The sequence below is a fragment of the Pholis gunnellus genome, assembly GCF_910591455.1.
Source record: "Pholis gunnellus genome assembly, chromosome: 1".
NCBI classification, from domain to species: Eukaryota; Metazoa; Chordata; class Actinopteri; order Perciformes; family Pholidae; genus Pholis; species Pholis gunnellus.
This window is the reverse complement of record NC_136528.1, coordinates 28,926,430-29,070,608: the sequence shown is the minus strand read 5'-3', so window position 1 is coordinate 29,070,608 and position 144,179 is coordinate 28,926,430. Positions and strand designations below refer to the sequence as shown.

Here is a 144,179-nt window from a genome sequence, read left to right as displayed (position 1 = left end):
CCCTATGCCATCCTTACGGACTTAGGATGGAGCATTGTAGGCTGCTCAACACAGTGCCTCGATGAAACAGAATCAAGGCTGTGTCACAGAGTCACTGTAAAGGAACTCCCAATAGTCACGCCTATGGATGTGATAAGCGCCCTGGAATCAGATTTTAAGGACACCAAAGGAGATGACAAGACTGTCTCACAAGAGGATATCATTTTCCTAAACAAACTCAAAGAAGGCATAAGGAAAAATGATCGGGGACATTACGAGATGCCTCTGCCCTTTAAGCAGCGGCCACACTTACCTGATAACAAAAAACTCGCTGAAATCAGGCTTAGTCATTTACGACAGAGGTTCCACAGGGACGAGAAATATAAGGACTACACAGCATACATGAAAGAAGTCATTGAGAGAGGTGATGTTGAGGAAGTAAACAAAGATGGAACTCCTGGTGAACGATGGTACATTCCCCATCATGGCATCTACCACCCTAAAAAGCCTGAAAAAATACGGGTTGTGTTCGACTGTTCTGCAAGGTACAGCGGCACAAACCTAAACGAACACCTTCTACCAGGTCCAGACATGATGAACAACCTAACAGGTGTCCTCATACGGTTCAGGCAACATCATATTGCGCTCATGTGCGACGTAGAGAAAATGTTTCACCAGTTCCATGTTCAGGAGGACAACCGCGACTACCTGCGCTTCCTGTGGTGGAAAGACGGAGATACAAGCACACAACCTCAGGAATATCGAATGAAGGTACATCTTTTTGGTGCAGTGTCATCTCCTGGCTGTGCAAACTATGGACTGAAATACTTAGCCAAGGAAAACAGTCAATCTCATCCAATAGGTTCCCAGTTTGTCGCAAGAGACTTTTATGTGGATGATGGAGTCACAAGTACAGACACTGTAGAAAGAGCCATTCAGTTGGCTCATGAGGCAAGAGAGTTATGTGCCAAAGGTGGTCTTCGTCTTCACAAATTTGTGTCAAACAACCAGGCTGTCCTACAGAGCATTCCCTCCTCAGAGTGTGCAATAGACGCCAAAACCAAGGATCTGACCTTCGATGATATGCCACTCGAGCGAGCGTTAGGGATTCACTGGAGCATAGAGAGGGATAGCTTCAGATTCAACAACACCTTGAAAGAGCAACCAATGACACGTAGAGGCATATTGTCTACTGTTGCCTCCATATACGACCCTCTTGGCTTCCTTGCACCATATATTCTCACTGGGAAGAAGATCCTACAGGAAATGTGTCGCCAAGGTACTGGCTGGGATGACCCCTGCCAGAGATACTGAAGCCACGGTGGAAGAGCTGGCATCAAGACTTTGCCAACTTAGAAAAGATAGACATAGCTCGATGTTACATACCTGACAATTTTGGAGAAGTTGTGGAAACAGAGCTACATCACTTTTCGGATGCGAGCACCAGCGGATACGGTCAATGCACTTATCTCAGAGTCAGGAACCAAAGAGGAGAGATTCACTGTTGTCTAGTAAGGGAAAGGCCCGTGTTTCTCCCACAAAGTTGTCTACAATACCAAGACTTGAATTAACCGCAGCCGTGGTTTCAGTCACCATCAGTAATATGCTCAGAGAGGAGCTTGGTTATGCAGATGGGAAAGAGTACTTCTGGACAGACTCAAAGGTAGTCCTAGGCTACATAAATAACGATGCAAGGCGCTTTCACACCTTTGTTGCCAACCGAGTCCAGAAGATCCGACATCACACAAGCCCCCAGCAATGGTTTTACGTCCCCACGAAGGAAAATCCAGCAGACGGCGCATCCAGGGGAAAAACTGTAAACGAGCTACTTACTTCCAACTGGTTCGTGGGCCCCACATTCCTCTGGGAAAATGAAATACCTACACCTAAAGATGTAGTACTGGATTCACCCATAGGAGATCCAGAAGTCAAAAAGGCACAGACACTGCAAACAAAGACCACAGAATCATTGAGTCTTGCCGACCGCTTGTCCAAGTTCTCATCGTGGTCCCAAGCCACCAAGGCTGTGGCTCGCCTTCTGCGACGAACTAAGAACATCAAGTCAGGCGCACCTTCTACAGTGAGTGAACAGGAAAGTGCAAAACATGTCATAATCCAAGATCTGCAAAGTCAAACATATGATAAAGAGATCAAGCTTTTAAAAAAGGAAGTCAACTACAGCGTTGCAACAAACTGCACCACCTCGATGTGTTTCTGAACACAGACGGTATCCTCAAGGTGGGAGGAAGACTCCGCCACTCATCACTCGCCGACTCATTCAAGCATCCAATTGTCATCCCCAAGGAGCACCATGTGACAAAGCTGATAATAGCTCACAACCATGAAAGGACAAAGCATCAGGGAAAAGGTTTCAACATTAACGAAATCAGATCCAATGGCTTTTGGATTCCTGAAATGAGCCGAGCAGTGGCGTCATATGTTCGCCAGTGTGTGACTTGTCGCAGACTCCGGAGACCTCCAGAAGGCCAAAAAATGAGTGACCTTCCTGTAGAACGTGTTGAGCCCTCCCCACCCTTCGCATATTGTGGTATGGACTGCTTCGGTCCTTTTGTCACTACAGAGGGAAGGAAACAGCATAAACGATACGGCCTACTCTTTACCTGTTTCTGCTCACGGGCAATTCACATCGAGATGTTGGAAGATTTGTCCACGGATGCTTTCATCAACGGCTTGCGATGTTTCATTGCAGTTCGCGGTGCAGTCCGTCAAATCCAGTGTGACCAAGGCACTAACTTTGTTGGTGCAAAGAATGAATTCAAGGCAGCTTTACGAGAGCTTAACACACAGAGACTCAGTACATTTCTGTCACAGAAGCAGTGTGATTTCGTCATGAACGCGCCCCACTCCAGTCATGCAGGTGGCGTATGGGAGCGACAAATAAAGACTGTCAGGAGTGTGCTGAATTCCACTCTAACACTTCCCCATAGCAGACTCAACGATGCTTCACTACGAACTCTACTCTCTGAAGCTATGGCCATAGTCAACAGTCGTCCCCTCACTGTGGATAACTTAAACAGTCCAGACAGCCTGGAACCACTCACCCCCAATCATCTGATCAACATGAAATCCGGAACAGCTCTTCCGCCACCCGGAACGTTCCCTAGAGAGGACTTGTATGGCGTAAAAAGATGGCGTCGCGTGCAGTATCTGGCCGAGCAGTTCTGGAGTCGGTGGAAACGTGAATATCTTCACAACATCATCGCAAGGCAGCGCTGGCATACACCGAGGAGAAATTTATGTGTCGGTGATATAGTGATGGACATTGATGAACTGTTGCCCAGAGGTGAATGGAGACTTGCAAGGGTCTTAGAGACTGTTAGTGGTAAGGATGGACTTGTAAGGAGAGTGAAAATCTCAGTGGGAGATAAGAGACTGAGGGTGAGCGCCTTAGAAATCTCTCCATAATGGAGCGCCCAGTGCAGAAGTTAGTTCTGATGTTAGAGGCTTCTTAAGCTCAAGACTACAAAGGGACATTGTCGCTCCTAATGTGAAATTATTCATAGTTCATATGATGTAATATGAAACATTCATAATTTGGTGGGAGTGTAAATAACCGGATTCGTGTGTGGCAAGCAATCTGTTGTTTTTCGTTGCATGTTTTGCCTGTTTTTCTGAGTTTATGTCTTTCTTGTTTTTAAAACGAAATGCTTTTATTTTGAAAGCAGCTCTGAGAGTAATAGACGGAAGTGGTATTGTGTGCGCAAGGAGAGAGAGTAACGGACGGAGAGAAAGACGGTTGGAAATGTATACTAACAGTACGGGATGAGTACCCCCCCGAAGAGGCACAAGCTCTTACGTTGTTTGTATGATTCATCAATAAATTACACAATCATCAGTTAAGTGTCGAACCATCATTCGGAGGGATATGTTACAAGAGGTGTCAGTGGAGGACAGAAGTCATGTACAACTCCAAAACTCGTTGCATTCGCTAAGTCACGGCCACTTTCCAAAATTCCATTCACGTATGAACATACACGGTTAGTGAAGCCTTAAGGTTCAAGGCTTCATTTATTATTGTTCAACAGGGTTGTGCAACAAAATGCAGGGTTTTTTTTCACATTTTGCTACATAAGAAAAACACACTAAACACAACAAAACTATATTTTATGGTGGAGGGTGAATTCAGGAGCCTCGCAGCCTGAAGAAAGCTGCTCTGAAGTCTGGTGGTGTGACAGACAGCAGCAGTGTGAACAGGTTGTGGCTGAGGTGGGTTTTGTCTTTTAACATCCTTTGAGCTCTTCGCAGGCACCTTTTGTCACTAATATCACTGACGCTCGGTGGATGGGTACCAATGATGTTCATCAGTATTTTTGGTTTCCTCTCTATATGAAGTCTCATCATTGTTTGTAATCCTGCCGATGACGGTATTGGCATCTCCAAACTTCACAACTCTTCATCTTTGGGGTAGCAGTCGTGGGTGTACAGCGTGAACAGGAGGGGGCTGAGCACACAACCCTGGGGGGCTCCGGTGTTCAACAACAGAGTGGAGGAACCAATCCGAACCGCCTGGAGTCTGTTTGTGAGGAAGTCTATAACCAGCTGCAGAGTGCAGGTACTCGAGCTCACAGCGTTGAGTTTGCTCATCACTTTCATGGGGGAGATTGAGTTGAATGTTGAGCTGAAATCAACAAACAACGTTCTGATATAGGTTTTGTTATTTTCAAGATGTGTGAGGGCCGAGTGGAGAGCAGAGGAGACAAGGTATGGGTGTTTTTTAGCTTTGGAGAGAGCCAGGCTAGATGTTTGTCCTGCCTCTTTATACTAACGTGATGAAATCACCTCCCGGCTCCAGCTCCGTACTTGAGGCCCAAACACAAGAGTGGTATCGAGCTTCTCATCTAACTCACGGCAAGAAAGCGAATGCCATTCTAGTCATTTTACATTTTGAATTCTATCTACTGCTTCACGGCACAAGGCAAGAGAGGATGAAGGCACAACACAGGAAGAAGTACTGCACTTTCAGCATAAATAGATCCAAGTACCAACATCCTGTTCTCAGACGCAATGGGTTTCAGAGGACGTGGTTCTATTTTGAGAAATATTAACATAAACAGTACTGCTTGCCATAACATAGTAATTGCTTGGAGTACATTCTCATTTGTTAATGCTGATGGAAGCAAGTTATCCAAATTAATTAGGGAATGCTACAGGTAAGTAAATATTGCAGCATTTCCATTGAAGCCTTCTTTAGTCTTTCACTTGTCATGTATCATCGTCATGCCTCTCCATCTCAGCTCCCATTCTCATCTTTTTTTTTTTGAATGGCAGAATCACTTCTCAGCTTGCTTCATCTCCCTCTATCGCTCCTGCTCATTCATCGCGCTGTCGAAGGCGAGTCTGTTCTGTCTTCGTTTTTCAGCTTCTCCGCCAGATCCCGCCGGGGGCCAGAAGGATTCCTGTGATAGCGCCCTCAAAGTTAAGATACGCCGGCACACTGACACACATGAAAGGGAGAGAAGGGGAGGCCGTGAGTCAGCGAGAGAGATGGTGAAGCATCTCCACCGAGAGAGACACTCGGAGCTCCCTGTTGGCAGTTCAGTTTCAATTGGCTTGATTTAAAGTGTGAAGACTAAAATGGCAAATTACGACACAGCCAAAAACTATATTATCTTTAAAGAATGTTTTTATTGACGTTAATGTAGTCTGCTTTTTGAATTTCCATTTCCTTGCTCTTAATTTGCTTGCCGAACCCTGCTTCAGAGATGTCCCTCACTGGTTTTGATGTCTGCAACTCATTTTCTCTATCGGTCTCCCCCGCCCCCGCCCTTCCCTCCGTTGGTCTAACAACTACTGCGCCTTTCTCTCATGTCTGTCTCACAATAAAGGATTCTTGTCTGGCTGACTCTCGCCCCTACATGCATTCCAACCTCCGTCTCATCTCGGCCCAGGGCAATGGCTTCGGTCTCCGTGCACTCCTGACTGGCTGAGTGGGCTGAGTAGATGCCTGCTTGTCCATCTGCAGTCTGACTGCATTACTTTTTAACAGGCTGACGGGGTTGATAACCGGCTTAGTGTGGGTGTCAGGGTGATTGGAGTTAGTTTTTGTGCTCGCTGAGTGTCTGACAGCCAGTGAGTTTTTACATGCAGTCCAGCCCAGAGTTCTGCTTCAGCAAGATGCTCACGTAAAGGTGACAAATAGAAAGACCTGTGGCGCTTCTCTCATTATATTCAGATTGGGACTTTAATAATGTGTCTGTCTTGCTTCTTGCTTCTGTCTAAACTTTTTTTTTGGGATGGAAATGAGTGACTTCATATGTGTTACCGTGGCAATGATACACCATATCAATTATCATGGAGCAAGGGTGTCTGTCTTGCTTGGTTTCCATCAGTTTCAACAGCAGAAAACAATTATATCTGTGAGTCTGAGAGCTTTAAACAACATTAGGCCCATATTTCAGATGTTCCTGAACACTATATTTCATTTTGAGCTGATTATTTCTGATAAATCACTGCTCTGGAAATCCCTCTTACCCCTCTCCATTACGAAGGTGTGACTTTCACTCCTTTGACAATGATTGGAAAGTAAAGTGAGAGTCTTAATAATTAGGGCTCATATTTAAATGAACATTACATAGAGTTGCTACAGATAGCTATCAGGATACATTTATGATTGGAAGGAAATACTGGAACCTCGATTGCAATCACCGAATGAATTAAGGTACAAGTAAAGGCATCATTTAATATCAACTCTTCAAATACCCCAAATTGTCATAGATGGCATACATACTTTGACCATTCTGAATCAGGCCCTTGCTGGCTGTTTGACCTGCTGGCTTCCGGTTGGTTGAATAGCAGCATTGTCCTCACAATGTGACCGATCCAACCGCCTTAAGATCGGCAGGCCACGTTGCCAGCAGGAGGACAGCTACGTGTACAGGGGAATACCGTTCTATAAGATGTGCTTTTGAAATGCCCGAGGCGGACCAGCTGGAACGTCAACACTAACAAGTCTGTCCAAACGCTATGAAACAGTCCGACGGCAATGTAATATAAGGCTCAGCTTTGAAAAAGAATACAGCTGTGTGTTTTAAACAGTTATATATGGAATTGTTATACTGTCCCCTTGTGTGTGATTTTTTGGGCTTACAATGAAGCTGCACCCATTGACCTGAGCTCCTATACTAATCATCAAGTATTACAAACACGTTTTACATTTGGGGGAATAAGCTTTATCGCTCTGTTGCCAAGCTTTCCGCATTTGTGGAAAATAAAGATTATTATTATGATTAGTTCAGCACAAAGACTTGAGGTAGAGAGAAACACTAAGTCTGACTTATGTCTAAAGTTAAAGATATCCGCCTACTGTACCTTGAACTGTCGCAACACCAAACCCTTTCACTGGTGTCTCTAGTTGTAGTGTAAAATGTAATGTGCTTTTAAAAATGACAGCTAATTAAAAGTCTTACATTTATTATGAGCCAGCCTAAAAGTGAAACATAGTGAAGTGCCTACTAGATGGATTCTTCAGAAACAAGAACAACTGTCGAAGTGAAAGATGTGACTGCTAAATACTGCAGCAATGAAAGTCCTTTTGCCACTGGCTATTTTGGCTTAAGAATAAGACATTTTAGCTGAAACACATTCAGCAACAACATTATGAACCTCTGCAGAAATACAATATCACCATCTATTCGATTTTAATATTATTTGGTAGAATGAGACTCTAACTTCCCCTAAAAAAACAAGCAATAATTTCATTGTTTTCCAATTCAAGGTTGTATATAGAGTTAGGATCAGATGTAGCGGAGAGACGACAAGTAAAAAAGGAGGGATGTATCAGCACCAGAGACATGACACAAATAATTAAAAAAATGAACATCTCTGCCACCCCCGGTTATTCTCTGCTGCATGGAATGTGTTTGTATGGTGTTGTCCTGTTATTTCATCTGGCTCAGGAATGTAGACAGATAGTAAGTTTGCAACCACCTCTGTTTTCACCACTAACTTACATCCCTTGGGTGATGCACACGCACATACACACACATACACACACACACACACACATACAGTAGGCAGCTCGGTAGATTTATAGGGCCATTTACTGTGCCAGTCGTCCGTCTGTCTTCTCCTCATCTATTCCTGTCATGCAGCTGCGTAGGTGTGGATTAAACCTCTTCCTGGATGGTGCACACCACTAGTACTTTTCACTTAATGGGAACAGATTCCATTTAAATGTTATGCGACTAGACCCGGCCGGATATACTGTATGATGAACCGAAGGTCGTGTTCTGCTTGGAGTAACCACTGCACACGCAGAAGCAACCGGAGACAATTCGTGGGAAATTGTGTTTCAGTTAGGCTCCCTGGGGGCACAGCGGGCTATAAGGGGCCCATCGCACTGTCTGGTGCATGACCTTTTTCTCTGTCTTGCGTAATTTCTGCTTTGTTTTCTCCATCTGCGTACGATCTAGTGCGGTGGAAGCAGTAATCCCCTGAAAGTAGTGTGTCTTCGAGCCCGGAGGCTCGCGCAAAAGGTGTGGCAATTTTGCAACAGAGGCTTCAAGAGGGATGCCACAGTAGAAAATGTCACGTTGTGTCGGAGAAACATCTTCATGCACTCTGTGTTTTTTTTTTTTTTCAGAACAAGAAGAAGTACAAAGGGAGAGGGCGAAGTCAAGAATGTCGAAAATGAGCCTGAGGATGGAATGAAGTGAGACCTCAACCTCTAACAGACGGGTGGGGGGACTTTTTTCTCATGAGTGGAATTACAATGAACCCCACATCCCTTAGGACATGGGTTGTTGTTGTGCATTGTACACAATGACTTGTGTTTGAGAGACTTTTTGTCTGCTTGTATTCGCTAAGAGCTCATGTGATGTTTTCCCTGCTGGCTACAAATTGTCTGACAGTGACTAATATAGATATATATATATATACATCTATAGTAATGTATGTGCCAGAAACTACTGGTACGACACGGTGTCTCTGACTTCACTGTGAAACGAGAAACTTGGACGTTTTTGAAAGACGATCTTGCCGGTATAGACGCCTCCATATGAATAATTCTGTCTAATTTTCCCTGCGTCTGTGTGAGGTGACTTGCACTGACGAATACGAGACAAAGAAAACGTAGTTCTGCAGCTTCTCTCTGTTTTCAGTGAGCCACCATAGAGGCCGCTCTCATGCCACACTGATTTGAATGTGCATTAAATGTTCCTGATAAATTTGAAATACTAGTTCAGCATCAGTTCTTCGTTTTGTCACTATTCAGACATCGATAAGAATCATAATTAGGGTGTCTCGAAGACGGGCTGAGAAGGGCAACATTCCTTAAATATATTTGCTTTTTAAGATCAGCTCAGGGATTTGTGCATGGAAGATTTTAGGCTTCACTTCAAAATTGCCCGAAGCTCAACGCAACCGTACCATAACTGTTAAAATAAGATAGTCCTTTATTAGTCTCACAGAGAGGACAATTACAGTGGTACAGTAGCAAAGGGGATAGTGCAATAACAAGAAGCATCAGTAAAGAAAAACAGCAGGATATTATCACCAAGTAAACAGTATAAAAATAAAAAGGTTGTTTTTGTTGCATCCAAAAATGACCCGTATGATCATTGCTGTGATCTAAGAATAGAGTATAGGTTCATATTCTGTCAAGACTATCACTGATTTCTAATAACAATACAATACTCACATGACCATATATATTTAAAGTCTGAATTTCAGCCAATGTGAGGCTTCAGCCAAATCCTGGCATCTTTAGTTACTAAATGCTACTCTAACTGGTCGCTAACTTTGTCGATTGCTCGGCTGTTGGGACTCCCTTAAAACTTGGTATTTCACCTGGATGGGCGTGGTTTTGCAGGAAGTAACAGTGCACGCTTTTGCCGAGCTTCAAAGAATATCTCCGCCCATGCTCTTAAGAGTGCACGTTCATGAATCACGTTCAATTTTGTACAAATAATGAAGGTATTTCCTCACGTGCAGATTGTTTGTCCCATGTAGCTATAAAGAAGGAATTCACCCTAAGCTATTGTAAATATTAAATTGGGTAACCCTAACGTTATGTTATATAAGCCTATCGTCAGCAGTTTGTCAGATAATTTAAAGTGAATTGCATCTTTTCGTTAACGTTAACTGTTCAATTTACTATCGGCGAGTGAGTGTATGAGAGCCAAGTGAAATGTGAGTAAAGGTTTTATAGATCTATCCGTCCTTTATCTTTATCACCAGTGTGATCAGTGTGTCATGATGGTCAGTTTGACAATTTGTCACAAGTCAGGTAGTCATTTGAAAATCTGCGGGGAGCTAAATAAATGTGAGGGTATCTTCGTGAATCGCTGATCACAAAAGAAAAGAAAGATCATCTATGAAGTTACAATTGGGGCTCTCCTGTAGGTTTCACCTTGGGGTTAAGGAAAAATCTGGTTAATGATCAACTTGGAACGAGCTGGATGAGAGCATAGTTTGCTGGCCAGAAAACTAAAAACAACGACACCTTTCAGAGCTTCACCCATTGTTCATATTATAGCTGCTGATTACTACGAGCCAAGCTGAGGTAGCATTAGCTTCAAGGCTGATAGCTTTAGGGTCTAACGTCGGGGGAGTCCACTTTTCTCTGGATGGACTGCAGCTCACTGCTGTTGAGGAGACAGTTTAAATGTATTTTCTTGTTGAGTCATCACTTTCCCTGAGCAATGAATGTTTCCCTGTGGTGCTCAAACAACACAATTTAATTTGAGCAAACAGAGAATTGATTTAGTTGGATTGGATGCTTTTCTGAATTTCCACCCTGCTTCCTGATTCAGGCAGACAACATGGTTGAATTTATGTATAAATCTCGTCTGGCCTTTTAGACCCATTAGCGCCATTTAAGATCTCTCTGTCTTCAGTTAGGTTCACTTATGGAAGAGCATATGCCAGTGGTAATATTTTCTACCATGCAATTGGATGTTCCATAAAGCTTTCTGGGTTAGACAGGTGGTTATGGGTGAGTCCACGCGGCTGCTTCAGCCAGATGCTCCACAGGTTGCATCAGGAGGAGAAGCAACATAACCAGTGAGGACCATTTGATCTGAACACCTTCTGTGGTCACAGACGGCCAGCTGCTGGACACTGTGGTCCATTTAAAAAACCCTCATAACTCCATTATACAGCCTCTGTGAATACCATTTCATGACCACACACACGCACACACACACACACACACACACACACACACACACACACACACACGCAAACACAATTATTTTCTCACTCCACTGTCAGTCAGCCTTCCTTTTCTCTTTCTCCAAATACTCCTTGAAATGGAGTTCCTGTATTTGTTTTTGCAGATTATACATATGAACAAATATGTATTTTGCCTCAGGTCTCTGCAGGTTATCAGTAGTTTTATATGAAGACATTTAAAATGTTTGCTGTGGCTGATGTTTGATTACAGGTGTTGTCTTGTTGATTCTGAGATCAGTGAAGGCAATCTGCTTCATATAATTCTTCATACAACTGACGGTCTATTTCACATGAACCTTAAAGCTAAAAAACCCACAGAGAATTATGACTTCACATCTTCGTCAGCTACACAAGCTTTTCAGTCAGTCTTTCCTGTTTTGGTTCAGTCTCAGTGCTCTCATCAACCCCGCCTCCAGGCACAGCAGGCAGTCGATTTCAGCACAAAAGCTCTGATACAACAATGTTAACCAACCTTTTCAGCACCAAACTGCAGAGGACGGAAAAAACCTAGCTGGTGAACATTGTGGAACATTTAGCAGATGACAGACAGACATTTCTCGCAGGAGACCAACAAAAAGCGAAAAGGAGAGTGAATATTATCGCTCTGGTTTGTCAGGTGGCCAGAAACACCACTTCAAATGAATGCTGTTGTGTGGTCCAGTACATTTGCCATACCAACTTTTTAAGATCAGGTGTCGATGTCAGTGTGGGTGTGCTTGTTGTGCTGCCCTCAAGTAGGAAAAAAAGCGATTCATCCAGCTTTAGAAGCCATGCACACGCCCATGGTAAAACTACACGTGAGATTTAAATTAGTTTGGCTGATTAGACCTCTACTACCACTACTGTGCTGAACTGACATTTCCCTTCCTCCAATGTTAGCTCTGTTGCATCTGTTAAGAGCGGGAAAATTGACACCTTTGTCATTGTCATTAGCCCACAAAGTCTGGTTGTGTTATATAATTCCAGCATAGCTTGGGGTGGGCTGACGAAATGTGTAATCCACTTGCTTGTCCTGTCTACTAAGATTCATTTTCACTTAGTTATTATTTTCTCTCTTTTACCTTGCATGTTTCCCCACAGAATACTGCAGACATGCCCCTCGTGCATGCACGACTGCCGTTCACAGTAACCTTCCCATTAGAAGGCTAACGAGCATTGCACATGGGATTCACAGTAGCATCGCTGCTGGCTGAGTTTGCCAGTTCATGTTTGAGTGTAAGAGAAAGAGAAAGTTAGCCAAGTCATGAGGTCAGCCAATCTACGGCCCCTCTCCCTTGGCACAGAGCATTGTGGGAGGTGAGCCAGGATTTCTTCCTTCATGGTAAAAAGGATAGGTATTTGTGCATTGAGCCTTGCTGCACTCCTTCCAGTAAAAACAAAAAGAAGTGTGGGGCATGATTTGTCGGGAAACTGGCCGCGTGATCTTGGACCTTGGATCTTCTCACTGGAGCGCTCTCTTTTCATGTCCAAACATCTGCTCTCACAAACAATACACTCCATTTTCAGCATTTACTCCACGTCTGTGAAAGTATGGTAATGTTGTCAGTGAAGGACTCTCAAAGCACCACAATATGTTTTTAAATGGTGCTATCAATCTTTTTGTTGTAGGCATCACTTTTGTACAAATGGTGGATATGTCATTTTGAAATGAAACTCTTCAATTATTTAGAGACCAATTAGTCAAACCACATAGCCTGGAGCAAATGCAGTTGTTTTGAAGTGAGCCGGTGTGATCCATGGGGGATAGAGGGGGAGTGGGTATGAATCTACACATGATTACTGTACACGTAGAATAACAAAAAGGTTTTTACATTGAAGGTAAAACCTCAATTATTTTATTTCAGAAGAAAAATGTGTGAAAAGTGGACAAAATGTATTTGTGCATCCGATGAGGATTCTGTGTTGTGAAGAGCGTGTGTGATCGGTGTTATTAACGGTCAACCCATTATTTTGAAATGTCAGCATGCGGTATTTGAATGGTGGAAAGGCGCGGAGGTAGAAATTGGTCACAACTACTCTGTCATGGAAAAGTGCTATTATGAAATAAAAGTGTCTTACAATTTCTGAAGGTCGATGCAAATCAACACCAACAACACTGTACAACATTCGCTTTTCCTAAGCAAAATCATTTAAAATAAATTACCAATTATTTTCTAAATTATTGGTTCATATTTTATGTGCATATTTACTTTATTACTCATGTATCAATAAATGATTAATTTCATAATGTGTTGGCTTTATTTATCTAATATCAGCCATTTCCTCATCCAGTAGACTTCCACTGTCTCCTCACTCCAATCGAGACAGAGTGCAAGACTGAGTTCATTATGAAGATCCCAAAGGGAGCATTGGTGGGCTCACATCATCCAATCACCCCAACCAGGAAATGACTCAGTGTTACCAAGGGGACCAGCAGTCAGGGTCACTAAAGACAAAGGCACAGAGGACTGCTCTGACACGCGCACATGCACACCCCGGCCCCGAGGCAATAACTTTAAACAATTGCAGACAAATGGTAGACAAATCGCTTAATACTGATTGCCAGCTCTATACACAAGATTGGTAGTGATACCTGCAAAGAGATTGAGTGGATTAGCTAGAGATGTCATGCAACCAAAACTGCTTCAATTATTAACACAAATGAGAGCAAAGACCCTTTACAATGTAAAACATTAACTTACATTTCTTGAAATACATAAAGCAACAAACGAATAGCACGTTACGTAAGTTAAGCTACGGACGTAAAGTCATGTGACTCAGTGATATAGCTTCCAATCTTAAAGGACTTCTTGCTCTTAATACTACGTTGGTCGTGTCTACATTTACATTGAAGTTAAGCCGAGGTTATACCATCAGTACGCAAGGGTCTGCTAGGGCCCGCATGACGTACATTTCGTCATCAGAGGATGTACTCTGTGCGGACGTCCACGCGCTGCCAATTGGTTGCGACAGCGCGGGTTTGTCTGGACTTCTCCGTGTGTGCATTGCAAACTATTGGGAATGTGTGAAACGCGTCCTCCAAGTGGACAGTATGAATAGATCTATATGCACTAAAGAGTGCCTGGTGCATTGCGATAAAGACATCGAGGGCCACTGATCAAGCGTCAGGAATTGCTGTCCTGGGAGTGAGACCAAGCTGGAATAAAATGTAATAAATTATAGCACATTTGTGAATTGAAAATAACACCAACAACACAACTTAAACAGGATGTCAGGATATCAAAATGATCAGTCAAAGTTTTATTTGCCAACTATGAAGTACTGCACAGCACATAATGTCAATGGCAGATTGTAAATTATTTTACATTTCTCAGTTTTTCCAAGTGAAACGTTATTGTCCATCTTATTTGTCCTCCTCTTTGTTCATACACCCCTCTCTCTTTGATCACTTATTCATCCATCCATCTCAATCTCTATATCTGTAGTGTAGGTTGGTGTTCCTGTAATTACTGCCTCCTACTCCATCCGTCACAAACACACTCAAACATGCACACACACACACGTGCAACTCCGATGATAAACACAAGGCGTTTTACATTTCATTTGTGTCTTTTATCCCTGTTTATGTAAATTACAGGGCTTCATCAGATTGAGTACCCGGTTCGACTGTGGCGATTCTCTTGTGTTTCCGAGGATTTCCATATAACTCGGGTAATTATGTCTAGCTCTGCGGCCCACGCATGGGGACATTGCACCATGGGTGGTGGACCGACTGCAGTTCACTGAAAGGTCAACAAATAAACAGGCGTATCTTGTTTCATGCAGCCCTGCTGCCTGCTCTGCTTCTGGGCGTGTCTCTTACTGTGTTCTGTGTTTGTGTGTCCGTGAAGAGTTGAGCCCCATATTAAGCCACGCTGAGCCTCTTTTAAGAGCATTGATCAATTCCCAGGAGTCGAGTGAAGAGTGAAAGTCTCCATCATTGTTAGTAACCTTACGGTTTAATTCAATGGCCTTTTTCCCTCCTGACGGATCAATGCCATGATTCAGTGGCTATTTAGCACTCAGCAAGTGGACTAGAGGCAGATAGGGCGGGGGAGGGGGGGCTTGGACCATGAGATTCAGATGAGGATGACTTGCTGGAGACTTATATAGAAATTCAATATTCACTTATTAGCTGCAGCTAATAAAAGTGGTAAATAAAGATGTGAGCTAACAGTGGGACCTCTGTTCAGCGATTTTAAGGCACACTGACAGTTTAGCCGAAAAGTCATTTTACATTTTATTTGAACCTTTTGCAGTAATGGGACATTTTACTAAACATTGGCGTTCCTATCTCTTACAGTTTCAATTTGTATAGGTTTTAGTGTCCTGAAAAGATAAAACGCTTCAGTATTTCAAAATTTGTGAAAATTTATAGCAGAAATATAATTGTTTCTCCTTTCTTATCTTATGGTATTACTTATGTACTGTAATGAAAAATTCCAGACCTTGTGTCATATTATCCTTTCTCTCTTACTCAACAGTCTCCAGTGTATAAAACACTGGCTTCTCCTCCGTCTTTTGCCTGTTTGCGCGTCTAATTTATTTGACTGTGCAGTGAGTCCGGCTGCAGACGCTTGAATTAAACTTAAAATGATGCTAGAGGGTACCTAGAGCATCGCAGTGATAAGCGCAGGGACACTGACAAAGCCTCGGTATTTAACGAGTTCGGAGTACCACTGATCAAATCAAATCCAACAAAACAACCCATGCAATAAATTTGGTCACTCATCGACCCTGTTTTAGAAAGCTCGTTGGTCATTTTCAGACAAATATCATGTTGTCCTAAAGTTGACAGAACTAACAACTCCAGTAACTGCAGCATTCTTTCTGCGTATGTTTTGCTGTCATTGCTAATGGGTATTGTTATTGGCATATTGCATATTGGTATTTCAGTGAGGAATACACAAGCATAGTCCACTCACCACGATGACCATTCTTTCCCGTCTGACAGCAGCCGGGGCAAAGAGCATAACCATGATGGATTGGAGGGTGAGAAAGAGGAGAAGATCCTTGAAGAGAAAAGGACGTTAAAAGGAGGCGAGGAAGGAAAGGAAACGGAAGGAGGGCGGATGGGGAAACAGTAGCTTATTATCTCACCACCACGGTTCCAGACCAGTAGCTTTAAAGTGGAGGTCCTTGAGTAATGGATTCAAGTCATTATAATGACCCCTATTAAGCAGTGTGCTCTGATGATGACCTTTGTCCCTGTCTTGATTCTGTTCTGGTCCTCATTTTTATCACCTTCCCTGTATTTCAGTGCAAATGACAACAGTTGTCCCCGTATCAGCCTAATCCGGATCTGGACTCCGATGTGTATCTAAATGAGTCCATGCCGTGAAAATGTTTGGGGTCAGTGCAGGTTCAGAAATAGATGTGATGAATTTAACTGCACTGCATGAAAATACATATATTGTGTGAAACATGTCACTTTCAGTGAGCAGGCTCTGACTGGACTTTATTGGCATTTTCTAAGCAGTATGATGGACTGAATATTTCCAACCAATAATAATGAGCTAGTTCTTTTGTGTTTTGCTGCATTAAAGGGGTCCTCCACCCACTTCACACATGACTATAAGGTCACTCATCAAGGAGCACTATTCAGACTGTGAAAGCAGTTGCATTCTGTCTTTGTCAAGTCTGAGAAAATAACCCTGATGATGTCATCGGGGTCATCCTGGACTGGACTTAAGACTTTGAGTTTTTTTTATCAGAAAGCCAGCTGTTGGCTTGATGGTGGCATGGAGTTTTAAAACATGTAGGTCAGGGTGAGGGAAAGTCCAAAGGAAAATTTGAGCTGAATTATGGGAAGTGTAGGATGCACTTTTGATGGATAGCAGTGACCGTGCGCCACAAGGGAATTACGCGATGGATGCTAAAATGTAGTGTAACAGTAGCAAAGTAGAGAGAAGTTATAAAGTCAACGATCTGACCCAGTTGTGTCAGTTATACAGCATATCTAATTTGTTAACATTAGCTAACATTAGCCATGATAAACTACTGGTAATACCAGACCAAATAAGGCTGGAGCAAAGAAACGCCTGAGTGTAATGAAATAAGCAAGAGGGTTTTTTTAATTCAACATTTTATTTCAGAGCAAGAATGTGTCATGTCATCTTTCAAAAGTTACATAGTCTCTCTTTAACCCCTACAAGGAACTAACAGCCAGGATTGATCTACTGTTTTCATTTTAACCATTGTTTTAATCTGTCCCTTCCAAGTCCACAACTTTGTGCAATACTAAATTGCTGAAATATCCTTTTACGGGTAAATAATGCTGAGTTGTCCGCTGACTCACCACACTGCAATGATGCATAAAATACTACATATCTGTATATTGGCATGATGGGCTTTAGTTGCATTTTACCAAGCAATGGTGTGCATGTTTCTGAACTGATATATATTTCGGACACTGTTCAAAGCCCAGAGCTGTATGCGGCTGAGTCAAATCCTTAAAAAGCTTTTTTTTTTCTTTTTTCCAGCACTGTGTAATCAAAGCCTTTTCCATGATGTTTTACCAGCACTCACTCTAGCTGAACGATTGAGCCAGCAGAGACACCCTCGAGCTTAACTCACCACCGGCTATTCTGATGGAGGGGTCACAGGTCATACCAATTCATCATAGTCATGTGGAGCGGAGTAAATGATGGATCAACACACATGCATGCAAAACACACAAATGCATTGACACACACACACACACACACACACACACAAAGTGGCAGTTCTTTAATGTCAGGCTCACTCGCTCAGTAAGGAACCTGAATAGCAAATGCTCTCTCATAATAATATGTGACCCACGTGTTCACACTGAGGTAGCTGCTAACGTAGCGTATAGAATAGCAGAACCTGGTTTTTATGTTATATCACAGTAGCTTTTTTTGCTTCTTGTCTTCTTAGTTTGCTCAACAAACTTCCTTCTTTTTTTCCCTTTGTCAAGGCACAAATGCTCCAAAGAGAGGTCGCTGTCTTATCTGCTATTACAAAGGTCTTTTTCAGTTATTTTTCTTTACACAGACGGTTTCGCTCGCAAGATGAAGAGAAGTGGTGGAACTGTGGAGGGGTGGAGCAGAGAAGAGGAGGAAGAGATGCAGGTGACATCACCTCCTTCCTTATACAAATGCGTTTGTGAATATGTACTACCGCTGCTGCTGCTGGGGGAAATGGTGCTTGTGTACCATCTGTGTGTGTGTGTGTGTGTGTGTGTGTGTGTGTGTGTGTGTGTGTGTGTGTGTTTGTGTGTCTTGAGGATGGGCTGTGGTGACACAGGACAATATGTAACAATGTTAGTCACCACACTGCCCTACATTTCTCACCCCTTGATGGTGTCGAATGATAGAAAACAATCAGACGTGACCACAATGTCCAGTAAAGATCTACTCTCATGAACCCAAGTTTACCAGGAAACCTTGTGGGGAAGAAAGACTGACTCATTCAGTCGTATCTGTGATGAGCCTAGCTTAGCATAAAGTATCAAAGCAGGGGGCCACTGTCTGGCTCGGTGCTGGGGTAAAAGAATCTGCCCACCAGCACCTTAAATGCCATCGCCCCCCCCCCCTCAAACCACTTTGTTTTTTGCCCAGATTGAATAACAAGTCAATCAGCGTTAATGATTGAGCTTTAGAGGAGGTAGGATGATTTTTTCACCCTTGTGCAGAGCCAGGCTAGCCGTTTCTTCTTGCTTACAGTCTTTATGCTAAGCTAACCTCGTCCTCTGATGGCTATAACTTCATACTTTTTAAACAGACATGAGAGTGTTATTGATCTTCTCTTCTATCTCTCGGCAAGAAAGTGAATCGGTGTATTTCCCAAAACATCAAACTATCCCTTTAAAATGTTTCAAAATGTCTATTGTCAGACATTTCAGTTGTTTAGTGGAAAACAAGCTCATAATACAACCTAGAAAACTCCAGATGGATATGAAACTATCAATAAAGCTTGATCCTGACTATATGCCAAATTGATACTAACACATTAATGCATTAACAATACCTTCAGCAAATTGATAAGGTTTTGCATACTGCACGAACCTTTACCAAACTGCATTCTGGAGATGATGACTTGATTTCAGTGTTTTAGTATCTGGACATTCTGGGATCTCACACTCACACTCTGCTGAATGGGTGTGCTTGATTAAGCTCATCTTCTGAGCAAAAGTTGACTTTGAAACATTTTATGTTCCCTCGTCATTTTTCTCTTCTTTAATTTCTCTTTCACCGGCTCATTGGCTTCTCCGTGTTCCTTCTGTTATTTGTGCTCGCTCAGTTAATACTGATTGTATAGTTAATAATGTTTTGACCTGTATTTTGTTCTTGAGGAGAGGCAGAGAGAGCGAGCAGCTACTTTTGTATGAAGCAGAGATCAATGACATGTGCCAGAGGGGGTGGGGGGGGGGGTGCCCATTGTTCCAATGGCCCATTATTCCAAAACCCCAGTACTTCGAACCCCAATAGTGATGAGGTAAAAATATGGTGATGGCGACATCAGCATGCATAATTATTTGTCATAATAATGGATAATAATTTATTACACAGCAATAAAAGTCCTTCTAACAGGAGCTACTGGGTGTGCGGAGCCATCTGCTAGATATTTGATACTCCACCCATCCTGTCTTTCTTATCGTTTCTTTCGGTCCAAAGGAAAAATTTTCGGACTCTCGGGGTGTCGGAATAATGGGCCATTTGAACAAAGGCATGGTACCTGCCAGAGAGTGTAATGAAGAGGCTTCCTCTGGACAGACAGTTTGGGCAGTCAAATACATCCTCTTTTAGAGGCCCTGCAAAGATAAACTTGTCATATTCATTTGATGGGTTTTGACCTCTTACCCCACAGACAGTGGATGGTAACACCGGCAGGCAGATGACTTGCAGACAGAAATCCTCATCATGTTAGAACTACATAACCCCAATATTCAGGAATCAGTGAGGAACATCCACCATCCTTGTTGTTGGTGATAAAAACCCTCTCAAAGCGTCTTGGAAAAACTCATGAATGTCTGTCCAGCAGGTTCAACTTGAAGCTGTTTTATCTTAGCTCCTGAGAAGCTCTTTAAGATTTTTACCCAACAGCTGTAGATCAAGGCAAGCATGTGTCCACATGTGTGCACGTGACCCAGAGCCCAAAAGACAGACACGGGTCTCATGTGTTTATAAGACTGATAGAAATCTCTCAGAAGACGACTTTGAAGGGCAGATAGCAAACATCAGACAGCTCAAACTCCTTTAGTTTAGGACCTGGAGCCTGTTTCTATTAGTCTCTGTGTGTTTGTGTGTGTGTGTGTGTGGCCCTTGCACGTTAAAATCCATTCCAGGAATCAGGAAACAGTTACTCTTTCTGCCTGCTACACCCAGTTTACAAAAGACTGGAAACAGCTAACCTGGCAATATGTACAACCCAGATCCACTCTTTCTGTTCTTACCATTCACAATAAAAGCCCTAGACGTATACACTGTTTACCAGAGGTCACTCAACAAAAAAAACTCAGTAATCCATCTAAATTATTCCTCTAATCAGGCTGAAAATGCTAGATAAACAACATCTGTACCATCATGGGACGCTGAAACAACCTCTGTCAATCATTGACAGTGCACCTGCTGTCATGATTAGGTTTTGCCTTCTGTGTGTCTGTGAGTACATCCCAATTCTCATTTCCTCGCTCCTCGATTGAACCGGAAGTTGTTCTGCGCCGCCATATTGACGGCCGTCCCAAAGCTCTTTATTTAGCTCGGAGGAGCGAGGATCGAGGAGAGAGGAGGGATCTCTGAGGAGCCATGAGCGAGGACCCACGAGAACAGACTTCCAGGAAGTGTTTTAACGGCCGACACGCCCCCTCATTGTTCATCAGTTATGTGATTGGACGCTGCAGCTGATCGGACTGATGAGATTTCTTTCAACATGTAAACAGTGAAGACGGATCGCAGATTAAACTCTAGTTTATATTTGATTAGTTTTCTGATCTGATTTAAATAGATGTTCATTGTAGTCTGAACAACAAAAGGACCAAAAACAACTTTCTTCATTTATTAGAAAGATTTGTGTTTTCATGATCTGATATTTCCCTCAATAACTATTATTATTAAACAATTAAAGTGAGAGAGAGCTTTTTACATCATTTATCATCATTTTATTCAGTCACGTGAATCATGTTTGATGAGTGTTTGATGATCATGTTTGATGAGTTTTATCATTTAAGAGAAACAATAATCACGTTCTGGGTTATTTAATAATGGCGTCACAATCTGAATTTCAAAACGTACAGACGCAAAAAATTCATAAATAATACGATTGCATTCTGCCGGTAGAAATTGATCCTGCACTTATAAACAGAACACAGACACAGTTTGATAACACTACAGAGAGAAACACCTCTACAGTCATGATTACTGTGTGTCTTTATTAGTTATTAGTTACTATTATCAAGTACAGTGATCATGTGAACAGACACAAACTTCTCAAAAGTCTCTCAAGCTGTTAAAGCCGACAGCTGATCCAGCTGTGATCAGCTGATCCTCCGTCATCAGAAACAGACGTCGCTTCACGTGACGCAACTGAGCAAAGGACGTCTCATGTCTCTTAAAATATATTTCCTTGTTTCCTCTCTCCTCGCATGGTTTCCTTGCATCTCTCCATGCATCCCTGGTGGGAGGGACTAAGACGCATGGGAAAGGAGCCAAGTGAGGGAAACGGGGATGCAATTAAGGGACTTTAGGATGTACCTTGTGTGTAGCTCTACATCCTCCTCACTCTACCTGTCAGCCGCTCCCTCATCATCAGCCTAACTCCCTTCACCTGCCTCTGATCACTAATCAAGCACTCCCTCCTCATCAGCACAACTCCCCTCACCTGTTCAAGCCACTATATATACTCCCCTGCTTTCCCTGTTCCAGATCATTGCCATGTCTACCTGCCCGTTTGGCTCATCCTGTTTCCCGTCCCTCGTCCCTGGATTCCCTGCAGTGTCGCTGTAAGATTCCTGTCGTGTTCCTGCTCCCAGTTTCCCAGTCGGCCTGCCCTGCCTTGTCCTGCCGGGGTCCCCCCCCTTCCTCGTCTCTCGTCTCGTGCTTGGATTCCCTGCTGTGTTCCGGTAAAGATTCCTGTCTTGTTCGTGACTCATTAAAAACCGTTTCACACTGCTTCTGACTGTCTGCTTTTGAGTCCTCCACCACACCCTGTGACACCTGCTTTGAATGTTCTCAGCAGATTAAATGGGCATGATGAGTTGTTAGCAGCCTGATAGATATGGGTTAGAAGGGCGCCGCTACACATACAAGGAGGTTCAGAGGGCTGTTATCGTCTATTCCAGTCATTTCCAAAGACTGGGTCAGGAGTCACCGGTGGATCACGGGAGCTGTTCTTTGGGTTCCCAAATAAATGTGCAGAATTTTCTTTCATCGCCTTTCATTTAACGTTTACGAGGCAGTCTGTTAAACCCCGCCTTAATGCATTAATTTGGTCTCATCTATAAAATATTTAATGTGTACATGTATTCAATAAAACATGCATAAAATGAAGTTGTGATTTATCAAACTTATTTCTTGGAAAAGGCTGGTTTACCTTTTCGAGATAATATAAGGTGATGAGGATCAGTGAAAATGGAATCGGGGATGTTCATTTGCACACAAATTCACTCTTCTCACGATTTATTGATGAGGCCTATTGTGAATTGAATCAAGAGTTTACTTTTTTTTTTTTTTTTTTTAATTTTTAGGAAAAACCCTGATCTATTCACATACTGCTCACCGATACAAATACAAGAAGACGACTTCAACCTCTAGAGACTGTAGTAAATCTGCCGGGAGCAAAAGAGGGAGTAATGAGCGACAAAGTGATGGATAGGTCAGTTTTGTTGCCGAAGCCTGACGTTGTTTTGTGTCTAACAATGTTAAGTTTCATGTTTGCAACATGGTAGGGGCAGTTTGGCTGTCTAAAGCATTAGAATAGTAGTTATAACCTTTGATAACACCCATTAAATAGGCTGCCAGCATTCATAATGGCTGCACTGTAAAGAGAAATGGAGGTGCACAACACTAGTAGGCAATCAAAATTGATAAATCGATATCTGATATTGCCTGAAGCTAGCTAATTCGTAAAGCCAATGCGGAGCCATCCTGCTCTTTTAGTAAAATAGAGTGATACCCCATGCAGCTTTTTTTCTGTCCCCATACTGTGAAGTCGCTCTCGGATAAACTAACTTTATTAACCACATTAAACCTATCCCCCCACCCTCCCACATGACCCCAGCTGTATTTACTGCCTGCTACTGTATTTGATTCCCAGGACTCAGACAGGAGATAAAAACACAAACATGCATGACATCTGGACAGATGGCTGACTGGAGGCCAGGACGAGAAGGCCAATCGATCAGAGCAGTAGTAATGATAAAGTATTTTCACTGGAGCTGTACTCTACATTATTTTGTAACATTTGAGGAACAACTTGTCCTCCCTCTGGGCATCAGAGCAATGGCAGCACAACCTCTTTTTTTTTAAAGCCAATATCTTTATAAAAGATAAGTCTGTTTGCTATAATCTGATTAAGAAAATGTCTCTGTGCAAATGAAAACAGAGAGCGGAGATCTTGTGACGGATGAATAGTGATTTATCTTCATCAAGGCTCTTTTTACTTGCATGTTAACCAGACATTTTGTTAATGCCGCCAAATCCCACACTGGTATCGTTTTACTGCTCAGCATCAATTTCATTAACTGTTTGGGGTGTAGAAACAAGTATCTTGGACAAAACAAACATTGCAGTTGGGATTAGATTAGTCATTAATAAGGAGAGATCAGTGCAGCAGAAATGTGACAGGGTGTCACGGGGCATGGTGGAGAACTCAAGTGCAGACCAGGCAGAGTAGCGTGTAGAAGGTGATTTAATGAACAATTTAAACCAACAGCAGACTTACAGGCACAATGGGGAATCCACGGATGAGACAAGGGGGGGGGGGGGGGGGATATCCAGCAGGACAGAAACAGGACAAGCCGAACAGGCGGGTAAACATTACAAGGATCTGGCAAGGAGTGACTGCGGGGCAGGAGCTTATGAAGAGGGAAGAACAGGTGAGAAGAGTTGTGCTGATGAGGGGGAAGTGCTGGATTACTGATCAGAGGCAGGTGAAGGGAATTAGGCCGAGGGAGTGACCGACAGGTAGAGTGAGGAGGGTAGAGAAACACAAAGACACACAGAGGCAAAGCCTAATCGTGATACAAGGTATTCATCAGGAATTAAAGATCAAATATAATTGCACAAACGGAAAAGAAAATGATTCGTTACAGGATGAAAAAATGCACGAGAGGACAAACTGCTGCCCTGAACATTAAAAATGAATGAATCACCTGAAGAAGTTTTTTTTCTGATTTACTTGTGTTTGATCTTTATTAGAATTGTTACACAGAAAAGAAAGTGACATTATTAGTGCTTAGTGGTATAAAATAGACTGTATCATGGAAGGTATATGTATCAGATAGTGGCACAGCAAAATTCATTCATGTGTCTCTGCTGAATAAACAGCACATGGGTCTTGGTGACGTAGTGACTGTTCACAGGGCTGGTTGATGAACTACAAAGCTGGTGAGCTAACACGCTAGCAAGCCTGGAACATGTTAGGGCTATGGACTCTCAGAGCTTTCTGTTTTGCAGCGTGTTTGGCACAGAGAGAGAGAGAGAGAGAGAGAGAGATTTAGTTTTGAGAAGGTGGAAGATGACGAAAATAAAGATTTGTTGAATGACGTCGGTGCCGTCTCGTCATCGTCTCGTCTTAGTCATGAAGATAAAAGGCTGTTGAGGAACATTGTTCGGCATAGTTTTAGTTAACGAAATCAACACTGCTATGACAAAGCTAATCAGTTTGCCTAAAGGTCAGCACTGTTGGGAAGGCTTGCTATAGGTCCCATTGACTTCAATGTGAAAATGTAATGCTGATGTATTGTTCCCCCAAGTGAATCCATTGATTCCGTTGGAAATAATTTGATTGTGATATTTTGCCATTTTTAAACGGCGGCGTGAACAGGCCTTACAGCCAAAACTGCTAACACAATGTGGCACGTTGAATCAAAACGGGCTTCGGCAGTAGGGGCAGAGTTTGGGGTCAGGGTCTGCTGCGTAAGGAAAGGCATTTTGAATTTAATAACGGGGACAACAATCAAAACCCGCTGACGAGGAGAAAAAAAGGTTGAAAAAAAAGACGAAGGCTCTTACTGTGAACAACAAAGACGGGACTTTAAGAGAACAGAGAAGAAAGAGAGCAGGTTAATTATTGGGAGAGATGACTCAAAATGGCACACATTAACCACACGGAGGGTTAACCAATAAGGTAAGCGGTGAGGTGACCTCTTTTAATTTAATCTCTGTGGTTGCAAGCAATTGTGTTTGCATGCTTGTATTCAGGGCACGTTTGTAGGGGGGCACTACTTTGTCATTGGACTATTTATTAGAAATAAAAAAAAATATATAAAAATATTTTTTTATGAACAGGTATTAAGACAAATAAGTTGTGACCGATGCTGCTTGACTTAGATGTGTGTGCAACTTGGCACTCAGCAGAACAGAGAAACCCTATCGCTGCCAGAATTGCATTAGGGATGTCTCCACATAGAGGCCGCGTGTCACCTTGGACAATTTAAGAGGTATGTTCCCTTACTCAGCCATATGCACGAGCACACGTAAACACAATAGGACCCAGTAGACGCCACCGGTGCATTAGTTTGTCTGTGACGGAAGGCGGTCATTATTAGAATAGATGCTGTTGATGCAGACCTTCATTTAAAACCTGGCTAATGGCTCACCGTCGCCTGCACACACCCACACACACACACTCCCATGCTTATAATTATACATTCCAGGGACAAATTGTCTCAGTATGGCGGGTCTCTATGCCAGCCTGTCTCCACGCATCCATCTCTCCTCTCTCTCGTCTCACTACGTCCCTTGTTAAGGTTCCGCTAAGTCGTTACTTCTAGGATCCCTGGGTGGCTGGTGGCGAACAATGTATCCTCATGATATCACTCAAAAAGATGCTCCTCACACTCCTTGTTCTCCTACAAAAGCCACTAACGTGTCAATTTAAATTTTCTCAAAACATGCTTTCAGCCCTTTCAAAATAAACTTCACAGGAATCAACTCAGTTAGGTTCAGGCAACTAAACGACTTAGTTAGGTTTAGGAAAAGATTGTGAAAAAAAGCTGAAAGATTGCTGTTTGTTGGACAGAGCCACCTCTCCTCCCACTACCCCTGGGTGGGCTTTTGTGGTCTTTACACGTGCTTATTGATGTTTATGTGGATAACATATGGAATGATTTCGGGGGACATATATACCTATTATGGTGCGTTGTTTTTTGGGCTGGATGAGACCGGCCTGTGGTGATCATGCACACTCACCTGCTTGTGCACAATACAGTACTTTCTAATGACCGACCCTGATTACATCCATTGCCTCAACCCTTACCCCGACCTGCGGGATAGACCACGTTAACGGGAGAATATTTTTCTGCTCACTCTCATGTTTTGTGATGAATCTCAAAGCGTTAATAATCTGTGATTCAAAGTGTTCACTGTTCTGTTTATAGTCCACTAGGTATAGTGTGTCAGCCCTGTTTTACTTGTGTCCAAGTGTGAATTTTGTTGTGGATGCAGATCATCCCGCAATGCATCAGTCCATAACTGAGCGCTACTGTTCTGATGTATTTCAGAAACAACAGATGATAACAACAGGCAGATTTAGGCGGCGACCAGATGAGAGGAACGGCATGAGTAGTGTCTGAGATTGGTCTTTGCCATCTGATGCATTTACAAGTGTATACAGCTATTGATCCATCTGGTACAAACACTACACACAGTCTCCTCATCTACATGTTAAGCATCCCCAACAGATAAACGTTTTTGAAAATAATTGTGCTTTTTTTTAGACCAATATGTCGCCATTTTTGGGAAATATGCTCATTTGCTTTCTTGCTGAGAGTGAGATAAGATTGATCCCACTCTCAAGTAAAGGGAAACATGCCACCTTTTATGGGGATGCCCAACTCAGGGTTGATGGTAAATGTAGTCTTCCTGCATCCAGCGTTGTCATATGACGTGACAGTAATGTAGTTGGATGCAAGGAAGAACAACAGGCTTGGGTTTCTTATCTCCACCTATGGGTAACCAGGGGGCGTTGGTTTCTAGATGCTGCACAAATAAGCAACTTTCTTGCCCTCCTTGTTTTTATGTACCTTTCAAACAGTGAAAAAATGACTTTACAGAATATGAGTGAAGGGATGTTATGGACGAGGATACATTTTAAAGTGGAATATCCAGCCGCATTCATTCGAGCCAGATCATACGGGCAAAGGAAGGAGGAGTCGGCAGCTGCTTTAGCCATTCAAGAGGACATGCAAGAGGGACACTCTGGGCGTTAGAAGCTCAAACGCAATGCATCCTGGTACAGGAAGGCACAACTCTGTGATATAGCACCCACTGATGGGACAAATCCCTTCTATTCCCTCCTAAAATAAACATTATATCTTCGTTAACTTTGATTTAAACAATAATTTGTGGTTTCACAGAGTTACGTGCTGCAACTGTTTCTTGCAGCATGACAGCCAGGTGCAGTGATTTCTCTGGATCTAGTCATCACCCTCAGGTTCTCAGGCTACCAGCAGACACGTGTGAAGAAACAGTTACAGCGTGCAAAACACAATTTGATGTCTTTACATTTCTGTATTGAAATGAAACAATTGAGATGTTAATTTGTGCTCTGTGTTTCCCCCTGCTGCCAGTCTTTATGCCAAGCTCAGATAATAACTCTCTGACTCTAGAGCTTAATAATTACTGAGCATGCAGACATGAGAGTTGAACTGATTTTCTCATCTAACTCCAGTTCTAATCAAACTCATATCCTTGATTAGCCCACTGTAGAAGTAAAAAACAATTATTGTCAATATTGTGCGTGTTGCGGACATCTTGTCTTTAGAATCACAGTCACACACACACACACACACACACACACACACACACACCGTCTCACCCACTCTCTGCTGCATTTTGTCACAAAGCAGCACTAAATAAAGGCCGCCGTGTCTGTCAGAGTTGTTGATCACCAATTTCATTTTGAAACATCCCTGACAACTGAAAAATTACACTCATCGCACCCACGATTCCATACATACCCAACATGCACACATGCTGTCATTCCACACACACATACGTACTGTAGATACACATCATCTGCCCGCCTTGCTGCTTTCTATTTGCAGGGGCTCGTCCTTCTTTCCCTGTCCCCTTTGAGATCATAACTCCACCCCTCCGTTGCCTCCACCCCTCACCGCCTGCAGAGCTTCCACAAATGAGATAAGAGCACTAATGTGATTGGGAGAGAGAGGGATGAGGGAGGGGGGGAGAGAGAGAGAGAGAGAGAGAGTTTCTAATTTAATAGAAACTCCATCAGGCTAATGGAACTGTGGACTGACTGCCCAGCTTCCTACACACACACACACACACACACACACACACACACACACACACACACACACACACACAGACATTTACTCTTCACTATATTGTACCTTGTGAGCGTGGGAACCTATTAGCATTCACCACAATACGCTGGGCCACAGAGTCAAATGAATGAATAAGAGGCAGAGAGGTTGGAAGAGAAGGACAACCCAGTGAGTGTGATAGATGGACTGGTGGAGGGTAAAAACAGATGAAATAATACTTTAAGATGAAAAACCTAAAAAAGTGCCCCCCTAATTAGAGGGAACAGAGCACAAAGCGAGGCGGACAGGCGACTGATGTCACGGCCGCCCGGTGCAGACAGTTCACCAATTATGGCTGTGCGAGTCCATGGTACTTGTTGAGGCCGGGACGACGTGAACGGAGACTGAGGAGGTGGAGTCAGGTTGGGTTGGGGGTTGGGTTGGGGGGTTGGTGGGTTGGGGGGTTGGTAGGTTGGGGGGGTGGGCGGGCAAGATGACGGATGATTTTTCACCAACAATCTGTCCGGCACAAGGGAAATAAATGAGAGTGTACCTCTACGCTAGCTATCTCGTGCACACAAACACCACTGATTCTCATTCACACAACAGGCTTGTCAGCTGATTTATTTCCACTTAAGAGTCTCGAGTGCAGACACTTAGACAAGCGACAAAGAGGACGAGTCCTTGAGCCGCACGGTCCTTACTATTCACGTTTTGTTCCCTCCCTTTTCTTCTTCCACTTCCTTTTGGTCGTAGCATGTTTTTTCTCTTTTCACCGCCATCAGAATCTCTTCTCTTCTGACTTCTTCATTTATAATAATACAGCTACGTATCATTGTTTGTCATGTGCTGTACATGCTTCCTTGCCTCCACCGACGGTGATGGTTGGACGGGCGGGATGTCATGGCGTTCCGAATTTTATGACCCCAATGAGACAAATTTAAAAATCGACACAAAATCTACATCAACACATTCTCACACCAATGCTTCAAATACTGACGTTTGCTCGGTGCTCCTATACGAACAGCAGTCTACTGAACGACAGTTCCATGTTTGTTCTACCCATTCACCTCCCCTCCTATTTTCTACTAATACTGTACACGCAATAGCTGCGTTGGTGTCAAACGCCAATGAGTACTCACCAAGCTGCTTAATTTGACGCGCTGGGAGTGAGAACGGGTCGTCTACATACGGTTTGTACTAAAGGACATCAGCTTGAGCAGCAAATATCTCAGACAGAATGAAACAAAATGCTTGGTTAATCTTTATTTTGTGTTACCTCTAATGAAGACTATCCAGATGACTAGATTAGAAAACTGGTACAAAAGCTAAAAAAAATAAATTCTCATTCCATTTACACAAGTTCCCCAACGTTTTTATGAACGAATGAATAGACATGGGGAAAATCGCATTAGGAGAGCTCATTTGGATATTTTTGGAACAGAAAACAACTTACAAGACTGGTTCACTTTGGGGGAAATACGCTTATTCGTATTCTCTCCAAGATAAATGAGAAGATCGATACCACAAGAGTGCTATCAATCTTCTTATTTAACTCTCAGCCAGAAAGCAAGTAAGTGTATCTCCCCAAAACTTGGAACAGGAGGAAAGGCAGTTGAAACCACAGGGAGGTGAGGCCGTTGAATTCAGACTTGGATTTGAGAGTCAAACTGAGAGACTTGACTGCTCTGAGACTTCAAATTAAAATCCTGGAACAATAAAAGGATAGATCTAGCATACTCACACAGCTTGGCATTTCATTTGGGTGTCATTTGTGTAGAATCCACAGTGGATGTAAGTGGGCGTTTTTAACATAAAAAAAACCCTCTCTTTGTGCAGCTCGACAGTATCCGGTGATCCCAGAATCCCAAAGGCGCAGGCTTCCTCCATTTGTCCGTTTTGTTGAACATTTAGTGTAATATCTGTCTGTTGGTAATACTGGTGCAAATACAGGCCAGCACGCTGACACTTAACACAGAAAAACATGTAAGGTAATATTAATGCAACGTAATCAACAGCTGTGGATGTGGACTTCAAGTATTGGTATGATTTAGTGCAGGATCAATATAGGCTGTCTTTATTTATCCAACGTTTTAGCTCAGACAGGCTGCAGCGTTAACGTCATGTGAGCAGGTTACAATGTGCTGTATGCCAGTATGTTCCCACAGGGCAGAGTGACATGGCACTGTGTGTGTGCGTGTGTGTGAACTGTTACAGTCTGCTCACCTTGCATTAGGTGAAAACAAAATAAATCAATCAAAAATCAAAGATGGCAAAAAATGTGTCCTTACATAGAAAGAAAATGGACTAAAGTTCTAGTTTTTGTTGTCAAAAATAACAAAAGTAAAATGACAAAATGTGACTTCAATTAATAATAAATGTTTTCATCCAAAGATTAGAACTACATCTAAATAAAATAAAAAGTTCCACAATTGTCACTGTACACAGATACGTGGTGTGATAACAGGTCACACAACATGACCTGGTAGTACATCTTACCTGTGCTCAATCAATTAAACAGCTGATAATTAAAGGTTTCAAACACATTTTAAATAGTGCAGTCAAATTGTTATTCAAATATATTCTGAATTTGGGTTTCGGCCCTTGATTGGCCTAATGGCAATGTCATTGTATTAAAGTTCACATCTTTAAACATGATTGTAATTTTAATTTTGATTAAACTTTGAATAAATATCCCTTTTCATTGGTTCATTTTTAACAGCACAATCTGTGCTTCAACAGATGCCGGGACTAAAACAAGTATGGCATCATAATTTCTAGTTCCAGTATAATTAGAGAGTTAAAAGGCATTAGGTGTATAGCACAGTAGGTACAGTTCATCATCTAGGTAGACAACATGGAGTTACACATCCTCAGTCCTGCTGAGTAATACAATTAAGCTGAAGTAAGGAAGCAAGGAAAGACTATCTCTGTCTGCTGTCTCTCATCTCTTTTTCCCTCAGTCACTGGTTTTTGGTCTGCAATCGCACATGAAGATGAGGAAGACGAGGAAGCGGAGGCTTTGATTAGCAGACTGATTACCGTCAACATCGTTGGTAATGAGATTACTGCGTATCATTGGATCACAAAGGGTCCACATTGTGTGTTACATTGATTTGTGTGTGTTTAGGCTGGTTACAAGATCCATAATGCATTATGCATCCCGTCTCTTCTTGACAGCCAAGATTTATGAAGGGATTCACACACGCACAGACACTGACAACCACTCATGCTAACACTAATAGTCACTGTGACTCAAATGCTATTGCTCTTAGTCTGGACAGATCTCTCTTCTGTCTCCACTAAACCATCTCACCAGATCACCTTGGCACGTATTAGGTGGTGTACTGGGCTGAAAAATAATACATATTCTTAATTTAATATTTAATATATATTTATGTATAAGTCACAGGTGAATTATAGCAGCTCCTGTCAGCTCATTTCTTTTAAAAAATAAAGCTGGGGATATTCTTAATTTGTCCACTTTCATGAAAAGACCAAAACCAACAATGAATCAATCGTACTAACAAGTGTTGCCTGTGTATTCAAAGCTGGATATAGCTCATGCCTCTGTGATTAGAAGCTCCATCGATGCAAAACCCTCTTAAATCCCATCGCTGGGCCACAGTGTTGCACTGGGTGACGTTTTGCTTCATCAACATGAACACGGGATCTGTAATTCTGGGTCCGTCCCTCATACACCGTCCTGCTGCTGTCTACTCACTAAAGTACGGTGGCCCTGGGAGCCCAATCCACTGCAACTTAAGAAAATAGGTCCAGGCATGTGCATTTAGCAAATGCTCCGAAGTGAGAAAACACAACCAAATACAGATAAATACGACCAAACACGTCTGGGACATGCTTGTTGTTGGTTTGTAACTCATGAAGTTCAATTAATTTCCATTTATTTTGTACAGCCCAAAGTGGTGTTGGAAAATGTGCTAAAATGTAAGTTTTCTATGTGGGATCTCCGAGGGTCTGCATCACTTTTCAGTGTCGCCGGAAACATTCTGTATTTACAAGTTAGCAAGTTATTCTTTGTGTTTTTACGAAGCAGCTTTGCGTGCATTATCACCAACCTCTGGAGCAGAGAGACATCCCTGTATTTCTATGTAGCCCAGGAAAAACCAAGATGAATTGCAATCAGATTTGGGATCAGGCTTAAGGAGACGCATGGAGTGTCTTACATCTGGTTTTCATCTGGACACGGGACACTGGAGATGACAAGTGTGAATGTGGCCCTCTAGCAGCTGAATGCACTGAGTCTTGTCCTTCAGGAGCCAAGGAGGAAGTATCGTGACGCTAAAGTCCACAGAGGGAGGAGGTGGGAGTGGATGGATGGGTCAACAAACAACTCGGGACTTTGATATTGGAGACAGGCGGTTTGCTTCCAGTCAATGGTAGTTTATTTTAAGCATGATCCCTAACCTTAACTAAGTGGTTATTTTAACCCATGATCATTCCTAACCCTAGTTAGTTAATGAAGTATTTTGTGCCTAAAGCTGCCTCGTTTTGAAAGAGTGTGTGTGTGTGTGTGTGTGTGCGTGTGCGTGTGCGTGTGCGTGTGGGTGTGTGACGTACTGTGACAGTGTGAATGGGGATGGAGCTGTAAAGGAACTGGGTGTGTGGAAAATGTGTCCCAAGGGACTGGTCCACAGGAAGACACACACACACTAGACACACTCACACACACACACACACACACACACACACACTAGACACACACACACACACACACACACACACACACACACACACACACACACCCACACAGGGAAGGCCTGTGGAAGAGCTGGGAACATAAATGGCAACCAGCACTCAGATGGGCATAGAGCCAGCTGGCTGAAACTTGTGTGTTTGTGTGTGTGTGTGTGTGTGTGTGTGTGTGTGTGTGTGTGTGTGTGTGTGTGTGTGTGTGTGTGTGTGTGTGTGTGTGTGTGTGTGTGTGTGTGTGTGTGTACGTGTGTGTGGGACACAAAGACTGAAAGGGACGTTAACGAGTGTCAAGACAATCACTGCACGCTGTCTATACTATTCTCTGTGCTCACTTTCTATTGTCTCAACCTTCACCTGCAGCACTTCCTGAATGGCACCGTCTAGATATTAACTACGAGGCCCCACTCAGCTATTCATGGCAGCAGCTGTTTTGGCATTAGTCACATAAATCCAGTGACATTCCCTCCGTCTAAAAACAGCTCGCCCACAAAGCCAGGCCTCTAGATCGCTGATGGGAATCAGCAGTGAGGCCCGTTTAGCCTGGCAAGACGACAGAGGAGACAGAAGTGTGTTCACGCATAACAAAACATACACGCATACTTGCATACAGAATCCCCCCCCCCCCCCCCCCGGTAGTTTTCATGTTTCAGTATTTTACAACGGTGAGTCTAGTTTGACATGGCTTTTTTCACATTGATCAACAAAAATAAGATCCTAGAGTGAAAAGAGACCTCTACAAAGTGACGTAAATGAATTAGAAATATGAAATACTTGCAAAGGTTTTCAGGGGGTTCAGCTGATTAACACACTTGTTTCTGGACGGTCCACCTTTTGTATTACTATCTTGGCAAAACCTCAACCATGAAGACAAAAGAACACTCCATATGCAAACGTATGATTGAAAAGCACAAGTCAGAGGATGGATACAAGAACATTTCCAAGTCACTGAGCATCCGTTGGAGTCCAGTTAAACCAGTCATTAAGAAATTGAAGGCGAATGACAGCTGTGGATCTGCCTGGAGCCAAAAGAAGGGAGCATGCATGAAGGATACTAGTGAGCGAGGGGCCACCAGGAGAGCCACAGTGCGTAGCCTGCAGCAGACTTTGCTTCATCAGTCGCAGCTTTATGGGAGAGTGGCAAAGACAAAGCCACTCACAGAAAAAACTCACATGACATCTCAACTACAGTTTGGTAGAAGTCAGAATGAAGAGAGTTCTAACGTCTGATGAGAGCAAAGTGGAGATTTTGCGGGAAGATTTGTTTTCCAGCAAGACATCAAGCCTTGACACAACGCAAAAGCTACACAAGATGGCTTCAAAACAACATGTTGATGTCCTGGAGTTGCTGTAATTGCTGCCAAAGATGCCGCTATAGTAAATACCGACTTGGAGGGGGTGAAACATTTGATTAATTGGTATTTTTCCTGTTGACTGTCAAAAAGAACAAATCTTCTGGAAAGGGCCGGTTTGTTGCATTTCATGGGACCTATTAGCAGAAATGGAATTTAGTATTCATCACTATATTTTCATCTCTGTATAATCACCTGAAACTAAGAACCGTTACAATGAGCCCTTCGTATCTACATACGTAGCGAGTCCTCTTCCACGGAATCCACCGTGTTGCAACGCCATGTTTCTAGGACAAACCAAACACTGGCTCGAGCAGAGCATTTGAACGCGACCTGAGGCGTTCTCTGACACTCTTGAAACAGAGGTAACGTGAGCCGCAGAGTGTTAAACTGACTTCCGTTGCTCCTTAAGTAGCATTGTTATGGTGAGGATGGCCTCTGAGGGAGGTGGACAGCGTTACCACGCTTTCACACTCGGCCACTCACGTTACCTCAGTCTTACAAATGGAGGAGTGAGTGGAGGGGTATTCAGTTGGTTGCAATCTGCAACAACACCGCTATATGCCACCAAATCCAACACTCTGTCCCTTTAACTTAATGTTGTATGACAATAAAACATGAACACTAGGGGGTGGAGCATGTTTCATAAAACACATAGTCATTATTGCAAAAACAGCTTGCTAAGCAGCAGTTCATAGAAATGTAAATATGTCTTAATTTCCTATTGCCTCTCCATCTGTTATCATCCTCTACCTGTACAAACATATACCTATGATAACATTATCTCATTAACACACACCCTCCCACATCCTGCACAGGCACACTGGAATATATGCATGCAGCTGTGCACTGTGGGACACTTCTCGAACCACACACATACCATTTGTATTCTCAGCATTTGACAGAGGAATAACCTAGCTTTGCATCGCCACTGGCCAGACAGGAAGTAGGAAGTGGAGAAAGGAAGCACAGAGTGGCTGATGACAATACCTTCCACATCCTACTGCTCTGCACAGCACAGCTAGGTCAGACTCTGCTGGATGTCCATTCATCCACAGCCACTGCTGGTCTGAAAGATTTAGAGACTAATGTTTTTACATCTAAGGACCACTGATGATATAACACTCAAAGGAACAAAATAGGCCGATTTAAATGGAGTACAAAAGCTCATTCCTGAAAACTCCAGTCTGAGGAAATGATTTATACACAATGTCTCTGTTTCCATTAAGTATTAACATGCAGACAGCAGCTTCACAATGTAATTAGACTGAGGTTAAAAGATATATTAAATTCACCCAAGATGAACAGAATATTTGATCTCCCACACAACCTCTGGAAGTAGTCTGTGATGAATTTGGCCACGTTGAAGCCAAATAGTCTGTAAAGCATCTAACTGCAGAAATGGAAATAAGTCTATCAGACAGCTTAGACAGTGATCAATGTAAAAAGGATTATTGTTGATGGGGACTCTGCTGGTTCAAAAGCGAGGTGCAGTAGCTTGTCAACCGCAGCTGGATCATTCAGAGCAGCAGATAATGTGATGAGGCTCCGGGCTCGTTGTATGTTTGACAATGATGAGGGTAAACAGTAGGAAATACTGCTCACGTTACAAAGTAATCATCCAGGAGTGTGTACTTGCACTTTGCTTTCATTCACATGATCTTTACCCCAAACATTTGCCCTGAACAACCCGAATATCAACATATAGTGGGAAACGAGCCATGAAATTTACTGCACGTTCATGATCTCCAGAGAATGAACCCTTCCCATGGTACGCCCTCCAGGTGCTTGATTTGACTGCCCACCTCAGGCCAGGTGTACCCTTGACCAAAACCTTTGTTGCATGGCATGGAATCTAAAAAACTGATGGCAAGATGTCCATAGTTGTCAATATTTAAGGTCCCAAGAGGCCCTGAGCACTCCTCTAGTGCCAACATCAGACCAAAAATACCACCTTCAAACCAGCTATAATAGTAATAACAGGTAGATCGCAATGAAATTAAATGAATGCTCCTAAGATCCGAAAACAGTAGCATGGATGCATGTTATCTTTACACATGAGCAGTGTTTTGCTGGCTCAGTGTGGACGTATAAGATCAGCTGGAGGTCTCCAGGGCTGCTGGTGAAGCTGGACTGTCTTCTTTACTTTGACGTTCCTCTCACACCAGCACACAGCTTGCTTATGTTTCCCCCCCTCGCTACTCTGTGATGCTTTCATCTAAGGAAATACTGAAAGGAGTAGATCTGTAAAGACATCTGAGGTCGTGAGTCCACCTTTCTCTCGACAGCATGCTGCTCCCTGCTGTGAAGGAGGCGGTTCGGACTTCCTGTTGGTAGTGATTTCATGCAAGTGTAATAACCAACACCAGAATTGTATCATCATGGCATCATCTTGCTTTGCTCGGTTGGATATTCACTTTGAGGTGGAATTATTATATATTTGTTTTACTTTTTGAATGCATTGATCAGCTTTAAATTACCATTTGTATATCAATTACTCACCTACCTTGAATTCTTAAAGTAAACCCTTTTTCTCCATGGAGAATCAAAAAACATAGAAAAGTCTTGATCAATTGAAGTAAAAGGGGACAGCATATAACACCAGCAAATCTAAATGAACAGTATAATCTAGTAAACAGTATAAGTCTCATTTATGCAGTCGTGGGAACACTATTTTCCAATGTATCCTGCTTAAGGCTTACTATTTAAAACACTTCTGACTCGTCTGGGCAAAGACTTTTTAGGTTTAGGCGAAGATCCATGTGTTTGGGAGGTAGTGAGCATGCAATTGTACTGCACCAGATGTATACAGATGTTTATATATACTGTACGTTAAATGTGGCCCCCATTTACTTCAATTTCATCAAGACTTTTCTCTGTTTCTGTGATCGTTTTGTGGGTGAAATAGTCCTTTAATATAGATAAATCACATGGATTCTGGATAAGCAACACATTTAATTCCAGGTGTAAATAAAGCCAGGATTGCAAAGGTAGTCGCAGAGCCAGTGGAGGGAATGCCTACAATTATTTTTGGGAGGGGGCTTTCAGAATGTCTGTAAAGCAACTGACAAAACCACAGATACGCACAGTGTTCACCGCTGGTGACTAATGACATCACAAGCTGCTGAGAAGGCAGAAATGAGCTGAGCAGCTTAAGAAAGGACACGACTCCTTTAACCACAAGTTGTCATTGAGGAGGAAAGGGGAGTGTAGGTGATCTGATGATGACTGAATGGAGGAATCATGATAGCAGTAACACAGGAGGAATCGTGGAGTGTGACAACACATCGGTCTCGGTAGATGGCGGGGAGGAGTGGGGGATCAAGGTCGATTTAAGGGTGTGGACGAGAGCATGTGTTTGGAGCTGTCACGCCGGATGAAGGTGGAGAAGGGAATGGGAATACGTGAGCTGTGAAGGGATGGGGGGGTGACACGCAGACAGACAGAGTTCATGATCTGGGAGAGCTGCAGGGTGTGGATGGGAATGGACTCTCTCTGTGAGTTTGTGGAGAGCCTCGCATGGTTTCACAGTCCCCACAGAGCCGTATTCATCTCTATAGAAGTATGTTCCACGGCCGGACTGTTCATAAAATGCAACATGTGTTCGCCCTTTATTTCTGGCTCGGGTTCTGGCAGAGTTTCTCTGGCTCGGCATCAGTGCTGGAACCCACATGCAAAGGTCAGAGCTAATAATGTGGCGAGGAAGAGCTGGGCTCAGCAACAAGATAGCTCGTACAGTAGACCGAGCACGGGGGGGGGGGGGGGGGGGGGGGGGGGGGGCGTGGTTAAGATGTGAAGCTCCACACCAGGCGTTGTGTAGAAAAACCTCTGGTTCTACTTCAGATGGGATTGGATTCCTTATGCATAATCTATGTAATGGTGTGCGAGTGTGATCGAAGGTAATGGAAAAGCGATTGACCATGGTGATTTATTAAAGAGAAAGCTATTAGTGGCCGTGTGAGGCGCTGCTGCCGCTTCAATTATCATCAGACCCGGTTCAGACCAGTCAGCTAATTGATAAAGGAGAAGTGCAAGGCTCGTTCAGCAGCTCTTCAACACACAGTAATCTGCTAAGAGAAGTCGGACGCTATAAGGATGCCATGACATTTTGACTTACTCATCTTATTTACTCGCAATGAAAACTGTCCCGGGACAGAGGTCAGGGACGGCTGCACCGCGGTGTCTTGTGTGTCACGTTGCCTCAACAACTATCACTGCTGTTTTGATCCCCTTCTTCCATAGAAATGGTTTTGTTTGTCTTGGTGGTTTCTCATTTAATCCACTTCACAAACACCGCTCCAAACTGATGAGCAATTTAAGAGGCTGACGTATGTTAATGATGGTGACTCTACAAAACAAGTAGCATACAAACAATTGAAATGTGCTGATGGGAAGCATGTACTCAAAATGGATGTTTCTTTGGTAACCGTAAGTCGGGGGCTGACATCGGTCGCTCTGTCCTGTTTTTTTCCTGGATTTGCGAAAGTTTAGACCGCAGCAACCCCAGCCACCTTCTGTGAAGTTAGTTTTAAAAACCCTTTTCTCTTTTGTTTTATCTGCTAAATGTGAATCATCTTCATCATATTAAGATGAATCAGCTCTATGTAAGTGCATAGTTTTCAACCAGCTCATGTTAGATTATTTGGCTATCTCTGATCAAATCTGACAGCCACAGTTGTATATCGATTGTCGCTAGCTAGAAATGAGAAGCTGCTGTTGTCTACTCTCTGTCAGAAATTAAAAATGAAAAATATTTAGAAGTGGTAAATTGCATTTTCAACCTGCATGTGTGTCATGGGAGAATGGAACGCAAAACACACGTTTGTATCTCTTTTTGTATTCCAGCAATTGTCTGAAATGACAAGACAAACTTTCGCTACTTTCTAAGCATGCTGTGTCCGAATTCCAATAGCAATTCCTTCGCAATAGCAAAAAGGCTTTGGAGTCTTGGATAACTGGGACCTCCATCCATCTGACTCCCAAGTTTCTGTCAGCGGCTGTCATTGCCACCGAATGCCAGGCCAGCTAATATCCTAAATTCTGGTGTAGGGCGAGGCCTGGCGAGGCTGGGCAAATCAAGTCAGAAGGAGGCCCTTGGTGTTGAGACTCTGCCCAGTTTGGCAGCTTCATCTCTGGAGTCCAATGCCAACTAATATCCCTTACCTTCCTCCCTACCCTCTGGACAACTGGCTGTCACCCGCGAGATTCCGCCACACACACCCTCACACCCACGGACGCATGTCTGCCCGTCCCCAAAGCAACCGCACGTGTCAAACTAAACCACTTGCACAGTTCATGGTGTGTGTATCTGTGAGTTCAGTGGAAGTAAATGACTCATTCTGGCCTCCGGTTGTGTTTTTAGGGGGTAAACCTAAATGCTGCTGATCTGTCAGCCTCATCTATAATCCTGTAAACAGTGCATAAGTGTAACTACAGCCACAGCGGCTCCCCTCTGTCAAGCTCAATTTGGCTCAGCGTTAGCAATGCGGGATTCAAGCTGCTCTCAAGTGGAGTCTGACTATCAACGCAGAGGAAGTAGAAGGAAGTCGGGCCCTCGACTTCCACACTCCAAACATGTAAAATATGAGCGATTTGGTGGCCGAGCTCCTGCTGGTGTGGCCGCTGATGTGTGAAGAGAGTGCCTCTACACCCCACTAGCCTTGTTAATATGAGATGTAGCATCTACAACCAATCATTTTTACCACATCAGCTATGGATTTGTGGCGCAGCCTGGGAATCCTTTTTAATCCCTCTAATTCTTTCCCTACTCCTAATCCCTTTTTAATTCAACTCTCTCTGTGACTTACAAGGAGTCGAGGCTAAAATGTAGGTGTGGGATTCTGTCAGCTTATTTTGGCGGACCCTTTTTCTCAATTTAAGACCTGTTTCAATGCGTCTGGAGGAGCACAATAGAGGGACGTTTTTTAAGAGTTTAGATGGGCCGTTTTGTCTAGTTTCAGGCTAAAGAAAGATGCTTTTCGTCTGGAGCCATGAAGTTTAAATTGCTGCTAAATTAAGGGTTAACAGATACTGTATTTCATCGTTTTGCGGTCTTTGCACTGTTAAAGCCAGTGCTAACCACACGCCCTGACCTTTAGCTTCAGACTAGCTGGGCTCTTTTTGTTTAGTCTGATGGTCATTCTGGATGTCTCATCCGTCCATTAGCTAACAGGACAGACCGGCCTTGAGGTCAGAGGTCAGAGGAGGAAAAAAAAGGAAGGAAGGAAGGCCAGTGGAAGAATACAGAAAAAAACAAAAGGGAGACTTGAGTGACTCCTTTTGTTGTCTGGCAGATATACAATGAGGGAAACAGAGATGTCAGCTGAAGTAGGAAGTAGAAGAATACAAGACTGAGCGCCTACTTTGATGCTTCACTTTGACACAGTGGTGCTTCAGCAATTTAACATACTCACGATGACAATGCCAGTGTTTAGTAGGCATAATGTTTGACACCATCTTAAATAGGCGTGTTTGCATGCTAACATTTTTTGAATTAGCTCTGAGCTGAAGCTGATGGGAATGAGATTAGTTTGGCAGAAATCTAGTTAACTATTAAACAGCAAGTAAATCCACTAATGATGGTGCTATATGAAAGGTTACCAAAGTTCTGAGAGTCACATGAAATGTCTTAGTAATCCATTCGTCCTTTTGTTTCAATACTGGCTCGAAACAAAAGGACAACGAGTGACTGCTTTTGTTGCTAGGCTGTTGACGTATAAGGAATGAAATGAAGACACACTCGCAATAAATGTAACCGTCAAACCCAAGCACAACAAACCAACATTATGGCGGCTAGAATTGCTCCTTCGCCACCAAAACCACGAGCAGCCGGTTTATCTCACCTCGCTCACCGCAAACGTGATTATCAGGGCCTGGAATGCTCTGTAGCGGTCTGCTGTACTTTATGGTACATGTGGATCGTCGGTGCCCGCAGTTTTGCTGACAAATCATGTACTCGCCTCCCTACTGAGGTGCCCCTTTCCTCCCGGTCTTACGACTCTCACCCACAAGTCTCTTAACCCCCCAAGCTTCCAATAAAAACTAATTTGGCCTCTCGGGAAATCAAGCCAACTGTAGCTGTGGAGTGGCACCAACTCCCAAATATCCCATTGTGCGTTCTGTATACTCCTCCACTCTCTCCTCGCCTCTCATTCTCTCGCTCAACTGACTCCCAACTTCGCTCGCGCTATTTCTTTCTCCCTGACCCACACCTGCCCCTCATTACAGATGAATGCGCAGCTGCAAAAAGGGGCCTTCCACAATATGGTTATTGTGCACACTGGACATTTATATGGAAGGGTGCATGATCCCCACTCATAAGCTCACAAATTCAATAGCCTAGCTTTCAGTGTCCTCGCAAAGTGATCATCTTTCTCTTCTGATTTCCACTTCTTTCAAAGGGAGCTATTTTTCAACTGGGTTATGAGTGAACCCGGCCGTCACACAGCAGAGCCCCTTCAATCTCAACCAACACTTCCTCGCCTTCAGGGATAATTTGGGAATCAATTCACTTGGGAATGGAATGATTGGTGATTTGGTTCCATGTAATGCAATGCAATGAACCTGGTGCATATTGCATTATGTTGAACAAAGGCAAGGGGAATCAATGAGTCTTCCATTATGATAACTGATTTACATCCATAACTTGTATCATTACAGTGATAGGGGAGCCGCTGATGGGGAGGTTCAGGGAGCAGGCCGGTGCGCACATGGTATAATGGGCCCACGGGTGTGATGGATTACTGAAAACACTTGAGCACAAGCTGTCAAATCATATATGGCGGCGTCTTTACCTACTCTGATCCACCTAAAAGGGTATTTTGGATTTTGTGATATTAACGTAGAATTTCAGACTTACAGATTTCTTGAACGCTTGGGTTCATCCCTGACCTCGGAAAGTTGAGAGAACTATCCCACACAAGTTCAATTTAGAAGCTGTTCTGGAGCTTTTGATCATATCACATGATCGTCATAAACCGAAATATATATTTTCTTTATAAATGTAGTGTATCCAACGGGTTCCTTTCCTTTTCTGGTGTACAAACATTCCTTCCGACGTCAAGTCTTAAACAAATTATTTTTTAAATTTATTTTTCAAACAACCTCCTCAAATCAGGAATCTCTGCGTGTACACTAATTGTACTAAGTGTTTCTACAAAAAAAAGAGCGCGCGAATTGACATAATAATGCAGTGGTTTAGGAAAAAAAGCTTTGAATGGTTCGTCAGCTGTTGGTTTCCTATTTAAAATGGGCTAACGATACATGACGATACTAACGATTATGCTTTTGTGTAAACCCACTCCAACTGTGGAGATATGAATACAAGTACAACTCTCTCTGTATACTGAGCTGAACCCTGGGATTAGCTGTCATCTGCTGCCCTCCAGTGTTGAACATTAGAAACATCAGTGTGTTGTCTTTCAAAACCCTTATATACTGTTGCTATATATATATACAATGCTGCTGTATGAGCTGCTTCAGCCTTCACATTCACAAATAGATGTACTTTTGTACATTATTTATATATACACAGGTGAATAGAAAAATCTCAAATTGAACCTTTTTCCCACTCTGACTGCATCAGTGAATATTTCGAAAGTTACGAATGTAACTACGGTTCTATGAATCCTGGATGACCGCCAGAGGCAGTGTTTAACACTGGATATCTTTTGTCTCGCGCCTGCGCAGGTCGATTATTTATATCAACAAAGTCACCTGTGACCTCGGATGACCCCCCGTCGTCTATAAATTCCGGTGTCATCCTGAGTTCAGTCCTTTTTCATCTTCTCGCTACGCAGGTTGGCTACCATGGTAGCATAAGCTTAAACAAAGATGTGTCTACGATCAAAACATATTGGAGCTTGTCGCTGTAGCCTTGTGACCACCGGTCGGAGTTGCGGATCTTTCGCCCTCCAAAGGCTGCGACAAGCTGTCCCTCTTAGGACGGAGTGGCGTTTTGTCGCCGTTCGGACCATTGAGCCCCGGACTGGTGGACGCCCCTATCATCGGTCATCACCAGTCTGATAAGGGCCACCGAAGTCGTGAAGACAGCAATCGGTGAGATCGATTAACATTGTTTTCTATAACAGTTGTTCGTTTTCCACGGTTGGCAGAGCGCTTCCGCTCTAGCTAATCGAGTGGCATACCGACGAGAGCGTAGAATATACGCCGTCATTCCGCCCTTCACAGATACGGCTATCACTGTTAGCAGTGTCCTCGCTCAGGCTAACTTGATGAGATGCTAGTTCGACTAGATCGACATTAGCATTGTGTACACTGATTTTGTAACATTACGGCTATCACAGTTAGCGAGTGGTTCCGCTCAGGCTAACATGATGAGATGCTGCTGCTGCTGCTGCTGCTGCCACATATGCTGGTGGAGGTGTGTGCGTGCGGATCGGGGAGGAGCTCCGCCGTGCGCGATTTAAAATTTTTTTTTTTTGCTGGCGGATTCGCGGGCCACATAAAATGACGTGACAGGCCGGATCCGGCCCGCGGGCCGTATGTTTGACACCCTTGGTGTAGTCACTCTGATTCTATATTGGCTGATATTTGGTCTTATTCAGAGAATCCAGTGATGCATCACCGTCCATCATAGAAAGTGCAGAACAAGCTGTGATCTGGATTTTAAGAAGTACGTTTTCCATTAACAACCTGCAGCTGCTTTCTGTCAACTTAGAGGGAAACAAAGGCCATCGAAAACACACGAGTCATGGAATCATACAGAAAAACACCAGAACCAATCGAATGCTCCTGTTTGAGCTTTTATTAACATCATGAAGAACAATCACTAGTTGGCTGCATCAGTATAAACGTATACGTCACAACATTTTAAATAAGACGGTTTAAAAACAAATGTTCCAGTCTGGATGTCTTTTATTTGAGTAACAATCCATTTATATCTTTATTAATAACATTATCTTGCCAATTTGGGATAAAAGTCAACATCCTCGAAGTCTAAAGAATTTTCAATGACGACCAATTTTATTTCTTTAAAGTGAAATCAGCTCACTGCCTCTTTATTGGAGCATCTTCTCATCCTTATGCCTTCACAGAACCATGAACCAGCAACACACACACACACACACAGTACAGAGACACACGACTCCTAAGGACGGCCACCAGAGACACTAACAGGGTTTAACTAGTTACATTTGCCCAGATGGTGAGAAAACAGCTGCACAGATTTAAAAGATGGTGATTTTCTTTATTGTTCTATTTGGCAACAAATCCCATAAAAAGCACACAACCAACGATGTATGGAGAGCGTTACTGACTCACTGCAGCACCACATGCGTCTTAATCCGCCGCTGAAAGTAGTCCCCGCTCAAATGAACCTTCACATTAGTTGAAGGTGTTTCTAAAGATTTACATCTCTGGTGACAAGTTAGGGATGTGAGAAAGACTTCAGAGGCGGATCAACACATTGTTTGTTTTGGTCTTTTCATGAAGATTCAATGAGCAAAATAAAACTGAACATCAGCAGCTTTAAGCTTTAAGACAAATCCAGTGAATTTACAGAATATGTAACTGAAACGAGGAATAATCCCAAAACACTGTAAAAATAAAGTATTGCGTTACTTAAGATATTCAGGTACAGAGAATGTTTCATCAGCAGCTGGTTAACAGCATCACTCCATCTGTGCACTGCATCAAATACAGCAACATGTTGGCTTTAAATACAAAGACCGGTTATTTATAGATAGACGACGACACGGATTTACACATTGTTAGTTTCTGTTAAGATGAAGGAGAACAGCTTCACCTCACTTCAAACGGTTTCTTAGTTTTTGTAGATAAAAATCACAATTTGACTTTTTATTGAGTTTGTAGAAAAAAAATCCAACTCTACAGAAGAACTTCGGCAGTAAAACATGATTATTTATAGTCGACTTCTAGAGCTGCAATGTTTACTGAATTTATTGATCCAAACACAATTATTGAATGAATATTGTTGAAGTTTAAGTGGCACGCTAAGGATTGCTCAACGGCAGAGTCACATCTCACTTGTGTGACGATTGAAGCTTCTCAGATGATCAATGAGTTAAACGATTAACACGAGCAATCTGACTTCATCTCCTCTCTTGAGCTGTGGGGAGATGTTTTCACTGTTACTGAAATACGAGTAATCTGACAGATCGTCAGATTATGAGAATAAAAGTTGCAGCTTTAGTGCCTTCAGCCAATTCCAATGCGCTCAATGTTTCCGTCTGTTTAGCCTGAAAGTGTTTCCCAACATGTCTCTGATTTGTAGTTCATCTTAAAACTCAAAAGTTAAATCATACAGTAAAAATAATCGATTTCATCCTTTGACTGACGGCAGTGTTTCAGTCCACAACACCATAAAACCTCACTTCAGGTTTGTCTTCCACGTTCTTTTAGAAACATGATGACACGTTATGTTATCACACGGTATGTTATCACACGGTATGTTATCACACGGTATGTTATCACACGGTATGTTATCACACGGTATGTTATCACACGGTATGTTACCACACGGTATGTTATCACACGGTATGTTATCACACGGTATGTTACCACACGTTATGTTATCACACGGTATGTTATCACACGGTATGTTATCACACGGTATGTTATCACACGGTATGTTACCACACGTTATGTTATCACACGGTATGTTATCACACGGTATGTTACCACACGTTATGTTATCACACGGTATGTTATCACACGGTATGTTATCACACGTTATGTTATTACACGTTATGTTATCAAGTTTAACCGTCTTTCTAAAGTAAAAAATAAAATCACAACGTTTTTATCGCGTTGTTTCCTGATCCCAAACGGATAAAGAGGAGACAAACGATGACCCAGTATCTCTGGCCTAAACATTTATTCTGCGAGGGGGGGAGGGAGGAGGAGGAGGAGGAGGAGGAGGAGGAGGAGGAGGAGAGTTTGTAAACACAATCATTCTCCATTTTGGTTCATCTGAAGATACTCCTTGTGTAGTTTCTCTTGGGCCTCGAAGAACTTTCTCAGCTTCTTGGTTTGTCCTTTGCTCAGCTCCTTCTGCTCCATATCATGAGTGGGGAAACCCTGTTTAACAACAACAACAACAACATCAACAACAACAACAACAACGTCAACTTCCTTCTGATGAGTTTTCTGTCTCAATGCTGCACAAAATTACACCCAAATTATAGAAAACGGCAAAAGAAAATGCAAATGAATGTGTTTCCATCAGATCTTTTACTTAAAAGTAGCAAAACAAACAACAAAGTAAAACAATAGAGTACTTTACTCTTTCACAAGTTAAAGTAAAACAATAGAGTACTTTACTCTTTCACAAGTTAAAGTAAAACAATAGAGTACTTTACTCTTTCACAAGTTAAAGTAAAACAATAGAGTACTTTACTCTTTCACAAGTGCAGTAAAAGTACAATATTTGCCTCTGAGGTGTAGCGGAGTATAATTATAAAGTATCGTAAAATAGAAATACGCAGGTAACTTACAAGTACCTCTAAATTGTACTTAAGGAGAGACGCTACAGGCATAAATAGTGTTGTACATGAACTGTGTTGAGATTTTGGTTTATTTTACTTCCATAACATGTTTTATTTCAGAATAAAGGAAAGAAAACACACGTATGTGTTTGACATGTTGTATTTTACTGCTGAATAAAGTATCTTTGTAAACACCTGAGCAGGTACGTCATACGTAGAGCTGACTGCTCTTTATATTACTATGATGAAAGTGGAAATGTGTAATTTCTCCTCAAATCAAACTACAAGAATTCTTCTCCTGTAAAAACAAGAGCTTTAAATACTTCTTATGAACTCAAGAGATTTACCGTTTCGTCGAACTTGGAATACTTGTCGGTTTCTGAGCGAAACATTTGACCCGGAGGCACCTTCATCTTTGCCAGTTTAGCGATCTGAAGCACAGAAGAAGACACGAGTGAGTGAACCTGTTTGTGGGTCAAGAGAAACCAAACGTGTGGAAGGTCTGAGCCACCTCCTGTTCTTGTTTCTTCTTGGCCGCTTCCTCCTTCTTCTTTTTCTTCTCCGCCTCCATCTGTGAGAGAAGAGAAACCAGCAAAGTTCACAAATCATTTTAATATTAACGTCCCAAATAAAAAAGATTCCCTTCTTGTGCAGCTGTCTGTCTTTTCAGCACAGGAGCTGCTGACTGGTGCAAAGAATGAGCAGCGTAACGGACGTGAAACTTATTATTGCATAATTATTTTAGGAATCATGCTTGACTGATGCTTTTTTTAATTGACATTTTTAAATAAATCTGATGTGCGTTTAGTTTCTCTTGTGATTAATTTGCATAAATACAGAAATACGACAAAATATTACGTGGCATCAAGCTGTGACGTTGTGCGGACACAAGATGACAAACTTTATTACTCCTTTCTAACTTTGACAAAGGCAGGGCTTTTCACAATAAAAGCCCAAGACATGTACACTGTAACTGTTAACCAGAGGGAACTCACAGTCACTCAGAGCGTTTCTCTAAACGGAAGCTCAATAAAAGCTTTCAGTAGCTTTAGTCTGTACAACAGTTTAGCCATTTACCCATGATGCTTTGTGTTGTGTGGTTGTGTCCTATGGGTTTAAAAACAAACTGTGTTGTTGTTTGTAATCATGTAGTAGTTAAAAACGTCTTCTTGACTCCTCCCTCACCTGCTTCTTCTCCTCTCGCTCCTTCAGTAATGTCTCCTTGTCCACCAGCTTCACCACTGTGGGCAGACCTGAGGACACAGGAAGTGATTCAACGAGGAGACATTCTCGCTGTGAAACACATTTATTATTCACCATCAGTATCGCGAGTCCATCCCAGGTCAGTCGCTTATCTGAACAAAATGATATTTGACTTTATAACACTGAGGTGACTCCATGAAAAGAGGAAGATTAAGAAGACAGAACATGAAAGTTCTGAGTTCTGTTACCTTCATGATCTTCAAGTCGGACTCCGAGCTCCGGCAACGTGTCGTCACGAACGACGTCACACAGCTGCAGCAACTCCGTCACTAGATTACATCAAATCAGAGCAAAATGAATAAAGGCCGTAACAATCAGACCCCGAAGACAAACTACGGCGGTAAAAAGTGCTGAAATATGATGAGAAATGTTTCTACTTTCTCTGATTCAACACCAACATGATATTCTAAGCAGACGTAAACATGATAACAGAACTTTTACATATTTTGGAGTCTTACATGTGAAATACAAGTTCTTACCTTTCTGATCACGGGCGATTTTTCGGACGCCCTCTCTGAAATCGGACAGCGCGGTGAGGTATGGCATCACGGTGCTCTCCAGCTGGAAACACAAACGCAGCGAGAGCAACATTAGACTGAAGGTTTCTTTAGTAGACGCAGCGTAAACCCATCCTGTAAACCTGAGCAGCAGCAGCTTCATGTACGCAATCATTCGTCTGTCTCACAGGAACCACAGAAACATTTTAACATCGTGCTTCATGTCAAGATGAAGTCATTAAGTTACTTTGAATTAGTATTTTATTTTGACAAAACAAATCACCCGGTAGAAGAAAAAGGAGATGATTTGGTTTGTTTGGTTTGTTTTACTCAGCGCTGAACAGGAAGTTGGTCACATGACGGATGTGATTCACACAAAATAAAGTGATCTCAAGATCGACTCCTGAGTAAAACATTAACAAGAGAGTCGTTTCAGATTTCTCATGATCATCACTCACTCATAATCAACGTTAACAGATTAATTTCCATCAACAACAGAAACAGATGAATCTCTTGACTTACGTCGATGCTCTGACTTTGTCCTCCCACTGGGAAACCGATGGGCTCCGATCCTTCAATGGCACCAAATATCTAGAAGACAAACGCCTCATTTCAGTGGGTTTAATGCACGAACTCCATAAAAAATATCAAGACCCGTAAAACAGCCTCAACAGCATAAAACAAAGGAGTCAAATGAAATGCAACACATCACACAGAAGCTAGATTAGCATTAGCATCACATGTTTCACCGCACTCACAATAATCAAAGGATTAATGGACACAAATCAAACAACAAAGCGTCTGAACATAAAGTGAACAGTGTTTATATGTGCTGTTGTAAATCTTTAAACTACATTACCCAGAATGCTTAGAATCACAGTGTTTGTTTACATTAAAGCAGGCACTTGAAATCAGTGAAAACATGTTTAAATAATCACATTTTTGTGTACACTCTGTTCTTTTGATTATTTTCTGTATTAATGAGGCCAAAAAGGTAAAAGTGAAGCTCACACTGCCACCTAGTGGTGGCTTCATGATCTGTTCCCTGTGTGAATACAGAAAGCAGGGTGAACAATAAAGTTATTTTATTCTGAAAGTCCAACAGCTCAAACATGTCCTGTTGGACTGAAAGCCGGATGTTCGACGGCCCGTTATCCCCCAAAAACAGCCTCACATTATGATTGATGTTGTGAGTTTACGTTGTCTGTTAAATTAAGCAAAATGTTCACAGAGTCTGTAAAGTATTAAAGTGGACAGTCACTGAACTCCGTCTCCACATTGTGTCAGAGCAGTGGGCTTTTATTTTGGTGATAAAAAGCTCATAGATGTTCAACAGTTAGCTGCGGCTCCTTCTGTCCACTCAGAACATCAAAATGTTCTGTTGAGCTGCTGAACGTGTGGACCGTGGTGAGCAGCAGACCTGCAGCAGTCAGAGTACAGCATGACATGGTGCTCACCTTCAGCATGGTGGTGAGGTACGCGGCGACGCTCTCCACCAGCATGCGGTTGGGCCTCAGCTTAGCGCTCTTCCTGCTGGCGATGTAGCTGTTGCTCAGGCTGACCAGCACCCTCATCTCCTCCACGGCGGTGCGAGTGTCCACGTTGTCGCACAGCGCCTCGTGGACGGCAGACTTCCTGTCGTAGAAACTGGAAAACACAAGTAGACCGCTTTAAGAAAAGAAGCATTTGAGGGACGTCAAGTGCTTCTGAAGCTTGTTGTTTCATCTGTTTGGGAAGATTTCAGGAGGTGAAACCCCATCTTTACTCTCTCACCTGTTGTTGAGCTCCGTCTCTGCCGCCTCCCACTTCTCAAACCGACCGGTGATGTCAGTAGGAGCTCGCATTATGTCCTTCACATTCAGGAAGAACTCCTGTCACATGAAAAGGGCACAAAAACAGCTGATTAATGAAATATATATATCACAATGTATACTCGTAAAACTTCCCTTTTGTCATATTGTCAACTTACATTCATGAACTTCTCGTACTGGACGGCCGACTCCATCGTGTTGGAGGAGTAGTCCAGGGTGTCTTTCCAGGAATGCATTAAGAAAGCCAGACGGAGCTGACGAGCTGCAGGAGGACGCAGAGAAAAACGGTCTCTGCTTCTGACACACAGCACTTACAGAGGCTCTCTGCTGGGACTCAAAGAGACAGTCGAGATGTTTGTGTGAGGTTCTTCTCCAGAGTTCTACTACAGTAGAGTTTATAGAAACACACAGGAGAACAATGTTCTGCTGTGGACGTATTCTAGACTCTAGAATCGATATCAGTTTAAGTTTGAAGCTTTATTTAGAATGTTTACCTTTCTGTTAGAGAACTGCTGTTTGCTCTCTTCATCAGACTTCATTCATAAAAACAGTGATTCTACCTCTCAGAACTCAGAACCTCACAGCAACACTTCACCTGAACTGTCCCTTTAAGCAACACAACACTAAATGTGCTTCACTTTAGTCTGCAGACAGATTTTCATGAAGAAGCAGATCTACAACATCGATGACACCCAGCTGGTGAGTCACCTGTGTTCTTCTCCAAGGCGTCTTTAATAGTGATGAAATTCTTCAGAGATTTCGACATCTTGCAGCCTGCGATCGTCAGGTGTCCGGTGTGCAGGAAGTATCGGACCCAGTAATCGTTCTCAAAGAACGCCTGTGAGGAAAACAAGCAAACTCTTTTACCTTCGGTTTGACTGGAAACAGCTTTTTAATACTTCAGTTGATCATCTTCCAAAAAAGACATTTAAATAACTCAAGAGCAACGTCTCTTTCTAGAAACGACCAGTTACCCATCAGACCTTGTCGTGAGACGTTTCATGGAGTTACTAAAGTCTCTTAAAGGAACAGTTCGACATTTAAAGAAATACACTTGAAGCTTTCTTCAGACGAGTCAGAGGAGAACATTACCTAGCAACTGGTTGTAGTGGTGTTTTTGTTCAGACTAAGAGAACAAGGTCCAGTTTCCAGTCTTTGTGCTAAGCTAAGCTAGCTGGCTGCTTGCGATAGCTTCAGATTTAGCGTAGAGACGTGATTCAATCAGTGAAAAGATGAGAATCACAAAGAGATGCTCTCCTCCTTCTACTATCTTCAGCTAGAGGGTCATGGTCTCTGGAAACAGACTTTGCTGTTGAGTTCAAATGTATTTTCAATAACCAATAAAGGTGAGATTTTTTGTACCTCAGACTGAGCCAACTCGTTGTCGTGATGGGGGAACCGGAGATCAACCCCCCCCCCGTGGATGTCCATGGACTCCCCCAAGACGGAGCCGGCCATCGCCGAACATTCAATGTGCCAGCCCGGCCTTCCCTGTGACAACAGAACAACATTCAAATAACAATCAATGTCAGGTGGAAAGCTTCCGTATCGTCTGCATGAAGGAGGAGCGCTCACCTTCCCCCACGGGGAGTCCCACGAGGGCTCTCCGGGCTTGGAGGCTTTCCACAGGGCAAAGTCATTGGGGGACTTTTTCTCACTCAGCCGGTCAGCGGAGATGCTCAGGTCACCTGCAGGGCCACAAGAGACACGTCAGGGACCAACATGACCACAGCAACAGACTCATAGAAGTAGAAATACGGTCACTAAAGAGAAATCCATCTTCAGCATTCATGTCTACAGAAGATTAGAACAGTTCTGACTCCTGGTGGTAGAAAGACATTCATCTACAAACCATCAGGCTGATATGAAAGCTGCTTCAATCACATAAAACACAGTCAGAAACCCACTTCTGGTACTTCAAACATGCAGGTTTATACCTTCTCCCTCTTGTAAAGCCTTCTGGTCTCCGACCGCCTCCGGCACCAGTTTGGCGTATGAGTGCTGCGGACTGGCGTCAAACTTCAAGGTGTTAAAATACACCGAGCCGTTTGACTCATAGCTGTGAACACGAGGACAACAGAACCATTACAAACTGCACCGTTGATAACGGACGTACGTGTGAACACGAGAAGCTTCTTCCTCACCCGTAACCATTTGACACGACCCTCTTCACAAACTCCACGATCTCCGGCACGTATTCACTGACTCGAGTGAGAACGTCTGGAGGAAGAACCTGGTTTATACACAATAAACACAATGTGGTCAGAAGTATCACGACACACTACAGTCTCAAACATGACCGTGTGCCGCTGCATTAAGCTTAGACAGCATGGTCCACATATTGTGACCATATTATGCAAATTCATAATTAAAGAGAATTTGTTTGATCTGTTCTCTATAACGCAGATTAAGTTCACTTTTTGACACATTCTCAGCGTAGATTAATTTTCTCAGTCTGAAGTAAATACTTTTCTCTTCTGCGTTTATGATTTACATTTTTTTTGTCGGGATCCTTGTTGTCACTGTTTGTTGACGTAATTCTCATTTTGTCCACAAGAGGCTGAAGTGGACATAACTGCCGACTCACAATATACAATATATGATCCGTGTGTTTGGAGCACATGGAGGACTTAAAACTCACCTGGAAGAAAACATGAATGCTTTTAGCTCTGATTAAAACATGGGGGAGAGGTGCACTTCAGCCTCTTGTGGACAAAATGAGAATTACAACAACAAACACTTAATAATGATACTAATGTAATCTCTCCTCTCTTTCTGAGGCTCCTCGTGTTATTTTGTCTGAAGATATAAAACAGTGCTTCTGCTCACGTTCAGGGCCTCCATGTCTTTGTGGTACTCTCCCTCCCAATAGTTAGGGAGAATGGAGAAGATGGAATTCTCCGTGACTTGGCTTCCTAACTGCTTGTCCAACCAATCAGACAGCAAGTCCTTTGAGTTCTCCAACAGCACCTGGAGACAACGAAGAATACATTAAAGCCAATCAAAGTTTAAGCAAACAAGAAACACTTTCCAGTCTTTGTGCTAAGCTAAGTTAGCTGCTTGCGATAGCTTCAGATTCAGCACACAGACGTGATTCCGTGTGTATTTTCCCAACATGTCGGACTTCTCACTATGAAGGGACAAACTGGTCACATGTGGAAGTGACCAAAGTGAAGGTGGCTCCGTCTCACCCGGGCCAGAGGCTGCACGACCGCATGGGCTGCTTTGCCCTCCATCGCTGCCTGCAGGGGCAGCAGAGCGGCTGTGACAGCAGCATCGAGCCGCTCCAGCATCTGCTTCTTATCCGGGTCGGTCGTCGAAGTCAAGACCACCTGAAAGGGCTGAAAATGAACACACGCATTAAATCTCTTTAAATTGTGTTATCCTTATTTGTATTATTTGTTTTACTGTTTAGTAGGTTAGTTGTTTATTTAGTATTTCAATAAACATTTGAATGATAAAGAAATACTACTTCTCTCTTGATTTATTACCTCAGTAAACATTGTAAACATGAGTTTATGGTCTCAATCTCTAGTTTCAAGTCGTCTTCATTACAGCATGATGTTCATTTAGTAAATGATGGTCCATTTAGAGTCAAACAGACCATAAAGCAGGGGATGCTTTAGGGCGGGGCTACTGTGATTGACAGGCGTCTCTAGAAGCTCTTTGTTATTGTATTAAAGGGTAATAAGAGAGGTTGTGTCTCACCTCTCTGGCGCTCAGGACGTCCTGCAGTATTTGAGCAGCTTGTGGCTGTTTCTCCTTGTACTGGTCCAGGAGGTGGTTCTGCCGGGCCCGCTTAATGATCTGAGAGGAGGAAACACCAACATTAAGCAACACAAAGAAAAAGGACACACGACCTGTAAGAAACCTTTAACATCAATACGTACTGCATCATTAATGACTACTTCATTATCATTTAGATGTTTCTCTGTTGATGTCTTATGTTTAATGATTGAATCCTTTTGATGTATAAACCTCTGAACTAGAACTCATTCTGTGTCTGTGCTGATCCAGATTCACTGAAGGTTATAAGGTTTTTATTTGTCATCGTACGACAGGGTTACACAACGAACTTCAGTTTGAAGTCCCAATTATCTGCATAGAAAAGAAAACAACAACAAAATCCTCCCCCCTCCTCTCCCCTCTTCCCCTCCTCCTCTCCTCTCCTGCCCTCTCTCCTCCTCTCTTCTCTCCTCTCTCCTCTCCTCCCCTCTCCTCTCCTCCTCTCCTCTCCTCTCTCCTCCCCCCTCCTCTCTTATCTTCTCTTCTCTCCTCTCCTCTCCTCTCCTCCCCTCTCCTCTCCTCTCCTCTCCTCTCCTCTCCTCTCTGTGTTCACTTCCTGAAGTTCAGTCAGAGTTTCTCCTCTCTTGTGGTCACATGACTGTTGGTCTCAGATGAATCAATCATGACTTCATAGTTTCACTGAGGAGCTAAACGCTCTATCAGTGGGGAGATATTAAATGAGAACATGAAGAATAAAATGTTTTTGGTTAAATATCACATTTTTAAGCTTCGGTTGCGTTTTGTGACGGAAGCGTTGTTCACACATGATGTGTTCAAGGACCGTCTGAAAGATTAAAATCTGATGATAATGACGGTTTTCACAGCTTCCTGCTCTGATAAACAGTGTAGTTCAGGTGACGGTTCGGAGGGTTAATCAAAGATAATAAAGTCACTAACAAATCTTTTCTTATACTCACTTTGTCATCTATGTCTGTGATGTTTATGCAGTAGAAGACATCGTACTTGAAGTAGTCCTTCAGGATCCTTCGCAGAATATCAAAAGATATGTAGGATCTGAACAAACAGACAGATTAGAAAATATTGTTTTCAATACAATTACAATTAATAGTTAATTGATTATTGGTCAATTATTAAAAACTATTCAGAATTCTCTGTTTCCAGCTTCTTAACAGTGATTTCTTTCTGGTTTCTTGACTCTTCTTTAACAGTAAATGAAATATCTTCGACTAAACAAGGCATTTCAGGACGTCGTCTTTGGGAGACACACTTTATTTTTTTTACCAATCTTCTGATTTTTATAGACAAAACAACTACTTGAGAAAAGAACCAACATATTAACGACAGCAATGGTCAGTCGTCCTGATATTGTCAGCATGAAGTTGAGGTGTGTAGTACTTTGTGCTGGCGTACCTGGCGTGTCCCATGTGAGAGGCGTCGTACACCGTCGGTCCACAGCAGTACCACGAGACTCTGTTCCCTTTCTGAGGAACGAACGGCTCCTGAAACACAAAGACCATCACGCAATACATCAAGCAACACAGAATACACTGTATGTGATCTCTGTACATGCGTAGCTGTCATTAATAAGAATTATTAATACGGATTTACAGCCTGTGATGGTTTAACAGTTTAAATCAGGACATGCGACATATTTGTCCAACATGATTTCAGCATTTTCTTCAGTTTTAGGCTCACAGAGATTTGATTTGATGAAGAAAACAACTACAAATGTGACTATTTCATTTATTCCTCATTAATAAGAACTACAAAAAACTCTGTGGAGTCACTTTCTATGTAATGTATCCATCCATTCATCTATATTTTATGACTAAATATTATTTCTGTAAAAACCTTTGACTCTAATATGTCAACAAAATGCAACAAGAATCATTTTGAACCTGGCTTTTTCCGCTTATTATGCAAGGTAGCACATATTTGATAAGATAACGCCTCAGTTCCCAATTCAAACTCGATATTTTAGAAAACTTGTTAAATGAGGGTTGTCACTTGAAGAGTCTCTGCCGTGTTACATGAATGTGTTTCTATTTCTATTCTATTTTATCTTTATACAACTAACGTGCAGTAACGTCTTTCCAAAGCTTCTTTTTATGCAAGAACACAAACAAGTTGCACAGCGGTTCAGACGTTTCCTACATTCATAGAGAGTCTTTGAAGAGTCTCTGCTCTTTGTCATCACCTTATAAGGAGCCTCATCTCCATCACAAGAGTCAACTGACTCCCTTCCTCTGCCCTGAATACAGATTACATTAGAACGGATAGTTTCACTTTGTGAATCCTCACCGCTCACAACAGAACATCAGAAAGTCTGCACAGGAAACAGAGAGCGGTTTTACTTCCTGACGCAGCATGTTCAAGAGTGTTGTTATCAACAAACCACCCACGAGCTCCCAACCTGAGAGGAACTTTACGTTCTTTATCGTTTTTACACAAAGACAAGGATCTGATATCTTCATCTTCACCTTCACCTCCTCCTCTCTTCCTCTCCCCTCTCCTCCCCCCCTCCTCCTCCTCCTCCTCCTCTCCCTCTCATCCTCCTCTCCTCTCCTCTCCTCCTCTCCTCCCCTCCTCCTCTCCCCCTCCTCCGCCTCCTCCTCCTCCTCCTCCTCCTCCTCCTCCTCCTCCTCCCCCCTACCTTTGCTCTGGTCAGGCTGTTGTAGAGGTGGAGTTGAGGAACATCTGTCCCTGCTGGTGGAGACCAGGCCGGCTGAACGCGCTTTCCTTTCACTGGAAGACACAACAAAGACAATTCAAACATTCCAGTTTTTATAAGTGTAACTGTAGCTTTAAAACGTCTTCTTCTGCAGATTAAACATCACTGAAGGAGAAACCCTCCTCAGGTGCACTAATCTGAATCTGTATAGTGCTCCAACAAGTTTTCTTTTATGCTTATTTACTAAGATTTCCAGTGAAACAACATGCGGCTCAAAGTTTGAGGATCTGCTCAGTGGTTCTGATGTTATTGTTAAAGCAAAGCAGTAGCCTGTGATCAGTTACTGGGTCTTCACTTTGAAAGAGGAGAAGAAGAAGAGAGGGGGGGGGGGGCATTATTTCCAGGTCGCCGTATTTAACGTCCTCTTAGTTCACAAAACCTCGTTGACCAGCAGACATCCCTGCTACAAGAACCAACTAGCTGAGTGGACGGATTGATGATGATGTATTCTAAATGTTTTTTAAATAAATGATACTTAACTTCCTGCAATTGTCAAACTTCTGTGTCTGCAGCCGTTTCAACACCAGGTTGTTGGTTCATGTCTACCGGTGAGGTTTTTCCAGCTGCTGACGTTTTGTTTGAACAGAGATAAACTAACTCTCTCCTGCGCTCAGCTACAAGCACCGCGCACGTACAGCATGCTGCCATGACGAGTCAAAGCGGAATCTCAATCAAATGCAAAATGATTTCAGGCTTCATGCAGGTCAGTGTGTAGCAGACGGGCAGGTTAGAGCTGCCTCTCAGTCTCCGGACCTCAGACAGGACCTCAACATCCAGGCCGTCTACTCACTGCTGCTCTCGGGGTGGAGGTCCTGCAGGGCTGCTATGTGCCTGTACCAGCGCAGAGCGTGGACCTGCCGCGGGTCTGGGGGTCTGCGGAGGAGCCTAAAGGCTTCCTGGTCGGCCTGGGAGGGGCTGAACCCTGCCAGGTAGCTGCGTGGGGTTAGGTAGTCATTCAGGGCCGCTGCCAGCGCGGACTCCTCATTTATCTGAAGCAAGAAGCCAAACTCAAAGGCTGCAGAAACAAGAGGGCAGATAGTCGCAGAGAGTTACCGCCCAGGCTGCAACACCGACAACAGCACCACGAGTTCACCAGAGACCAGGATCAGCACACCATGTAAACTAAATCCTACATGTTATATGTGACACAAACTCTCAGCGCTCCACCGGAGCAGACGGACACGTGGTCGGCCTTTGAGTTGAGATTGTTCTCCTCTCAGGATCATGTTTGAACTTTAGAGAAGAATAGATTATTACGTCAGGTGTTATTTTATTACACGAGTCTGACAACGTTCCAGATGTTTTAGAGACGTGTAACTGACACGACGTATCAGAGTTAACATGTTAACATGAAACAGACTCGACATGTGATTTAAAAGAGAAACTCACACACACACTAACATACTGATACAAAAGTAAATATCAATTTATCTCGATCTGCTGACCAGCTCAATAACAAAGCTGCTCTCTGTCTGTGAAGAAAACACGACCGACAACTAAGAGTGAAACTGAAACGAACTGTGTGAACCACAGAAGTCAGAAGGAAAGTGAAACGCGTCTCCTCTACCCGTCAGAGGACCTGAGAGAGAAACAAAATCAACGTGAAGCTGGAGGAGAAGTAGACACACAAACACACAATAGAACCAACATTGTTCTAAAGCAGCTTTTAAAGCAAAGGAGACACGAGATAAAGGACTCAAACAGGGACACGGAGGTCTACACAGACCACCAGGACTCTGTGAGGTTTCAATGGAGACAATCTGGTTATTGAGGTTATTCAGTCCTCAATGATTTAGACATTAAACCGTCAATACTAAGATGTACCAGTGAGTCACAGAGAGCTTTGAAAGGATGAGCTGAGTTTGTTTTGATTGGCTGTCTTATTATTATTATTATGGCTTTTAACAATAACAATAACGATAATAATCATCATACGATTAAGTATAATAAAACTACTTCCTATTAATAATAATGATAATAATAACAGATCAAACAAGATGATGCAACTGTGCAAAACTGAAAGTAAAAACCAAACACATACAAACGATTAAACGTATTTTATGAAATAATAGGACTTAAAGGAGGAGTAGAGCTATTTTATATTATAGTACAGATACTGCAACAACTACAATAATAATAATAACAATAGTTATTATCATAATAATAATAATACAACCGATTCCAAAAGGATCTCAGGACCTTTTGGTCCCTTAAATAAAATGTACATGACTTGTCAAACAGAAACTAAACGGATCAAACAGGATGATGTGAAAACAAGCATATTAAGAAGTAATATGATTTAACATAAACTTCATTCCACAAACAGATCACAGTCTCAATAATTCTTTATTTTATTGTTTTCTGGAAATATATCCGTCAAATAACATCTGGCCAGATGTGAAGTTATAAAAAGATGCTGAAAGCCTGTATTGTCTCATCACAGTTCACAGTTGTGTGGTTATGTTAAACATAAACTACTCTTGAATGTTTAGCTATAACTCTGTAATTAATTAATTAATTAATGTTTTTAATTTAAATTAATTAAATAGTTATTTTTAATTAATTACAGAGTTAATTAATTAAATAAATAGATTTTAATCAGTCTAAAGATTATTTTGTTTGTTTACATCACACTAGGACAGTTGTATATTTCAGGACAAAACAAACACCATTCAACACCTGAACCAACGATAACAGCAGTCAGTGCACTTAAATAAAATACTGTTATATAATATATATATATATATATATGCCGAACTAAAGAATGAGCTCCTTTACACTCAGAGAGGCTCTTGACGTTGTATTCGTTGACCTGCGTGTCTCTGCTGACGCATTGATGATTTAAAGGGTCAGATTTTTAAAGAAGGTTCGGTTTGTCGTTAACCGACCGGTGTTACCTTTAGCTACGGCTTTAGCTAACAAAGCTAACGTTAGCCTGTTGGCTGTGACAGCTCGTGAACACGCATTAAATCGTGCTAACCTGTCTTCTACGAGATAACAACAATCAAACGTTATTCACGGTACCTGGCTCTGCTGAGGTCGACATAGCTGCAGCCCTGGATGTTTGGATGATGCTGATGCAACAATAACGTGTCCGGAAGAAGAACCCGAGCACTAAACGCAAGCAGTAGGAACCGGACCTAAAGTGTTCCAACCAGAGTGCGGGTGCAGGGGGGGACGTTAATAACTGACGGACTATCAACACGGAAGTTATGTTTTTTTGGTGTCGGACGTACTCCTAAACTAACTTACTCCTCCATATATATCAACACAGCGGGTATATTTGTGAACACGGCGGGTAAATGAAGACTTTATGTGTTAGTGTGCAGTAATTAAAAGCTAAACATGTCAAACATTAAAGCGCACATCGATAAAGTGACTCGTGTTTATGAGCGCTACACGGAGTACGTGAGGAGGAACCCGGCCGCGACAGCGCAGCTGGAGAGCACGGTGCGGACGCTCTCCTACCTGATCGCAGGTACATTTTTACTTTAAGTATTGGTACTAGTATAGTGATGCAGTATCAAACATGTGGTATTGTGTGAAAACTCAAATTTAAATCAAAATTAAATCTTTGCACTACTGTTTAGTTTGTTAGTTTAATATTATTTTATTTCATTATATATATATAGTGCATTTTTATATTTAATATTTTAATATGTTTTACTCTTATTTTATTTATTTATAGTAACAATTTCCTCTTGCGGGATTAATAAAGTCTCTATCTGTCCATTAATAAAGTATCTATCTATCATCTGTCTTAATTCTAACTGCTGTTAACTGGACTGAACTTTGTCCCTGATTCCATAAATCATTAACTTTGAAAACATGAACTACTTGTCTGCTGCACAGAGTTTTAATGTTTTAATCTTGTCAGCACATAATGAATGACGACATGTTTAGAGACATTGGTGCTTTTTAAATGATATATGTATATATGCACATACTTGTGTACATAACAGTTCTGCACCTTGTTGTGTTCTTAGCTGTTGTGTTTATTCCTGTGTGTACATTGAGAGCATTACATTCCTGTGCACACATAAAGCTGATTATGAATCTTATGTTTCAGGGCGATTTGCAGATTCTCATGAAATATCTGAACTCGGTAAGTCAAGGGTCAATAAATCTGTTCTCTTTATTTCTCTCTGTTGAAATTGCATAGATAGATATATTGTGTTATTTACACAACATGAATGTATTATATATTATGAAATACAAAGATCGACACGTGTCCTGATGAACTCGTGTCTGTTTCTCAGTGTACTCTGCCTCCAATCTGCTGGTGCTCTTCAACGACAGTATTCTGCGTAAAGGGCTGCGATGTTCCTTCCCTGTGGTGAGCACTGCCGGGTACACAGAGACACACACACACACTGGCCTCACACACGCCGCTCTTTGTCTCTACTGTGGAGGAAGAAAAACATAAACAAGAATGAAAGTGGCATCAAGATTTGTACCTTTTTTTTTACTTGTGAAAGTGAGTGAAGGTGCAAAGGTGTGACCGGTGTGGCCGCCGTGTGCTCAGTCTCTGTCCCAGCAGAGGCTCCTCACCTGGCTGTCTGTGCTGGAGCACGTGGAGGTCTTCCTGGAGATGGGAGCCTGCAAGCTGTGGGGCGACGTCGGCCGCTGGCTGGTGATCGGACTCATCCACGTCTTTAAGTACGGAGCATTTCATGTTTCTAAAGAAAAGAAGAAGGAAACAAACAAAAAAATTACCCATAATCCTTTGCTTCTACTACTCAGTGCAGGTACACATTTACAACAGCAGGTGCCACAGTTTACCTGAACCCCAGAAGGCAGAAGAGTGCAGGCTGTTAGAGCAGCACAGTAATGCTAATTATTATATATGATCTAATGATGCATTGTTCAACTGTCACATATGGGTGTAATAATATTCTTTATTCTTTAGAGAGCACACCAGTTTAAAGTGTATGTAATAAGTTTTAAAAGGTGAATATTGATATAAACTCCATATGATGTTGTCTGTATATTACCGTGTTATAAACTTTATGATAGTTAGAATATTTAAAACTTCATTAGGCACGATGTCATCCTTCGTCTCTGACCAGATTTTCTTCTCTCGTTCATCTTCAGGGCCGTTTTTCGGCTCGTGCTTCTTCTGTGGTACAAATCCGGCATCCAGACTTCACCTCCCATAATGCCCCTGGACAGAGGTGCTGAGTTTGTTGGTGAAGGTCAGTTCTCCTCTTCCTCCCGCTCCTCCTTTCTGTTATTAACTCCTCTTTGCACAATCTTAAGATGCTCGTCCTTCATGTTTAATGAGAAAGAGCTTCTGTTGGTTTTAAAGAAAAGGAAAGTAGAGGATGTCACACATGGAGCGATTCAGACTCTTCACACATCAGGACGTTAGCATGACGTTAGCCTTTAGCTCAAAGCACAGAATAGTATTATTAGGAATGATTTACCAATCCTAAAATATGTCTCCTCACACAGACACACACTAATACAAATAACATTCATTTTATACAGAAGGTGAAAATATAAAACACTGACTTAATTTATACATATTTTTTATTTAGTCTGGTTTCCACAGTGTCTGCTGAGACACTGTGTATATATAATATGAAGTGAATGAGATTAACAGATTATTGTATATTTTTCTTTGCTCTTCTCAGATGACGGAAACACGGAGCAGCAAGAGGACACCTGCTTCGTGGGTCAGAGGTCAGGGCGAGTCATTCGGCCCCTAAGCACCGGTAAGACTCGTTAATATTTAAATCTTAAGTTTAATATCTTGATTAGGAGTCTGTGTGACTGAGTGGTGGTGTCAAGTCACGTGACTTGATGTGAAACAGGAAACGTCCGGTTCCCGTCAAAATAAAAGCCTGCTCACCGGAAAAAGATGAATTCTGTTTGAAAGGTTGTTATAAACACGGTTTCATGTTCGGGATCTGGTTCTCTGGGATCTGGTTCTCTGGGATCTGGTTCTCAGGGATCTGGTTCTCAGGGATCTGGTTCTCAGGGATCTGGTTATCTGGGATCTGGTTCTCAGGGATCTGGTTCTCAGGGATCTGGTTATCTGGGATCTGGTTCTCAGGGATCTGGTTTTCAGGGACCTGGTTCTCAGGGACCTGGTTCTCAGGCTTCTTCCTGATCAACGGAAATATGGGAATTTCTGCCGTGGATAAAGGCCTAAGAATGAATTTATTGACTTTTCACTGTCAAATTAAATAAAATTCAAAAATAGACTAAACCTAAAATGAAGATGCACCAGTATAAGACTTCCTGTCCCCTATCCCCGTGGTAAACCGTCTCCTCTCGTCTTCTTCATGTCTCAGCTCCCTCCCTGCAGGCCCGGCTGTGGGGAGCACCGAGTCAGCAGAAGAAGAGCAGCTCAAGTGGGGAGAAGCTCCACAGCAAGCCGACACCGCTGGGCCGTCGGGAGACTCTCGCCGAGTCTGTGTACATCGGGCGGCCACTCGTTCACCGTATCCTTCCCTCATCTGTCCACACGGTTACAGTACACAGTGTGTACAGTATATATATATATATATATATATATGGTGTATAAATAAAGTCTGTTGTTACTGTTATAATTGTATATATTTTAATGAGGACTGCTGTAGCACCTGCGGTGAAGCCAAAAACACACAAATATTTAACTTGGAGTGAAAGCCTCATCATAAGACCACGTAACCATTTCAACCCTTTAAAGCACAACCGTTCAAGTGTCCGTGGTTAGCTTCCTCCTCTTTGCTCTGAGGACCTTTTCACGAGCTTTTCCTTAAAGGGAACCCTCCTGCCTCAGTGCTCTGCCTCGGACTCTGTGGAAAACAGTCCTGGAAGCCGTGGCTCATCTCCGGAGTCCTTGAACTCTCCAGGTCTGCAAGCTCATCCTCCTTTACAATATTAATCCTTATTCATCTAATAATAATCATCAGATCTTTATCTAGTTCACAGGACAATTACATCTATGTTTTTTTTATATATACAGTTATGTTCATAATAATAGCAGTGTGTTGAAAAAGGTGAGTAAACCTTAAAATTCTTCAAATAAATTGTATTTTAATGAACACAAATGCATTGGGGACACTGCACATTCTATTTCAAAGCAAACTGTATAAACTAAGAAATGCTTGAAGATTCAACTTTCCTGAGAATCATAAACTAATATTTAGTTGCATAACCACGGTTTCTGTTAACTGCTTCACATCTGTGGTACATGGAGTCGACCAACTTCTGGCACCGGTCAACAGGTATTGCAGCCCAGGACAATTGTACTACGTTCCACAATTCCTCTGCATTTCTTGGTTTTGCCTCATGAACAGCATTTTTTTATGTCAGCCCACAAGTTTTCTATGGGATTAAGGTCCGGGGATTGTGCTAGTCCACTCCATTACTTGAATTCTGTTTGTCTGGAACCATGATTTTGCTCGCTTGCTGGTGTGTTTGGGGTCATTGTCTTGTTGAAACACCCATTTCAAGGGCATTTCCTCTTCAGCATACGGCAACATGACTTCTTCCAGTATTCTGATGTACTCAAACTGATCCATGATTCCTGGTATGCGATAAATAGGACCAACACCATAGTACGAGAAACATCCCCATATCATGATGCTTGCACCACCATGCTTCACCGTCTTCACTGTGTACTGTGGCTTGAATTCAGTGTTTGCAGGACGTCTGACAAACTGTCTGTGGCCCTTAGACCCAAAAAGAACAATCTTACTCTCATCAGTCCACAACATATTACTCCATTTCTTTTTAGGCCAGTCAATGTGTTCTTTGGCAAATTGTAACCACTTCAGCACATGTCTTTTTTTTAACAATGGGACTTTGCGGGGGCTTCTTGCTGGTAGCTTGGCTTCACATAGACGTCGTCTGATTGTTACAGTACTCACAGGCAATCTTACATCTTCTTTGATCCTCCTGGAGCTGATCATTGGCTGAGCCTTTGCCATTTTGGTTATTCTCCGATCCATTCGAATAGTCATTTTTCTTTTTCTTCCTCGTCTTTCTGGTTTTGGCTGCCATTTTAAAGCGTTTGATATCATTTTAGCTGAACAGCCTATCATTTTCTGCACTTCTTTATAGGTTTTCCCCTCTTTTATTAATTTCTTAATCAAAGAACGCTCTTCTTCTGAACAGTGTCTTGAACGACCCATTTTACTCTGTTTTTCAAGGACAAATGCACAGCCAGCATATGCAGCGTCAGTTGCCTTGATGCTTAAATAAGGGCCACCTGTTTAACACCTATTTTTTTCACATAATCAATGACCTCACTAATTGAACTCGGCACTGCTATTTTTTTGAACACGCCCCTTTCAGTAAATGATTCAGTTTCACAGAATCAGCAGCATGCATGTCATGCCTGTTGGGTCTGTTGGTTTTCTATACCTTTACTAAACTTTCTAGAAACTTACTTGCAGTGTAGAAGTTGAAATTCTTACAAAAACAGTGATTTATCTTGGTAGTGATGTGGGACTGCTATTATTTTGAACACAACTGTGTGTGTATATATATATATATATATATATATATATATATATAGTGGTCGATCGTGATATAACCTCACCTGATCCTCCAAACAAATGTAGATTTAATTTAAAGGTTTTCTCTAAAGTACAGAAATGCAGAGAGGAAGTGAGGGACACTCAGTCTGATCGAAGTAGTTTTCTGTCCGGTGTTTATGACTTCGGAACAGGTGAATAAAAAGGTTTCACCACAACAGTCTTTGTTTGTGGTTGTAATTCTCATTTCGGCCACAAGAGGCAGAAGTGCGTCGCTCCGTCATGTACTCAGTAACTCACTAACAGACAACATGTAACTTGTGTTTATGGTCCATGGGTGAATGAAGAAGAACACGCGTTTAGTCCTCTTTAGAGCACGAGGTCGTGGTGCACGGCAGCCTCGTGTGGCTGAAATAAGTATTACAACAACAAACACTGAAAACCGTTTCATGTGAAAATATATAAATGAGGAGTTTAGAAAGATTATTCTCGAATATTATTTTTACCTCCTATTCTCTGAAAGATCACATAAATAATTATACAATATTTATATATAAATGAGTGGCAATGAATAAGTATTTTATAATTTTTTTTAAATGTGATTTTGTAAGAAGTTAAATGATTTTAAAGTCTTTGTTTATGTTTTGTGTTTCCTCACAGATTAAAATAAATAAATCTAAAGCTCATAACTCACAGAGTGAATAAAAGCTGTAATTAGACTTCTGAAACACAAAGATTACATCACTATTCATTTATTTACAATAATCAGTGTTTTTGTGCTCCTCCCTTTAGTTTGGCGGTGCTCAGTGACGGGAAGTTCCTCAATCGATGGGAAAAGGCCGAGATGAGGAGGAGAACCTTTCTCCTGCTGTACTACCTCCTCCGCTCACCGTTCTACGACAAATACTCTGAGTAAGTAGTACTACTAGTACTACTCGTAGTAAGTGTGTCTGGAAGTCTGCTCACAAACCCGGAGGACAGAATCTTTACAATCTTACAATCATTCGTGCAACTATTCTAATCAACGATTTGATTATTCAATCAATGGATTCGTTGTTTAATCTATAAAAACTTCAGCCACGATATTTTAATTTATATAATAATATAATTATTATATAATATAGTATAGTGTATGTATATATATATGTGTATATATATATATATATATATATATATATATATATATATATATATATATATATATACAGGACTGTCTCAGAAAATTTGAATATTGTGATAAAGTTCTTTATTTTGTCTAATGCAATTAAAAAAACAAAAATGTCATGCATTCTGGATTCATTACAAATCAACTGAAATATTGCAAGCCTTTTATTCTTTTAATATTGCTGATTATGGCTTACAGCTTAAGAAAACTCAAATATCCTATCTCTAAATATTAGAATATCATGAAAAAGTATACTAGTAGGGTATTCAACTAATCACTTGAATCGTCTAATTAACTCGAAACACCTGCAAGGGTTTCCTGAGCCTTGAAAAACACTCAGCTTGGTTCAGTAAACTAAATCACACGTATGGGGATTATCACAATATTCTAATTTTCTGAGACAGTCCTGTATATATGTGTGTGTATATATATATATGTATATATATATATATATGTATATATATATATATATATATATGTATATATATATATATATATATATGTGTGTGTGTATATATATATATATATATATATATGTGTGTGTATATATATATATATGTATATATGTATATATATATGTGTACATATGTGTATATATATATATGTATATATATATGTGTACATATGTGTATATATATATATGTATATATACACATATATATATACATATATGTGTATATGTGTATATATATATATATATATATGTATATGTATATATATAAATTACACTGATATAAAAAAGAGAAGCAGTAAATCCTCACATTTTAGAAGCAGCTGTTCTGCCTTAAAAACTATTTATCATAATTGAATGGAATTAATGTTCTGACAACCGACCAATGAATGAGAAGTGTTTTAAATGTTGGTCACACAGAGTTCTTCTTCTTCTCTTCTTGTTTGTTGGTCTTCAGGGAGAAGATTCTCTTCCTGCTCAGACTTCTGGCCGATCACGTTCCAGGAATCGGCCTCGTGGCTCGTAAGTGATGATCAACATGAAACATTCACGACATCACTGAACAGTTATCCTTATTGATTATCAGGGGAAACACTTCAACTTAAATGATTTGTTTTAGAAAACTTAGCTTTGAATATAAATATTTTACTCAAACAGAATAATTCAATATTTCAATTCAATACAGACATTTAACATCCAGAACCTCCAACACGACGTTTAAAGGTGTAAAAGTAAAATAAATAAGTTTCTGATCAGCAAAGTTAGAGAGTCTTACTTTGAATGATCAATAGAACTGACTGGGAGCAACACGTGAGTATATTTAATAACACTAATGATGGAGATCTTGGTGTTCTCCTGACGTGTGTGTGTGTGTGCAGGCCCTCTGATGGATTACCTCCCCACCTGGCAGAAGATCTACTTCTACAACTGGGGATAAAGAACTGCTGGAGACGCTCCTCGTGGATCCCCTTAAAATCAGACGCCATTTGTAATGACTTGTATTTTATTTGAAAGAATTACTACCACCTAGTGGTACGTTATGGTATTACGTGTTTTCGTTCACACTGTTCAAATACTGCCGCCTAGTGTTAGGAGTAGATACTGCCGTGTTCACCTACTATGCGTGGCACATGTGACAGGAAGTAACGGATTCTTTTTCCTGGTTTGTTGACAACGTGACTCCGTTGTATTCAAGTGATTGTGCAATAGTATCCTCATTCATCCTGCATTTTCTGACCCTCTGAGTGGCAATGCCAGTGAGTATGATTTACTTATATAGCTTCAGGGATTTCTGAGGGTTTATTTTGTTAGTTGGTTCTAATCAGAAATAGTTTGATGACGTGTGCAACATGTAACTGATGAAGATATGTAGATGGCACAGCAATGTACGTTTCTAGTATTGTTATACACAGTATTTAAGTTTGATCAAAACTAATATGTGATTGTATGTTTGTTTTGTAGTTTCACACTTCTTCATATTAAACCTGTCCATATACAACACGCTGGTCTGTTCCTTGGAGGAAGAGTATGATGAAGAGTTTAGCTGACTGCAAAGCCCAATACACGACACAGAGTCAACATTGTGTTGGAGCAGAACAGTGAAATGGCAGCACTCTGCGAGGGAGCAGAAGTCAACAACGGATAGCAACAAGTTAAAGTAAAGTCACTCCATCTTCCCTCACGTCAGTTTATCCGACATCGCGGAAAGCATGGAGAGCACAGAGATTACAGAAAAAGACAGAGAGGAGACCAGGTCACTCGCTGCCCACTCTACAAATTCTTCAAGATCTTCAGGAAAGCTGAGTACTAGATCATCAGTGAGGTCATCAACCAGGGCTAGTATGGCAGCAGCCCAGGCAAGAGCAGAAGCACAAGCTGCGAAAACAAGAGCGTCATTTGCGCAGGAAGAAATGGAAATTAAATTAGAAAAGGCTCGCCTAGAAGCAACTCTTGATGCACTTCAACTACAGAGGGAAGCTGAAGCTGCTAATGCAAAAGCAGAGGTAATGGAATCTGCTGCTGCTAGGTTTGACACAGGAGAAAAAAGTGAAGGTTTCAATCTTTTACCTATGGAAACAAACTCAATGCAGAAGGTTAGTGAATATGTAACTCTGCACTCCAACATGGAGCCTGCTGAAAAAAGGACAGATATGCATGTGCTGCATGATGATGTCACAGCTTCACACCAGCATTGGAAGCCTACAAGGCAGTCCACATCAACTCACCCTAGTGCATTAGAGGGGCAGTTTGGCTTCCCACCAGCAGGGGATGTTGAAACAAGATTTAAGAGTGAAGATACAAGTAAACAGCAACAACGTTGTTCATCTTATGGTCCACATCCTCAACAGATAAACAACCCACAACTTACTGCCAATAACATCGCAACCACCGAGCTTGCAAGGTTTCTGGCAAAGAGCCAATTGGTAACAGAAGTACTTACTAAGTTTGATGACAAACCTGAAAACTATCTCAGCTGGAAGTCCACCTTTCAGAACGTCATAGCAGAACTGGGTCTCACAGCCAGTGAAGAAGTGAGTCTGCTTATTAAGTGGCTGGGCCCAGAGTCGGTGGAGTATGCTCGAAGAATTAAGGGAGTTAACAGTCGTCAGCCATCTGTTGGGTTAAAAATGATCTGGTCCAGACTAGAAGAATGCTTTGGTTCTCCCGAGGCGATAGAGAGGTCGCTGTTCACGAAACTAGAGAATTTCCCAAAACTAGGCACTAAAGACTACCTCAAGCTCCGGGAACTGGGAGATTTGCTGCTTGAAGTGGAGACTGCAAAGTTTGATGGGTACTTACCAGGTTTAAGTTACCTAGATACTTCCAGAGGAATAGGTCCAATTGTGGAAAAGCTTCCCTTTCCCCTGCAAGACAAGTGGACAATGGTTGGGTCAAAATTTAAAGAAGAACATAAAGTGACATTTCCACCATTCTGGTTCTTTTCTGAGTTTGTAAGGAAGGAAGCCAAAGCAAGGAATGATCCAAGCTTCATTACTGCTTCTCACTACTCCATCCCAAAGAAAGAAGGTCTCTCACGCTTTTCCAATACAAAGCAATTAGTCACTGTACACAAGACCGATGTCTCTGCAGAGGCAAAATCAAAGACCGAAAAGTCAGTGGAAGATTTGAACAAGATGTGCCCCATGCATCACAAGCCGCATCCACTGAAAAAGTGTAAGGGTTTCAGAAACATGCTTCTGGAGGACAGAAAGAAGTTTATTAAGGAAAATTACATCTGCTACCGCTGTCTTGCATCTTCTACTCACCAGGCGAAAAACTGTGAGGTCGCCATCAAGTGCCTTGAATGCGGAAGTGACAGGCACTTATCCGCTCTTCATCCAGGTCCACCATCACAGTCAGTCAACACCTTCGGCGCCCCTAGACAGTATGGTGGGGAGGAGGAAGACAAAGACAAGCCAGATGCGACAGCCATGTGCACAGAAGTCTGTGGAAGTAGCTTCTCAGGAAAATCATGCTCTAAGATTTGCCTTGTTCAAGTTTTCCCTCAGGATCAGCGACAGAACATCAAAAGGGTGTATGCAATCTTGGATGAACAAAGCAATGTTTCACTCGCAAAAGCTGAGTTTTTCGACATGTTCAATGTCAATAACACACCTGAACCATACACTCTGAAGACCTGTGCTGGGGTTGTGGAAACATCAGGCAGAAGAGCACACGGCTTCACTGTGGAAGCCATTGATAAGACAATTAGTCTCTCTCTTCCCACCCTCACCGAGTGCAGCGCTATTCCCAACAACCGAGATGAAATACCTACTCCTGAAGTGGCTTGGCATCACCAACATCTGAGGCCTATAGTTGAACACATACCAACCTTGGATCCAGATGCAGAAATCCTCCTGCTCATCGGGCGTGACCTACTGAGAGTTCACAAGGTGAGGAAGCAGTTAAATGGAAAACACAATGACCCATACGCACAGAAACTGGACCTGGGCTGGGTCATTGTAGGTGACGTGTGTCTTGGCAACACTCACAAGCCAGCAGAAGTTAGTGTCATGAAAACACACATCTTAAACAGCGGACGCCCCAGCCTCTGTCCCCCATGTTTGAGTCACATCAATGTGAAGGAGAAACTTGGCTTCAAGAACATTCCAAGAGCTATTCCCTCACAGCTGAATGTCTCAGCTCTTGCTTCAGAGTCAATTTTGGAAAAACTAGGAGAAACTGTCTTTTGCCAGACTGACAAGGACAACCAGTTAGCACCATCAGTTGAAGACATGATGTTCTTGCAGAAGATGGAGGAAGGCTTCATCAAAGACCACGCAAATAGCTGGGTTGCCCCATTGCCGTTTCGTGTACCCAGGCGTCTTCTTCCAAACAACAGAGACTACGCCCACAAACGGCTTCAGTCTCTTCGGCGCATGCTGGATAAGAAAGAAGACATGAGAGCTCAATTTCTTGAGTTTATGCTGAAGATGTTGCATAATAACCAGGCAGAGCTGGCACCACCAATAAAAGAAGGAAAAGAAAGATGGTACCTTCCGATGTTCGGAGTCTACCACCCACAGAAACCTGGACAGATACGTGTGGTATTTGACTCAAGTGCACAGTTCGAAGGAGTGTCGCTGAACGATGTGTTACTTGCAGGACCGGACCTTAATAACAGCCTCTTAGGGGTCCTCCTCCGTTTCCGAAAGGAACCAGTGGCCATCACAGCCGACATACAACAAATGTTTTACTGTTTTGTCGTCAAAGAGGAAGACAGAGACGTGTTGCGATTCCTCTGGTACAAAGACAACGACCTCAGCAAGGATGTAGTGGACTACCGCATGAGAGTACATGTCTTCGGTAACCGACCTTCTCCAGCTGTAGCAACCTTCGGACTGAGAAAGGCAGCAAGGGAAACAGAAGGGCAGTATGGTCGTGATGCAGTGCAGTTCATTGAAAGGGACTTCTATGTCGACGATGCTCTGAAGTCTTTTCCAACTGAAACCGAAGCTGTTGATGTTTTGCAAAGAGCTCAAAAAATGCTTGCTCAATCCAACATTCGCCTTCACAAAATCGCATCCAACAGACTGGAGGTGATGAATGCTTTCCCCGTTGAAGACCGGGCTAAGGACATTAAAGACTTGGATCTGTCGGAAGATGAGATTCCAGTTCAGCGTAGCTTGGGAGTCAGCTGGAATGTCAGTTCTGACATCTTCACATTCCAAGTTCCACAGAATCAGAAGCCTTTTACACGCCGTGGAGTGCTTTCAGCAATCAACAGCCTGTTTGACCCGTTAGGTTTCCTGGCCCCTGTGACAATCAAGGGAAGACTTCTTCTCAGGGAACTCAGCAGCAGTGCCCTTGAATGGGACAGCCCCTTGCCTCAGAACATGTACGATGAATGGAGAAGATGGCAAGATTCTCTGCAAGATCTTAGAGAGCAGTTTGTGCCTCGCACATATGTATCATTCTCCATTTCACAAGCCAAGTACAGCGAGCTCTGTGTGTTCGCAGATGCTTCTGTAAAAGCTATAGCTGCTGTAGCTTACCTGAAGGTCACCCACGAGACTGGTCAAAGTGAAGTTGGGTTTGTTTTAGGTAAGGCCAAGCTAGCTCCTGCACTAGAGCCTACTGTTCCCCGACTTGAACTCTGTGCTGCAGTACTTGCTGTAGAGATGTCTGAGATCATTGTGCGAGAACTTGACATGCATATCGACAGAGTTACCTTCTACACTGACAGCAAGGTTGTTCTCGGATACATTCATAATAAAAACAGACAATTCTACGTATACGTCAACAATCGTGTGCAAAGAATAAAACAGTCTTCTCAGCCAGAGCAGTGGAAGCATGTTCCCACCGAGCACAATCCAGCCGACCATGGCTCACGATCAGTGGCTGCATGTAACCTGCTTAAAACTAATTGGCTGTCTGGTCCAGCATTCCTGCTGAAAAATGAGAACTTTACAGATGAAGAAAGGGCCCAATTCAAGCTCATCAACCCAGAGTCGGACGTTGAAATACGCCCTAAAGTGACCACGCTCACTACCACAGTGTCAAAAGGAACTTTAGGAACACAACGCTTTCAGCACTTTTCCAAATGGGATTCTCTAGTGAAAGTGGTAGCTCACCTTCGTCACATTGCTCACAGCTATGCAAAGTCTAAGGATGACAGCAGCTGCACTGGATGGCACTTATGTAAGAAGGCGCTCACAGAGGAGGGTCTAGTCAAAGCGGAGCATGTTGTCATCAGATGTGTGCAACATGAGGAGTATGCAAAGGAAATCAAGTGTCTGCATGCAAAACAAGACTTACCATCCAATAGTTCTCTTCGAAAACTGAATCCAATCGTAGATTCTGATGGCTTGCTTCGAGTGGGAGGACGCCTCTCAAAGGCTAAGCTGCAGAGTCACGAGGCAAATCCACTGCTTATTCCGGGCAAACATCATGTGGCCTTGTTGCTCATTCGTCACCACCATGCATCAGTGAAGCATCAAGGAAGGCACATAACTGAGGGAGCTGTGAGATCAAGTGGTTTATGGATTGTAGGAGGCAAGAGAAGTATCAGTAGCGTTATACACAAATGTGTATTGTGCAGGAAATTACGGGGTCGGATGGAGCAGCAAAAGATGGCAGACCTACCCTCACAGCGCTTGCAGATGGATCCCCCATTCTCATATGTTGGGCTGGATGTTTTTGGTCCCTGGGAGGTAGCTGCACGTCGCACCAGAGGTGGACAAGCCTACAGTAAGAGATGGGCTGTTCTGTTCACTTGCCTGTCAACGAGAGCAGTTCACATTGAAGTGATAGAGAGTATGAATTCCTCCAGTTTCATCAACGCTCTCCGCAGATTCTTTGCTATTAGAGGACCTGCAAAACAACTGAAGTCGGACTGTGGAACAAACTTTGTCGGTGCATCCAAGGAGCTGAAGTTGGACCATCCGCACCCAGGAGAGGCTAGTGTTGAGGACTACCTGCTCAGCCAGCGATGTCAGTGGGTTTTCAACCCACCCCATTCATCCCACATGGGTGGGGTGTGGGAGCGAATGATTGGGATAGCTCGACGTATCCTAGATTCCATGCTCCTGCAAGCTGGAAATCCAAAGTTGACCCACGAAGTCCTTACAACTCTGATGGCAGAGGTTTCAGCTATCCTAAATGCAAGACCACTCGTGCCTGTCTCTTGCGACCCAGAAGCACCTTTTATTTTGACCCCTTCTACTCTTCTCACTCAGAAAAAAGGGGTCCCTGAAGTTCCTCCTGGAGATTTCACCAAGAGTGATATGTTCCAACACCAGTGGAAGAGAGTTCAGGTCTTGGCTGACATCTTTTGGGCTCGATGGCGGAAAGAGTACCTGAGCACACTTCAAAGCCGCCAGAAATGGTTTCACAACCGGCCAAACCTTAAAGAGGGAGATGTTGTTCTGCTGAAGGACAATCAAGCAAAAAGGAATGAATGGCCGATTGGTGTTATTGTGAAGGCTCTACCAAGTGAAGATGGACTTGTCCGAAAAGTAGAGATCAAAGTAGTCAGAAACAAAGTAATCAAAACCTTCTTCAGACCTATCACAGAGTGTATACTCCTTCTGTCCCCAGAAGACTAGATGATTGGTTGGCATCACCACTGATGCCAGGCGGGGAGTGTAATGACTTGTATTTTATTTGAAAGAATTACTACCACCTAGTGGTACGTTATGGTATTACGTGTTTTCGTTCACACTGTTCAAATACTGCCGCCTAGTGTTAGGAGTAGATACTGCCGTGTTCACCTACTATGCGTGGCACATGTGACAGGAAGTAACGGATTCTTTTTCCTGGTTTGTTGACAACGTGACTCCGTTGTATTCAAGTGATTGTGCAATAGTATCCTCATTCATCCTGCATTTTCTGACCCTCTGAGTGGCAATGCCAGTGAGTATGATTTACTTATATAGCTTCAGGGATTTCTGAGGGTTTATTTTGTTAGTTGGTTCTAATCAGAAATAGTTTGATGACGTGTGCAACATGTAACTGATGAAGATATGTAGATGGCACAGCAATGTACGTTTCTAGTATTGTTATACACAGTATTTAAGTTTGATCAAAACTAATATGTGATTGTATGTTTGTTTTGTAGTTTCACACTTCTTCATATTAAACCTGTCCATATACAACACGCTGGTCTGTTCCTTGGAGGAAGAGTATGATGAAGAGTTTAGCTGACTGCAAAGCCCAATACACGACACAGAGTCAACATTGTGTTGGAGCAGAACACCATTGATGTGGAGCTGATTACCACTTCTGACGGACAGAGCAGCTTTTAGGCCATTTCAGAAATAGAAGCAAACATGTTTTCCTCCAGTTTGTGACACACAGAAGCTGTGACTAATGTTAAAACATCCTGTTTAAAACAGCATGTCTGCTTCGTGCGTCAGATGTCGGTGACTCTTTAGAGGTCATCATTCTGTAGTCTGACCTACTTGCATTGATTTGTGACCTATTTTTGTGAGCGACGTCATCATTCTATTCTTCTCGGAGACCCCCCCTTACCCCCCCTTCCCGAGGGCATCGCTGTCGGTCCAGAAGGAGGCGTCGGCAGCTCGCTGCAGGGAGGAATCCTTCGAGAGCACTTAAAAACTTGAACTTTAGCGGCTTCATCCCCGCCGGCCGACTCTGAATTTCCACTTTCTCGTTGGCAGAGTTTCTCACGCAGAAACAGATCAAACATGTGGAGTCAATGACGACGAACAAGCCACAGCTTTTCTTAAATCTTTATTATCATACTGAACATCCTGTTTGTAGCCTACAAATAAATAGTTGAATGTTTTCAGTTTGTGGGTGTTACTTTTGTTTTTAATCACAGGGTGGAACACACATGGCCACGCCAGGAACAACAGATCTATGAAAGAACATAAACCGGTCGGTCCGGTCGGTAACTCTGTGAAGGTGGAGGTGAGGATGCTGCAGCATCGACCAGAGAGAATAACTTCTAACCTAACTTACATGCTGCCCGGCTCTGAAATGACTTTTTTTATCTTAAACTATCTTTAGAAATGTAAACTGAAGACTTCCAACCTTTCAAAATAAAAGGTTAAACTGCTGAGAGAAGGCAGAGTGGAGACTTCAGATTCAACCAGTGAGAAGTGCAGGTTTAGTTTGAGTCTGAACGACGTGTCCTTTAACAGCTCCTGTGTGTCTTGGGTGTCGGGTCACAGGAGGTTCTGGTCTCTGCTGGGTTTAACTAGTTTTTTAAAAACATAAATAAATAACCAGAGCAGCTCGCGATGCTCCGATGTTTTTACAATATATACTCTCACTCAGACAGAAATGCATATTTCCAAACACAAACGTTAGCCGTCTGTGTTTTGTGTCAATGGAAATAAAAGTGAATCTGAATGTCAGTGAATCAAACACCAAATGCAAAAATTCTGTATTCTTGTTCAAATTAACATTGAAAATATATACTGCACTTTTCTTTCAATATCACAATGAAACATAAGACATTTGATAATATGAATCAAAAACAACACTTTGATTTATGTATAAGGAATAAAATGTAGAATTAACTCTGGCGTCCTTTTTGAAAACTAAGACCAACATAACTGGGTTTTAGGAGAAAAACAACAACTACACCCTGTGAGGCAACGTTTCCTTTGTGAAAATAAAACTCGCTCTCACTCCTGTAGCATTGTCTCTGGAGGAGGACGGTTTTATTTTCCCCATGCAACCCTTCCTGCTGCCCGTCTCTCTCTCTCGTCCAAACGCAGTCCGTCAGGAGGCCGGGCGGCTCTTCACAGGCGTCAGTCAGCGTTTCCTCCCAGAGGTGATCAGTACGAGCCGTAACGATCCTGAGAACACATTAAAGAAATCCAGAGAAATCAGCAAACATTGTTGAATCACTTCCCCGGTGACAACTCAACAACAACTCAGTTTAAAGAGACGGTAGAGATGTTTGTGAGAGGTTCTTCTCATCAGTCAGAGTTCTACTACAGTAGAGTTCATTGAAACACAGGAGAACCATGTTCTGCTGTGGACGTATTCTAGACTCTAGAATCTATATCAGTAAGTTTGAAGCTTTATTTAGAATGTTTTCACCTCTTTACCTTTCTGAGGCTGTTATCTAGGATCTCGACAAACACACCAGACTACATTCAGGCAGCAGTAGACCAACAGCTCCTGTGGTGTGAGGTGGAATCAGTGTTTCATGAATGTAGTCTGGTGTGTTTGAGGAGATCAAAGATAACAGCTTCAGAAAGGTACTGAGGTGAAAACATCCTAAATAAAGCTTCAAACTTAAACTGCTCTAGATTCTGTTAGGAGTCTAGAATACGTCCTCAGCAGAACATTGATTTGTGTCTTTCTATGAACTCTACAGTAGTAGAACTCTGACTGATGAGAAGAACCTCACACACGCACTTCTGAACATCACTACTGTCTCTTTGAGGTGACGTTGACCCGGCTGACGTCTCACCTGGATTGTATTCATGACCCCGTTGGCCAGGACGGCCATCTTTCCCGCTACAGTCTTCACTCCCTGTTTGAACTGTGCGATGTCGGGGCCGGAGGGGAGCACGCCATCGAAGCCCGGGCCCCTGCCTGAGAGGAGGGGACATTCAATCATTCATTTGGGGAGTAAGTTGGATGATAAGGGTGCAGATATATTTTCCTTCACGCACTAGTTTATTTTGACTCACTAGAGCACCAAATGTGGATTAATCCGCCGCTGAAAATAGTCCCCAACAAATGCACTATTTCCAGCTGTTTTAGGGAATTACGAACCCTTTTGAAAATATGAATCTGCAGCTCTTTTCTACACAAACACTCAAACAAACAGGAGTTACCCTTTTGGTCACTTCCGTCCCCAAACAGGTCAGCTGAGCTGATGGAGGTGCTTCCTGACATGGTCTCCAGTCGGGTCTTTGCATCGTACTGAGAGGACCAAAGACAAGTCATCATGACAGAGTTACTGCTTTCATTCTCATATATATATATATATATATATATATATATATATATATATATATATATATATATATATATATATATATATATATATATATATATATATATATATATATGTACAATCTAAGTGGCACTAGAGTTCAGTTATCATTCTAAACTGAAATGCAGAGATAAATAATATCACAGAGCAGGAAGAGGCAGAAAGCACACCAGGCTTATCTGAAGCCTCCACCTAAATAATGTTACAAGATAAGATGTGACTACGTAATATGGTTAACACGGTATTTTAATGAGATATAGGAGCTATAATAACGTGTGTGTGTGTTCGGGGATAGTGGTTTATACAGCCGCATTAACTCCTAAAAGATAGTGATGCTACTGAACGAAACAACCATAAATATAATATAAAATATGAAACATGGACAATAATACATGATGTTTGTATAGAGGAAAAAAGCTCCATAATTTGCTCCTAAATCTGATAGAAAGTTGACGTCTGAGTGATTTCTGAGCATGGCGATGTGAATATTGAGGAGTTGAGTAGTTTGCTCACCTCTGCAGTGATCTCCCGACCAAAGAACATGTCTGAAGAAATGGCCTTTGCGTTGGCAAACTTCTGCCGGGCCTCGCTGGACTCGGACACCGGAGCAGACACCTCTTTTCTTCTGCTGGGGAGTCTGGATTAAACACAGAGAGCAGATCAGAGCTGCACACCGTCCAGAGGAAACAGCGGCTTCATTGGTCTCATTACAACACAGAGGGCAGCAGATACCTCTCTCCAATGGGCTGAATGCTAGAGATGGTGACCTCCTCTTTGGGGTCGTCTTTCTCCAGAGCCCAGGAGGTGGTGAAGGAGGCGGTTCCTCCCTCGGTGTCCCACCGGGACCCAAAAGTGTCTCCCACTGTGAACGGGTTGTCCTTATACCTGGAACATCAAACACAGCGGAGCTTTAACGGGGTTCTGTTCAGCTCTTTGTGCTCTCATCTTTCTGTGGTCAAAGCACACAATCAGAGATTCAAACGCACAATATATAATGTTCTCTCTATTCAAACAACAACTGAATAAAACGCTGAATGGAGCAGCTTCACGTAAAAAAATAAATCTGTGTTTCTCCGACGCTGAGAGACGAGCTAATGACGCTAACGTTAGCTCAGCTGGTTCCTCTGATGACTTAAGATCCTGACGTCCCACGACTAAAACCTTCATCCAGTTAAAAAACCTCCAAGATCTGACAAGTGTATCTTAAAAAGTGTCTTAAAACTGAATAAAGTCAGTTTATAACAACACAAAGAGGATATCACGCCATCGACTGAAATCACATTTCTCTCAAAGAAATGCATTCATTATTTGACTTTAATGTATATCTTTACTAGGGACAGTGCACATGAATCAGTTTCAGTTTCCACCTCAATGTAAATGTTCCAGAGAGCTCACTACCGTCTGTGGTCCCTCAGACTAATATCAATACAATGCTACAACAACAGCTTCAAACTGTGGTAGATAAATAAGCACAGGTCCTTCGAGGTGTCTTACGTACTTCGGGGGTCCGGAGGTGAAACCCGGCTCTTCGAACAAGTCCAGTTTGGAGCGAGAGGAGGACTTGGCTCCCACGGGGGTCTCCTGCTCAATCACCTGCATCTCCGACATCACCGAGTGAGACACGGCGCTGAAACAGGAACAGCAACACATTCAGAGCAGAACGAGAGCCGATCGTGTGCAGCGGAACCTTCCGGTTCGCCGACCCTCAGACGTTACCTCCTGTTGCCGAAGCCCATCCCCAGTCTCTCGGCCTGCTCCCTCTTCTTGCCCTCCAGGGTCTGGATCTTCTTCTCCTCCATCTTCCGGTCGATCTCCAGCTCTTTGTAGGCCAAACGCATGGAGGCCACGCTGCAAGAGCCACAACGAGTCACGTCGGAGCACAAAGTGTTTTATCTCTTATTTTGAAAAAATGGATGGAAGAACGAAAATTACGAAGAAAAGAAACTGGAATTATTGTGATGATGTGAGACGAGCTCAGGTGAGAATGAGAGAGTAACGTGATCTCCTCACATGGACTCCTCGGCTTGCTTCTTGGCCTCAGAGGCATGCTCCTCTCGCATCTTCTCGGCCACCTGCGCCTGCTTCTCCACCTCAGAGAAGCTCTTGCTGCTCACCTTCTGGGCTCCGAGACCTTTCTTTGCACCGAGCTGCACCGAGGCAACGTTGCATATTCATAAGTATTTATGAAAGTTAAAGCGGATCCTCAAACACGAGGCTTGTGGTTTAGTGGAAATGTGACTCACCCCTTTCTTGGCAGACATGGGCTTCTTTCTACCGATGATGGAGGGCTTCACGTCTGTAACACAGAGTTGAATTGGTTTAAAGACGAGGTTCATTCAGTAGGTTGATTGGAATCAAAGCATGAAAGATCACCACGGCTCACAACATGAAGCACCGAGAGGCTGGTTGGTTTCTAGAGATCATGTTCCTCTGATATACGTTTCTAACTTAGACAGGATGACAGGATAATAAACCCAGCAGTCACCAGCCAGCAGTGACCCACGTTCACATCTGAAGGAGTGTCGGTAAGTCGTGAGCATGTGTGTTCACAGCATGATTCAAACTCTCATCTCTAAACTACCAACTGAACGTTACTATGATCCAGAATGATCCAGAAAAAGTCGTACTTTCAGACGGAAATGTTTCCGTTTCCAGCGCTCTGGCAGACGGAGAGTTTGTTCTCAGCTTGAGAATGTTGTTACAATGTTTCAGGACATTTGACTTTCTCTCTCGTCTTCGTCGTGTTTAAATGACTTAAAACTGTTCTCCATGTTTTCCAGAGATCTTTGGTCGGGAGATCAGTGCAGAGGTGAGCAAACTACTCAACTCCTCAATATTCACATCGCCATGCTCAGAAATCACTCAGACGTCAACTTTCTATCAGATTATGGAGCTTCTTTCCTCTATACAATGTTTAAAAGGACGCTTTAAGACGATTGAATTGCTCTTTTGTAATTGCGCTCCCTGTGTATTTATTAATAGTATTCCATGTTTCATATTTGATACTATATGTATAGTTTACTATTGTTTAGGAGTTAATGCAGCTGTATAAACCAATATCAATATATGTTGATGATGTATTGTTATTATTATTATTATTATTATTATATCTCCTACATCTCTAGATCAGCATTCAAACACCAGCTTATCACCAACCAGCAGCACAAAAGCGCCGTTAGTCAGTCTGTTACCCGCACGCTGAGAGAAGGAACTTAAATTACAGACACTTCAGGAAACTATGCATTCAGAGACAGCAGCCTATTGTGACAACTTCTATTTTTAGAATCCTTTGAACCTTTCAATGAAGAGTTATGACACAACTCTTGTCATCTGAAATGTTAGCAGCATCACACGGACTACCTGCAGCTACTTAAGCTCTGTCTACACCAGGGGTGTCAAACTCATTTTTCGCTCTGGGGCCGCATCAGCATCATGGTTGCCCCCAAAGGGCCGGTTGTCGGCGGGGGGGGGGCCTGCTTCTTCGTCGTCATCGGCGGGGAGGGCTGCTGCTGCTGCTGCTGCCACATACGCAGTGGTGTATAGTAACGAAGTAGAAATACTTCGTTACTGTACTTAAGTCGTTTTTTTGGATATCTGTACTTTACTTTACTATTTATATTTCTGTTGACTTTTACTTTTACTTCACTACATTTTGCAAAGAAAACTGATACTTTGACTCCGATACATTTCCCCTGAAACCTTCGTTACTCGCTACAAAATAAAATCTATCTTTAGAAAAAAAATTAATCATGAGACCAACGTCGGGGACTGTGGTGGAACACAGGCTGCAAACAAGCAGGTTTGGTGAATCAGTGGACCTAGCTTGCAAGTTAAATCATTGGTTAATCACGTTAATGCGCAACTGCAAACAAGTGCTCTCAAAGCCGCGTTTTTTGATCCCAGTGATGCCCAGGATGCTCGCTAGCGAGCGACTACATGAGTAGAATTCCACTCTACGATGACTGATTTCATGATGGAAGCAGAAATGGAAGCACCTGCTGCTCCCGCAACAAACGACGGTGGTGACGAAGACCAACACCGTGGCCATATTTGCGAGAAATGTTTTCTTATGTTGGAGTGAAAGATTCTTCGTACCGGATGAAGTGCCTCTTATGCTTTCCCGGAGCTACTGAAATATTGGCATTCAAAAACTCCCCATCCAACCACAGGAAACACATTGGGGTAAATTAAGATGAATCACATGAGCCGCAACGTTAATGTTTAGTTTCCCACAGGATTGGAGTATATCTTTGGGGGGAGGGGGGTAGACAGGTATCTGATCTCCTCATGTAGCTATACATGGTGTATGTTAGGCTAACGTTCGCTAGCTATCGTAAATCAAATGAGACAATTAGTGTAGTAGACAGATCGCTAGCGAGTTAGTGAGCTGAGGAAGTGTTGACAGTTGTGAGATGTTGTTGATTTGAGTCATCATAGCTATAATCACTGCAGCACTAGTTAGCTAACGAGAGCGCCGCATTACGTTTTGTAATACTTTAGTATTGATCATGTTTTGATATTTGAGTCATTTGGTGGATGATCAGATGGAGTTATGATGGTAGCAGTCGACCAATTGCAGATTCAGCTTGAGCAAACCTTTGCCTGTTGTGTTCAAATCAGGCCCATAGTTCATAGTAGATGAAAAAGTATACTTATGTACAATATATGATGTTGAACATTGTTGCTCCTGGATGGATCACAGCCAACCCAATTATTTTCAACACAACTCCTTGTCCTTGGTCATGGTGGCCACAGCACTTAAAAGAATGAACTTCCTAATTCTCAAAATTCTGACCCTTTGCTTTTTTATTAACAGCATGTACTTGTACTTTTACTTTCAATACTTAAGTACATTTAATATCAGAAAACTACTTTTGATACTTAAGTACAGTAAATATCAGATACTTTAAGACTTTTACTCAAGTAGTATTTTAATAGGTGACTTTCACTGGAGTCGTTTTCCAGTAAGGTATCTTTACTTTTACTCAAGTATGGCTTTTGAGTACTTTATACACCACTGCACATACGCTGGTGGAGGTGTGCGCGCGCGGATCGGGGAGGAGCTCCGCCGTGCGCGATACAACGGATATTTGTAAGTTGTCCGACTTTTAAATTTTTTTTTTTGCTGGCGGATTCGCGGGCCACATAAAATGACGTGGCCGTATGTTTGACACCCCTGGTCTACACGATGCAGTGGGAACTTGGTTAACTCGTCGTGACAGGAGGCTCTGCGTCGACAACGAGCAGAAATAGCCGAAAGCGTTTCTCCTGAGCGAGTCCTTTTCTGCGGTGAGATCAGCAGAAAGCTGAAGAGTCAAATCAAGCCATACAGCCATGCGTAACCGCCGGCATCAACCGGCCGGCACCAACAGCGGCTAGTCACCTTCAGGCGTGCGTCCGTCCTGCGAGGACAGACGCATGGAGTCGTCTACGCGTCATCATCCAAAACACAGAAGGAGCCGATTTAACATCAACATCAAGCTTTGAGCCAAAGTTACACTGTTACACACAAAATATCGATCAATGAATCAGTCGATAGAAAAGTAAAGATAACTGAGCGGTTCACTTATTTAAAGACTTTCCTTTAGCTCAATGGTTTGTGTTATAAATGCCTTTTATTCTGACGTGTCAGCATAAAGTCACCTACAGACGAACACAATGTGTGCTGTTAATTATATTAAAAACTATTCTGATCATCAATGAATCAGTCTCTTTGATTTATATCCTCTCTGTTGGTTTGAACCGTTCAGTGAAGCACATTCTGCTGCATCTGTTTCTATGACATACGCTAAATAATTGAATATGAATCAGTATAATGAATCAGGGAAACACTGCGGATTCATGTCGGTACCGACATGCACACTCAGATAATGAATGGAGCTCCAGTGACCCAGTGACAGGGAGAGCATCTCTGAGAATAAGCACACGTCAACCATGAGGGGGGGAGCTGCAGACGACAGCGCTGAGGTTATGAAAGAGCCGAGTGGAGCTCACAGACTCACCCAAGCAGGCTTTGGGTGACGTGCTCAGACCGTCGATGCTGGGTCCTTCCTCCAGCTCTGTGAACAGCACCACAAATACAGAGTCACCTCCAGCTGATGCATCTGTTTTAAAGAACCGTTAACATGTGTAAAGTTCTACTAACGGGTGTCCTCCTGGCCTTTGGCTGGCGTGTCCATCAGCTGTGAGGTCACAGCGGCTCCATTCTGCTCCGGCGCCATGCACCAGTCTTCAGCATTCTGAGGACGGAGACCAAGAAACACAAAGTATTTATGTTTCCTTTCAAAGAAGAGAAAACATTTCATATTGTAGGTCCAGCAGCAAACCACTGAGCTTATCACCGATGTATCAATTACAACGTGTTTCAGCTGATACTGCATCACAGTAATGTCAACAATATCTTATTAATACAGATTTGCCAACAACACAAACTCTACTTCCTTTACTGGTGATTATGCTCCTGTTTTCATTTGCTGTAGTTCTGATTTTCAAAAGTTTTTACACATTTTAGACCCATTTGTCTCAACTTGACTATGTTTTGTTGTATTAATGCTGTTTATATTTACTGATATTACTAATACGTTTAGTTTCAGATGTACTGTTGTGTTTCACTTAACTGTTTAATTATCATTTTAAAGAGAACTTTTGTGTGTTTATATTTTAAAAAAAGGGTCTCAAATGAAAAACACAGAGCTCTCCTGATATGTGGCTAAATACGTATTTATTGAAGATGGCTGCCGGGGTTTTGTTAGAAATAAATAAAGCGCGCGCACACACACGCGCACACGCACACGCACGCACACACACACCTGTGTGAGTTCTGCAAAAAAGTCGGCCTCTTTCTTCTGAGGAGCTGAAGGAGTTCCTCCTGCAGAAGATTCGATCCAGAGCTGCGACAAAGACAAGAAGAGTAATAACAGACCCGTTATGTTTACACAGCAGTGCTACAAGTCTCTCATGCTCCTATCATCAGGTAGCGTGATCAGTGCACCGTGTGGACTCTGAACCAGACCTGCCAGCACGGCTCAGACTCTGAGAATCACTGTGATGTAACACGTCAATGATCGACAGGACGCCGGCTCAGTTCTGTTCATTTCTGACTGAAACAAAACCGCCTCGTCGGGTTGTTGTGTGCAGCTATCAGCTGTCAGACCACAAGAGGTCAGATCAGTGTTCACAAACGTATCACAGAAATATTTCACATGATTATAAAAAACATCCTAGATCAGAAAAGCTGCGATAGTGTAAACTTCTAATGCTCCTTGTGTGTGTGTGTGTGTTTGTATTTCTTTAAGATTATGTTTGACAGTCACACTGAGGATGAGAGGGGGTGTGTGTGTGTGTGTGTGTGTGTGTGTGTGTGTGTGTGTGTGTGTGTGTGTGTGTGTGTGTGTGTGTGTGTGTGTGTGTGTGTGTGTGTGCGTGCGTGCGTGCGTGCGTGTGTGTGTGCAATACAAATACAGACACTTTAGTTAATTGTGCAGCCCTACAACACGAGACTCATCCCCCTTTAAACGGTTTCCACTTGAGTGATACTCACGTCTGAGCCATATTTGGACAACGCGGCGTTAGCTTGGTGCCGGATCTTCTCCCGGTACAGCTGAGCTGCACGGCTGTTGTACTTGGCGTTGGTGTCGTTTGTGGAGCAGCCGTGCTGACGGAAATAGGCCGTCTTCAAACAGAAGGAGGAGTTATTGATGTCGAGCTAATTACACTACCTTGAACATGGGTCATGAACCTAAACATCTTGTATCTCATTCTTTAAATTTGATTCACGCCTGACCTCAAGCTGGACTCACCGCATTGGCATTGCCTCCAACCTGCATGCATCTGAGCTGGAACCAGTTCCAGTTGGAGTCTAACTCAGTGGACCTGAAGTAAAGCGGGAAGAACATGGAGAAGAAATCAGCTTTCATCCTGGTTATATACTTCTAACGCATAAAGTAGACCTTTCCGTCTGTCTTTTCTGTTAGATAACACATGTTCAGGGAGTGTAGTTAGTGACAGTGTGGGCTTCACGGTGACGTGGATCTCACGCTAAAGATTGCGGTGTGAACGTAGCCAATGCATCTGTGAATTCTGAGTATTTCACAATCTGTGGTCACAGAACTATCCTCTACACACAACACACTGTAATTAAAGTCTTAACTTCAAACAGCTCAACTCCTCTCAGACGTAGGCGCCATGATGCGGACTGTTTACAGCTGCACACCGAGGCTTACCTGATGAAGCTGAGATGCACTCCCAGGGAACGGTGGATGCCGGAGCAGTCGATGCACAAGAACACGCCGTAGGAGATACTCGCCCAGCTCGGGTTTTTGGCTGAGCAGTCAAAACATCCCTGTGCAGAAACAACACGCACATTCAATGAGCTATTGTTAGCATCAACATCTCAAAGATAATTACACTGCAGAGAGCCGGTTCATTCAACTTCAACACGTAAAGGAACACTTCATCCTTCAATATGTACCTCTGAGATGTAGTACAATAGAAAGTACAATATGTACCTCTGACATATAGTACAGTAGAAAGTACAATATGTACCTCTGAGATGTAGTACAGTAGAAAGTACAATATGTACCTCTGACATGTAGTACAGTAGAAAGTACTATATTTACCTCTGAGATGTAGCACAGTAGAAGTATAAAGTTACATAAAATGTAAACACTCAAGTAAAGTACCTCAAGATTTGATTGGACTCAATAAAGTTCTCATTAAATCTCCTTCGTTTGATATCAAAACAATTTGATTTACACTCTCGTTGAATAAAACTATCAAACCAGATACAATACACCTCAAATGAACATTAAACTGATCCCAAGCCAGCCTGCAATATGTCCTGGAGCTAAAGGTAGTTATTACGTTGGGCACTGCTAGCATTGGATAGCATATGGTTCAATACTGTCAATCCTTCACGTAAATATCTTTGCAAAACAGTGTCTTATTTTGTATGTATCTAAAGTTTTAGACTATCTAGTTGTCTTGTTAATACTTAACTACTTAAGTGGTTAGCTTCCCCCTCCTCAGCATACACAACCCGTATACGTGGCCTTTATGTTTGAGGCTAGCAGTCCTTAGCTACCATGTAGCCGGGCCTAGCTACATGCTACATAGCTACATGCTAGGACCAGCTACATGGGAGCTAACTACATGGGATACATATGTATATATATGTATATATATATAAAAAACATGCACACATAACGGCAGCGGGCGTCTTATTCGGTTACCTTGTTTGTGGCAATGGATCTAAGTCTTTTAAAAATGGTGAGGATCTCAGTCTTATTTGGTTCCGTAGCCATCTTGCCACTGTTAGACAAATTTCCATAAGATGACGTCACTACGGATAGCCGTTTGGTCACACACCCAATAAAAGCGAAAAGCTGGTTTACGCACACACAAATGTAAAGTGTTCTACGTAAAATCTGTTGATTGGTGCGTAGCTTGCGAATAATTTTTCACGTGTAGAAATGCAATGTTCCTACATGTTCACTCTTGTACAATCAAATATATGTTAAATGCTGCAGCCAACTCTTATTGGCTAAACCAATCAGCATTAAGCCCTTGGCATAATGGGATCAAAGAGAGAGATTAGTTAGGTCTATATGGTCAATATGAATTACTTTGAAGATGGTGGGTTACATCTTCTTAACTCCTCTGAATGACACATTTAAAATAATTTACATTGGGTAAGAATATTGTTAAAACAATCTATTTTTCTTTCTATCATACTGGTGGAACAATTAGTCAACAGTGATGGCAGCTTCATCATGTGTCTATAACACTGAATATTCTATAATATTTCTAAATAAGCTTGAAGAGGTCAAAACTCCATAATACTGATACTATAAATAGTGATACTAAAAAACAAATAATATTAACATACACAGTGCCTCTCAAAGCTTTACACGGAATAAAATCAGACAATAACAGCAATACAAGTACAAATACAATACCTAAAAGTGATATTAAAAATAAAAAACAAAACATCAATAAGGTTAGACTTGTTGAAAAGATAAGGTTTGACAGAAACGATGTTACTGATTGTAAAAGTCTCAGAATTCTTAATAAATGTTCATATATTTTGTTTTTGTCTCCTCTTCACAACCAGTGGTGGTATAAAGTCATTTACTCAAGCACTCGAATACTTTTACAAGTTAGTTGGATCATTTGCTTTGTGTTGAACCAACATGTTGAGTAGATCATGCCGTGTCTAAGTTCTATGCTGATAGAAATGCCCAACCATCATGTCTGTTAGTATTTCCTATAGCAATAAAGTTAAAAAAAAATGTTTTTGTTCTGACTGTTTTTTTCTATTTACACGCAATGCGACTTCTTTTAGTTACATTACATTATATTACAGTCATTTAGCAGACGCTTTTATCCAAAGCGACTTACAATAAGTGTATTCAACATCTGTATTCAAGAGAACTACTAGTCACCAGAAGTCATAAGTGCATATCCTTTGCTAAACAAGCATCTAAGAGAATAAACCAGGGCAAACGTACAGTGCAACATACAATAAGTGCAACGAGTTAACACGCAATACAATAAGTGCAACGAACTAATACGATTACAATAAGTGCAATAAGCTAATACGAATAAAATAAGTGCTAGGTGGAAGGCTCAGGGTAGTACTTCTTGAAGAGGTGAGTTTTCAGCCTGACTAAAGATGGGCAGCGACTCTGCTGTCCTGACGTCAGTGGGGAGTTCATTCCACCACTGTGGGGCCAGGACAGAAAACAGCCGTGACCGGGTCGATCGGCCGCAGGGACCTCTGAGCGACGGGGGAATCAGTTCTGAAATGTTTTTAATTTATGACAGTTTAACGACTTATTAAATTGTTGTTATTATTGTTCTTCTTATTATTATATTATAATTCGTATTATTATTACCCTCCTCCTCCTCATAATGATAATAATAGTATTACTGTATTGTTATTATTTTATTCTTAGTCCATAAGTAGGACCTTTGACCTCATATTCTCAGCCAATCAGGAGCGTCCTGCCAAAGCTTTATCCAATCAGATGTGACGAAGCGCTCTTTAAACAGCTGCTCGTTTCTGTTGGTTTAACTTGCAGAAAGCTTTGTTGAGTCACAGTTTGGTCTTAATGTTGAACATGTCGTCTGTGGACGTTCTGCTGTGAGTTATTGACGTTATTTCTCTGTTTTACTGCGTTTAACAAACTCGTCAAGAAGGCCAGCAGTGTGCGTAAAGGTGCGTAAAGGTGCGTTCACACGTGTGACTGCTTACGACGAGGCCTGAAGCCCATCGTGCAGCCCGTGGTGATGGTGAATGAGGGGAAGACGAAGTTCCAGGTGAGTTGACTGATGAAACTCAGATCATTTTCTTTTTCCTCTGCAGACCGTCAAGAACAAGTGCTGGAGCAGGAAGCTGGAGATCAGCCTCCTGCCTCGGCTGAGGCCGCTCTGCTCTGCGATATCTGAGGCGAACTTGAACTTTTACTGTTGCATGAGAGGACCTTTCATGAGCACTTTAATTCTGTGGAGGCACTTAAATAAACATGTTTTTATGAGATATGATCCAAGCTTTTTATTGTATTTTCTTTTGTTTTTGTGGCCACCAGTGAGATTTTAAATGTGACTTTACTCTGTGATGTTTTGTAACTTGACCTGCAGCGTCAATCAAAGCTGGAGTTGAGAAATTGCGCAGCTTCCAATCAGAAGTTGTTTGCAACCAACTTCCACTTTCTGTAGTGTTGTTGTTGTTGTTGTTGTTGTTGTTGTTGTTGTTGTTGTTTCATTTCTTACTAACTGGTTTATTTGAGCTTTAGTCTACCTCGATGAACTATGAGCCTTATTGTGTTTTACTTTAAACATTTGAAAACCCACATAATGCTTTAGTTGTGTCTCTTGTTCTCATATCGTTCATTTTAATGTGTTCATATATATATATTGTGCATAATCGCGTTTTCTGTCATCTCTTTGACATTGTTGTATGTGTGTGTATATATATATACATACTTTGTTCACGGCACTAAAATTGTTCTTGTAATTTGGCAGCTGTGTTTGATTCTTAGTAGAACTTTGGATTGAGTTGCAGCAGCTGTTTGTAAATCCATCACAGGTTTGATATTTGGTAAGAACCTGTTTGTGTGATACTCTGTTTACAGTGAATCTCCACTTATTAACTTATTAACATTTATAACTGTTTTAAACGTTTTAAAAAGCTGGCGCCACCAGTTCAGAAAATATTTAACATTTTGCTGAAAGACTGAAATTAAAAAGAATCAAAACTCTAAACAAGTTGTTTCTTTTGTAAACAGTTTATTACTAAAATAAGTTTTGTAGTTTGTAAAGCTGAAGGTTGCTGGTGAGGTCAGGAGGAGTCCTGCTGTCGGTGGTTAGTTGAAGCGGACTCGGCGCATTGAGCCCACGGTGCTGTTCTGGCTGCCCCAGTCCGAGAAGTTGTTGAAATCGCGCTTCTCCAGGATGTAATGAGGCCCTCTGTAGTTTGGCTCCTGGTACACGGCCCACCTGCACACACACACACACACACACACACACACACACACACACACATTAGTGTTTACTGTGAACACATTCTAAAAACATGGACATGTCACAGTGGGTGTGCTCTGATTAAACATCTGGTTCAACATACGGTTGAACTAAAGGTTTGTTTATTTGTTTTTACTGCTGAGACAAAAGTCGACCTTAAATAGTTTTGAAGCGATGTTCTCTTGATGGCCACCGGACTCCTTTGACAAAACACTGATCCTACCTCTCAGAACACAGGAGCTGCTGGTCTGCTGCTGCCTCCGTCTGTTAGATTACTGTGTGACTTTGAGTCCAAACTAACCTTTCAAAACACTAAAGTCTCACAATAAGTCAAACACACTAACAGATGGAGGCAGCAGTAGAGCAGCAGCTCCTGTGATATGAGAGGTAGAATCAGTGTTTTATGAATGGAGTCTGGTGTCTTTGTAGAGATCATAGATAACAGCTTCAGTTCCCCTCAGCAAGGTAAAGAGGTGAAGATATTCTAAATAAAGCTTAAAACTTAAACTGATATGGATTCTTTAAAGAGTCTAAAATACGTCCACAGCAGTACAGTGAGTTTCTCCTGTCAGTGTTCTGCTACAGTAGACTCTCTACTGTAGCAGAACACTGACTCTCACAGAAATGTGGACATGGACTTCTATTGACCAATCGTTTGAGTCCTTTCCCTCTTGGATCAGCTGACTGGCTGTTGAAGAGAGCAGGCAGGATGTTTGACTTACGCTCCTCCGAGCACGCGGATGGAGGCGACTCGGTTGAGGCTGTAGCGGCTCATCAGGTTGGGGATGTCGTCCTGGATCTCCATCTTCTTACCAGAGAAGCCGGCTCGCTCAAACAGCTGAGCTCTGCCCGGGTTGTTGTCCTGGAAGAAGAAAAGCGAAAAGTGAGTGTGAGTCGGTGGGTGAATATGTTCACTCTGCGTTTTTAATTATTCCTCCACAGTCTGAAATCTTTAGGACATTTAGTCTAATTTCTAATGATTAGGACTTTATTATTTTGCCTCAGTGATCGACTCTTTTAACTGGAACAGCCTGCAAACTACAGTCTGAACATTTTACACATGTACAAACTGTTTACATCTAAAGGCACGATGAAAGAAGTACAGTTTTTATTTTATTTATTTAGTAAATAAATCCTACTTTTAAAATGACGTAATCTTGAAACCATTGCACAGGTCTTCAGTAATTTAAAATGATTTATTTCCATTTATACTGCAGGTAACCAACTCATTTAATAAAGAACTCTGGTTGTAATTTAAATGTAAAACATTACATTTGTGGGAAAAACCTGACACAGAAAATACTTTTTTATTTCCTGTAAAATGTCAGATTCAACAATTATTTCTGTCTAATTTCTTTTTTATTTGACAGGCTTTGATGAATTCATGAGAGAGAAACAGCTGTTGCAGATGCAGCAGCTGTGATGTCACCACACTGAATCCAGGTGTGCGCTTCGTGTGTCTCACCTGTTTGACAGCGCGGACAGAGGAGACGTGGTCCACCTGAGCGCACCACTTGTCGTAGCAGTTGTACTCTCCCCGGTCGGACATGTCCCACAGGTACTGGCGGCCCCGGAAGTTCTCATGCTCGTAACCGACCCATCTGTGAGAAAGAGAGGAGACTCAAACAGCAGCAGGGAAAATCTGAGGTTTTGTTGATCCGTCTTAAATATGAACGGATTTCCATTAAGTTTGTAACTGAAGAAATCTTAGACTTGAATTTTCCACAATTATACAATCATACATGTCTAAAATATGTATAGAAACCAGGTGAACCAGGTGAACCAGGTCCTAAATTCATGTTGAAACAAAGTCACATTTATACTTATCCAAGACATTTAAAAAAGAAAAGTAAACTCAAATTTAGTGTGGTTATTTCAGTTCATGTCGGTGTTTGCAAGTGTGCATTTTCTATATTATATGTAATTTTGTTGTGTTGTTTCTACCTGTAGATTTAGCTTCACCTGCATATTACCAAACTAAATTCAGCTTTTTCATTTTCTTGGCTCAAGGCTCATCTTTCCGCTAATTCTGCTCAAAGGCAGATGAACAGGACTCATATCTGCACCACCGGGTTCTGGGTGCATTCATTATGTTTTACATTTATACATTATGAGTTCCCCCTCTTTAGATGAAAGCATCTGTCTTGTTGTCCTCTAGTATACTATGATGTTACTCTGCTCGTTCTCTTTCGGGGTCTCTCGGGGACCCTCCAGTGCTGCAGGTGTGTGTGTTGTGGACTTACGCTCCGCTCTCCACCTGCACAGAGTTGCATCTCTCTGGGAAGTTCTTGTCACTGATCCGGGCGCAGTCTGAGCTCAGGTCCAGCCGCCTGCCAGCGAAGTTCCGCTGCTCGAAAAGGGTCACCTGAGGTCAAGAGACAGCAACGTGGAAAAAGAATGACATCACAGAGCCTGCTGGGATTTGGAAGGTTAGTAACTGATGACAAAGCTCCCCAAAGGTAAATCTAAATCAACAAAAATGAACTGTAATATTTATATTGTATTTTCGGGGAGTAACATGCAGTAAATATTTATTTGTGAACAGTGTTTTCCTGTAAACGTGGGCTAGTCACTGAGATATAATTACGCTGCATGACGACTCTGTGTATAGATTAAACTATCGAGGTAATAGTTAGTGAACTTAAAGTAGCAGCATGTGGGATTTGGCGCCATCTAGCGATGACGTTGCAGATTGCAAACCAACTGAAACTTCTCCAGTGTGCCAAGCATGCAGCACGTGAAAACCTGAATGTCCCTCTCTAGAGCCTGTTGGAATTTGTCCGTTCTGGGCTACTGTAGGAACATGAATGCATTTAATTTGTGTCCACCACGAATAAAGCTCCTAGTTGACTCTCCATTAGTGTTATTTTTGTCCTGAGCGACATTTCGTGTCCCTGTATAGAAAAACGATAGATTTTTATTTTGTGACTGTTTCACAACCTGCTTTGATACGGGCTGCATGTTCAGCTGATCATACACTAAAGAAAAACATACTTATTAATATTATATTCCATCTCTGCCAATAGATCCCGCTGAATACAACACACTGTACCTTTAAGAGGTGTCGGTGGGTGTATTTTTATAACTAACTGGACAGAGCTAGGCTAGCTGTTTCCCCCTGCCTCCAGTCTTTATGCTAAGCTACATAGCTTTGAATAAAACAATTAAGTAATTAGAAATGAGTATTATAATAAAAAGAAAACAGGGAACAAGTATGTTAATATAGACCCACGAGTCAGCACCATTCAAACATCCTGACTCATAATGTTGGACTCACCCTCCCACTGGACCCGTAGAAGGCACGTTGGAGCACAGACCCCAGCTTGCTGCAGATACAGAAACATTTTCAATGAATAATTGCACCACAAACACACCACTCCATAACTAATACAGAAGATGGACCAGCCACAGAGAAACTTCAGAAACAAATGACGGCGTTTTTGAGGTGAAACTGAAGACCCGAGCCGCTGAAAAAAAGGTCATAACTCGTGTCACGACTGATTATAATATATATTTTAAAGTGTCGTCATGCTCCAGTCTTTCAAAATAAAACCATCAACTTGCACCTAAACTGTACAGTTTGTGCATGTTTAGGGAAACTGGTGTTGGAGGCGTCCCAGAGAGCGGGGCAGAGAACCTCCACACCTCTGACCTGGAGGGGGGGGCGGGGTTTGGGTTTGGGTTGGTGGGGGTCTGACTCTGGAGCATGGCGCTCTCAACATACCTTGTTTGTTGGGCAAATCCTGGGACTTTAGTAAAGATGTTCATGTCCGCTCTGCGAGGCAACAAGGAGGCCCCTTAAATACAGCGAGGGGAGGAGAGGCCTCGCTGCTAGAAAGCTCACAGAGCTTCTGCAACAGTCGCCATTGATATGCTAAACACACACACAGGACCACGCTCATGTTGTCCTCTGTGTTATCACACACACACAAACCCTGCAAGTGCATGCAGAGCACAAAAAAATACATACGAACACACACACACACACACACACACACACACACACATCAATAGAAAGAGAAGAGAGTGTCTGTTCACACTAACATGTAGATGTGAGAGTGCAGAGCCAACAGTTTTTGGCTTTGAACAATTCAGCGTTTTTGCACAACAATGCTCCTCACGATAATGTTTGTGTTCACGCTTTGTGCAGGGCAAAGCCCCAGCATGCTGTATTCACTGCAAAGAGGTCGTGACCCTGTGGGGGGGGGTTCCTCTATGAACCTGAATGTACAGATTAGACTGCTGCAGGGTTCACCTGGTATGAGTTTAACATGATTCACATGTCTGATGTATTGTTTAGTGAAATGTTTTTCACAAAGTTGTCTCTGAGGCTTTTCTACAATCTGTACAATATGATACAACAACAAAGGCTCAGCTCCATCAAGTGTCTCAGTAAACCAGGAGACCAGGACCCTGTCGCTCACCTCCTTTGAGCTTCTCCTGCTAAAGTGGAAATCTCACTATCACTATGAGCAGATGATTATCTGTTTTGTTTCTCTTGCAGATTGTTTTTGTTTTAGTTTATAATAAATGTATTATTATTATTTTTTAGTTTACCTGATTATTATGAGCTAATTATTAAAACAGCATTTCTATTTGAGTCATCAGCGTTTTTCCTACTGTATGACATGTCTGTATGTAATTATATACCGTTTTAAATTCCATACAATCATAGTTATTGGTCTCTAATTGGAGACGAGAGAAGCAATTATCAAAGACAACACGCCATCATTTCCTCTATTGTATTATATTATATTATATTATTGAACTGTATATTATTGAATGGCACTGACTCCAAGCCACACATATGGAGACAACATTTTATTTTCATAAGAGATGTAGTCTGACTAAATCTTAAAATTGTGTCCGCTCTTAAATAATATCATCCGGTGCAGCATCACGACAAACTGCAGCACGGCATCAAAACTCCTCTCTGACATGTAAACTTGAAGTCTACAACAAGTCTACTACATTTAATGACTGATGCACTTCTTTCTAGAGTGGTTCATCTTTTTTATTTATTTCTACTTTATTGCGTCTTCAGAGATAATATTTTTAGTTCCGTTTCACAGGATGAATCTCGTAACGAGACCGAGCTGCAAACTTTGCTTACAGTGTCAGAATCCCGTCTTTTTCCAAAAGATCTGTTTGCCACAGCAAATTTACTGTCACACATCACTGCCTTCAAATGGAGTGGCATTCAGTGTGTGTGTGTGTGTGTGTGTGTGTGTGTGTGTGTGTGTGTGTGTGTGTGTGTGTGTGTGTGTGTGTGGCTGATGAATGGCAGAAAGTGTCCCTGGATGCTTCACTGTGTTTGTTGTAACATTGGCTCTGAACTTGACGGGTGGGAGCCATTAACCAGGTCCAGAAGCTTGGGGACATTTCTTGCACTTTGGAGCAGTTTCCAGCAGAGACAAAGGCAGGAGGTGCAGCAGGTCAGACATCTATATGTGGTTCTGAGGAGACAGGCTGGGCGAGGGGGGTCAGAAGTAGGGAGAGACACGGCACAGGCTTTGGCAAGGACACGACTCAACCCCACTTTTTATCTTCTAATCTTATCCCGGTGGGAGATTTACAGCAGCTTGAAAATGTCGCTCATCCTGACTGTGCTGGACAAGCTGGCTTACTTTCTGTCTCTGGTGGCATTTTGTGTCAGTGTGTCCTACAGCTGGCTGAAATAAGACTACATTCTTCCTTTGAATCCACAAGCTCTGATACTGACTGGGTGTGTTTTGTCTGTGGATATTTTAACAAATGATGTTTTGAGTTAGGATGGTTTTACTCAAAACCTGTGGACACCTGACACCTCTGTGTGAGTTCCTCAATCTTTGATTTTACTTCAAGACATCTGGGCTCAGGGATTGAACAGATGATGTAACCTATGTAGCTGTTTTTCACAGGTTTGCCTTGATATCTGTGAGATTAGTGTTGAAACTGGGTGATTATGGTCCTTCAGGTGTAACTGAAGACCAGGACCATGATGCTGCAGCGGTGCATCCTGAGGCCGTACCACGTGCTCACACTGGTGCTGTGTGTGTCGGCCAGGGAGGACTTTGACTGGACGAAGAACGAGAGGACATCTTTCTACTACGGCACCTTCCCGACTGGTACGTCACGCGTTCAAACACAAGATAGTCAAACTTTTATAATAACCTGCAAAGAGCATCAGCAACGTTTACTGGTTCACTGTGCAGGTTTCTCCTGGGGAGCCGGCAGCTCTGCCTATCAGACGGAAGGAGCTTGGAACATAGATGGCAAAGGAATGAGCATCTGGGATGCATTCGCCCACAAGAAGGGGAAAATATTCTCCAATGACACGGGAGACGCCTCGTGTGAGGGCTACTACAAATTCAAGGTGACATGCTGAAGAAAATGTTGCACAATTTCAGAAAAAAAAAAAGCTGATAAAATCTTAGAATAGCAGTATGACTGTTTGCCTAGTACAAAAGAAAATAGCAACTATTTGTTATAATAAAGTGTTGTCGCAGCTCGCCGGGAAGACAGCAGAAGCAGCTCTTTAGACGGATGAATGGAACGCTGCTGCTGTTCGGCTCATTTTCTGCCACCAATGTAGCATTAAAGCATGGTGGAATTAGCAAACTAGCTAACAAGCCAGTTGTCCGCTAGTTTTAGTAGCTAGCATGCTAATTACACCATGCTTTAATGCTACAGGAAAGGAGCCGAACAAAGTTGTCACTCATCAGTTTATAACAATGTTCTTTCCTACGCTGTGACAAGAAAGCATTACGTTGTTACTCAAATTTTATTCATTTATTTCCTAAAATAAAGTTCTGTGGGTTTGAACAATGCTTGATTTCTTTGTTTGTTTTTCAGGATGACGTCACCTTGATGAAGGACATGAAGCTGAACCATTATCGTTTCTCCATTTCCTGGCCGAGGATTTTACCAAGCGGACTGAAAAGTAACCATGACCGATTTTTTTACATTATTATTTTTCAGTTTTTCACTGTGTGGAACGCCATTCTTTACCATTTTAATTTATTTTTTTCATTGGCTGGTGATTGAAAAGTCAATAACCAGAAGTTGTTTCTAAATTGTTTTACTTCAAATACGTCACCTTGGGCTCTAAAAATGATATTAGTCATTTTTCATTATTCTTTGACATTTAAAAAGATAAACAAATAGTCAATAAATATATATTTTTTTAAACTCCAATCATTAGAGGCAACCCTAATTGTAATGATGTTTTATTTCATGATAGTGAATATTGATATTAATTATTTAATGGTAACTCTTTCAGGTGAACACATCAACGAGAGAGGAATCAAATACTACGACGACCTGATTAACATGCTGCTGGACAATAAGATCACACCCGTCGTTACTTTGTACCACTGGGATTTACCTCAGGTGAGCACCAAACACTTTATTTATTTTATTTCCACTTACAGACTGGGACACTAACACGTTTTTACTCCACAGGTCTTACAGGAGAAGTACGGCGGCTGGCAGAACGCCACCATGGTGAACTACTTCAACGACTTCGCCAACTTGTGCTTTGAACGATTTGGAAACAAAGTGAAGAACTGGATCACTTTCAACAATCCGTGGGTATGTCGGGTTTTAAAAGGGAAACGATGCGTTCACTGTCCCAGTGAACAGACGTGGTGTTTGACTCGTGGCGTCTTGTGTTTTCAGTCCATCGCTGTGGAGGGATATGAAACAGGGGAACATGCACCTGGACTGAAGCTGAAGGGAACGGGAGCTTACAAAGCTGCTCATCACATCATCAAGGTACAAAGACTCCAGACACAGAGTTCTGTGTCCACCTCAGTGGGGGTCTGTAGACTCCAGACATGGTGGTCTGTGTCCACTTCAGTGGGGGTCTGTAGACTCCAGACACGGTGGTCTGTGTCCACTTCAGTGGGGGTCTGTAGACTCCAGACATGGTGGTCTGTGTCCACTTCAGTGGGGGTCTGTAGACTCCAGACACAGTGGTCTGTGTCCACCTCAGTGGGGGTCTGTAGACTCCAGACATGGTGGTCTGTGTCCACTTCAGTGGGGGTCTGTAGACTCCAGACACGGTGGTCTGTGTCCACTTCAGTGGGGGTCTGTAGACTCCAGACATGGTGGTCTGTGTCCACTTCAGTGGGGGTCTGTAGACTCCAGACACGGTGGTCTGTGTCCACCTCAGTGGGGGTCTGTAGACTCCAGACATGGTGGTCTGTGTCCACTTCAGTGGGGGTCTGTAGACTCCAGACACGGTGGTCTGTGTCCACTTCAGTGGGGGTCTGTAGACTCTAGACACAGTGGTCTGTGTCCACTTCAGTGGGGGTCTGTAGACTCCAGACACAGAGTTCTGTGTCCACTTCAGTGGGGGTCTGTAGACTCCAGACACAGAGTTCTGTGTCCACCTCAGTGGGGGTCTGTAGACTCCAGACATGGTGGTCTGTGTCCACTTCAGTGGGGGTCTGTAGACTCCAGACACGGTGGTCTGTGTCCACTTCAGTGGGGGTCTGTAGACTCCAGACATGGTGGTCTGTGTCCACTTCAGTGGGGGTCTGTAGACTCTAGACACAGTGGTCTGTGTCCACCTCAGTGGGGGTCTGTAGACTCCAGACATGGTGGTCTGTGTCCACTTCAGTGGGGGTCTGTAGACTCCAGACACGGTGGTCTGTGTCCACTTCAGTGGGGGTCTGTAGACTCCAGACATGGTGGTCTGTGTCCACTTCAGTGGGGGTCTGTAGACTCTAGACACAGTGGTCTGTGTCCACTTCAGTGGGGGTCTGTAGACTCCAGACACAGAGTTCTGTGTCCACCTCAGTGGGGGTCTGTAGACTCCAGACATGGTGGTCTGTGTCCACTTCAGTAGGGGTCTGTAGACTCCAGACACGGTGGTCTGTGTCCACTTCAGTGGGAGTGTGTAGACTCCAGACACAGAGTTCTGTGTCCACCTCAGTGGGAGTCTGTAGACTCTAGACACGGTGGTCTGTGTCCACTTCAGTGGGAGTCTGTAGACTCTAGACACGGTGGTCTGTGTCCACTTCAGTGGGAGTGTGTAGACTCTAGACACGGTGGTCTGTGTCCACTTCAGTGGGGGTCTGTAGACTCCAGACACGGTGGTCTGTGTCCACCTCAGTGGGAGTCTGTAGACTCTAGACACAGTGGTCTGTGTCCACTTCAGTGGGAGTGTGTAGACTCTAGACACGGTGGTCTGTGTCCACCTCAGTGGGGGTCTGTAGACTCCAGACACGGTGGTCTGTGTCCACTTCAGTGGGGGTCTGTAGACTCCAGACACGGTGGTCTGTGTCCACCTCAGTGGGAGTCTGTAGACTCTAGACACGGTGGTCTGTGTCCACTTCAGTGGGAGTGTGTAGACTCTAGACACGGTGGTCTGTGTCCACCTCAGTGGGGGTCTGTAGACTCCAGACACGGTGGTCTGTGTCCACCTCAGTGAGGGTCTGTAGACTCCAGACACGGTGGTCTGTGTCCACCTCAGTGGGGGTCTGTAGACTCCAGACACGGTGGTCTGTGTCCACTTCAGTGGGAGTCTGTAGACTCTAGACACAGTGGTCTGTGTCCACTTCAGTGGGAGTCTGTAGACTCTAGACACAGTGGTCTGTGTCCACTTCAGTGGGGGTCTGTAGACTCCAGACACGGTGGTCTGTGTCCACCTCAGTGGGAGTCTGTAGACTCTAGACACAGTGGTCTGTGTCCACTTCAGTGGGAGTGTGTAGACTCTAGACACGGTGGTCTGTGTCCACCTCAGTGGGGGTCTGTAGACTCCAGACACGGTGGTCTGTGTCCACTTCAGTGGGGTTCTGTAGACTCCAGACACGGTGGTCTGTGTCCACCTCAGTGGGAGTCTGTAGACTCTAGACACGGTGGTCTGTGTCCACTTCAGTGGGAGTGTGTAGACTCTAGACACGGTGGTCTGTGTCCACCTCAGTGGGGGTCTGTAGACTCCAGACACGGTGGTCTGTGTCCACCTCAGTGGGGGTCTGTAGACTCCAGACACGGTGGTCTGTGTCCACCTCAGTGGGGGTCTGTAGACTCTAGACATGTGTGGCTCTGTCTGTTTCACTGCATGTCCATTTGTCTCAGTAATGATATGATTAGTGTGTCAAATATATATTTATTATTATATTAACTTAACAGTATTAACTTATGAAGGACTTTACGCTCAAACCTAGAAATGTTTTCATGAAGGAACTCCTGCAGCTTTGCTTTCTTTACACCAATGAAGACGATGGAAATAAGTCTTATACTTTTGTAGCTGTGTGTGAAATAATGTCAAACAAACTAAACTAAAACAGACACTAAAGCGACAATTTCTGTCTTTGAAACAGGCCCACGCTCAAGTTTGGCACACGTATGACATGAAGTGGCGAAGCAAACAAAAAGGTAAAAAAAAAGAAAAAGCTTTCATTTATTTTATTTACTTTTTATTTATTTTTTGTGACTGAAGTCAAAGATAAATCACTGCCATGCTGTATGTGTGTGTGTGTGTGTGTGTGTGTGTGTGTGTGTGTGTGTGTGTGTGTGTGCAGGCCTGGTTGGGATCTCGCTCACGGCCGACTGGGGGGAACCAGTGGACATCACCAACCAGAGGGACATCGAAGCAGCAGAGAGATACATCCAGTTCTACATGGGATGGTTTGCTACTCCCATCTTCAATGGAGACTACCCGCAGGTTATGAAAGACTACATCGGTACGTCACAGTGTCAGAATAATGTCCGCCGACAGAGGCTGACTTTATTCTGTTGTTTGTTTGACGCTATTATTATTACTATTAGACACATCAAATCACACACAGCTACAAAAGTCCAAAACTTATTTCCAATTGTCATCATTGGTGTAAAGAAAGCAAAGCTGCAGGAGTTCCTTCATGAATACGTTTCTAGGTTTGAGCGTAAAGTCCTTCATAAGTTCTCAGTCAATAGTTTAAAACTAGAGATTTACCAAACAAAGCTGCACTATTATAAACATAAGAAAAGTCTCAGCCGGTAAAGACTTCAGTGGTGTGTAAATCGGTTACTAGGAAACATCGTTAGCTATGTCCAATCAAGAGCAAGCAGCCACGTAAACAGGAAGTCACGGAAGCATCACAAAGTAAAGTTTCAGAATTGCAAAATAAAACACTTTTGTAAACGTAGTTATTATGTTTTATTTCTGTCTGCATACACAGAGACATCTGTATTCATACTGTTTATAATGAGAAGGAAATATGTGATTATGCTAAGCTAACTGATGGGTTTTGGATTTTTATATAAAAACACAAAGATTCTTTTTTGCGTATATTGTTTAACTATTGCACAATATGAACGGTGATGTGATCTAAAAGGGTTAAGAGGGCATTTTTTCATTTCATCTAAACTATAACTTAGCGATGCGTAAAACTCCACCAAGTAAACACTTTGAGTCAGAACGAAGTTTATGAACAGCTGGTGAAACCGTCTTTAAGTGGTGTTTAAAAAGAAAAGGTTTGTCTAAAAGAAACAGTGCTTGTTGTGTGTTGCTGTATAAATAATATATAATCCCTGAACTCTGACCTTCAGGCAGAAAGAGCGGCCAGCAGGGCCTGGGCGCCTCGCGGCTGCCCGTCTTCTCGCCTCAGGAGAAGAGCTACATCAAGGGGACCTGTGACTTCCTGGGTCTCGGACATTTCACCACTCGCTACGTGACCCTGAAGAATTACCCATCAGGCCTCGGGGACAGCTACTTTGCGGATCGTGACCTCGCCGAGCTGGTTGACCCACGGTGGCCCGACCCCGGCTCTGAGTGGCTCTATTCGGTTCCCTGGGGCTTCCGACGCCTGTTGAACTTTGTCAAGGTGGGAAACAGGAATGTGAAAGAAGTTGTTAGTGAAAGAGGACACAGACAAGACTGTACTCAAAATATTTAAAATCAAACAAAGTGTTTATTCTTAACAGGAGTATTCTGACGCAGCAGATCGATACGAGCTCGGACCCAGTTCAAACTATCAGTAACAGAAAGAAAAAGGCGCTTCCCAAGGGGGGGCTCAATATTTTATATGTCCTTAAGGGCATTTTGTGATTGGTTGACTATTGGTGGAGGCGGCTCCTGGTTTAAAACTTTCTGAGAGCCCCATTGGTGCACAGGGACGTCCGTCCCTCCAGGCACACGGATTGCTGCTCCAGCGATGAGTCTGGTCAGTGTGTGTGTGTGTGTGCTTAGAGAGTTCATTCTAAAGCCAAGGTCGCTTACTGCTTTTTTGTAGAAACTTGTTATTCTGTACCAGGCAGTTACAGTACGGGGAGTACCTGGTTTCTGCTATTGGTCAGTTAACGATGGGCCTCTGCTTAGATGGAATACACTGCAGCCTCACTCTGTGACTTTACTTAAAGACATATTATGATTACTGCACATAGCATATGGTTTAAGCTTCACTAAATGTGTTACTAATATATAGAAGTGTTTTCAAATATATAGCAGTGTTTACAAATATATAGCATATTTGTTTAAGCTTATTCTTAATGTGTTTACAAAGTCCAGATATCATTTATCAGCTCATTTACGCTTCACAGGAACAAAAACAACAACACGATCCGTACATTTCTAACTGACCACTACTGCACATGTGCAAACTAGTACTGCACACCTGTGGTGAAACACTCTCATGCTCCCTAGTCTTTTCCTTGTGAACAACAAATTTGTGGTGAAGAGCTAAAATGAGCTTGCTCCTAAAATACATTTATTTTGATAAATTCAACTCTGTCATCCCAGATTTCAAAGAGTTTAATAAGCTGTATATGTTATTATTATTATTATTATTATTATAGCACAATCGTAATGTCATGTTAATGTTGTATTTATATTCATATTAATATCATTGTATACTTTTTTATTTTAATGCTTTCATGCCAATAAAAGTACATTAAATTGAAATAGTTACCGTTAGCTGTTAGCAGTCAGCTAACGTTAACGGAGGATTAATTGAATTTCATTATGACTTGTTCACGTTTTTTGCGATAAACTTGAATAAATACAGTTGTTCCAGGGAGATGTTTTAACATATAGATATTAGAGAAATATAACCTATATAACTTCATAACACAAACTCTCAGCAGTTTATAAATACATCATTAAAACTACTAATGCCTAGATTTTATTTAATCAAAGCAAAACATTGTAATAAAAATACAATCTTTCATTTCCTAATCATTTTAATTGTGTGTTTTTATGCACAATAGAAGACTATAACAAAGTAAACAGATTTATTTCGAGTTTTTGCCCCTTTACACTGACTTCAGGATGGTTTTAATTATTAAAAACATGCACAAATTACAATAAAAATGGCAAATAATTTAGAGTCAAGTGCTTTAAAGATTTATATCTTAAAATCAATTGATGCTCTTAAAGAACTGTAATTTTACCTGAAGAAACAGTTCTATATTTTTGGAAATAAGCTTATTTACTTCAAAGTTAATCATAAGAGAAGATCGATACCACACTGATGTCCTGAAGTTTGGAGCTAGAGCCAGGAGGGGATTAGCTTAGCTTAGCATAAAGACTGGAAGTGAGAGAAAACAGCTAGCCTGGCTCTACCCATAGCTCAAAAATACACCTACCAGCAACTTTAAAGCTCAATAATGAATTTAAATCTTTGTTTAATCAGAGACAAATGTATAAATTACAATTTTTAGACGGAGTTTTGTAGTGAAATTATTTATCGACAAACAACATTTATACATCTGCACAGCACTTCTCTGCATACATATGGTTTTGAACGTTAAAGAGAGCGAGGCTAACTATTTCCCTCTGCTTCCAGTCTTTATGCTAAGCTAAGCTAATCACCTAGCTCCAGCTCTGTTCACACACATGAGAGTGATATCCATCTTCTTCAACAAATGTTGCATAAATACAAGTGATACCATGTATCACGCCAACACAAAGATATGAGTTATGAAATCTACTGTAGAAGTATGTAAGGACACACATCAGTATGTGACACGATGTCTCTCCTTCAGACTCAGTATGGGAACCCGATGATATACGTGACAGAAAATGGCGTGTCGGAGAAGATGCTCTGCACCGACCTCTGTGACGACTGGAGGATGCAGTACTTCAAAGATTACATCAACGAAATGCTCAAAGGTGAGACAGCAGCTCAACGTCACGCGAAGATAAAACAGAAAGATTTCCACAGTCTGGATCATCTGAGATGAATCTAGCTGTGTTACATTCTTATTGTTTGCTTGTTTGTTTGTTTCCAGCGATGAAGGACGGGGTGAACGTGAAGGGCTACACAGCCTGGTCTCTCCTGGATAACTTTGAGTGGGATGAAGGGTTCTCTGAGCGGTTTGGACTCTACTACGTGGACTTCAGGAGCAAAAACAAGCCTCGCTACCCGAAGGCCTCGGTCCAGTTCTACAAACGCATCATCAGCTCCAACGGCTTCCCCAATCAGAGAGAGGTAAACCGTCCCGCCGCGCTACACGTGGAGCACATTGTGTGAACCACTGCTGAGAGGTGTTTGGATCTTTACAGGTGGAGAGCTGGAAGAGGAAAGCCGTGGAGACGTGCTCCTCCAGTAACCAGCTCCTGGCTGCAGGTCAGTACGATGAAGCTGAAAAGAGGAAGCTCGGTGGGGGCCAAACAAAGAAGGAATTCTGTATCAAGCTTGTTCTTTCGCTCTCTAACGGGGTTTTTCTTTGTTTTGCCCCCTCCAGCTAGAAGACAGTCCCAGAGAGATCAGGAACAGGCTTGGCCAGTGCATGATGAAGTTTAGGTACAACAGTTGTTTCTGAGTGAGATCAACGGGATGTTTCTTTAATGCAATGCTACTTCATTCTTTATTTCAGCGGCAAATACTGCAAGTTTTGTTCTCTGAGTTCAAAAAGCTTCTTAAGAATGAGAAAGCCTGACAAAAAAAAACAAGAAAAACGTAATTAATTATATCAAAAGACAAGGTAAATAAATGAAGAAATAGTAAAAATGTAAATAAATAAATTCATGACTTTTACTGAATGTTTTCAAGGTGCAGCCATTTAAATATAAATATATATATATATAAAATATGTATATTTATACACTTGACACTTACACTTACCTTACTCTTAATTTTCACATTATTTTATTATTAAATTATGTATTTTACTTCTGCACTGTGTTTATTGTTATGCACCAATCACTGAGCCACATTCCTTGTACTGTATGTGCAGTAAACCGATTCTGATGTCCAGTTATTTGAAGCTGGGGCTGTTAATGGAGACTTTTCCTCACAGTTCCTTGTTGTGTGTCTCAGATCCGTTGATAGGCCACATGGAGATGGTGACAGAGATCGTGGTTCCCACCGTGTGCACGCTCTGCATCCTGCTCAGTGCAGTCTTCCTCATGTTCCTGCTGCGTGGACGCATCTGAAGACACAGACACACACACACACACACACACACACACACACACACACACACACACACACAGATCTGAGAGTGACTTCAAAGCTGTGAAACTTTATCCTGTTGAGAGCATTTTGTTCATTTAACTGTCCTGCTGTTCTGTTTTGAATAAACACTTTTCCAGGTTGTCACCATTGAGTCAAAAAAGCCAGTACTTGTCACAAATCTAAAAGAATGAATTCAGGCTTGGTATATTACTATTATTATTATTTTTATTAATTTTTTAACAAACTGTTCTTGAGTGGTAGTTTGACTCAAACTAACTGCAGAGGAAAGATGGTTTATTGTCAAAAGGTTTGTAAAATAAATAAATAAGAGTGATGGAGATAAGTGTTTTACTCTCTGTGGATCATACACTTCAATTAAATACATGTTAAGACTTAAATGGAGCTGGTTATTGATTGAACTGATCAGATAAATCACAGAAACACCTTTTCCTGCACAGCGTTTTATCCTTCAAATTAAAAGCCCTTATCTGGATATAGATAATGAGAGAGGGAAACCAACATACTAAACATGTAATTATAGTTTATAATATTGAATCTGTTTCTTTTTTAGTGAAACTATTTTTGATCACTGAACTATATTCACACAAATTAAATACACATTAAAACAACTCAAACAAACTGAAACGCAAAGTCATAGCCAGGATTTTTAGAATTCCTGGGATGATTAATCCAACCACCCTAATACATGTTTGACCTGCTACCAAAAACATCTGTACATTAGTAACTTTTTAATTTACTTTTTTTATATATTAATTTCCCCGTTAAAGTATGAAGTAATCTGCGGGACTTTATTTTGAAAAAAGAAAACATTTGTACCCGAAGTGGGGGTGTCTAGCTTGATATTTGTTGCTTCGCTCAACAGACAGCTCGTGAGTGGTAAGTCAATATTGTAAAGTTATAAAGTATTCAGTTTGAACTACAACGTCGTATTTTTTATAAGCTACAGTTATTTTTGTGACTTGTGGTTGACTCGTGTTTTGCTATTGCGCTGACAGCAGCTTATCTTGCATGTTAGCTAACGTAAGCTAGCCAAAGTAACGTTATCTCAGCAGCTCGAAGTTAGCTTAACGTTAGCATAGTGTTAGCATAGCGGTATTTATTTTTACCGCCGTCTTTTTCTTCTTCTTCGTCTTCTTTTCAGTTTATTTGGCGGACTACAAACCAACGTTTAAGGCGCATGCCGCCACCTACTGGACCGGAGTGTGTAACATCATGACTTTATGACAACTGTCATTTAAACACAATAATAATGTTATTTATAAATAAAATAAAAAATAAATACATTTATAAATAAAACCAAAAATACTTTATTATTTATAAATTAAATAAAAACGTTATTAAATGAAAAATAATACTTTATTATTTATAAATTAAATAAAAAAATAATTTATTTATCAATAAAAAAATACTTCATATAAAATGTATATTACCCGTTCCATTCATAAATGTACATGAAGCTCTTTTAAGCTGAACTTGTTTGTCCCCTGTTTCTAACAGTCCTTTGATATGATATATATATATATATATATATATATATATATATATATATATATATATATATATATATATATATATATATATATATATATATATACTTTATCCTATAGCTAGCTTGAAGTGAGAGTCTCTCTCTCACACTGAACTTCCTCCTCTCTATCAGCACATGTTCAACACTTTATCATTATTAATCAAATTTATTTATAAGGGACCATGTACAGTTTAAACATAAATGTCTCCATTCGATGCACTGTACCAGATTGTAGCTCAAGCTAATTTGCATCTGCAGTCCCTTGGCAGGTCAAACAAGGACAAGACAATAACACTGTAAAAGGAAAAGACATAATACAAAGATATACCATAAAAAACATACAAGACACTCAATACAACACTACACACAAATAGCATATCAAAAATGTATGTTTGTCAATAAAATCAAGTCAGAAAGACTACAAGAATTGAGGTCAGTGTTGTGCAGCTTTTAAAATACCTTTTAATTTGGATTTAAAAGTGTTAATAGAGCTGCAGCTCCTCACACCTTCAGGCAGGGTGTTCCACTGATGTGTTGCTTTTACAGAGAAGGCAGATTGTCCAAAAGTAGTGTGGCGAAATGGTATTTTACAGTCTCGTGTAGAGGATATTCTTGATGATCGAATGGAACTTACTGAGCGAGTGTATACAAAGTCACGGTGTGGAGGAGGGGCCAAACCATTTAAAAGTCTATAGACCAGGCACAAATTTGAGAACAATCTAAAATTGTCAAAGCTCAGTAGATTGTGCTTCTCCAATACCCTACAATGGTGAAAGTTCAACGGCCTTTTGTCCAGGATTTTTATTGTTTGCTTATATAATGACTCAAGAGGTCTTATGGCTGTTTCACCAGCCTGCCCCCAACATGTAATGCAGTAGGACATATGGGAAAGGATCATGGCATGCATAAATATCTTGGCTACAGTTAGAGAGAGACAGTTTCTGATGTGTCTAAAATTTGCTAGGTTGTATTTTATGGTTTTAACCATTTTCTTTACATGTTTCTTAAATGTCAAATTTTGATCTAGTATCACACCAAGATATTTAAAATCAGTGACTATATCAAGCCTTTCTCCGTTGATGAGAATCTCAACATCAGGAGGTTGTCTGATGGTTTTGGAAAAAAACATTCCTTTTGTCTTCTTTACATTTAGAGTCAGACATGATTGATCGAGCCAGTGTGTGATCCTTTCCAACGCAATTGTTAGCTTGGCAGCTGCTAACTCAGCTGTTTTTGCATGTGTATATACAACAGTGTCATCCGCATACATTTGCAGTTCAACGTCATGACACTGTTGCGGGAGATCATTAATATATACGCTAAATAATAGGGGAGCTAACACTGGCCCTTGTGGAACACCCATTGTGCATTTCATGTTGCTGGACAGTGCGTCACCAATTTTAACACATTGCTTCCCATTTGATAGATATGAGGACATCCATGCCAGTGCTCTAGGTGAAAAGTTGAATGTAGAGAGTTTTGATATTAACACATCGTGACTGACTGTATCAAAAGCTTTGCGTAGATCTAAAAATACAGCACCAACTACTCCTCCTTTATCAAGCATTGATTTAATTTGCTCTATTAAGTGCAAGGTAGCCGTTTCGGGGGAATGATTTGTTCTAAAGCCAAACTGCATGAGATGTAGACCAGTTGCAGTTGCATATCTCACATTTATCCCACTCTGTCTTCTTCATGGTGTTGATAACGTGTCATTGAGTCCCGTATGTCTTAACCTTAATCTACAGAACGTAACATCTTCTTTTCTACATTTAATCACTTCTCACTCTGACTGACGTCTGACTGTTGTTATCATTTCTACCATTATTGTTATATAATATATATATATATATATATATATATATATATATATATATATTATCATTTAACATGTTCTATAAGACATTCATGTGAGATCAGAATCACCTTTATTGCCAAATATGTGAACACGTACGAGGAATTTGAGTCTTTGTTGCTCTCAATGTATTTACAAAGAAATAGATATAACTGCTAAGAACAAGAACAACATTCTGAACAATAAAGATGAAGAACAGCAGGAACTATAATGTGCGTATTATAAACTGCACCAGAGACCAACAATTGAAGATACAACACCGACATAGAGTACATTTAGTCTGGTGTTCTGTACGTTGTAAACAGTGCAAATAAATAAATACTTCATGTGTACTGATGGTTTGGATACACGTCTAAATATAGTTATCATGATTTATATTGACAGTGACGGATGTTATGTACAGATTGGAGCTTTAAAAAGTGTAAACTTATAATCAGTAAGAGAAGCAGTGGATGTTTGGGTGTTACAGGATTATTGACCTTCCTGGAAGTAAAAACTCTTATAGGTCTGTACAGTATGAATATTGTTATACAGCATCATATATTTATATGTACAATATGAATCTGTGAAGTAACTACAGATACTTCAGTAAGCACAATATTTACTGATTACGGCTGATATTTGTACTGTTCCTCCAGCAGTTGCTCGCCATGGAGAACGGCCGGTTTGACATTCCGGACTTAGAACACCTAGAGGACGAGACCTTCCCTCCCCTCCCCCCTCCCCACTCCCCGGGTCAGGCAGGACGAGAGGCCGGACAGCCTTCTGATGACGGTGAGAAGAAGAAGAAGATATTCAGCGTTTGAAGCAGCTCGTTTCTAGAGAGTGATAGAGTGATAGAGTGATGGTAGATCCAGATGGTAACTGAGCTGCTGTCGTGTGTTGATGCAGCGGAGGAAGACGGAGATGAGTCCACGCTGGTGGACGTTCCTGCTGCGAAGAGGAAAGGAGTGAAGAGGCCTCAACCCAAGCTGGACTCTCAGAGGTACCTCACACACTGACATGAGACGTAGTGCGAGGAGACACCACAGCTCAGTGTTTATTATTTCTTAGAATACTTTTGAAAAACACTTTCATTTATCTTTACTTCACCAATTTTGATAAAAAAATACATTAAATACAGTTTTTAATGCAACATAACAGGAAAAACAGTAAGCAGGGTGATGAGTTTTGTAAAGCGCGAGAGACACAGAGAGAGAGAGAGAGAGAGAAACTCAGAGAGAGAGAGACACAAAGATAGACATACATTAATTACCATAACATCCTCTTTTTAATACCAACAGTGGATCATATGACGGAGTTTTTATATTTCCTTCTTCAGGCTGATCTCAGAAAGAGGACTTCCAGCTCTACGAACTCTGTTCGATAACGTCCGTTTCAAAGGCAAAGGGCACGAGGTGAGAGCAGACGGCAGGCGACCGTGGAGTCGTTCATAAAGTATTGGATCATATCTCAGAACATTCAGCCTCACTGTGTCTCACGATGACTTTTGGCTCCACCAGGCTGAGGACCTGCGGCTGCTGATGCAGAAGATGGAGAACTGGGCTCACAGGTTGTACCCAAAACTGCAGTTTGAAGATTTTATCGACAAAGTGGAGAAGCTCGGCAACAAGAAGGACGTGCAGGTGGGAGGAAGGTCACTTCAATGAAATGTACTTATCGTAGAATTAGAGTAATTATTAATTTTCTTTGTTTCCTGCAGACGTGTCTCAAGCGGATTCGACTGGACATGCCGCTGACCCACGAAGACTTCATGGGAGGTAAGAGATTAATTGGCTGAGATCTGGAGAGTGAAAGCTACAGAGCAGCGTTTATATAATCAGAAACATCCAGAAGAGTAAAAAAAGCATTTATCAGCTCCTTTGCTCTGTGAGACCGACCCGAGCACGAGGCCACACAAACAACGAGACTTATATGAGGATGAGTAATGTTGAAATGTATTCTCTGAATCCACTTTTCTGTCCCATGTGTCTCGGTTTAGGTGACGAAGCAGCTCCTGAATCTCATGTTTTTGGGGATCCGGATCCGTTCAACAGCTCGATCTTTAACGACCTGCCGGCTCCGGTCCACTCCACTCCGGCTGCTCCGGCTTCCCCCCCGGCTCCCTCCCTGACGGAGGAGCAGCGTAGTCGCATGGAGCTGAACCGACAGCGAGCCCTGGAGAGGAGGCTGGCCCGCCAGCAGCCAACGGGTGAGAGGACCTTCTGCCAAGAGTTGATCTCGTTCAGTAGTTGTCTATTAATGATGCAGACAAACCTCAGACAGTCACCAACAAGATGCACAGCTGCATCCTCATCAGGCTGTACATGTTGTAATATTGACCTGATTAAGTGACTTCTGAAGGTGTTTGGTGGCATTAGATCTTAGCTGCGTTCCAGGTACTTTCAGTACGAGCTGCAGCTGCCCCTAAAAAGCCCTTTGAACTCTCTTGCTCATATGTATATATACTCACATCATATATCTGCTGTGCAAAGGATTGTGGGTCAGAATGTGTTGAGACGTAGTAATAAATATTCTGGTTTTATGAGCTTATGAATACAGCTTATTTAAGGGCGTCATAGCAACATTTGCACGCACACACACACACTTTTAAGTGGTGTGTGTGTGTGTGTGTGTGTGTGTGTGTGTGTGTGTGTGTGTGTGTGTGTGTGTGTTTGTGTGTGTGTCCTCTCAAATAGTAGGGATTCAAACATATATATATATATATATATATATATATATAATATAATATAATATATGTAAACATTGACTGACATCAGATCCTTCAGACTCTCAGACCGTCGACTCGTCAGCAGATGAACCCACAAACGTCCTCAACAATTCTAAAGACCGGGATGAGGAGCTGGAGGCTTTAGAGGCGGAGCCAGCCAGCAGCACACAACAACAACAACAGGAACCCAGCCAGCTTCCACACACAGACTCTGAGCCTCCTGCTGAATCACCTCGCAGTGAGAGATATGAAGAACCCGGTCTCAGCAACGCGTGTGAGGACGGAGATTAGAATTTATTTTTGTTTTGTCAATGAATTAAATTTGTGCATAAATTGTCTTCTTGTAATTTGCAACTTTGTTAAAATTCAGAATTCCTGTTTCCATCTGAAATACACAAATACACATACATATATCTACACATAAATACACACATGTATACAAATACACACTAATTACACATCTGTTGTGTTTTATTGTCGTGTCAGCAGCTTTAAATGAAACTGATATTTCTTCACATTTTATTGGCAGGATGTAGTTGGTAATAAATGTCGGTGTTCCTGAGCTCCACTAGATGTTACTTGCACATCTCTTTGTTGTTCGTGTCATCAGTGCAGCACAAGACCTTCTCATTTGTGTTATTGATCAATCGAGGCTGAGTTTCCATCTTTTGCTTTTTTAATGCCAAACAAAAAACTTTATGAAGAAAAGTCTGATCTCATCTTCTCTTTCAGAGAGTTTCTCATCTTTTCATGAATAATGAACAAATATTGGCCCAAACTGTATATTATATATAAAAATATTGGCATCAGGCTCACACACTGATACACATTAGTTATTAATAGTTTTGAAATTCTATTAATCAGATTCATCATTTTGGTGTTTCATTAGTTCTTCATTTTAAATATTAGTTTGTTTTAATAAATGATGTTTCATGTTTTATGCTCATTTGTATCAGTAGTCATTTCTTTTTAAATGTCATTAAAAGTCTGATATTTTACTATTATCACAGTTAACCTGCAGTTCTTCTCTATTTACGTAATAATCAGTCTGTGCACCAACATAATGAAAACTCATTTAATGTCATCAAATAACAAATTCACACTTTGCATTATCGAACATTTGTCTAAATCAGGGGTGTCAAACATACGGCCCGCGAAATGTAAAAGTCGGACTTGATACAATTTACAAATATCCTCTGCTCTCTGTATCGCGCACGGCGGAGCTCCTCCCCGATCCGCGCGCGCACACCTCCACCAGCGTATGTGGCAGCTGTATGTGGCAACGCCCCCCCCCCCCCTGGTCTAAATGATAAAAAGAAGCGGATGATAAAAATCTTCCGTCGTGATTCACTCAACGCTGAAGAAACGTTGAGACCGTTAAGTTACGTGACGTTGGTAACGGACAAGCTAACTGGCGTTAGCCGCTGCGCTATTACCGGCTGCCTGCATCCGACCGTAGTTAAGCCTTAAAGTAACTTTTAATAACTTCACTTTCAAACCTCAGAGGTTGAATAATATCTTACTGAGATTGTGATGATTTTACAGATGATTCATACTTCATATCATGAACATAAACGGACCAACGTGAGCTCAGGTAGACAGGTAGTGAATATCCTCATGTGTTCATGCTGCTGTCACAGAGATGACAGTTGTGACGTCACCTTTTTCTTTTATTAATTGAAATTGAAATAAGACATCTATGTAAATGATTTCTGTGTGAATGTGTGTATATTTTGCTGTGTAAATTATAAAAAATATGTTACTGCAAGTTAATAAACACATTTGCTGACATTTGTTTTGCTGCTGTTAATGTTAACTGTCTTGATTTCTTCTGCCTTAGGATTGCAATATATATATATATGTGAATGAAATAAAGTAATAGATAAATACATTTAATTACAAGAACTATAACTGATTGAAAATGAGTTATTTAACATAGTAACTGATTTAATTAACTGATTAATTTAGAAAAACAATATTATGAAAAAGATCTATGAATTAATTATTGAATATATGATAAAAACACTAAACTAAAACCTTTCCAGTATATATACTGAAAAGGTTTTAGTTTAATGTATTTATATGTATATATATTTATAATCCTGCTGAGCAGGGATTATATATATATATGTACACTATAAATGTATATATATATATATACTATAAATATATATATATATATATATACTATAAATATATATATATATATATATATATATATATATATATATATATATATACATACAATCCTGTTGAGCAGGGAGTTTAGGCGATGGGAGCAGCAAGAGGGGGCGGGGCGGGAACAGCTGTTGACGCAAACAGGAAGTGCTCTGTAGGTAGGCCGTCTCATTTCGTAGACCGCACCATCCAGCCTACGCGGTCCTCAAAGGACGCAGCCCACATGCGAAGGCTGGGTCCTCCGAAGGATGCAGCCCCTGAGGCGGGGCTTATGCGGCTCATCTAGTTCAGATCAGAGACGCTCAGTAACTACTTCTGTCGACTGACAGCTCAGGCAGGATGCTGGCGTTATTTCTAACGGTATATGTATTACATTTAACAGCGGCGACATCGCCGCTGTTACCGAGGATGACGTTCACAGAGAAAGGTATGAAATATTTCGCTTTTTTTTTTTTTTTTTACGACTTTAAAACACGAGACAGTTTTGACATCGCTGTGGCGATGTTAACCTTTACTCTGGACAAATGAAAATGTGATATAATCTTCCCCAGTTTGATTTTATACACACAAAATTGACTATTCTTCTTTTCCAAGCATTATTTTTTATTGTGATAGGAACCTGCAGGACATATTGATAGAAGTACATTAACTTCTATTCAATGACTTCCCGTGTCACAAATACACTAAAGTATTTAATAGAAGATGTATTATATGATCAGAATATAAAACATAAAAAAGCAAAAAATGTGTTTGTAAACATATTGATTGATTTGCACAAATATTAGGGTGGTATAAAATTACCACACAGTATTTAAAAAGTGTGTACTGAAGAATTACAGTACACTCTTGGATGGTTTCAGTAATTAAAAAGTTGTGACTTCATCATGAACAACAGGCATTTTTAACAGACATTTAAGAAATACACTGTTTTAAATAATAAAGTTAATGATGGCTGAATTCCATTTAGCTGCACCAGTTTGTGCTCTCTGGCCCACTGGAACACTCGGAGAGAACAGAAGAATCGTTAGTGTCATTAACAACACCTCTAGTTGAAGTGTCGAGCGTTGTGGCTTTCACGTTGACACTTTGGGGAACAACACACATTCTCCCACGTTCAAACGCACACCGACTCTGCAGATCTTGAATAAACCTCAATCTGACGGCCCTTGCATTTCACCGCAAGTTCTCATCCCTGTGCGCTTTTAAAATGCTTTCATTCGCACAATCCGGTATGACGACGTGAGGGTAGCGGTGAGAGACTTGGAGCACCAGTAAGAGGAACATCCATTCGAATGAAGGATGAATTAATGAGATTAATGAATAAACACTATCAGCCCAAACTAAGGTACATTCTTTAAAACTCCGCCAGAGGCTGATGAGGCAAGATGTGTGTGTGCTCCAAATGGTTCATCAAATTCCAAGTCAAAGAGGAGCGTCTCTCTCAAAGATTGGAAACACATAGGCTACTCCTCTGTGGGATATGAAGCAAGCAAAGCAGATATTTCTGCATTGGCCACACAAAGCCTCTGGCTAATAACAGGGCAGCTATAATTGCAAGGTTCAACACACAGATGACAACTTTGACCTCATGATGGTGTTAGATGAAAAGTTGAATCATCACCAAAAACCACGATTCATCCGTAAACCTGAATACATCAACCTCATGGCGCTGCTACTGGAAAACTCAGGAGATCACTGAAGGTTCTTCATCTTGGAAACACGCAAAAAAAAATTGTGCCAATCCATCAACTTGATGTTGAGATATTTCACTGTTCGAAATGAAAACGTTGGCCTGCTGCTGGCACTAGAGGAAAAGTCAGAGGCATTAAGATATGTCATTTGAGGATTATCAATATTTGTACCACACAGATAGGGGACCTCCTCTGAGGGACATGAATGTCTCTACTTAATTAAATGGCAATCCATGCAATAGCTGATTAGATAATTCAATCTGGATAGAGCCACGCCGCTGGCTCGACTAATAACAGGTTAAACTCTCACTGTGTACAATGACAATTTGACCTTATCCATTGCACACACAAATATTAGATTTTTCTCCACTGTAGAGACAGCAATGAAAAGGTTACCCCTACCCGGACACCACGCACCCGTACAGATTGTTCTGCAAGGAGATCCAGACACCGTCATAGCCGCTGGACAAAAACACCTGAACTCATTCAACTTCCAAAACCCTGAGAAGGTAGTGAACATCTCTCACAGTGTTTGCTTACACAAGTAAATATCAGGAGTTTGCATTTAAACAGATGGCATTCATTTACAGTGACGTGGAGATAATGATAACAAGGCATCCCTTCTCTTCACAGACTCCGGTGGAAATAGACGTGTTGTGGACAGAGTGCATCGACAACGGGCCTCCACAAAAACTGAGCGCGAATAGAGTAAAAGAACAGAACGTAATAGCAAACAGCAGAACACGCCGATATGTTGGTCAGATGTGATTGTAACATCATAAAAATTCTTGCTCTTGTCGCTTAGGATTGCAACTATAACATCACCGTGGTCCACAAGAGGGAAGATGACAACCGGGTGTTTGTGTGCGGGACCAATGGCAAGGAGACCCTGTGCTGTGACATGGTAGGACACTGAGGCAGAGATGCACAGGATGTGTTACTGAGAGCGGAAGGAGCGTCTCTGTTTCGCTGTCACAACGTCGGGGCACATTGGGAATAATCACCGGTGGTGCTCTTTTCTGTCTAGTCGCAGTCGCTATCAGCGCTCAGTGCGACTAGAGACACTTCTTCTGTGTATTTGAAACTATCCAAATTGTGCTGCCAGATGGAGAATAGCTGGGGTAGTTTGAGATCTTTTGTGTTTTCTTGTAGAATTTATCAGAGCAGACACCCAGGTGCCTTCCCTCTGAAAAACTGGAGAAGATAAAATTCAGCATAAGGGAATTTGTCATAAAGGAAGGTGAACCGTTTGCCCTTGTGGGTAAGTTTCTGAACACACAGGATTTTTCTTAAGCGGCTGATTAATCTGCTTTCTGATTTAGATGCTCTTTTCAGCACTACTAACCATGCTTTAATCAGCTCAGCACTTTCTAATGATTTCGTCTCCTTCTTTGCCACCATTGCTCATAAGGAGAATGCGCTGGGGCTTCCTGCCTGTGCCTACTATTCACTCCAGACTCCAGTTTTCTCCCACTGGCATCACAGCCAGCACGGACATATTTTGTCTTTCCCCCAGGTTTGGCACATCAGTAAGCAGTTTTTTCATAAAGGACAAACTGGCGTCTGGAATATGAAACGGTGAACTGATGCTCGCTGCAAACCACAAGCACAGCGATGCTGCTGTGATACCCTGACTATTTGTAACCATTTGTTCCTTTTTTGGCAGATTCTCTAGATAGTGATCTCTACATCACATACTCTGGTTCTCAAGAGTATGTTGGCATCCACAAGTTTGGGAAAAACCGAGTTGCCCCGGCAAGACACAATAAAGGTATTTGCATGGAGATAGATTGTTTTTTTTTTTGTGAGGACTTAGGATAAGTCTCATCAGTTAAATGATGTTCCTTTAAAAATGTTCTACGGCGATAGAGAGAAACAACGACTTTGGTTTTTCTCCCTTTAGAGCAGCACTATGTGGGTTTGGTGCTCAGCAGACAGAGAGACCCAGAGAACAGCAAAGTCTATGCCTTCTACAGGGAGAAAGCAAGAGACAGAGGCTTGAACAGTGAAACGTGGCTCCCGTTTGTGACCCGCGTTTGCACGGTAAGACCTGCACAATAAAGACATTTTCAGCTAAATTTCATGAATAAAAAAACAGTTTTAGCGTCAGATATGTGCATGTATGAGTTACATATACTTTACTAATCATTACATATGCATTATGAAAGCGTGATTGATCCTTTGGCTGCGTTATTGTTGCTAGGTGGATCTCGGCGGTCCCAAGAACTTCCTGCAGTTTAGCTGGACGTCCCAGATGAATGCCAGGCTCTTCTGTGGAGACGCTGACAGCAGGCAGCATTTCTCTGAGCTGATAGACGTGGCTACTGTGCACGCAGACAAGTGGCAGGACACCAGGGTTTATGCGCTCTTCAGAAATGAATGGTAAGACCCCGTTATCTTTCATGCATTCATGAAAGGGTGAAAGTTTGAATCATGTTGGGGTAAGCTAAATTTAAGTACAGTATAAAACTTAAGTACAGTCATAACTTAAGCATTATCATGTAATGCTGCGCTTTTACAACAATGCCAACAAGTAACTTAAGTCGAAACACAAAAAGCTTAAATGCAATCCAAACTTGACTTGTGACCCTTTTTGGCAAAACTGGTTGAACTCTTTCCAGCTCGACATTAAAGTCAGACCCAACGACGAGGTGGAAACAACAATGAGTTTGCTGTTGTTGTGTCTTTACATAAAACAGCAGATTCACATGTCGTGTCAGCCAATTCAACCATAACCACAACCACCATGAGATGGGAATAAAGGCTCTACAAATAATTGTTTATTCAGTAAAGTACCTTTTTTTCTGAGTAAACAACTATCTTTAGACAAAATGGGCAAACTGTTGTAGAGCATTTTCTCTGTGTCTCCAAGAGTACGTTGATTAGACAGAACTGCTTGAACGTCTTGCTTGTGCTTCCTCTTTTCATGCGAGTTGAGTTCCTCCTTTCTAAATGTGGCCCCGTCTGATCAGCTGTGTTTCACATCTTCTGATCAGCATGACTAAAGTCTCGACTGACTTCGCAACAGTTTCTTGTTGTTGCAGATGTCTCTGTATTTACCCGCTGACCTCTGTGTCTCTCCACAGGGGTATGAGTGCTGTGTGTGTCTACGCCATACAAGATATTGAACACCTCTTCACAACCTCCACATTTAAAGGTGCGGACGGGCAAAGCGGCAGGCCTAGAGAGGTATGTGTCCAGCAGCTTTATCCGAGGTGTAAAATAACGACCGTATCAACTTGACTCGTCACCAAATGATTCCTGACGTCATTATGGCCGCTGTCTTTCAACCTATATGCTTCAAGTTACAAAGTGATGATGTAATCAATTCTGAGTAACATACATTACTTTTTATTGATAAATCTACATGTCAGCACATCTAGAACTATAACGACATTTTCTCAAATTTGACCAGTATTTTCAAACAACCTTTTTGACCTTTTGTGTATATTATAGGTTTAAGTCATCACTGGCTGCTAGTATACCCCAAAAACTGCATTATTATTGTTTGTAGTCTTCTTTGAAAACAAAGTCAACTTGAAACATTCAAAAGTGAACCAGAAAGGTTTTTCCATCAACTCATGGAGCTAACGATAGCTTCATTAGCTTGGCAGGTGATTGGAGGAACCGAAGCCGGTCGAAAGAAGAGTGCAAACGTTTGTTCCGTGGAGAAAAGCCTTCAGTGCCGTTCTTTGTTCTTCTCTCGAAGATAAATACTCTGCAGTTCAAATATAATTGATGTCGCAGCATCTATGCCGCCATTGTTGTCTAGAACAAAAAGTTGCTTCTGTGTGTGTTCTCACACACACCCACGATTCTCTCGTGACATTGTGAGAATCCAGTTGCCGTGCAAGGCGACATGTGTGCCACGCAGGAACGGGAAAGCTTGACAGGACAAACGTTAACTGAACCGCCACAACACAAACCTAAACCCACATGCCTTGTTTTCCCTTCAGTGTGTTGTAGACAGCACAAAGATTCAACAGGACATCCTGAGGATGATCGAGACGAATTCGGAGATGGAGCAGTGGGTCCGGCCTGTGAACAACTCTGGCCCGCTCCTCTCTAATCACCACAGCTACACTCACATCCACGTCCACGGTTCCCAGGACAACAGCGACAGTCACCACACCGTCCTGTTCCTGTCTCTAAGTGAGTGATATGAATCAGGGAAGTTGGTACTAAGAAAAGGGTAGTTTCCTGTATATAGTGTACATTTGAGGGTCATTACACACACAGGTTCCTCTAATTAGTTCTATTTGAACGACCTATTGTTTGACATTTTAAATCAACAAGAGATGTTCAGTTTAACATAGTAGCTGAGACAGAAACCAGTGTTGCAGCTCTAAATACTAGAATGAAATGCTGGAGAAAGGATGCGCTGACAGTCTGATTCAGCAGAGGCCTACCCAGCTGTGACTGAATTGGACTGAGTCATAGAGAGCAAGGAGGGACTAGGACTGAGACCTTAGACTGGAAGATTGGCCTGGCCAAAGTTGAGTGTGCACAGTAGTAAAGGGAAGTATAACTTCTTCTTAACTCTGACTGATCTCTATATGGTGGTTTTGTTTTTGTGTGTCATTTCCTATGATACATCATGGGGAGTATCACATGTGAAATAGTGTCACGTTATTTTTTATTTTACCGTTTTATGACATAATATGATGTGTCGTTGTAATGTTTTTGTACTTTGGCCCACATGCCCAAAAGACCATGAGAGGAGGAAACATCACATTCACAACGAATTTGAATGAAACCCACTTTTTCTTTATGGTAATATGAACTATATGATGCCTCTGCCATTGAACATACCTTTAAAACGTTTTGAAAGAGTATAGAAATCATGTTTGGACGTATTATAATAAATGGCGTCCAAGCCTCAACGCTCTTCTTTGACTGACATGGAAGCGAGTTTGCTGATCTGCCTTGATTACGTCAGCACTGCTCAATACAGAGAACTGCTAACCCCCTGTTGGCTTGTTGAAAATGAAATATTGCAACAGTCAAGTTACAGCATTGTTCAAGCAGCTACCAGTTACAGTACCAATGTAGTGTAACTTTCTCTTTAAAAGCTTTGCTGGATTAGTCATAAAGAGGTGATGAAACATGAGATTTGAGTGGGTTGCTTCGTGGTGGTGGGGTGTGTTTGTACAGGATCGAGTCAACTTCCTGTCTTCCCGATACAGATAATGGAGGGATTCATAAGGTGCTGCAGAATAAAAGTCAGACATTTGTCATCGCTGAGTATCAACCTTTCAACCACAGGACCCACGTCATCAGCATCAGCCTCCACGCCTCCTCTGTGAGTAACACCACCTACACGGCTATTCCCCTAAACCAAGACACAAGGGGAGCTTTTTACTCCTGTACACCAATAATGGTGTCAGTGAATTAAAGCACAATGGTAGTCTAAACGTTTCAGAGGATGTTGGTGTTCTAATAGGTTTTAAAAAACGAATAATGTGCTGTGTATCGTTGCAGAGGAAGCTGTATGTGAGCTCCAGAAATGAACTGGTCCAACTGAATGTGGCAAACTGTGCCCAGTATGGGGACAGCTGTGAGCTGTGTGTCTTGGCCAGAGATCCCTACTGCGGCTGGAACGGCACCCACTGCACCCCTGAGACAGAGTAAGACCGCCGCTTCTTGATGTACCAGGAGACATTTCATCTAAATATCCCAGCATACCCTTTCATCCACAGTGTGTTCCCGGTGTCTCAACACCTGCCTTATTAGATGGTATAAATCACGTTATTGAAAATATGTCAACCCCTCCAGCGATACTGCCAAGTACAATCTGCCAAAACTGCCAATCATTTTCCTCCTATCTGTATTTAAACCCGCAACCCCCGTTTAAACCTGCAACAAATGATCCTTTCAGAGCTGTGAGTTATAGTTGGACAGTGCAAGCATAATGGGTGCAGATTGAAGTGCAAAGGTTTTAGCGTGTTGTTATTTAGCTACAGGCCTAAGCATACAGCAGTGACCTCACCTGACTCACTGTCACATGTTATTGTTTATGCATCGCAACTCAAAGCTGCCAATATTAGAATAAAAGGTTATTACCACTCATTTTATTATGAGGATTTGTCATGAGAGAAGTTTCCCCATTATAATGAATTATAATTTATTTTTTTAAATTGCAACAACTTTTATCTATCAGGAAATACAAGTTAAAAAGTGTACTCACTTGAGGATATAAAGATGTCTTGCATCCTTTCCAGCCACTTATGGTTTTGAGCCACAGTCTGATAAAATCTGAAGATAAAAGGGTGTAACGAGAAAACGTGGTTTATCATTTTCCTATTAAATCAGAATCAGAATCAGCTTTATCGGCCATGTATGCATATGCATAAAAGGAATTTGACTTCGTTTTTTACGTTGCTCTCAACGTACATACACAGAATATACAAATAAACAAACTAAAAAATGCCACTGTCAAAGACTAAGCTGATTTTTGCCTTGTGTCACTCGTACAAATGTGGCCGCTGGAGTATTTCTGTCGAGTATTTTGCAACCTGAGAGCATTAGCCCTTAACAGTCAATGGGAGTACTCCTCCCCTCCATAGATACCACTTAGTGCCAACTTGGTTTGTTGTGAAGTACAACCTTAGAACTTACCATGTAGTCCTATGGCTGAGCCCTCCTGGCTCTGGCCCTGTACAGTACTGACGTGGAGTCGTAGAGCTCCCGGCGCCCACAGACGCCCACGATAAGTTTGTCCTCCATTTCTGATTCTCTGTGACGTCAGGAGAATCTCAACTCTCAAAGGCTTTTGCAACAAAGCGCCACATTAATTATTCGTTTTCAACTCGCCCGGCACACATTTGAGGTTCCTTGCATTGACTTTGTATTGTCTGAACACACCTGGCCTCATTATCACATTCTCACTTTACAGAGACAAGTTAACTTGAAATGGACTTCACCTCTAAACCGGACAGCTTGCTTTCTCTGTAAACAGGAAGAAAGATTTTCATGAAATAATTATAATTAGATTTCTCAGTATGTGGTACCTACACACATGAACACAGCCCCTACCCCCCACCAGCACATCTGCATACACACTTCCTGTGATGTAGTTGATGACTTCGATCACTAATATCAAAGAGATTGGCTCAAAGAGGAGGAAATGATAGTGATATGAAGAGAGGGGAAAGGCTGACTAGCATTGGTAACTGGAGATGAGGTGTTGTATTCTTGCTCTGAGCAATAGTCTGGCTGGCAGTGTATCTATTGTGGTGAGATGCAGCAGCCCCCATGAGCCCCCCTTACCACGAGATGACGGAAGTGACTAACTGTAGCCGTTACCTGATTTCTTTTTAATACTGGTGTGGATCTATGTGGAATCTAGTGAAAAACCCCCAAACCTCAGATTTGACTTGGTAATCTAGTTTACAGTGCATGACTGTGATCACTGAATCATTTCACTTTCATTGATTAAATTTCCTTTTGTTTCATAAAATAATAAGGCAGTCACAAAGTAATGGGATAATACTTGTTATGGTGTTTCATATATATATATATATATATATACAGGACTGTCTCAGAAAATTAGAATATTGTGATAAAGTTCTTTATTTTGTGTAATGCAATTAAAAAAACAAAAATGTCATGCATTCTGGATTCATTACAAATCAACTGAAATATTGCAAGCCTTTTATTCTTTTAATATTGCTGATTATGGCTTACAGCTTAAGAAAACTCAAATATCTCTAAATATTAGAATATCATGAAAAAGTATACTAGTAGGGTATTCAACTAATCACTTGAATCGTCTAATTAACTCGAAACACCTGCAAGGGTTTCCTGAGCCTTGAAAAACACTCAGCTTGGTTCAGTAAACTAAATCACACGTATGGGGATTATCACAATATTCAAATTTTCTGAGACAGTCCTGTATATATATCCACATACATATTTATACATTAAATAATATCATGTTTTCTAATTACATGTTTTAAGTTGAAGGTAACCAGAGAAACTTGAGGGCGTTGAGATCACCGGCAGCTGTTCAGAAACAATTGAGTCGGAAAACAAACCTGAAATAGATTTTGTCGTTCATAACTTCCTCTTATGGGCTTCAGAAACGTCCCGTCACAGCCAACATTTAACTCACATGACTGATCAGCCCTTTCCACTTCTTCTGGCATATCTCTATAATACATGAATGCTTGTCTTTGTCTCCGGACAGCATTTAATTTAATTTAATTAAACAATTTAAACTTGCCCGACTGAAACCAACTCTTGAAGACCTCTCTCCAAGTCAACCTGTTTTGTTTCCAGTTCTAAACCTCTATTTCTGCTTCTTCTACTCTGTTTACTGGCAGATTACAGCCACGCGTAGCTTTAAGCTTTAAGCTTCTAACCGAACTACGCTGTAGCCGAGTTTATTCGCTCCAAACAAGTCGATGGAAACTCGCTTAATTCACATTTCTCTTTCTGCAGAATCTGGCATATTTCTCTAACTCAGATACCCTTTACTTTCACAGTGGCACTCTGCAAGATCTGACCCAAGGGAACCATGCCATCTGCATGTCTTCATCCAAGGCTCAGCCCCCTGGAACAGGTACGACGATGTTCACGACTTTACTGCAATCAGGTCTAGCTAGGCCAGGCTAACTGGCTACTGGCTATAGCCTTATATTTAACAGACAAACATGAGAGTGGAATTGATCTCCTCATCTACCTTTCGGCAGAAAAAGCATGCAAGCCTATTTTCCAAAATGTCTAAAGCTACTTTAACATCAATAATCTGTGCCTTTGTAGCCTCAGAGGCCCCCTTCATTTCTCAATACATCCATTTTGTATTCATACAACGTTCAAAACCCTACATCTTCAAAATTGCATATAACAACAGAAGGAAGAGTCATAACAAAAAACACATGGCAAGCTACTGCTAGCAAGAGCCCTTGAGCAAAGCACTACATTTACATCACGGGTTCTGCCCTGTGAGATAACATGCTTCCAAAAAGATCAGAATGCGCCTGTGGCATGATCATAAAAGGCAGATATACAGTATATATATATATATATATATATATATATATATATATAATCAAATACATGCAAAACGTTTTATAATGAATAACTTTATTAGCTTCCAGTGAGTGCAGTGAGGCAGTACTGCTGGCAGGCTGCCAGTGGTGAATGTGTGCTCTCATGATATTTGTCAAGGCTGCCGAACAAATACTGCCGTTGAATTCAGGACACTGCAAGGACATCACTTCACCTCACCCAATCCATGCACATCTTCAAACACATAGCTGTGCTTTTTAAACTATACAAAGTCAAGTTCAACTACCCAAACTGTCCACCGCAGATCTGTTACATTCTGTAATGTATCTACATAGCTCGTCACTGAGTCAAAGACAATCAAGTTGATTAACATCATCTTCTTGGTTTTTGTCTGAACCCTTGTGTTGTCCCGGGGTCATTTCTTGACCCCATTAGACGTTTGACGTCTCTAAATAAATGACATCATTTCTTTTGCTTAACATTGAATGACTTTTTCTAATTTAATGGGGACAACTGGGTAAACATAAACTCAACATGTTGATATGTAAAGACATTAAAACACCCAAAAAATATCTCTTTCCAATTTGAGGTCACTCAGTGAGATTGTATGGTGATCTGCATATTTCTCCTCAGTCCCGTAACAGGGATTCTGGGGGGGGGGGGGGGGGGGGGTTGTTTTATTTAAAGGGCTATTTAGGTAGTCAACAAAAAACAAAGTACCTGACACATAAACTTGGGTAGCAATTTTAATTATAATAATTTTCTGGAGGTTGAAATTGCTGAAACGACCCCAGGAGAACAAGTGTTAGTACATGTGAAGGTAACAGGAGGGTTAAAATGAATGTTGACGTGTTTTATGTGTCCGGTAAACACAGAGGCGGGTGATCATTTATACTGTATGCTTTACAAACAGTCAAACCAGACGGGGTCATTCCTGACAACAGGTGTGATTATGTGCTGCCATTAGAACAATTCAAAAACAGCATCCTCACTAAACTTTGATGTATACCCCTGTGAGAAGTCAAATAGTCAAAAATAATATAAAGTCTAAATAATTCATTGTACTTTCACTCAAAAACAGGGTGTACTGGTGTACTTTTATGTAAACAAGGTCTATTGGCCCTACATTCCAAAACGAAGGGAAACATTTGTGGTAATGTGTTGGACTGAAGACAGACTAAAGGTGTAAAACAGAATACTATATGCTTTAAATAACAGTCAAACCAGGCGGGGTCATTTCTGATGACATTACAGCCACTAGTCACACCTTTTTAATTAGACATATTAAATATTGCCCATCTTCAGGAGCCTCTTCAGTAACGGGGGAATTTAGGCTGATTTGAAGCCATGTGCGTCACGTGATATGGGAATCTTGCAAACGACGGACTTGGCCCCTTGCTAGACTTCCTGTCAACAATGAATGTTGCCCCTGACATTTGACTTACGGTACCATGTTGTGCTACAGTTCTCTATTCTCCTAGTCCCGTTTCAGATTCTGCCCCGCCCCCCGCCCACCAGACAAACTTCCTCATTACCCAAAATGTCTACTTGTTTGCACCACTAATTTCAGATCATGTGCCAAAGACAACGTAAAGAACTCCACATCTGCTTTATAGACGAACCCTTCATAAACTACATCTTCAAGTATCATACAAATATGTTGTCAGAGTACTTTTACTATTTATATTACACTAACTAATCCAAGCCTGACTATAGTACAAAGGAGTATCCTGCCCTTGCTGTTCTACTCTGTCAGTAGATATTTTCCTTAAACATTTAAATCCCCCTCGGCTTGTTGCGCTTGTGACTTGACCCATTGCATGCTGGAAGAGTATCCAGGGACATTTCTCAAAAGGCTTGCCATGCTCCAACGTAAATAACTTGCCGGTTGAAATAAAGGTTAAACAAACAGCTTAAAGTTGAACAGACATGGTGTTTCTTTGCAGACGAGGCCGAGGGCAGCGTCACACTTCCCCCTGAGACCAAGTACTTCCTCCAGTGCCCGGTGTCGTCCCATCACGCCCAGTATACCTGGCGTCACCTTGGAAGCAACACATCATGCAGCTCGAGGGAGCAGCGGTGCCTTCTTCTGATCGACAGCATGGGTCCCGAGCAGGAGGGAACTTACACGTGTGTGTCGGAGGAGATGGGCTACAGTCGAGTCTTGGCGCAGTTCCAACTACGGCTGGAGAGCGAGGCGGCGGGCCGTTCATCGAGCCCACTGGTCTGGCTTTGTCTAATGGCAGTAATGATCAAGAGTTTGTGCTGAGTAGATAACACGATAGGATAACAATGGCAATATATGACACCTACGATCTCCAAGTGTCTGCAATCGTAACATAGCTAAGGCTTACGTTTAACCCATAATGATGTGAATTAGTTTTTGTCAGCCCAGTTTAAGCTTAATGGCTTGATTCCATTTGAAGATCAATCTCAATGCAAAACCACACGACTGGGTGGAGGTGGTGTTATGAGGACAAATATAAACGATGAGAAGATAACCTCCTCGCTTGTTTTAGACACCAGAAATACTAAATAGTAGAAAATAGTAATAACTGATGTATCCGTTAATTCAACATTTCAGCACTGTGCCGTTCAAAATGCAGCAAGACGATGAGTCTCTTCCGCTATCATCTTTGGATTAAGAAATACATATAGAGATGCTACTGGTTAAAGGGTGATAAAAGGTTATTGTTCAGATAACCAGATGCTGAGCAAGAATGTGATACTTCATAACCTGGGGCAAGGGGGTGGCATGTAGGAAACCTTTGCTGGTTTAGGAGACAGAAATATGTTGAAACCAGAATCATGCAGGTAAAGGAGTCATGAGTCTTGCAATTGCATCATTATTAAATTACATTTCAGTTCTTTTGAAATACTACCCGTTTCCTTTACTGAGAGATTCCATCCACAGGAGGGACATCCTGTCCTTGCTGTAACTTCCTATCTTGCGTACTACCTCAGACTTGTGTAACAGGTTGCTTAACTGCGAGACACCGTCAGCACTTTATTTATCGTAATAAATAAATGTATTTAATACTTGTGTTTGATACGACAGTGTGCGGGAATACAATGTTTGCTGCACGATCTGGGATGTTTGACTTGATCTTACAATGGATTTACTTTTGTAAGAGAACATGTTTGCTTTTCTGCATTGCTTTTCCTTTTCATAAAAATGCAAATCTGTTTTCGTTCCACAGTTTACGGTCATTGATTGTTACATTCAACCAGTTCAGTTCTTCAAACCTGATAAACAGCTGTGGCTTAGTAGCAGCAGTCTACATGCTGTACTACACAAAGGCGGCACTTCTTGGCTTCCTCACACATTTCCACTGTCAATTAAGCCGTCAAATGAAAAAAGGGCCATTTTTTTTAATGCAGGTTCCTTCCCAAAACTGAAAAGAGAAACCTACTGGCCCTTGATTGGACACTGTGCTCTAAATTTGACAGAACCACCACAAATGTCACAACTTGCATTGTGACATTTCCCCGAGCGTGATGATGTGAACACATTGGTGTGATTGGGGAGGGAAGCTGCCACACCAAGCTCACTCGATGCACGTTATTGATCGTGTACAAGTATCCGCACTTCCCACACAAGGCCAGAAGGACTCATAGAAAGCCTGGAAGGATGTGCTCGTGGAAAATGTAACAAATGTCAGTGATCGACACTCTGGTGTTTTGTTTTGTTTGTTGGGGAACTTGCTGAACCTGTGAGAAGGAACCCTGCTGTTTGCAAAAAGTGGAAGTGAAGTTTCACACTACTGGAAGTGAACTGGATGTGAAAACGCTTCTAAATCACCAAGCTTCCAAAACGTGAACCGGTGTGAATCACACCTTTACAAGCAGCGGATCCGGTGGCGTCAGAGGCCCACCGATACCTTCAAAAGAAATAAATGAATAAAACAAACACATGGATAAGATATAAAGTAAAACTTTATCATGACATACAAGTTTAAAGCCCTGAGAACCATATCTTTATATTACTAATATGAACAAAACTGAATGTGTGAAAACCACTTTGGAAAAGTGCTCCTCTTAAATACAATCAGCACAAACCAGTTTTTACAAGCATTCATGTGTTTTGTCCTATTTTTTTTTTGTTTGCTTTAATCAAAGAGAAAACTATAATATCAGTAATATCATTATTACCATGTCCATAATAATAATAATAATAATAATAATAATAATAACAGTACAAAAATATGCACAAACCCCACAGTTGAATTAATATACGGAGCATTGTACAAGCCAAAAACAACAAATTGATAAATGAGGTATTCGATAACCACTTGCATATGCGCCTGTTTTTACACAGATCAGGTTAGTTTTTAAACAATTTTAAAACTGAATTAACTCCAAAATCATCTGAGAGACAAAAGGTTCTGCAGACTTCCAACTTCACAGCTTCCTGAGTGACGAGACCTCGCCTACAGTTACTGACGACGCAAATCCAAAAATAAATGCAAAACCAAAAAAACACGACGTTGCATTCAGTGAAGTGACCGCAGCATCCGTCAGAACTCGTCCCCCAACGCAGCTTCAATATCGAACGCAACAGTGACTGCAGCCCACTGACCTGAGGTATTGTGGTATGACGAGGTAGGGGGCGGTCTCACACACACACACACACACACACACACACACACACACACACACACACACACACACACACACACACACACACACACACACACACACACACACACACACACACACACACACACACACACACACACACACACACACACCTAATCAGGTGAAACAAGCTTTGAGGTTTGTGACTGGAGAGGAGAAGTGGATGATGACCAACTCTCAATACTTTCCACTTTTCTAAAGCGACGAACAGCAAAGTGCCATTCAACAGCAGAAGACGACTGTGGGTGTGATGGGAAGTCCCCAGTGAACCATATGGAACACTTGCATGGATGTAAAGGAGGCCACTGTGGGAGAAAACTTCACCCATTTAAGTCAAAGATCATCAAAACTTATGTTTGAGCAATCGCCCTCTCCTGTGATAAATGTGACCGTGGCACCACCTATAGTACACCCGATGCTATTACAATTGTATGCATGGTAGAACTGAGACCACGTACTGTATATACTGAACCTGCTTTCACACACTCACACAAAGGCAGTGAAGCTACACTAACAAACAGTCATTGCTTAGACTAAGCAGATGAAACAGAAAGCCTGGACTTAGAAACAATAAAAGGTTTCAGTAACACGGCCTAAAGGATTAAGCTGAACTGTCACTGAAAACAAGGTCCACCAGGACGAAAACAAAACACACACACACACACACACACACACACACACACACACACACACACACACACACACACACACACACACACACACACACACACACACACACACACACACACACACACACACACACACACACACACACACACACACACACACACACACACACACACACAAATAAATAGCCAAACCCAGTTGTTACTAACAGCAATGAATGGCAACTGGTGTCTTAACGTCTGATTGAAGTGTTCGCCAAAATGAAAAAGTGATTACTCTCCAAAGGATTAAACTCGGAGAGAAAGTCATTTTCCGGCCAGTTGAGTAAACTGCACCGGGATCTCACCAGCAACTACTTTAAGGCAGAGTCTACAAATCTCACCTTTTTAAAAATAAAATAAAATACAGTTATGTGTCATGCAGGGTTCTGAAGGGTTCACCAAAAAAGGACTTCCTGCACCGTCCTCGAAGTCCCAAAACTGAGATCGGCACTGCAAAACATCTGCAAAAGCTGACACGTAATGGCTAAAATACAGTCTAGTAAAAGCAACAAGGCTGCCCACCTCGCTTCACACTGGGCTTAAAGAGGTTTCTGAACAGATAAAATGCCTCACATCAAAGCTAGAAAATGTCATTGTCATCCTTTGTGGTATTTCAAAATGCTTACAAATGTACTTGAAAAGGGAGAAAAATGCCGTACAATTGGAGGGATAATTCAACTGTCACTGGATTATTAGAAAGTGTCTGTTTTATTAAAGGGGCCAGACTCGTGGGCCTCTGTGGGCACTGGCTGAGAGGGCATGCGTCCACTCCGGGTGTTGTGTTACAAAAGAAAACAGCCCCTAGAAGCCCATAAACGTAAAGGATTAAATTAGGGAGACCGCGCAGGAAAGCCACAGCATCTGGTCCTTAATATCTGCTCACAATGTCTGTACATGTCATGTGATCAGATTTTGAGTCTTTGATTCTAGTTATAAATGTACTTATTTCCACTGTTGAGTCATGCCGTAAAACATGGGGATTTACCTCACCTAAAGATATTTTCACTTGCTTTTTCGGGAAAAAACCCTCAACATCCGCTGAAATGAGATTAGATGTTTTTGCAGCCCCAAACAGACCTTAAGCTGCCTTGCTGTGCGCCACAGCAGGCAAGATTGTACGAGGTATCAATCAAGAGGAGCGACCTGGCTAGTCTTTGGTATCTAGCTGTGCAATAACCAGAGGCTTCCCTGAACCACAAGATTAGGGTGTTAAAACGCTGGTCACATGATTGTACACATGCATATCATTTCGCCGCTGTCGTGGGGAAAAAAAAGACGCGTTGACTGCGATTCAGGAGTTCGCAGGCAAGTTTAAGGTTAACGTGGTCGATTGTTTGTTTCTGCATTGACCCACCGCGACCTCGAAACCTGTCGACAATCCTACAAACCTACATGTGACCGCGAGGAAATAACTATTCTTTTCCTCTTCCCTGAAAAAACAAAATGCAGATATATATCACTCTTCTCAGACAACTTGAAGAACCAAAAAAAAACAAAACAAAGAAGAAAGAAACGGAAGCAAGCATAAAACAAGTTATACAAGTGAACACAGGAGGAGAGCGAGATAGCAAGCCCCATCCCAGTTCCGTTTGTCCCCAAAAACCACCAGCAGTGTGTCAGTATGTTCACGTCAGTTTCAGGTCTGGTATGATTTCCATCACGGGAGGTTGTGGCGTCAAGTCTTGATGGCTTTGCAGCCGTATGAGGTATGTAGTGTAGCTCTCCTTTGGGAGAGTCTGATGAGGTATTCTCGAACAGTCGTGTAGACTTGTGCATTCTTCAGGTTTCCAATCCCTTCTTCTTCTTCTGTATAATCTACAGCGATTCCTTGCAGTTGTCACGTTGCTTCCTGAGAGAGACGCCCTCCAGAGCAGAGAGGCCACCGTGACGCCTGAGAAACGATGCATTGACTCCGCCGACGTCGGATCGACATTCAGCTCCGTGGCTGGAGGAAGGATGCACAAAAATGGTGGTGGTGGGGGGGGGGGGGGGGGGGGGCAACAAGCTCACACCTGATTCTGAACTACCTCTCAGTAACAGACAGGAGCCCGGTGGAGAATCAAGCTCAGCGTCTGCTCGGCCTGCTGTGGCTGGATTAGAGCTGCTGTTCCCCCCTAACTTTGTGGATGGACACCAAATTCCTGTGCATTGCTAGTGAGAGAGTTTACAGTCCACACTGGGAGGTTTGTGTACACAATGAACCTTCCAACCTATATAATGGACTCCACATGGTCTGAACTGAGGGCGGAGTTCTGAAATTAGGTACGTTACATGCTGATCCACAGCATCCGATCGTTCACCAGTTTGAGCCGAGCCTACAGTGTGTTGGAGGAACCCGAGCGGCCCGGGTTGGGAGGCCTGCCACTGTGAGAGGGGGGGGGGGGGGGGGGCTCTGTACGCGAGGTTCCACTGGTGAGAGTTACCCGACTTCCCCTGATTGCAACTTTGTCAAAAAAAAAAGAATATAAAAATAAAGTTGATTCAGGTTAAATATACTACAGCTCCTGAGGTAAAGACACCACTGCAGGTTACTTGATTTGAGGTATGTAAAAAGAGAAAAACAAAAAATCATCCTAAAAACACAAAATCAAAAAAAAAAAAGAAAAAAGACAAAAATGGCAACAAACAAACAAAATGTCCTAAGATAAAACTTTTCAAGTTCAGTTGTGACTACACCTGTCAGTGGGTTTTTGGCTGAGCTGATTGTGTTTAGCATGTACATTAGGATTAACACGTGTGTGTGTGTGTAGATTGTGTGTGTGTGTGTGTGTGTGTGTAGAATCGTGTGTGTTTGTAGTGTAGTGCGTGTATGTGTGTCGCGTAAAATGCATAGCTGTGCGTTTGGGCACGTGCTGTCATAGAAGATTCTTGACAGCCAAGAGGTTGACAGGGTTGATGAGGTATTTGTTGTGCAACAGTTTGTTATTCTTATTCTCATTGTACTGTATATTTCTTGCTGGGCCTCCCGGTGGAAGAGAGGCCTGGGGGAGCAGGTACAAAGGGCGGCCCCCGAGTTAGGGTGACCCGCTGGGGGCTGGCTCGGCAGAGCCGGGGCCCTTGGAGGAGGAGGAGGACGTGGGGCTGAGGGTCTGAGCCAGGGGTGCAGAGAAGCCATAGCTAGTGCTGGCTCCAGCAGGGGAGGCTGAAGCAGCAGCCGACCCAGCAGGCCCCGGGACCCCACCAGACTTCTGGGCAAACAGGGTTCCTGTAGGAAAACGGGAGACATCATAACATAAACATGGTAGCTTTAGCACTAAAAAGGGGGAAGTAAAGGATGTACCACATTATTACTTTTGATAATCTGTAATATTTAATAAATCCTAAACAAACCTGAGTAGATGGTGCCATTGACTTCCACTGAGACAGTGATGCTGGCATTTCCATTGGTTGAGATGCTCAGAGACATGTCCTGCTGCTTCTCATCTGAAAAGACAGAAATAGTTTCACGGGACAAATTTGAAATCAACTAAAAGCTGATTTCCACAAGCTGAATACTCATAAAATCAATTATTTAATAATAATAACGTCTTTTTATTGTCATGTACATATACACATACACAAATGTTGACCTCGGCATTTAACCCATCCCTAGCTTATGGGAGCAGTGGGCAGCTGAGAAGGGCCCGGGGAGCAGTTTTGCATTTTATATCCGTATAGAATGGACTTTGACATAGTTGGAACAAAATCATGAAGTGCTACGTGCTGAATAATAAGTTCCTCTTTTGGCTCAATGGAAACGCACTGACAGACTTGCATCATTTCTGGGTTCTTTTAACAATATTTCTGACAGACTTAGCAGCACTGACCTCGGGTGGTGATGGTGGGGACTCCCAGGCGCATGTTCATGGGCATTTGGGAAGCCATGGCCAGCAGGTTGTGTTGGAAAGCCTGCTGCATCAGGCGCTGCTGCTCCTCCGCCAGACGGGCCATCTTCCTCTCTGGCCCCTCTCCTCCTCCTCCACCGCCGGTCTCCAGCTTTTCTCTGAGCTGCTCCAGAGTGGCGGCCCTTGCAAAGCCCGCGACCTGATGGTGGCCCAGGGCCAGCGCCATGGAGGGTCTCGCCGCCATGATGGAGGGGGTCAGGTCTTCTGGGACAGGAAAAAAGGGGGAGGGTTAGTTTTATGTATCATAATGGATCCGTTAGTCCAACTAGTTGAATGTGAATGGCTGTCATAAGTAAATCCCAATTTCAACTCGACAGAAATTTGCAATGTGAGAAATCACGCAGACCTCAGGTGGGTTTCTTGCAGAAGAAAGGTTGCATATCAATGAAGACTCAGAACTTGTTTTCCAATTTTGACCCCATAAAGCGATTTGACGGGTAAAATGCAGTGCATTACACAAGTCAAACCACGGATACCGGCTGGGTCCACCGCAGAGTCACATTCCAGCCAAGTCAAAGTGACATCAGATAAGACGGCGGGGTAATGACAGTTATCAACAGGATCCCACTGATGTGGACTGAAGGCTTCAAAGTTCATAAAATGTCCCCCCCAGCGTGGGAACCGTGTTATTAATCAGTAGTAAAGGTGAGGGCTCTCAGCAGCCTGAAGCAAAGCTGGTTCACACATGGACTGGTATAATTTCCCATACGATATGAATTTTCCACATACCATCATACCGTGCATAGCCAGAACATTGCTGACATTCTTCAACAGGCTGCTAAAGATGATGTTCGCCACCGAAAACAATAGCTGTGGAGCTAGTTATCTTATCTGTATTGAGACGGATCCCTAGTCATGGTCATAACTTTATAACAATTAACAACCCACAACTAACGCTCTTTAACAGAGCAAAACACTACAACACAACAGTCTGTGACACATAAACAATTTGTAACACTAATAATTGTACATTTATAAACTTTCACCGCCGAACTGCATGCTGGGTACAGCCCCCTCGCCTGCTAGCACAACAGTCTGCTAACAGCTGGGAGAGGCTCCGTCCTCCAGTAACGTTACATTACAGAACAGCGATGCAGGATAAACATAGACAGACCGGAGATGCACCGATAGAGTTTGACACATATGCAACGCTGATTACGTGTAACATGTGTGGTATTTGTTATAAATGTACGTTGGTACGTAGAGGGTGATACGAAGCTGTACTTGGAGGGGCTTAGGACCCAGGGGAATGTAGGTGAAGGAAACCGAAAGAGACGGAAGACACGCCACACAAACAGCTGTTCACCGCTCGTCACGATCCTGTAGAACAGATTCTCAACTGGTGGGTAGTCGCGGACCCGTTTTCAGTGGGTCGCGGGCCTTTGCCTTAAAGCAGCGGAGTTATTCACGCTCCTTTCCAGCATTTACGGCACTTGTTCAGCGGCGCAGGAAAAACACAGGCCAATGTGTTGTAAATCACGTCACGTGATGCAGTTTAGCCAATCAGATAAGGGTATTTTGATACGTTTCCTTACTCCAGTGAGATGTACCCACACCGTGACACAGGGAGGAGAGACAATGAAAGACATCATAGGGCAGGTCTCATGAGAATCTATATGAGAAAGTTAAATATCTGTGGTCAATTTTACCAATTTAAATTGCTAAAAAGACTGCATTCCCAAAACCAGTACTGTGAAAACGTTGAGATCAAAGTATTTCCATTCCACACACTTAAACTCATGGTGAGGTGTACGAGTTCGAAAAGAATACCGTGGTACCGCCAAAGTTAGGCAAAATACCGTGATATACATTTTTGGTCAGCACTAACGTGGACTCTTAAAAACACCTGGATGGACTACACAAGCACACGCGCATGCACACGCACACGGCGAGATACAGCAGATGGAAGGAACATTACATGTTGCGGGAATGTAATACGCAAATGTAACAGCACACTTGCATGCCAACATTTTTGCATGCGCACACACCGTCATACCACTGCACACATGTACGCACACATTCACACACATTTGACATAAAAGGAGCAGGTGCTCGGATGAAAACTATTTTGGTCTAGTGTCAGGACCTATATACATACATATACATATATATATAAATAATGTATTTGATACGTTTTGCTGATACTGAAAAATAAGCCTCCTTAAATCATTAAAACCCTGATCTGTGAGTTTCATTGGGGTGTCGATGGCCAGTTGTAGTACTTCCAAAGTGCGACAGAGGGCAGTATTTCCCAAAGAATACTTTAAAGTCTAAGCACATCTGTAACTGGAACTCTCCAGTTGAATCCAACCAGTTCTCTGTGGTAAACACTTACCCATTTATTATAACCTTCATAAAACATTAATGCTTGTTTTTTCCAACACCACCCTTCTTTACCCTTCATAGCTACACGCGGGTATATCTCCGAGCTGCTTGTTTAGGCGCAGGCAAGCTTGTGTTAAGGTGTGTTCACACCAAACGCGATGAATGCGATGAACGCGGCGCGATTACATACAAAGTCTATGTACAGACGCGATGAACGCGATGGCGCGTCGCGTTTGCCGCATCAAAACGCCTTCTGCGAAAAAATCGCGTGACGCTCCAGCGCGATAGCCAATCAGCGTTAAGTTGCTCTCCCCGTCATCAGTGAAGTCCTGCTGTTGTTGAATCAGGAAATAAATGCTGTAGCCGCCATGTTCACCCAGAGCTCTACGATACCTCATATCAGTAGAGACCGGACCAAACTATGTGTAGACATGTGTGTGTGTAAACCATATGGTACAAACAATGAATAGACGCTGCCGTATTTACGTCTCTATGACGTTATCGTGAGTGTTGATGGAGCTGCTATAATGTTAGCATAGCCTAGCACCGATCGATCCGAGCTTCATTGATAAAACAAGTACAAATCGGCATCATTACGTAGTTATTTCGGAGTCCCTTTTTGTCGGTTTATTGCCGTTAAATCACAGCCAAGTCAGTTTATAGTGTGTTCATACAGCTGTAGTAAACAGCCGACGTGTGGCTCGCTAGACACAGTGAGCTCGATGAAATCCACGGAGCTCCTCCGGACTATGTTATGAACCAGACATGACGGCGTTTAGTTCCCCGTGATATCTGGGACTTCCACAACACGTACTGAGCAGAAATAGAGGCTATTTTTCTACGGTTGATGGCGGACAGTTGAACAGCTTTCAGGCCGATAAGCCACGCCCCCTTTTCGGCGCGTCCAGCGCGATGGACGCGATGCACGCGAATGAACACAAATAGTCCCCGGCGATGCCGGCGGCGCGATGGACGCGATGAACGCGATTCGCGCCGCGTTCATCGCGTTTGGTGTGAACGCATCATTAGAAGGCAATTCCCACATACCGCCAACTTATTTTTACTACATTTATATTTGTGGAATAAAGATTAGCCTCCTCCTTATGCTGCCATGAAGCTCTGTGATTATTTTCAAAATATGTGTTGTACTTAATAGTGTAAAACCCGTGTAAATAATGGAGGTTAAGGCCTCTGGTTGTATTCCCGCCATCAGAAGTCTCTGTGTCTGGACTGTATGGTTCCTACCTTTTTTCAGAGAGTATCCCGGTGAGCCCTGCAGGCCGTTGAGGATCCCCGAGGCCCCAGCCCCGAGAGCTGAAAGGTGCATCTTGGGAGAAGAGAGGATGTGGGGAGCCGTGCTGGGAGAGGGAGAGAAGCGGAAGAGGCTGCTGCTGTAGCTCGGACGGCGGCCCTCGCGCCGGTTACTGTCGATGGCGGCCTGGAGCTCACCGGGGGAGCTGAGGCCTTTCCTCTCGCACTCAAACGGGTACAGGTATTTCATGTACCTTGAGAGGAGAACACACACGGACACAACGCATCAGATCACCACAGCACATGGCAAGTATTAGCATTACTAGACTTACTGGCTTAATCCAGCTCAGAAACCTAACCACAACCAGAACTAACGGAGTCAAAATCAAAACGTACTTGATCATGATTTGGCGTAAAAACTGTAAAATCTTTAACGATTATATACTTCAAGGGGACATATGAGGAAGAACTCCTTCAGTGCTTGTGTGCATATCTTTGGGTATCTGGAGTGTCTACCAACCCACAAACAAAAAAAGAAAAAAGACAATCCAGTCTGTTTGTGAGCTGTTTGGATCAGAAAACATGTGATTCAACAAACCATTCAGATTCGGGCTCATTACTATATACCGGCCCCCAGTATGACAACAAATAATGGTTATTTTTTTGCATTAAAGCATGTAAATATGTTCTAGTTGAAACCCAAAAATACAACTATGAACCTGAAGAAAAGCATGATCTGTGACCCTTTAATATACCACATAATACGGGCTGTCAGCAGATGTCAAGGACGGTAATCTCGGCCTTTTAAATGGGTTTTCTTTTTCAGCTGAACAGTGACTAAATTAACATGCAGACAGGGAATCAGGAACATGGACGAAATAAAGGCAGGAAACCAGAAAGCGTGTTTTGTACTTCGATGACATCACAGGGGCTCCACAAGTATGCGCAGTCACAGCTCTGGTATTTTTCTGCATCCTATAAGAGCATTAGGTAAAATGAACATACAGTGTTGTGTGTGCTGCCTGCATAATGGTGGAAAAGCAGATCAATAAGAAGCTATGAGCAGCGTCCATTAGACCGAGCCAACGGAGCAACGCTGCACACAACGGCATTAAAAATACATAAAGGGTCATTAGGGCCCCCTGCCAGTGGACAGGATAGAGAGGTGTTACAGCTACCGGAGGACTTCAGTCGAGATAGCAGGAGCGTTTTAGTCGCCGCACAATCTGTCAGTCAAACCCCACCTTAGTCATTGTGAACTCTGACCCAAATCCTGTCAATAAATCTATGGGAATCAATGGGGGCTATGTGTGATGTGATGGACGGAGGGATTGAATGTGAAGAGGGAAAGGCGGCCTGGTGGGGGAAACAAACCCGCATGTGTACAAACACTACATCACGGGTTAATATTGACATCCAAACTCATACCAGCACACACAGAAAACCACATATTCATGGAATAAGGAAGATGATTGTTTCCAGGTGGGAAGTCTCACACACACACACACACACACACACACACACACACACACACACACACACACACACACACACACACACACACACACACACACACACACACACACACACACACACACACACCTTTATTTAGTTCCCGCAAATTAAATTAGAGCTTATATAAGATTAAAATAAGTCAGACTGGGACAATTTATAGCTACTGCAGCCAATTAAATAACTTTTTTTGCAACACGGATGCAAAGACTTACTGTGTGCGCAGGGTGAAAGCAGCGCTGGTGATGGAGGTAGGCAGGTTGAGTCCCTTTGTAATTTCTCTCCAGATCTTCTTGTTGATAACCTCCACAAGGCCTCCCTTCTCTGTCACCAGCTTGTACAGCATGTACAGATCCAGGACCTGCTTGGCCATGATGGGGATTCGATTGACTGGGGTTCCTGTGGAGGAGAGGAAAACCATAAAATAAAATCAATACGGTATAAATCATACATCTGAATGGCAACAGCTTAGTGACGCACAATGAATGCTTTATGGTGGATGAAGTGCATTTGTGTATCACGTGTGCATGCATTTTTAACATGGGCGATCCCGACGGGAATCGAAAGCATAATGCTGACAATTCCTCTTGTGTGTGCGTCTCTGCTCAGACATATTGGCACCTAACACAGAAAATACATTTAAAGCTGCTGCAGTGTAAATGACGAAGCAGGGCGAATTCTAAATTATGCATTCATTCTTCAACCAATCAATGCTGAAACACCCGGAATCATTTTAGCCCTGTAGATACTGATATTAAGTGCTGTCAGGAGGTAATAGGAGGGTGTCCGGCCTGCTGCCTGCACGGCTGTTAAATTTGGCTTGAAAACATATTAGCCCAGTTAAGGCAATCTGGCTTGACCTGGAAAAGGGGATTCGCAAACACAAAGCAAAGCGGCTCTAGACTTTTGATACAGATGCATTCATCTTGTCAACAGCTTATCTGCAGTGAGGCTTGCAGGGAGCGTGGTGGTGGGGGGGGGGGGGGATTCGCAACAGAATCAAAAAGTGCAATGTGCAACAGTGTAAGCATGAAGCGGGAGGAGGGGACTGTGGATTGTGACGACCTGCTAATCCATGGGCAGCGGTGGGTGGGGTGGGGGCTCTTAGATAGTCCAGTATAATGAAGCTCATTTAGAGGATTGTACCGAGTAAATCCACACCCCTCTGCTGTTAGCGCCGCCGGGCCCTGGTGCAGGGGGTGTCGCACAGATTTGCCCTTGCAGCTAATGCCAGCCAATCCTTCAGCCCCTCCACAGGCTGCTCTCAATCAGACTCATTAATGGGCTGTGTAAAATAGCAGTGTGATCAGGCCTGAAGATTAGCTCCGATTCATTTTCTTAAGTTAGCAACAGGTCTTTAAGCCATGTGCAAGGGGCCGGGGTGAACACATGGACCTACATAAGTGTGGTAGCTCTGTCAGGGGCACTACAGCTGTGACAGTGGACTACGTAATATTAAAAGGAGTCAAAACTAAAGTGTTCTCTGCTGTTGTGTTCACTGAGAATCACTCTTGAAGTTTGTCTAGATAGACTGCTAGAAGACAACGGTGGGACCTGTGTTTGGGTGAGAGAGGCCGATGACCCGTTATACAAATGTCATTATGGAGCAGTGGTTCCCGACATGGGGGGGGGGGGGGAGAATCCGATGAGGCTGCGATATTGAATTATCGTTGTTCGGCACCACAGTTTCCTCATTCGGCAGCTTAATACGGTAACAATGGGATGCACGAGTAATTACAGGCCGCCAAGATAACGCATTAAGAGCAGAAATGCATGTACATATATACACATACACACATACATACATGCATACGATGGAACCAGTGTATTTGGTACATCCAATCCAATATCCCTGCAAAAAAAATCCTTCCTTTGTCAAGTTGATAATGTCCACCTTCATTCACGTCAATTAAGATTTTAAGATGGTATTAGCTTGCATTAGATGGTATTGATGTATAAGAAATAAACATATAAACCCAAAACATACTTGTAAGACCTTCTCTCTCTCTCTCTCCGTAAAATGAATGTAGTAAACAGCAAAACAGCAAATGTGTGTATGCGGTTGGTATTGTTCAGCTGCAGAAAATGCTGTTCTGGGAAATTAGCCATCTTATCTCCAGAGCCAATTAACAATTATCAAAACAAGAGGGCCTTTGCCAAGATGCCAGCTTACTCTACAGATCATTTGGATTAGATACGCACAGAGCAAGAGGAGTATTCCGTATTAAACGGCTGTTAAACATTGGATCTGTATAAAAAAAGGGAAATTATTTGAAATCCCTCCAATCAAATAGAAATAGTTTGTTGTACTTTTAACAGTGGGTGGTAGCTATTTTCAACTTTTTTAAATTTCAGAATGAAATCCAAACATGAATGGATATACCTTTTCAAAATCAGTTGCGACCAAGTTAACAACGTCAACAGTTGCATATAAATGTGAAGCCTGCTTCTGTTACAGCCAGCGATGCACAACAGGCAACTGCACAGCACATTTGAATTAGCTGACATTCTCCAGTGGATCTCAAATGTGGTTACCAGATTCCTAAAAGACCTAAAAGAAGCAGAGCTTTATTCTGAGGCGGGGTAGTAAACTAAATGTTCCACTGAACATCTATGGGCAGTTGTCACATTTCCAGAACACGCAGCGGGTCACAGCACCAGGAATGCTTTGCTGCCGACGCCTCGTCAGTTATTTAATGCAGCGCTGGACATCAATCCAGCATCAAACAATTAGTACAACCAGAGGGGTCAGAGATCAGCTGGGGTTATTGATGTGTGAATTAAACTGCAGGTCAGCAGGAAGCCATGTTTTCATCCTGGCCCGGACATGAACAATGAGAGCACAACAAATGAGACACAACGGCACTGGCCCCATAGTGACAGGCCAGCAGTTAGTTAGGCTTTAATTCACGCCTATGCTTTTATTCACCCCTTTATCAGCGGCTGCTGTCAAATCAGATGGGATTTGTTTCTATTTACAAGGAACTACTTTCAGAGCATGCCAAAAGAAAAACAGCTGAGCGTGTGAGAGAGTAAACCAAATAGCCATCTATATATTTGAATTGTACCAGAGGCACTTTCGAAACCTAGAACAGCATTATTAGTCAACGCTCACGTCAGCCAGGTTTCACATTTCAACGTGGCCCGAGCACATGGGAAAGCCCCTTTGATAATATCATAATTGACCAAAAATCACATTAGCAACACGTGGGCAGTTAGCCGGAGAGTTCCCTAATTTGAGAGCCAGCCTTTGGTGTCCAACATCTGCTCCGTGTCCGACCCTGGAGACATTTAGCTCCAACAGGCTTAATTAGACCGGTCCAAAACATTTCTTTTGATCGCAGCAGCACAACTCCCCTGCCTCACAGTCCCTTTAATGTGCACTCTATTCCGCCGTTGTAGTTGTTCCCATTTCAGCATCATTGCTCACTTTTCTGCAGCGAGGACTAGATACACCGTGATCAGCGGTGTCACGAGACCACTTCATGCCGTTAGACCACGCAGGCCTCAAGTAGGCAACTATTGGGTATTTCATCTCCCTGCAAAGCCCTGATTTGTCCACTCGGCTGTTCTGAGCCAATCTGTAATTGGCTGCAGGCTTCACCTCCCATCATCCTTTGCCCCGGACTGATTTTCCCCCAGGGACAGGGCCATCAGGAGCCTAGTGATTAATGGCACCCGGGGTCAGAGGTCGCTCTGGTGGGAAGTGCCGCGGCTGAGGGCCCCCAAACCACTCCCTAAGTCCTTCCTCCGACTTCCACAGTGAACACAAGAGCCACACGGCTTGTCTTCAAACGGCTAGACTTCAAATGATAAGAGATATAGAGAGTCTGACAGAGGAGAAAGAAAGGTTTGACAAATACAGATCTCTCGGGGATAAACCGTTTGGACAGAGTTTCACATTAGGCGACGTATGCTTTGATATTTTGTGCAGATAATCAACATCTTTTTATGTGCTTAATTGTGTGCCTGTGGTGATTTCCCAGCAGAGAAACCATTTACAGCATTTACATTATGGGGAAATAAATCTCTCCATTAACACACAACCGAATGATAATAAAACCCGTTCATGCTAACTCAATTATACAGTAAAACATTATGTAATCCAGTAAAAAGCCTTTTAGCTATCCCTTCAGAGGCTGGATATATTGATCAGCTGAATCAAACATTCACATTTCCCGCCTCACACCCAGCTCTCTATCTCAGTAGGAGGAAGAAAAAATAAATAAAAATGGAACAAGGTCATTTTATCTGACCCCTGACCTATTTTTAGTAGGAAACAGCTGTTCACATTAAAAGAGGCTTCTATAATAAATCAATTGGGTGCCCCTGGCACCAGTTGTAGTAAATTGCATATCGCTGACTTCACATGATGGGCATTTTTTAAATAATTAAGTGACAGAGCGACAGCCATCCAGCGGACAAGACGCAGGAAATGCATTTTTAGCGAATGAGCATTGGCTGGTGTGAGGTTTCAGTAACATCTACGGATGATCTGGGACATGGAGAAGGAGAGGGACAGCAGGGAACTCCAGATCATCTCACGGGCTTTGGTTGCTTTAATGCCGGTGTTTCTTTCGTTGGATCATTCTGCTTTTTTGGGGGTGGAATATTTGACATGAATAACGATGTTAAGAGCGCATAGGACGGGAAAACAGAGATGGAGCAGGGTGAAAAAAAAGAAGAAAAAAAAAAGAATAGAGGTAAACGGAGATAGATTAAAAAGTGTCACAAAAAAAAGGCAAACAAAGAAAGCCAATTTTTAGAGCTTTCAGGAGGGAAAGGAGGGAGGCTGGGAGGAAGGGGAAAAAGAGGAAGGGG

At 42.3% G+C, this 144,179-nt stretch overlaps 8 protein-coding genes across 12 annotated transcripts in view; 4 read left to right on the top strand and 4 right to left on the bottom strand.

The window, feature by feature from the left end:
- Positions 1 to 44,434: 44,434 nt before the first annotated feature.
- Positions 44,435 to 60,314, bottom strand: cars1 (cysteinyl-tRNA synthetase 1). 2 transcript variants are annotated; one of them, XM_079185606.1, is made up of 23 exons: positions 60,209 to 60,314; positions 57,975 to 58,199; positions 57,107 to 57,198; positions 55,864 to 55,952; positions 55,410 to 55,506; positions 54,415 to 54,513; positions 53,898 to 54,047; positions 53,536 to 53,676; positions 52,851 to 52,939; positions 52,644 to 52,765; positions 52,282 to 52,394; positions 52,069 to 52,197; positions 51,415 to 51,544; positions 50,865 to 50,968; positions 50,669 to 50,766; positions 50,353 to 50,542; positions 49,418 to 49,486; positions 48,878 to 48,959; positions 48,587 to 48,667; positions 48,321 to 48,388; positions 47,647 to 47,706; positions 47,483 to 47,566; positions 46,591 to 46,728 (listed from the first exon to the last, which is right to left on the bottom strand). In XM_079185606.1, the coding sequence occupies exons 1-23, from the start codon at positions 60,228 to 60,230 to the stop codon at positions 46,600 to 46,602; spliced, it is 2,463 nt and encodes an 820-aa protein (XP_079041732.1). In that variant the 5' UTR covers positions 60,231 to 60,314; the 3' UTR covers positions 46,591 to 46,599. The 2 variants fall into 2 exon arrangements, with proteins under 2 accessions (XP_079041733.1, XP_079041732.1); XM_079185607.1 differs by lacking the exon at positions 57,975 to 58,199 and having other exon boundaries at positions 44,435 to 46,728; positions 60,209 to 60,279.
- Positions 60,315 to 60,382: 68 nt separating this feature from the next.
- Positions 60,383 to 75,830, top strand: pex16 (peroxisomal biogenesis factor 16). 2 transcript variants are annotated; one of them, XR_013767062.1, is made up of 12 exons: positions 60,383 to 60,662; positions 61,254 to 61,289; positions 61,444 to 61,520; positions 61,710 to 61,843; positions 62,279 to 62,379; positions 62,821 to 62,901; positions 63,484 to 63,633; positions 63,954 to 64,026; positions 66,448 to 66,567; positions 67,729 to 67,793; positions 68,150 to 68,258; positions 75,473 to 75,830. XR_013767062.1 is itself a non-coding variant. In XM_079158154.1 (11 exons), the coding sequence occupies exons 1-11, from the start codon at positions 60,530 to 60,532 to the stop codon at positions 68,206 to 68,208; spliced, it is 1,029 nt and encodes a 342-aa protein (XP_079014280.1). In that variant the 5' UTR covers positions 60,383 to 60,529; the 3' UTR covers positions 68,209 to 68,850. The 2 variants fall into 2 exon arrangements, 1 of the variants encoding a protein (XP_079014280.1); XM_079158154.1 differs by lacking the exon at positions 75,473 to 75,830 and having other exon boundaries at positions 68,150 to 68,850.
- Positions 75,831 to 75,946: 116 nt separating this feature from the next.
- arfgap2 (ADP-ribosylation factor GTPase activating protein 2) lies at positions 75,947 to 87,516 on the bottom strand. Of its 2 annotated transcripts, XM_079158132.1 has the most exons (17): positions 87,426 to 87,516; positions 86,418 to 86,536; positions 85,995 to 86,067; positions 85,736 to 85,867; positions 85,005 to 85,085; positions 84,341 to 84,434; positions 84,198 to 84,254; positions 83,579 to 83,623; positions 80,439 to 80,491; positions 80,206 to 80,342; positions 79,912 to 80,043; positions 79,694 to 79,822; positions 78,928 to 79,080; positions 78,709 to 78,832; positions 78,035 to 78,122; positions 77,665 to 77,789; positions 75,947 to 77,041 (listed from the first exon to the last, which is right to left on the bottom strand). In XM_079158132.1, the coding sequence occupies exons 1-17, from the start codon at positions 87,495 to 87,497 to the stop codon at positions 77,021 to 77,023; spliced, it is 1,635 nt and encodes a 544-aa protein (XP_079014258.1). In that variant the 5' UTR covers positions 87,498 to 87,516; the 3' UTR covers positions 75,947 to 77,020. The 2 variants fall into 2 exon arrangements, with proteins under 2 accessions (XP_079014258.1, XP_079014259.1); XM_079158133.1 differs by lacking the exon at positions 83,579 to 83,623.
- Positions 87,517 to 90,560: 3,044 nt separating this feature from the next.
- On the bottom strand, positions 90,561 to 94,485 carry crybgx (crystallin beta gamma X; the record flags this gene model as incomplete). Its single annotated transcript, XM_079165783.1, has 6 exons — positions 90,561 to 90,693; positions 91,440 to 91,579; positions 92,183 to 92,318; positions 92,961 to 93,082; positions 93,995 to 94,043; positions 94,442 to 94,485. 6 exons carry the CDS (start codon positions 94,483 to 94,485, stop codon positions 90,561 to 90,563), a joined length of 624 nt encoding a protein of 207 aa, XP_079021909.1.
- Positions 94,486 to 96,697: 2,212 nt separating this feature from the next.
- LOC306698797 (lactase-like protein) lies at positions 96,698 to 106,063 on the top strand (the record flags this gene model as incomplete). Its single annotated transcript, XM_079163273.1, has 13 exons — positions 96,698 to 96,824; positions 96,912 to 97,072; positions 97,552 to 97,639; positions 97,979 to 98,088; positions 98,161 to 98,289; positions 98,377 to 98,472; positions 101,028 to 101,082; positions 101,229 to 101,390; positions 102,238 to 102,512; positions 104,671 to 104,797; positions 104,917 to 105,116; positions 105,191 to 105,254; positions 105,948 to 106,063. 13 exons carry the CDS (start codon positions 96,698 to 96,700, stop codon positions 106,061 to 106,063), a joined length of 1,710 nt encoding a protein of 569 aa, XP_079019399.1.
- A 4,361-nt stretch (positions 106,064 to 110,424) lies between these two features.
- On the top strand, positions 110,425 to 113,020 carry tipin (timeless interacting protein). Of its 2 annotated transcripts, none has more exons than XM_079166274.1 (6): positions 110,425 to 110,474; positions 110,811 to 110,886; positions 110,992 to 111,114; positions 111,192 to 111,249; positions 111,471 to 111,680; positions 112,258 to 113,020. In XM_079166274.1, the coding sequence occupies exons 3-6, from the start codon at positions 111,013 to 111,015 to the stop codon at positions 112,488 to 112,490; spliced, it is 603 nt and encodes a 200-aa protein (XP_079022400.1). In that variant the 5' UTR covers positions 110,425 to 110,474; positions 110,811 to 110,886; positions 110,992 to 111,012; the 3' UTR covers positions 112,491 to 113,020. The 2 variants fall into 2 exon arrangements, with proteins under 2 accessions (XP_079022400.1, XP_079022399.1); XM_079166273.1 differs by having other exon boundaries at positions 112,249 to 113,020.
- Positions 113,021 to 114,716: 1,696 nt separating this feature from the next.
- On the top strand, positions 114,717 to 128,409 carry LOC306699759 (semaphorin-7A; the record flags this gene model as incomplete). The annotated part of the gene is made up of 14 exons (XM_079164479.1): positions 114,717 to 114,804; positions 116,444 to 116,577; positions 116,702 to 116,791; positions 116,874 to 116,972; positions 117,221 to 117,329; positions 117,735 to 117,839; positions 117,972 to 118,111; positions 118,272 to 118,450; positions 119,155 to 119,257; positions 120,025 to 120,220; positions 121,255 to 121,370; positions 121,550 to 121,695; positions 124,555 to 124,631; positions 127,027 to 128,409. 14 exons carry the CDS (start codon positions 114,717 to 114,719, stop codon positions 127,347 to 127,349), a joined length of 1,905 nt encoding a protein of 634 aa, XP_079020605.1. The 3' UTR covers positions 127,350 to 128,409.
- A 4,991-nt stretch (positions 128,410 to 133,400) lies between these two features.
- The window catches only part of LOC306706448 (AT-rich interactive domain-containing protein 3B-like), a gene marked incomplete at its 3' end in the record, with an annotated part of 46,364 nt that continues 35,585 nt past the window's right edge, over positions 133,401 to 144,179 (bottom strand). The window contains exons 5-9 of the mRNA XM_079173534.1: positions 139,574 to 139,757; positions 137,841 to 138,100; positions 134,193 to 134,474; positions 133,717 to 133,809; positions 133,401 to 133,591 (exon numbers count right to left, since the gene is read on the bottom strand). Coding sequence (XP_079029660.1) covers positions 133,401 to 133,591; positions 133,717 to 133,809; positions 134,193 to 134,474; positions 137,841 to 138,100; positions 139,574 to 139,757 — 1,010 coding nt within the window. The remainder of the gene's footprint in view (positions 133,592 to 133,716; positions 133,810 to 134,192; positions 134,475 to 137,840; positions 138,101 to 139,573; positions 139,758 to 144,179) is intronic.

Coding starts and splice junctions, on each gene's coding strand:
- tipin (XM_079166273.1), top strand. CDS start 111,013: ATGCAGAAGATGGAGAACTGGGCTCACAGGTTGTACCCAAAACTGCAG. Junction 111,250..111,470: donor CCACGAAGACTTCATGGGAG/GTAAGAGATTAA, acceptor GTCTCGGTTTAG/GTGACGAAGCAGCTCCTGAA. Junction 111,681..112,248: donor GGCCCGCCAGCAGCCAACGG/GTGAGAGGACCT, acceptor GACTGACATCAG/ATCCTTCAGACTCTCAGACC.
- cars1 (XM_079185606.1), bottom strand. CDS start 60,230: ATGTCGACCTCAGCAGAGCCAG. Junction 52,766..52,850: donor GTCGTGTCAAATGGTTACGG/GTGAGGAAGAAG, acceptor TCGTGTTCACAG/CTATGAGTCAAACGGCTCGG. Junction 51,545..52,068: donor ACGAGTTGGCTCAGTCTGAG/GTACAAAAAATC, acceptor TTTTCCTCACAG/GCGTTCTTTGAGAACGATTA.
- arfgap2 (XM_079158132.1), bottom strand. CDS start 87,497: ATGGCTACGGAACCAAATAAGACTGAGATCCTCACCATTTTTAAAAGA. Junction 80,343..80,438: donor CCATGTCTGCCAAGAAAGGG/GTGAGTCACATT, acceptor GCCTCGGTGCAG/CTCGGTGCAAAGAAAGGTCT. Junction 78,833..78,927: donor ATTCAGCCCATTGGAGAGAG/GTATCTGCTGCC, acceptor TGTTTAATCCAG/ACTCCCCAGCAGAAGAAAAG.
- pex16 (XM_079158154.1), top strand. CDS start 60,530: ATGTCAAACATTAAAGCGCACATCGATAAAGTGACTCGTGTTTATGAG. Junction 61,290..61,443: donor TCATGAAATATCTGAACTCG/GTAAGTCAAGGG, acceptor TCTGTTTCTCAG/TGTACTCTGCCTCCAATCTG. Junction 66,568..67,728: donor TTCTACGACAAATACTCTGA/GTAAGTAGTACT, acceptor GTTGGTCTTCAG/GGAGAAGATTCTCTTCCTGC.